This window comes from Phoenix dactylifera, chromosome 11, assembly GCF_009389715.1.
Source record: "Phoenix dactylifera cultivar Barhee BC4 chromosome 11, palm_55x_up_171113_PBpolish2nd_filt_p, whole genome shotgun sequence".
In the NCBI taxonomy this organism is placed as follows: domain Eukaryota; kingdom Viridiplantae; phylum Streptophyta; class Magnoliopsida; order Arecales; family Arecaceae; genus Phoenix; species Phoenix dactylifera.
This window is the reverse complement of record NC_052402.1, coordinates 15027021-15169332: the sequence shown is the minus strand read 5'-3', so window position 1 is coordinate 15169332 and position 142312 is coordinate 15027021. Positions and strand designations below refer to the sequence as shown.

General features: G+C 37.6%; 12 protein-coding genes, 1 long non-coding RNA gene and 1 pseudogene across 20 annotated transcripts in view; 7 read left to right on the top strand and 7 right to left on the bottom strand.

Annotated features, from left to right (window-relative positions):
• Nucleotides 1-707, top strand: part of LOC103709359 (S-type anion channel SLAH1-like) — a 2506-nt gene extending 1799 nt beyond the window's left edge. Inside the window, exon 2 of the mRNA XM_008794657.2 lies at nucleotides 432-707. Coding sequence (XP_008792879.2) covers nucleotides 432-707 — 276 coding nt within the window. The remainder of the gene's footprint in view (nucleotides 1-431) is intronic.
• Nucleotides 708-7711: 7004 nt separating this feature from the next.
• On the bottom strand, nucleotides 7712-9802 carry LOC103709358 (annotated as a pseudogene).
• Nucleotides 9803-10011: 209 nt separating this feature from the next.
• On the bottom strand, nucleotides 10012-19024 carry LOC103709306 (bifunctional nuclease 2-like). 2 transcript variants are annotated; one of them, XM_017843394.3, is made up of 11 exons: nucleotides 18651-19024; nucleotides 15621-15937; nucleotides 15015-15185; nucleotides 14868-14917; nucleotides 14700-14756; nucleotides 14143-14208; nucleotides 13978-14052; nucleotides 11229-11347; nucleotides 10982-11073; nucleotides 10505-10563; nucleotides 10012-10425 (listed from the first exon to the last, which is right to left on the bottom strand). In XM_017843394.3, the coding sequence occupies exons 2-10, from the start codon at nucleotides 15925-15927 to the stop codon at nucleotides 10508-10510; spliced, it is 993 nt and encodes a 330-aa protein (XP_017698883.1). In that variant the 5' UTR covers nucleotides 15928-15937; nucleotides 18651-19024; the 3' UTR covers nucleotides 10012-10425; nucleotides 10505-10507. The 2 variants fall into 2 exon arrangements, with proteins under 2 accessions (XP_017698883.1, XP_008792814.1); XM_008794592.4 differs by having other exon boundaries at nucleotides 10012-10406.
• A 4406-nt stretch (nucleotides 19025-23430) lies between these two features.
• LOC103709305 (mitogen-activated protein kinase 3-like) lies at nucleotides 23431-33116 on the top strand. 3 transcript variants are annotated; one of them, XM_017843392.3, is made up of 3 exons: nucleotides 23431-23637; nucleotides 24603-25030; nucleotides 32203-33116. In XM_017843392.3, exons 1-3 carry the CDS (start codon nucleotides 23577-23579, stop codon nucleotides 32884-32886), a joined length of 1173 nt encoding a protein of 390 aa, XP_017698881.2. In that variant the 5' UTR covers nucleotides 23431-23576; the 3' UTR covers nucleotides 32887-33116. The 3 variants fall into 3 exon arrangements, with proteins under 3 accessions (XP_017698881.2, XP_008792811.1, XP_008792813.1); XM_008794589.4 differs by lacking the exon at nucleotides 23431-23637 and adding an exon at nucleotides 23689-24183; XM_008794591.4 differs by lacking the exon at nucleotides 23431-23637 and adding an exon at nucleotides 23693-24183 and having other exon boundaries at nucleotides 24433-25030.
• Nucleotides 33117-47334: 14218 nt separating this feature from the next.
• LOC103709304 (bZIP transcription factor 11-like) lies at nucleotides 47335-49205 on the top strand. Its single transcript, XM_026805514.2, has one exon. It carries the CDS (start codon nucleotides 48348-48350, stop codon nucleotides 48801-48803), a length of 456 nt encoding a protein of 151 aa, XP_026661315.2. The 5' UTR covers nucleotides 47335-48347; the 3' UTR covers nucleotides 48804-49205.
• A 4204-nt stretch (nucleotides 49206-53409) lies between these two features.
• LOC103709302 (26S proteasome regulatory subunit S10B homolog B) lies at nucleotides 53410-69514 on the bottom strand. Its single transcript, XM_008794586.3, has 10 exons — nucleotides 69315-69514; nucleotides 62028-62147; nucleotides 60748-60884; nucleotides 60438-60599; nucleotides 60160-60246; nucleotides 60000-60086; nucleotides 59678-59815; nucleotides 54827-55018; nucleotides 54612-54710; nucleotides 53410-53750 (listed from the first exon to the last, which is right to left on the bottom strand). Exons 1-10 carry the CDS (start codon nucleotides 69412-69414, stop codon nucleotides 53676-53678), a joined length of 1197 nt encoding a protein of 398 aa, XP_008792808.1. The 5' UTR covers nucleotides 69415-69514; the 3' UTR covers nucleotides 53410-53675.
• A 3664-nt stretch (nucleotides 69515-73178) lies between these two features.
• On the top strand, nucleotides 73179-75390 carry LOC103709357 (peroxidase 72-like). The gene is made up of 4 exons (XM_039131739.1): nucleotides 73179-73511; nucleotides 73756-73947; nucleotides 74389-74554; nucleotides 74812-75390. Exons 1-4 carry the CDS (start codon nucleotides 73287-73289, stop codon nucleotides 75222-75224), a joined length of 996 nt encoding a protein of 331 aa, XP_038987667.1. The 5' UTR covers nucleotides 73179-73286; the 3' UTR covers nucleotides 75225-75390.
• Nucleotides 75391-76684: 1294 nt separating this feature from the next.
• Nucleotides 76685-83625, top strand: LOC103709301 (DNA replication licensing factor MCM4). The gene is made up of 18 exons (XM_039131738.1): nucleotides 76685-76776; nucleotides 76938-77657; nucleotides 77786-77914; nucleotides 79275-79356; nucleotides 79446-79578; nucleotides 79680-79751; nucleotides 79918-80049; nucleotides 80156-80269; nucleotides 80387-80599; nucleotides 80699-80797; nucleotides 81432-81592; nucleotides 81685-81781; nucleotides 82108-82269; nucleotides 82368-82448; nucleotides 82555-82633; nucleotides 82719-82855; nucleotides 82936-82986; nucleotides 83075-83625. Exons 1-18 carry the CDS (start codon nucleotides 76746-76748, stop codon nucleotides 83147-83149), a joined length of 2568 nt encoding a protein of 855 aa, XP_038987666.1. The 5' UTR covers nucleotides 76685-76745; the 3' UTR covers nucleotides 83150-83625.
• Nucleotides 83626-87643: 4018 nt separating this feature from the next.
• On the bottom strand, nucleotides 87644-89339 carry LOC103709300 (myb-related protein Hv33). The gene is made up of 4 exons (XM_008794582.3): nucleotides 89157-89339; nucleotides 88830-89027; nucleotides 88618-88747; nucleotides 87644-88520 (listed from the first exon to the last, which is right to left on the bottom strand). The coding sequence occupies exons 2-4, from the start codon at nucleotides 88960-88962 to the stop codon at nucleotides 87824-87826; spliced, it is 960 nt and encodes a 319-aa protein (XP_008792804.1). The 5' UTR covers nucleotides 88963-89027; nucleotides 89157-89339; the 3' UTR covers nucleotides 87644-87823.
• A 13207-nt stretch (nucleotides 89340-102546) lies between these two features.
• On the bottom strand, nucleotides 102547-107917 carry LOC120112407. The gene is made up of 2 exons (XR_005514014.1): nucleotides 107726-107917; nucleotides 102547-103956 (listed from the first exon to the last, which is right to left on the bottom strand). It is a non-coding gene; the product is annotated as an uncharacterized LOC120112407 (long non-coding RNA).
• Nucleotides 107918-109475: 1558 nt separating this feature from the next.
• On the top strand, nucleotides 109476-110557 carry LOC103709298 (probable signal peptidase complex subunit 1). Of its 3 annotated transcripts, none has more exons than XM_008794581.3 (2): nucleotides 109476-109601; nucleotides 110052-110557. In XM_008794581.3, exons 1-2 carry the CDS (start codon nucleotides 109491-109493, stop codon nucleotides 110331-110333), a joined length of 393 nt encoding a protein of 130 aa, XP_008792803.2. In that variant the 5' UTR covers nucleotides 109476-109490; the 3' UTR covers nucleotides 110334-110557. The 3 variants fall into 3 exon arrangements, 1 of the variants encoding a protein (XP_008792803.2); XR_604427.4 differs by lacking the exon at nucleotides 109476-109601 and adding an exon at nucleotides 109608-109763 and having other exon boundaries at nucleotides 110052-110544; XR_005514013.1 differs by lacking the exon at nucleotides 109476-109601 and adding an exon at nucleotides 109608-109845 and having other exon boundaries at nucleotides 110052-110544.
• Nucleotides 110558-118626: 8069 nt separating this feature from the next.
• LOC103709297 (histone deacetylase 6-like) lies at nucleotides 118627-125090 on the bottom strand. Of its 2 annotated transcripts, none has more exons than XM_008794577.3 (5): nucleotides 123388-125090; nucleotides 119989-120429; nucleotides 119764-119906; nucleotides 119062-119152; nucleotides 118627-118968 (listed from the first exon to the last, which is right to left on the bottom strand). In XM_008794577.3, exons 1-5 carry the CDS (start codon nucleotides 123937-123939, stop codon nucleotides 118861-118863), a joined length of 1335 nt encoding a protein of 444 aa, XP_008792799.2. In that variant the 5' UTR covers nucleotides 123940-125090; the 3' UTR covers nucleotides 118627-118860. The 2 variants fall into 2 exon arrangements, with proteins under 2 accessions (XP_008792799.2, XP_008792802.2); XM_008794580.4 differs by having other exon boundaries at nucleotides 118627-118964.
• A 79-nt stretch (nucleotides 125091-125169) lies between these two features.
• LOC103709296 (farnesyl pyrophosphate synthase 1-like) lies at nucleotides 125170-138268 on the bottom strand. Of its 2 annotated transcripts, none has more exons than XM_017843383.3 (12): nucleotides 138014-138268; nucleotides 136392-136416; nucleotides 136199-136311; nucleotides 135985-136071; nucleotides 134823-134912; nucleotides 134623-134711; nucleotides 134323-134374; nucleotides 129293-129388; nucleotides 129149-129193; nucleotides 128879-128968; nucleotides 128724-128795; nucleotides 125170-125561 (listed from the first exon to the last, which is right to left on the bottom strand). In XM_017843383.3, the coding sequence occupies exons 1-12, from the start codon at nucleotides 138149-138151 to the stop codon at nucleotides 125433-125435; spliced, it is 1026 nt and encodes a 341-aa protein (XP_017698872.2). In that variant the 5' UTR covers nucleotides 138152-138268; the 3' UTR covers nucleotides 125170-125432. The 2 variants fall into 2 exon arrangements, with proteins under 2 accessions (XP_017698872.2, XP_008792798.2); XM_008794576.4 differs by having other exon boundaries at nucleotides 134796-134912; nucleotides 138014-138266.
• Nucleotides 138269-140251: 1983 nt separating this feature from the next.
• LOC103709354 (putative pentatricopeptide repeat-containing protein At1g64310) lies at nucleotides 140252-142042 on the top strand. Its single transcript, XM_008794654.4, has one exon. The coding sequence runs from the start codon at nucleotides 140311-140313 to the stop codon at nucleotides 141973-141975; it is 1665 nt and encodes a 554-aa protein (XP_008792876.2). The 5' UTR covers nucleotides 140252-140310; the 3' UTR covers nucleotides 141976-142042.
• Nucleotides 142043-142312: the final 270 nt, after the last annotated feature.

The window sequence follows — 142312 nt, the reverse complement described above, 5'->3', positions numbered from 1 at the left end:
CCGAGTAGACGGTGGATCCAGCAGCCTGTTCATGTTCCTAAAGCCGACGGTGCGACCCAGATCTTGTTTCATTCACCGATCAATACCTATTCAATGGAACTCTCTGGCCAACTAATGGTGGGTTTGAAGGTTTGTATTTTGGTCAGATTTCTTAGTTAAGAAAGCAGGCCAAAGGTAAAAGAGAGAGTTGAACTCATAAAAAATGTTTGTTTTAAAAAAAAAAAAAAGTCTAAGAAGGGGAACTTTGATTGCACGCTACCCACCGGTAAGAAAAATAAAACATGCGTACTTGTACCGTTCCATGTCAAATGGTGAGGTTGACAGTTAGGCTTCCATCCCTTGCCATCTTAATTTCTAATGCGACCATCATGTCTTTTGTTGGCTTTAGAGGAACTTGGTTTTCTGATAACGTGCATGGAATCCGTTTGCAGGTGTCGAGGCCAGCGCTGTTCAGGAGATCGATGAGGCGGTTCAACGTTGCATGGTGGGCGTACTCCTTCCCGCTGACCGTCCTGGCCCTGGCGGCCACCGAATATGCCCAAGAGGTGAAGGGGATCATCTCCAATGCTCTCATGCTCGTCCTCTCCCTTCTCTCTGCGCTTGTCACCCTGGTCCTCGTCGCCTTCACATTTCTCAAAACCGGCGATCTCCTGCCCCATGACGAGCCCTTCGCTCCGTCACCCTCTGGCTCTGTACGTACCAACTAACTTCGTGAAGCTCGCGCTACATGCGTAGCCATTACCGCTGTTTTGTTGACGTGAGTGATGGACTTGTTCCATGCAATCTTGTAGCCTAGATATGTAATCATGCGTTGTTTTGAATAATTGCATGTAATCTATCCATTTATTCCCTTGTTCTGCAACTTTCTGGCGATTAGTATGCAAGGCAATCGTAGCCTATATATATTTGTTCTAGTTCTTGGTGGTCAAAAACCATATGCTGAAGCATTTAGGCGAGAAATCTTACCTTCCAAGGCAAAGAAAAGTCACTGATGATGAGAGCCGATTAACGTAGCAGTACTCTGTCGGTCATCCATGAAATTGCGGCAAGAGCTCGAAAGCGCTGCATATAGATTTTTTTCGTTCCCAGATATCTAACATCACTTTGACCAAATCAAACCTTTTTGAAAACTGCATTGCCGTATTGAAAAGAAAATTCATATTTGGAAGTAACCAAACTGATTTAAAGACAATAAGAACTTAGAAAACAGTAAATGCTTAAATGGTGAAATGGCTATATCGTTGACAAGTGCCAAGTTGTTAAGGGGTTTTGATTTATTAGTCCTGTTGCTTCAGGCCGATCCAAAATGGTCTGTTTTTGTTTCTAAAAGGATATTTAGCACTTGTCATTTTTTATTACTAGGACAAAATAGTCTCTATTTTTAACTAGTTATTGATTCGATCAATAGCCATCTATTAAACAATGATCATCTTTTAGTTTTCCTATATATTATTGTACGCAAACTACTTATACAAACGATTCATTCGCTTCTCTTTCTTTAAAGAATATTGTGTACATAATAATAACGTTAGAGACTATAATCAATACTAGATAGATGACAATCAGCAATCTGATATCAGTTGAGTGAACTATTTTGTCCTAATAACCAAAAAAGTGCTGTGTATCTTGAGAGTATAAGGGATCACTTTGAGATTGGATTAAAAGAGGACTTACATGTCAAAATCCCATTGTTAAACTCTAAATATTGAGAGAGAGAGAGAGAGAGAGAGAGAGAGAGAGAGAGAGAGAGATTCGAGATTCTACTCTTTCTCATATAAGGACTATTTTCCTTGCAACCTGATATCAAGGCCTGGCCTTTAATATTTATCACTTTACAAGACAAAACCATGCAGGCTACAGATTCCCTCAAAGTAGCTTTTTGACATGTCAAGTCTTCTTTTCTAAACTCAATTCCAAAACAATCCCCTTTATTGCTTTGTGTTAATGAGACAAAATAGTCCGTACTATTTAACTAATGACTAATTCTAATAATATCCTTATATTAAGTGTTGACTATAGCTTTAACCATGCTAATATTACAAATTTAAACTAGAAAATGAAGGCATTGATAAACAACAAAGTTCATGCTATTATGGTGAATAATATATATTAATTATAATCATCATCTAATAATATAAACAAATTAGGAGATTAGTTATTAATTGGACAACAATATTTTATCTCACTGACAAGAAATCAAATCTCTTTTTCTATGCCATCATTTTTCACCATAACTCTCTCTCTCTCTCTTACAATTCACGTCATATAAAAGAGGAAAGTCCACTTACAAATTGCTTGGGATGGTTCAGATTTATGAAAGGAGCTGGATGGATAATTGAAGTCATGGAGCAAACCAAGCTCTAAACACATCCCGTACTCAACTCCTGACATTAATTATTATTGAGTTTGAAAATCAAATTGTAAATTAGAATTTGAATTTTAATGCATTTTTTCTTGAAGTGGGAAAACCTCCTCACATTCTTCGTGTACTTTACAGTCAGATACAGATATCTAACAGTATAATTAATATGAAATATTTGATAGTTTATATTATTATAACAAGTTTAACTATTGTATATTTCTATGTAAAAATTAATTTATTATTATAAAAGATTATATTATATTAATCCTAATATATTATTACCTTTTAACATGCAATACATTTATAGGAGTATTATAACTTTATTATATTACATTATAATAATGTAAAATGTCGTTATAATAAATTTTATGTCTAATTACATGACAATGTAATATCCACTATGATAAAAATATTATAATAATTTTGATAATTATATAACTATAATAATTGATATAATGTTGTTATATTTTTTATATTATAATATGATTATTATGAATATAATAATTACTTATTGTCTTAATATATTGGATTGGATCTCGACTAATTCTGATCCTCAAAAAATTAAGATAATATAGTTAGCAACTTGTTGATAAACTGTAATAAAAAAAATTCACTGTAGGGGGTATTTACTTCAATGCTTTTTTTCCCCCAATTATTATCATCATGTAGGTTAAACCTCAACCCTTAAACATAGAAAGAAAAATTGAGATTTGATACGTTACCCAGCTTAGCCTATTAACCATCCGGCCTCCTTAGGTTTCTCTCTCTCTTTTTCTCTCCATACTTTGATATATATGTATAATATACCTATACATCCCTATCATAACCCCAATTTTTTAATATTTTCAAAATTTTCCATCAGTAATTCCGGTGTCTGGTGAAGTATAATCAAAAACATGAGAATAGCTTAAAAAACGGTGTACAAAAATGAGACTTAAATAGATAATGAGAGATTATTTTTATTGCTGCAATTTGAATTGCAACTAGAATTTCTTTTCCATGAAACCCTAATATTAGTGGAAAAAGAACGCCTTTATATCCATTTATTGCAGAATAAATCAGATTTAACAAGGAATTAAATATGAGTTCATTGCATTTCCATCGTCTTGAACTGCTGCTCTCTACCTCCACTATCCCCACACCTCTAATAAGGCCATGGATTTTTTAGTGCACTGTCTCAAATAGGCAAGCCTCTCCTAGCATGAGTGATCACATCTATGGCAATCACACACAGCTCATTGATAATGTCCTATCCCCAATCTCATCAACCCTATCGTTGATGTTGACACTTGAAGCTTGAGGGGGCTTTGGGTAAGGGTGGCAATCAGGTTGCATTAAGTCGGACATTGATTGGATTAAAAAAATATCAAATCAAACCAAACAATTTATTAAACAGATCAATAATTGAAATCTGCATTCAACATATTTAATAAACACGCAAATCAGCATCACCTATAAACCCATTTACTAACAAGTCGACATGGGTTAAATAGGTTAAACATATTAAGTAAACTTTTAATGTGTTAAATAGGTTTAAACGAGTAAATAGGATGAGCGGACCATGCTAAATAGGACACAAACTGGTTAAGTAGATTTTAAATAGATTAAACAAGTATTTAATGGGTTTAATAGATCGGATCATGATCCGACTTAATTATTAAATGAGTCAACATAGGTTAAATAAATCAAGAGTCTAAATTTGAACCTATCCTTTAAATAAACGCATCTAGGCAGGTTGAATCATTCATGATCCAAATTCGTTTATGCCAAAACCAAACTTGCTAATAATAGGTTGTGCCATAAACTACCATACCTAGTTTCAGAGAAGGATGGGAGATATCCCGGAGGTGAGGCATATTCTGCATGAGTGTGTGTGTGTGTGTGTGTGTGTGAGAGAGAGAGAGAGAGAGAGAGAGAGAGAGAGAGAGAGAGAGAGAGAGAGAGAAGAAAAGACGGAATTTTTGACCTAAAAATATTTCTTACTAGATTGGTTTTTACTCTAAAATAGGGTTATCTAGTAGTGCTTTCCCACAAAAAATATTTTTAATACTGCAAGCATCATATAGTTACGTGCATGCCATTAATTTCAGCCACTTATTTCTATAGTAGTACATCAAAATGCATGTTGAATGAATAAAATTTATAGGAACGAACAGTTATAATCGTTGGCATGTACAGTCTCGTGGTGGACGGAGTACAGAAAATAATTTCACGTTTTCTCCATGGTTCTTGTCAGCGCCGGTCGTTCTTGCCGGCGCCGGAGAGAGTGACGCCGTGCTAGCGTCGGACCCACCCTGCACTCGTGTATGAAAAGGGAAACAGAAGTCTATACCAACGATCATGTGCGGACGACCGCGTAAAATTTTAATGCGGAAGTAGATCCATATAAAAAATGCCCGACTTACGTGCTAAAAATAGAATAACGCTCGGAGAAACACTTCTGTGCGGCTGCATGTACGAAATTTCTATGCAGAAAGAAATCCGCACGGCAACCGATATGCGGACATCCGTACACGGGGCGATACCAATTTGTTGGCCCGCTGAATATATACTGCATCAACGCACCGCGCATGAAGGCTCTAGTGGAAGTAAATCCATGTCGAAAGATATATGCCGACGTCCGCATTGGAGGTCTATGTTGGGGCCGAGACGCCAGCACGGTTACACCGTGGAAGGAGAGGTTGGTGTCCACGTACGTGTACGGCAAGGATGCGGACAACTAATTTTTTAAATCTTTTTTACATTGGCAAATGAATGTTTCTGGTTAAATGATAAATAAGAGAAAACTATCAGTTTACAAGACAAACGCTTGGGAAAAAGTAGTGAATAAAATTATTCAGTCAAAGGATGAAACATGTGCTTAAACCTGGATAATTTTTTTTTTTTTTTGCTAAAACAACTGTGAATAACTCGCTGGTTAGCTGGCTAGAGGATAGTTTCAAATGGTTAAAGACATCCATTGGGCATCCAAATGTAGCCTTAAAATGATCGTTATAGCTAAGAAATGGTTAGAAATGGTCGAAGTGCTGCTGCTCATGGCTGTTCAACAAAATTTGACAGCAACAAGTAATTGCTTGAAAGGAGTTAGAATAGTTTGCCATCGCAGCATGAAAACCAAGCACATGCACTACAAGTGCCATCATACAAGAAATTAATGCATCCTCTAAATCTAGGATGCGTTTGGTTTGCTACTGATGTTCGATTTGAAATTGGAATAGATTGAGATGGAAATAGGAATGGTCATATTTTCCAACAAATTTAGTTTATGATTGAAATTTAAATCGAAATTTAAATACTAGAAAATACTCTGAATTAGATTTTAGAGGATTCAAACATTTCCATTGCCCTCTGGAGTCGGAATAGGAAGAAAACTCCTCCAACCAAATAGCTAGTAAGAAAGTCACTCATTCTTATTTCCACTCTAGCGCTCAGCTTCCCTCAACCAAATATGCTCCTAGTAAATTCTCTAGAAAGTAAACACCGAACAAAAGAAAACAACGACTATGGCATTATCTTTGGTGCCCGTTCGGCCGCTTCTGCGGCTAATCTCTTGGAACACATTGCAGGCCCTTTAACACTGTTTTTGATGATGGATACCACATCCTTATTGCTCACCACATCACATGGTCCATCACTAGCCACAAAAATCATTGATTTGATTACATCAATTGAGATGAGAACTTTACTGATTACTTCACAGCATTTCATCAAAAAATTATGGCGCTCGTCGATGACCATAGAATTTTCTACAAGCTTTACATATCTGTGTTGGATAATTAGCAGTTCTGGTGCAAGCATTCAGGCTTCACAAACATTGTTTAATTTATTTAAAATTGATAAACATATATATTTTATGTGCCTCTTAGAAGGTTAAGATATATTAATATAAGAGATATAAAGAATGAAATAATGTTTATATAAAAGGTTGTGCTACATTAATACAAGGGATATAAAGAATGTAATTGATGAATGCCTTTGCAATATCCATGTCTTTATAATTTTATAAGAAGTGTCTACTATTATATTTGTAGACAAGTCGGCCATTGAACCTGTAAGAATATAATACAAAACAGGAGAAGTAGACACATTGACACTAGATCCTACTTAAAAGTATGTGAATTCGGGAACCATGAAGAACGCCACATTAACGAGAAATAAATGATAGATACATTCATAAAGATTCTCTTTAACTGATACATTCAAGAGAACGAAAACAATGCTTAGCACCACTATGCTTCAAGAGAAAGAGAGGGCGTCCAGAGGTTAATAGCATCAATATTATAGAAACTTTATTACAGTTGGCTTCAATTTCATAGGAAGCTGGAATGGATCCACGGAGCTGAAGGTACGTAGAAAACCTAGACTAGATTTTAGCTGGAATTACTTAAGAGTTCAAACATTATCAAGGCTGGAGTTAAGACTTACAAGTAAGGGATAATTTTAACTTTCTTCAAGTCCAAACAAGCTTGAACCTATTTCTTTAAAAATAAACAAGCATGAACCTAGAACACTTTCATATTCGCGGGATTTCAAGTCTATAATTAAAGCTGCAACCGCCTCTTCAATATCAAGCTTGTAAGCAATCCATTTCCTGGGTCTAGAAGAGAGAGGCCACTAAATTGGACATGCAGTAAAGTGTGAAGTGAGATAGGTAAAAAAAAAAAAAAACAAAGAGAGAATTCAGAGGGTGGTCCTTTCTTTCTTTCTTTCTTTCTTTCTTTCTTTCTTTCTTTCTTTCTTTCTTTTTCTTTTTTTTTTGGGTACACCGGCTCCTTACACCATACATATATGAGCACAGCCAAGAAAATCAGAAGAAAGAGGTGGCCCAACAAATACGGAACATCCGCCTAGTTCATTCAAAGAAAATCCTCCGAGTGCTAAGCCGCGTAGAAGGCCACCTAGTCAGCAATTGTGTTGGCCTTTCGGTATACGTGTGGCCCTGAATGAGCCGCAATATCCCCTGTCATCTATCATATGTCAAGAAGCAAGAACTGCCTATCCGACTTGACGAGTCACCCACAAATCTCCTCGATCACCGAGGCAGAGTTGCCCTACAAGTGGATATACTCCGCACTCAGAGCATGTTTTGCGTAGGAGAGACCTTCCCATGCCGCCCGCAACTCCGCAGAAATAATAGGAGTGTCGAAGATCTGTCGACCACCAGCCACCACAAACTTGAAGTGGTGATCTCTGATGATCAAGCCCACTCCCCTCCTCTCGTATTGCTCAGCAGCACTCTGCCATCAAAATTCATCTTGAGAAAGCAAAAAAGTCCTCTCTAAAGACAGAAACATTACTTTGACCAAAATTTTCTTATGTGATTCGGATGAGGGCTATAACCATGTATTGTAATAGCTACTAGAAATCCACCATTAAAAATGTTCATAATCAGGCAACCACCGGACCCCTGTGTTTACCGACAAAAGCTTACTGATAAATTAGATACTGTAAGTACCTCTCCATGCCCCTCCATCAAACTTGCAGCAAACATAATCCTAAGTCCATTTCCTCTGTTACCATTATCACCATTGTTACTACAACCAAGAATAAAACCACTTGAATATTTTCTGTGATCTCTCTTAAATATAGGAACTCTTCCAGCAAATATACCCAGCCACAACTATAACAACCAGTACATTTACCACCTAGAGACATGATTATATTCACAAGCCTGTCTCAGAAACGCAGGTGCTCTTACACAACATCATTCATTTCAGATCCGACAAGGCTCGCACAACAATGACCAGTACTCCCAACACATCTCTCAAGCCAACATCAACCGAAGACATCATCGGTCGTAACCACTGTAATTTGTTTGACATAACTTATTCCAACAAGTAATCTGCAGGGCACGCCTCCACCTTGATGTCTGCTATCATCACCTGACAGAACAAGCAACAAAGATCACAAGCTAACAGCAGCAGAAAGAAAGGACGAGAAATTTAAAGAAGTTAGCCGAGACACCCAACAAGCATTGCCATCAGTTGCCAGCCAGCTTGTGAAGAACTCGGTGTCCTCCGAGTACTTCACCCGGTGCACATCCCGGCGGGGGTGAACAAGAAATCCCCATCCTCGAGCTCGTAGCTCTCTTTCTTGGTGATGTTCCAGACCTTCTTCTTCCCCTTGATGACCACCAGATCGTGGCAGGTGTGGTGGTGGGCCGGCTCCACGCTCCCGGCCTTGAACCGGACGTAGGCCGAGGTGGGGCTCTCCCTCACGATCCTCATCTCCCCTCCCAGCATGATCCCCGCCGGTTCGAACTCCATCCCCCTCCTCAGGCATCAGATCGCGCACCCTTCCCTGGCGGCGGGGAAATCGGCGGAGACGGCGGCCATATCGGCCGTGGACTGGTCGAGGAAGGACTGCATGTCGTCCGGCCACGGGGCGTCGCCGGAGGCCGGACAGGGGGACTTGAAGGGGGTGCGGCGCTAGCCAGGCATCGAGGATCTATGGAGAGCGGGAAAAATAGTAGGAACAAGAGGTGCGTGGTTTTCGTTGGGACAGGGGATGTATCTTTCGCGCGAAACAAGGATTCACCTTCCTTTGGAGTGTTTTAAGATGTGCGCGGGGTACGATCCAACGGTAAACATCGCGAAAAAAAAATCAATCGTTCTTGCCCGCACCCTAGCCAGTTTCGTTGACACGGGTTACAACGCATAAACACACTTAGCAGCGTCACAATAACGTCTTTCTCTAATCTAACAAAAAAAATTTGTCTTCTAATATTATTTTGAATATGTTTCTCCAGAAAAGACGGTTAACAATGATTGAATGATATTTTTCTGAACCATATCTATAACGGAGAACTGCCAACCTGACATATTAATATTTTTCACAAATTATGAGACAGGACAGTTATAATTTATGTACATGTTAAGCGGTTATTGCACGATTTACCAAACAGCGCTAGCGGTTACACTTACGCAATGCTACTGTTGCTTGCTCCGCTTGGCCGAACTTAAACTTCAGTGTGTCCTCCATCAGATCAAATCCAGCAACTTTCAGTGCTTACTTTTTTGTTTACAGATCGGTTATTCAACTCCGAGCAGAACAGTTGGCAGCAACCGATGTCTAGGTAAAAACAGTATGATCATATTTCATTCCATTAGATTCTTTGCATCTCAATACGGCCCTAAGACTCACAATTTTTATTATATATACATTATACGGTAGCTATCAAAGTCAATAGATACACACGGCCAAACTGATTCATGACGTTACCATACTTTAAAAGCAGAATTTCTCATTCCGCAGAAAAATACACAAAACGTGTATTTAGAAAAATCATATCTATTATGCCAAGACATGAACTCCGGAGTGCCAACTTTCCTACCCCACCCTAACATAGCTCAAAGGCAGTAACCACCAATAGAAGAAACTTACCCGGAAACTGGTCTCCCTTCGCCAGTCAATGCATGCAAGCAGTTCCTCCTGCCGCATCAGAGCTCCAATGTAAAGCCTAAAAAGCACGACCGTAACATGATGAGTTCTAAAAGGATACTGTCATGCTCCTCTGCATGGTCACCACCAAGGAGAGGAGCATCGTACAAGCATATAGGCCTTGATGCCTTCAAGCTAGAGAGAGATGGAAAACAACTCTAGATGGTACATATGATCTATAAAGCATGAAATAACTAGGCAAAGGAAAAAAACGAAAAAAAAAACATCAATTTTGAAATACCACTGAATCAAGTCCTCCCAAATATTTACACAGGTGTTGATGCACAAATGAGGTCTTTAAAACATGATTAAAATCAATGTACTGCGAGCATTTGAAGCCTCAAACCACAAACTGGTAACAATGGAAACCAAGCAAAAGCTAGCTAAAACACCATGGAGATGAACAGGTCTAACGTCTGAGAATTAGTTCTGTCATCCAATACTTGCATACTGCCGCATGCCGTTTTAGATGCCACCATGGCATGAGCAACTATACATGTATGCACAAGCTTGGTGGCTATGTACTATATACATTATATATACCACCGAAGATGTCAGGCTTGCACTTGCTTCCAAACACTGGCTTTATGTACATCTGAAGACACTGCAGCAAAGAAAGCAGTCTGCTGGGGTAAGGTTAGAGATTTCTAGTACCAGACTAACTACAAGATAAAAATGAAGTGCAGGGAATGCGTCAGAAACCTGTCATGTCCAGTTCTTTCTCTTGGACCGCAGCCGAAAAAGCTTGTCCCTCCATTGAGCTGAAGCAAAATAACAGACTTGGAGTAAATTCAAATTGCAACAAAGTATTGTCAAAATTAGAGGGGCAAATATATCAATCAAACTCAGTTTTTCCAAAGAAGTTCATCAATTTGTTTTGGTTTCTTAATTTATGGGGGATGAACTCTTTAGAATGGTGTCCCCCATGTAAAAAAGATTCCATAAGGTTTAAACCACATCACTTGCTATAATTGCCACTTCCACCACCACAAAGGCTTTCCACCTCAGCTGCCACCCTCCCCCTCCCCTTCCCCCCACCCCCAAATGGAAAAAAAAAGAACAAAAGAACAAAAGAAAAGGAAGTGCCATCCTGTTTATGCTAATTTTAAAATTTTAGTGAGATTCATAGTCCTAGGAACATAACTACAAAGGCCAACAGGTAAGAGCAACATATCTCACCAGCATCTCTGTATCTTTCCTCAACAGCAGCAATCAACATGTTACGCACCAAACCAAACTCCACTGTTTCCAAGCAAGGCTGACCATCAGGCCTGTTGAACATTATAACTTCACAGTCAGAGTAACATCAAAGCACTGCTAATTTGCACGAAAATTTTGACCAGTTAAATACAAAGTATCAGAAGTCTAAGTCCATGTGGAAGGCACAAGAAGCCAAAAAGGCATGGAACATTCATAAGGCTTCTACCTGTCAAGTTCTGTGAATAGCATTCCCTCTGACAGAGAAGCCTGCACTGCCAGCTTAGTCGGTTCAACCACTCGCATCCCATCATTGTATGCAAGATGTCTATTGACTTGTACAGGCACCTATATGGATTTAGAGGGGAAAAAAAGGGGCAGTCAACACCCGTCAGGGCAACAACAGATGTTAATTTTAACTTGAACATAACAAAAGCTGCATTGAAAAACTTAAGTACTAGGTGAAATGTAATCATGTTTTATGTTTTGAAAAGATCTGCTGCTTACGTATAATACAATTTGATTAAGGAATGGTTTTCAATCTGATTCAAAGAGGAAGTCAGCAAAAGAGATTGCATTAGACATAGGAGAAGAAAGAGTTTATGATGTTTAAAGGTTATGAAATTAAAGCCAAAGCAACACCTCTAAAAACCCTGACAACTGGCCAAGCCATCCATTCCCTAAACAGGATGAAACTCTCCATTCTTTAAAAAACACAATCTCGATCTTCAATCCATATGAGTAACAAATCAATAAAAAGGAGTAACAACTGTATTTATCATGTCAAACAACCAGAGTGGTCCACCACCATGTCTGGCTTTGATAAGATTCCAAGCTGTCCTCTTTTTCCTTAAAAAGAACCATACATATCCCTAGCTTCTCACTTTCAGAGGTTTCAAATGCCTCTTTCATCTACAAGACAACTTCTAAAACAAGTCCGTTAAGGTGGTTCCAACAACTTAAAGTAGAAGCTTGGTTCCTTATTGTGGAGAAAAATAGTTCCTGCAGCTCACTAATGAAGAAATCATATCTTCCCTCCCTCAAATCAAAATTGGCATTTCCTATTAAATCCCTGGCGGTATTAAAACTAAAACCTCCCAAATAATTATCAATACAGCAACCCTCTTCCGAACTTCCTGCATTAGACTCCTTGCACCTGTATTTACACTTAATCTTTTACTTTTCATTCTGTGAGTGGATCATCCATTCATAAGATGCAGGAAAGTAAAGATATGTTCATTTAAGATCATAAGACAAGAACACTATAAGCCAATAAACAATCTCCAACACAGTACTTAGTATAGCCAACTTCTATGAAAAGCCTCGATAGCCTTGTTTAACGAGCAACAATTAATAGGACCAATAAAACAAGTAATGATTTTCAGGGTTTACTAGGTAAGATGCTTGATGAAATGCCAAGTTGGAATCAATTGAAAGAGTCTTTAAATTTGACAAGGAACCAAACCAGATGAAAAAAGACAACATAGTTCTTGCTCCTCATTGGTCAAGAGGATTTATCAACTTCTACATATTGGAAACAAAAATCTTCTAGCAAATTTTCCAATTGATCTACAATCATTCACGAGATTTGTGGACCAAAGCAGTATATTAGAAAATTATTAGTAAAAATGAATACGAAAGGCGCACAAGCAGTATAACAGTAAAAGTTCTCTTTCCAATGTCATGTGCTGTCTCCCGGACTATGACCATAGAATATCTTTTGATAGTAGAAATAATAAATAAACAAATGGAGCTCCAACACATGCAAAATTATCTTATAATTTACAGTTTATTACATGTCCTCATGTCATATCCAATATTGCTATTCAAAAATACTGTTAGCTAAAATAAGTTATCTCATATTGTTCCCTTCTATACCTTCATTCCTCAACTTCTCTCATAATGATATTAATTTATATTTCCCTCTTTGACTTCACATCTTAAATGATGATGTAACTGTTACACAGCAAACTGAGATGGTTTTAACAAAAATAGTATTATTTCACATGGATGGCTACAACTAAGGGCTCATAATTCAGTAATAATTATCTAAGAAATGATAGCCCATCACAAAATATTGGAAATCAATACTTGCTGAACCTTCTGAAAAATTATTGAGAAAATAGCAAGAGCTACGATAACGCGCAAAAGTTGAATTTACAACAACCTATAAGAAAAGCTTAATTTTGGATAGAGAACCTTAACTTCAGGCTCATAACATCAGAAACAATTTAACTATAGAATGAAATGGGTTGCTAGGTAGCCCATTAATAAATACTGGAAAATCAAAACTTGCTGAACCTTTTGAGAAGAATAAAACTTTGATTCCAAAAGATGATAAAAAAATGACACACAATATTAAAGAAGCTAAATTACAATGACAAAGCAGCAAAAAATATAATACTCTCAAAGTAACTACGAAGAAACAATAAAATATGTCCAAATACATTCAGATCATATTTTTGTTAAGCTTGTAAAGTAGCATATTTGTCTACGTAAGTGTTTACATGCTGTCTAATTTTTTTTAACAAATCTAAAGCCTGCTCTTAAGAATCATAAAAAGATTTGCTTTCTTTTTGTTGTTGTTGTTGTTGTTGTTGCTGTAAACCATGGTTCTAAGTTACAAGTACTCCCAGAACCAACAATTATTTGCAAATCATGATTGGATGAAACAATTATCATGTCAAGCTTCCTTCCTGCAAAATATTAAGTAAAATTGAACAAAACCAATATCAAATTTCCAAAGCTTGGAGACACCTCGATAGTTCTTCCATGCTGCTTTAGTTAATAAAACTAAAGCCTGTTCTATAGGTGATTGCAAAACTAAAAGCCTCTTTAAAACCAATTGTCAAGTATATTTATCATGGCCCCACACAAATAATTGGTGATCAACATGGTTTTTACACAATCATGTCGATGAGATGCATTGGCAAATTCATATACAGATGGCTAGTGCTAATTAGCAAAACAGAGCATACCTTGCACCGCACAGCCATATTAATGGCATCTGAAGGTCGAAGATCAAAGCTGATGCTCTCTTTTTCATTCCCAACCTGCATAAACCCACAACAGGTGGTTCAGGATTTGCATTCACCATTGTACAGCTAACACTAACAAAAACAATTTGAGAAATCAGGATTTGCCTTTGCAAGGTACAACCGAGCAAAGTATGCCTCGTTCACTCTTTTGGTGACTCGAACAAGTTCTACCTGAAATAGAAGATTCTTGTTTGATGTCTGAAAATGGTTCTAAAACAACAAAAACTTGATCAAATTTCAATACTAAATAGTTAACTATAAGTTTGCAATTTCGGTACCGGATCCCGTATGAGTGTACAATGTTAGTACACCCAGTACGGGATCAGCTCAGTGTACCAATACTCGATATGCCCCCATATCGTATACCGGTTCGGTACCGGTATGATACGGTAAGCCTGGTACACAGTGACAAATAGTACCATGATAAACATCCTATCACCATCATCATAACCATTCAGTGGACATGTACCATATATGTTATAGTCAAAGTAAGATACACATGTACCAAGTGTCACTAATAGGATGAATAAGCATTAGGATGGTTGACGGGTAAACTTACAGAAATCCAACACAAACAAAGGTATTCAACCTCACAAGGAGATGAAAAAGAACAACAAAAAAAGGATAGGGGGTTGCATACGGGCATTATTTATTCAACTTACCACATATCCCATCTTTTTAATCATCTCTTTCACTACGTCATATATAGTTGGCCTAGCCTGAGAAACACAAATTGGTTACTCTTCTTTTAGAAAACAATAAAAGATAAGTGATTACCTAAATCAAAAAGTTAACATGATACTTCACAATTGAGAAAAAAGGAGCCTTACAATATGAACATTCCGAACTGCAACCATTAACAACACACTTGGCATCTCCACTGTACAGGAAAAAAAGGAATGTTGAAGATCATTTCTTGGAATGGAAGACTTGCTCTCAACAAAATATCTCAATCCTAAGAAAAAAAGAACACATACAGACAATGATAGGAAGCAGAAGATCACTTCCATCTTCCGTCTTTAGTACAATAGCAGGATGCGGAGCATAGTCTGGCAAGCTTCCTCCTTGAGGGTTATTGTGAACACATCTCAAATGTGTACCATCACGCATCTTTATCATGAATCCATCCAATCCACTTCTCACCTCAACTGTATGAAAGAACAAATTACTGATCAGCTAGGACTATAAATCCATAAACATGGAAAACACTCATATTGCCATAAAATATGTTGGTTCTGCAACACATTTTGCCCGATCCATTTCACTGATAGCAACCTCCTGGGAATAATTTATACCACAAGCCAAATTATATTCTCTAACAGCAGGAGCATCCAAAATTGACACTCAAAAAGTGTCCTCAATTTCATCCCGGAGAAGACAACTTACACTCCTGCCACCAGATTTGTAAATGACTAGAACAGAAAACTCAATTTACTCAACAAAATTTAGAATTGAAAGCTCAAGTCCTCAAGCAACATTCTTAAAGAGAAGGAAAGATCAAAGGTCTGACAGTAATAAAGCATATTAAGATGGAAGTAGGAAAAAAGAAGCAAAAAGAAAAAAAGATAGTTCAAATAGATTACCTGCTTCAATCACACTGGAGTTCACATAATCTTCATCATTCTCATTGAAGTTTCCAGCCATGCTGCCATCACCATCAGAAGATGAACTGAAACTACAATGAACGGGCCAACCTTTCCTTTCACAAGGTTGAATGGAAAGGGCAGCAGCTCTAATTATACTTCTGCATCTAGTTTTAGAACCCCAAAATCCACTTCTAAGATGCCTAGTCTTTGTGAATAAAGTGTTAATTACGGGAGCAGAAACTCTTGCTTGCTTAGCAAGATGAACAGCAGGACGGCAAATAACCGGTCCCTCCAGAATTCCCATCTCGCTTCCTCTTTTACAGAACATACAGAAACATAAGTAAAATTTAAGAAACCATAACATAAAAAAGGAAGGAAAGCTAATGATTATAGAATAATGATGGCAGAAAAAGAAAAGAATAATAGGCAATTAATTTCATTTTAATCAAAGAAAGAAAGGCTACATGAGAATAATAATATTTCTCATGAGTTTTCCTTATCCTATCTCTAGCATTTAAAAAATAAGCATCAACCTTGATGCACAGAATATCTGAAGGCAGCTGAGACAGAAAAATAGTGTTTGTAGCCTTGTGATACAGTGAAATAGTCATCTGTTCTCATCAGCCTGCCACATTATTTAATATATAGGCCAAAATATTTCAGAGGATATGAATAGGTCTTGATCATATAGTTGCATCATTGCAGTAAGATCCCCAACGAATAGATTTTTTTTTGACAATTGCTAAATTACATTCAGCAACATTATATACAACTTCTACTCTAATCTATGAGATATAAAATAATGTTTACTTGATGTGACTTGCAGAACAGGGAAATTACTATTCCTATTTTTGTTTCCTAAAAACTTTTGGCATTGCTATGCATGGTTTTTTAAATGATACTTGGAGTGAGGGGCAGGGTATTTGATTATATTTATTTTAGATAGAATCTTATGACAAGGAAGATGAGGGCAACATTCCAAGGCTCCATTTGGTATTGCTTTTGGAGGGCCAAAAAAGCAATTCTTGAAGCGCTTGAAACTCTTTTGGATGATTTTGAGGTGTTTGGTAAAAACTTTGAAACTGCTTTCTTGCTCCTCCAAAAGCTAGAAAAGGTTTACTAAGGAAGAAAAGCTCCAGTTTGAAGCTTTTGGAGAAAAGCTCCATTTGAAATGCATTAGAAAGCATTCTTTTAAGATCAGAGACCTAGGTTCAAGTCTCGACAACAAATTTTTTTAAAAAAAATTAAAGTTAACGATATTATAATAATGGTTTTGAACAATATAATAACAATATAATATAATATAGTAATATTATTATTACAAAATATATATATGTATATTATATGATATTATAATAATATTATATTTTATTATATTTATAATAATCATATAATATTACACTATAATAATATTGAACTATAGTATTTTTATAATATACTAAATAGTGTTTTTATATTAAATTTAAAAATCTATCATTTTATTATTTATTTAGGTTAGAAATCAAAATATATAATTTACAAATTAAGAATATTCAACAGTTTTTAATAGTACAAATAGTTAAACAATTGAAAACATTATGTGATATTCTTTATTATTTTCTGATACTTAAAATACTTTCTCGGTTTGGTTACCAAACAAATATTAAAGTTTTACAGTACTTCAAAAATGTAGCTACCCAACAGTAAACAGTATTCTATTAAAAACTTTACTGGCGAAAGCTCTATCATCCAAAGCTTTACTACATACAACAAAGCCAAATTGGGCCTAGATTGCCTCATGATGGAATAGCTCAGTTGCTCCCAGGCTAAACTAATGTCATTTATCTCGTATGGGCCATAGTTACTCTTCACACAAGCAATAACACTATGTATCTTGTACAAAATGGAATGGGCTCAAACCAAAGACAACCGAAACTCATATCCAACAGCTAACAACCTCCATAGGTTGGATGAAGAAACTTTAAAAGTAAGTCACAATATGAACTCTGGAAATGGGTATATATGTATGAGTGGGTAAACATGAGTTCGAGAAAGCAAACATTCTATAAAAAAATTCAATAAACCCTAAATTTTTTCTACTATTCAAAGGTAATCAATGCACTGAGAGCAGAAGGTCTGGCACCCAATGGCTGCACAAAGGATTCAAATTTCAAACTGTAGTTTTGAATTAAAATTGATTTAGGATGATTTACAATCATGAAGGTGACATATTCAATACCAAAGATTGATTTAAGATGATTACAATCATGAAAGCGAGATATTCGACTGCAGAAGTTCACTCAAGAAAGACATTTTCATCAAAATAAGAGGCTAAAGAGGACATGCATCAGAATCTGCGTGTCCTGTCAAATTCTGTTAAGAAGGACTGGAGATACAGAGTGACGCAAAGGGCAAAAATAGAGCATCACCAAATCAATCTTTATATGGTTTAAAATGATTATTTGTCATGTAAGAAGTGCATCTTCTTGTGATTTTGATACTCTCTCCCTCTCTTCCTCATCCTTTTTTTCTTTTCCTTCAAACAATTTCATTCATCTTATCATCTTGGGAGGGACTCTAAGAAAACAACTCCTTGAAGCTACTGTTTTTCCTTATTATTGCAAGAATTCATAATCATGTTCAGAAAAAGAAAGAAAAATGCAAGCTGATCTGATGTCCTATCCTTAATCAAATCATTCAGGAGGAAACATCATATAATATAGAAGTTTGAAAATATATCAAGATAGCAAAACTACTTCATATACAAAGCTGCAAGCTTTACCACTCCAACCTTTCCAAAAATCATAATACAAGACAAAAACTCATATCAGCAATAGACAATCTATACTAGCAAAACTCTTAACATTGTGTCATAGAAACTAACATCCTGATCGTAACTCCGATTGCATACGTAGCAATCCAACAAGCAAGCACCGATACCAAACAAACTCTCAAATTTCACATAGATCTGAAACTCCCTTAGTAAAAAAAAACAACAGATCGCCTCAAACAAATTGGATACATTATAAGACAAGGAAATCGCTATACCTGCAGCCCCTTTACAAACTTCTTCCAAGCCAACAACCAGACAAAGGTATCCCTCGACCAACGATCAAGAGCACGGATATTAATCCTCACAAATTATCATTCATCAAAAATCGAGGAAAAATCTATAGCTGGAACACAGAAACCCTAAGCTCCTAGGCTCCTGCGAGCAAATCTTACCACAACCTCAACGATCTGCGCACGAAACGACAGAGAAGACAAATCGATCAAAGACGAAAGGGAGGAGGGAGGAGGCCGAGAGAGAGAGACTTGGAGCTAGACGGAGAGAGTTGGAAGGAGAAGACGTAGGGAGCCTCCTATAGGAGTCTTTGTATGATTGCATCAAAGCGGTGAGTTGGATGAGGATTGGGAGTAGTCGACTAATATTTTTCCCGATTCTCGGCTTGATATCCGAACTAGCGCCCGAGAAAAGACGAAAATGCCCCTGAACGTGCGAGACGCACCGGGAAGTATTGGGGTTAAAAAAAAAGATTAATTCTTATTATGAGAAAATACGAATTTAGAGATTTTTATATTATATTTAGTGAATGTTTAATTTAGAATATTTAATATATATTTGTTGAGGTCATCATCATCTTATGCTTAGATGCACTAATAAAATTGTTCGAGAATCTCAAATCATGCACCGTTTTGTCAAAAAATAATCTAGTTTTTTCTTGCAAAATCGATAATTGAAATAATTTTTGTATGCAAAATCCATAAATGACATGCAATCTAGTTAATGAGTGCTAGAAGTAATTAAGATCCATTAAGATATTCCGAGATTTTATTGATCCAACCTAAGGTATTATCTATCGGGTTTTGAATAAAAATATAATAGAAGACGACCAGTTTTAAAACTAAAAGCAATCAAATAAAAGATTGCAAAAAGATTGTTAAAAAATTCTTAAAATATGTGAAATTACTTTGCGTCACTTTGACTCACTCTCTCGCATACACCCTCTTTTGGAGGAAAAAAAAAAGGACTTTTTATAGAAGAATTTGACTATATTTATTGTTTAATTTTCTGCTCAATTTTTTTAAAAAAAAAATCATCTCCAACATTTTTTTTTCTTTCACTTTCTATCAATCAAATAGAATCTAAGATTGTCTAACATATAACTAGTATCTATTTTTCAAAAATAATTGATTTCTTTGGATATTAGAAGCTTGTTTGGCATCGCTTTATTTCTTGTTTTCTTTTTCCTATAAACATAATTATAGAAACCAAGATTAAAAAAAATACGTTTAGTTATATTTTTATTTTATATTTTATAAGTTTTTTTAATTATTTTAAAAAAATCTTACTTTTAATATTTTCAAAAAATAAAAAACTTATATTTTTTAACAATGCTAACATTGCATCCATCATTGTTGCTACCTCCAGCATCACCACTATTGCTACCGCTCTAGCCATTGTTTCAACCGTTGCCTCGCCACACTACTATCACCACCACCCACCATCACATCGCTGCCATTGCTACCTCCAATACACTACCATCGTTGATAAGCATAACTATTGTTATCTTTGCTATATTTTTACCATCATCATCGTTGTCTCTACTACATCATTGATACTTCCACTATTGTGGTCGCTGTCACCGCCAACACCACTACTGCTGCTACTCTTGCCACTATTGCTGCTACCCCCACTTCTGTCATCTTTGTGTTTGTTGTTTAAAATAATTACCTATACCAAACAAAAAAAATTTTAAAAGAAAAAGTAGTGAAGAAATAGAAATATAATTTATATTTTGTTTATTTTCAAAAATGATACCAAATAACACCTTAGATATGTTACCAGAATGTTTGATCTCTTTGAATCACTCCCCGATCTTAATTTTCAAACAATACATCATCAAAAGATCCAATCAAACTTAACAAAAGTTGTTCAAATAATAATATATTCTATGCTATAATTTAGTCATCCCTTTCCATAATAATAAATTTTATAATAACCATTTCAAGCCCTAATAGTATATTTCATAGTAGCTATCCCATGCCATAATAGTATATCCGGGAGTAGCCATCCCGTACGATAATTATATATTCCATAACAGGAGGAAAGGGTCAATAAATTAATTTTCAAAATATAAATATAAGTACAATGTTAGCTATCATATTTGTTAGATAATCTTAGTCTTGCACTCAGACAAATAGATAAAACTGTTCTAGGACCCTTTAAATATATCATTTGTTGAAAAATTAATATGATGTTTCCTTGCTAAATCAATAAATGAGATAAATTTTCATACAAAATCCACAAATGGAGGGCATGCAACTTTTTTCTTTCTGGTACAAGGAGTGCTAGAAGTAATTAAGACATATACATATACTAGAAGATTTTATCAATCCAATATAAGATATCATTGATCATGATTTACATAAAAATATATTAGAGGATGAACAGTTTTAAATATAAAGCATGAATAGAAAAGAAAAATTTTATATTTCTAGATTTGATTAAAATAAAAAATTATAAAAAATGTTGAAAAGTCCTTAAAATATGATTAAATTAGTATGAGTCACTTGCCTATAGTTCTCTCACATTGGCTATATTTTGGATAAATAATATAAGACTTTTCAAATAAAATTTTGACTACAGTTTCCCTTTAATATTATGCTCATAATTTTTTTAAAAAGAAATCATCTCTAAAAAATCTTGTTTTCTTTCACTTTTATAGCAATCAAATGGAGGTTAATTGTTTTGAAAGATTGGATGCGTCATCTGACTCCCACACGTAGTTTTCAAATAATACGCCAGTCTTTGATGACAGCAAAGCGCACCCAAAATAGGTGGCAGAGAGGGCTCTTCTTTATGTGGTAGAGATCATCCGCTCTACTACGTCATCGCTCTTTGGGATGGCTAGAAAAATCTGGAGCCCCTCTTTTGCTCTTGCAGCGCCCAGAACGGTGCTGGTCTCATAGGAGCCTCCACCACCTGATTTCTTCAAGGTGAACTTTAACGGGAGCGTTAATGAGGGATGGATTGGAGGCGCAAGATTTGTCATCCGAGACCACACTGCCAAACTGGTAGCAACTAGGGGTCGACGGATCTTTGACACATCCGTTGCATACGCTGATTGTAGAGCTGCATGGGAGGAAGACTCAGCAACGATCATCAAATGGATCTGGCTTTAGTATGCTTCTCCATAATATTTGCAGGCTTTTAGATGAGGGTGCTTTCTTGAGGACCTCACACGTCTATAGAGAGGCGAATAGCGCTACTAATTAGGTGGTTTCCTTTGCAGCCTATTGCTCTAGGGGCTTCATTTGGGTGGATCAAGTGTCGGTTTCTACTCCATTATATGATAATAGAACGTGGGCATTTCGGTCATATCAGTAAGAGGAGCGATATCGCGCCGTGGAAACCGGCAACGGCCAGTGGTTTCAAGCATCGCCCGCGCTTGCAACGGCAACGTCGCCGGTTAACAAATCAAGGATGCCGTGAATCATGTGAGCTCTAATGATTCTTTTCTTACACTTTAACACTTCCTATACTTTTATCTTGCTGCACTCGCACCTTTATACTTTTACTTTGTTGCACTCATACCTCCTTGAGGTTGAAAGTGGCTTAAACAGTAGGCACAGGATTGCTAATAATAATTATAATATTTCATACTTTTATTATTATATTATACTATAAATATTATATTATATTATATTATATTGATATATTATATTATATAATATCAAATTATGCTATAGTATACAATATTATATTACTATAGTATAATAAAATTATACTATATTATATATTTAAGTATTAATACATATTATATTTTAGAATTTTTTACATAGATATCCTTCTAAATATCAGATTTTGCATGAATATCCTTCCAAATTTAATATTTGCATATATGCTCTCGTAAAACTTTGTTATTGTACAAATACCCTTAACATAACGATTGTTTTAACGGTGTTAAGAAAAATTATATTTATATTAATTAAAAATAAAATAAAATTTTAAAATTTTGCTATTGTCCCTGTCTTTTTTTTTTCTACCATTGGAATCGCGATCTATTTGCAGGTCTACCCATTAAGAATATTTTAATTATTTTAATTTAAAACCATTAATTTTTTAACATCGTTAGATAGAATAGGTACATATGCAAAAACAAAAATAAAAATAGGGTAGAATAGCAAAACAAGTGTTTTACGAGGATATACATGTAAATATTAATTTTGGAAGGGTATTCATGCAAAATTTGATATTTAGGAGGGTATTCATGCAAAAAAAAATCCTATATTTTATTATCTTCTGTTGTATAATACTATGCAATGTCTTTTATGGTCATTTTATTATACTAAAATTATTTTCTCTATTTGTTTATCAAATACATGTTAAAGTCTAATGACACTTTAGAAATATAGTTATCAAATAGCAAATAATTTTTTATAAAAGTTCTATTTTAAAAAATTCTATTGCCAACGGCTCTGCCAAATGGGGCCTCAGTACCTACAAATAAGCTTATCTATAAAATTGCAATGTTTCATTAGATAAAACAAGTAAGATAGGTTAATTTGTTCATCGATTCAGATCAAGCAGGAGAAATAACAAGCTGACCCAATCCAAGCACGTGATATCCATGCTATCACCGACGGAAAATGCAATCCGTCCGATCGGTGGACTTCAGTTGGGCCCCGCACCGTGAGTCTCCGGTAAAATTCTTCGACGCCGAGCATGTGGCATGTGGATAAGAACACGTGTAGCAGCCCCAATCTAATTCAAATCCAAGCACAAGCGCGTCGAATTCGATGCAATTCGCTCCCGCGGCAGCGTGGGAGATCCGGAGGCATACACCCCAAATTAATCTGGGAATTGGCCAATCAGTTCGCCGACGAGAGTTTGTGATCGTATGATGGATGGAACGTAGACGGATCCAACGGTAATCCTGGAAACAATCACGTTGACTGGCTTTACTTATCATGTGCCGACGGTTTAACGCAAGGGGGAGTGGACACGAATCATCCGATCACGGAAGAAGAGGTAAAGAACCTCAGAACTAGAAGTCGGTTTTTTTTTTTTATCATTTTTGCGCCTCTCTTTCTCTCTCTGAGAGTTATTAGGGGTTGGGGGGTGGGGGTCGGAAGATTAGGACATGGATTTGGGGGGGATAGAGGCAGGAAGAGGGAACGATATTAGATCGGAATTGAAGCGATATAGGTTAGGTTGACGCAAGATCGGATTGAGTGATGCATGGATTTAGTGGATTTGGTGCGATTAGTGGGGAATTGGAAGGGAATCGGAGTAGGAAGGGAGGATTTGTAGCGATTCAGGGGATTTGCTCTTTGGTGTTGTAGATCTTGGAGGGGTTCTGAAGTTTTAGGGGCTTTGCAGATCCAAACTTGGACCCAAAAAGAGATATAGTGGAAAGATGAGATTTTGTAGCTGGAATTATAGGAAGATTGTGGAATAAGTGGGCAATTCGGTTGAATCTCTTTGGGATGAGGGAGATTGGAGGAAATCAGTAGGAGACGTTGAGCATCGACGAGTACAAATCATACAAGTTATCGTGTATATTCCAAATTTTAGGTATGCATATTTTCTGCTTCTGAATATTGTCTCATTTCCAGACATTATTTGTTTTCCAGTGATTTCATTTCATCTCGTTTTATTTTATTTTTATTTTTTTTTGGTGGAGGGGGTGGTGGGGTGTTTTGAATATAACTTTTAGGAATACATCAGAATCGCCTGCAGTTCTAATTCTTAATTGTTAGATGATTATTTTAGCTGTTGTGATTTGAAAGAGTCTTACTGGCCCCTTGTCGTGGTGGCTTCCAGTGACGGGACTTTGGCATCTCAATAAATTTTGAATTGGGGATGAAACATAAGCACAATTGCTGAGATTGTTATGCAATGTCGATATGTACACAATGCCCCTTTTTTAGACTTAGCAGCGAAAATGTAGTGGGTGAAATCTTCAAGGAGATATGCTCCATTGCATTTTGCAGGGAATATGGCAACATTGGTTGATCCTCCAAATGGCATGGGAAACCGTGGGAAGCACTACTACTCCATGTGGCAAACCTTGTTCGAGATCGATACGAAGTACGTGCCTATCAAGCCTATTGGAAGAGGAGCTTATGGGGTTGTCTGCTCGTCCATAAATCGAGAAACAAATGAAAAGGTTGCAATAAAGAAGATCCACAATGTCTTTGATAACAGGGTGGATGCACTTAGAACGTTGCGGGAACTGAAGCTCCTTCGACATCTACGCCATGAGAATATTATTGCTTTGAAGGACATCATGATGCCAGCCAATAGGAAAAGCTTCAAGGATGTATACCTAGTTTATGAACTCATGGATACTGATCTGCATCAGATTATCAAGTCTTCACAGGCACTCTCTAATGACCACTTCCAATATTTCCTCTTTCAGGTATGGGTCCTCCATATAGGCTTCCTAGAAATGTATGTTTCAAAATAATTATTCCTACTTAGGATCATGGTATTTGAAATTATTTGCTATGGAAGAGAGAAAATCTGTAAATATCTGTGTGATTAAAATTCTATAGTTGGTTTCTAATGTTAAGACTAACCGCAAAGTGGTGGTTGATAGGAAGAAGTTTAAAAAAAAAAACTGTTTAGTATAAGGATCTATAAAAGTTTCAGGGCATTCAGGCACTGTTTTTGATGCTTCCTATCACTTTGTTTCCATATCAAGAGTGTGAGATGAGAAACTTTATAACCAGATTTGTTTCATTCAACTGGCATATATATAGTCAATTTTAACAGTAAGAAGACAATCTGACTTATGAGGCTATTCGCAGGTTCAGAGCGACTAAAAGAAAAGAAAAAGATAAACAGGAGAGAATGAAAATGAGAAAAAGGAGGAAATTCTATAATGAACTCTGTACGTTCAAGTGCTATTTAATGACTTTATATTCAAAGTGAAATGTTATCAAAATAGTGCTGCATTGGCATGGATTTGGGAATCTGAACCCGACATATGTTCTGGTGTACCATTCGACAATGCAGAAAAGATATCAAATTGCACTTAAAATCTAATTTTTAATACAATGTATAATTTAAGTTATATGATAAATTATATTAAGTATCAGTTAATCGTATGTTATATGCTAACTTATAAGCAATTGTATGTAGTATGAGAAGATTTGACTATTTTATCATTGATCTCGTGCAAATAGTTGCGGAAGAATCATTAGTTAGGTCACAGTTTGTGAAATTGTTACTCTTCTTGGATTGTTAAAAAGCGTAATTTTGAGCTGGGCCTTAGTTAACAAGGTACGGATCCATTAATTATCGTATCACATTTATTTTTGGGTTTTGTAGCCTAGGAAATAGATCAGTAATGAACTTTGGCTATTTGGTGTTATGGGTAGACTGCTGAAGTGATTTTATTAAAATAAAAAATTCTGCTTGGTCTGGTTCCAACTGGCCAAACGCATGATTCTTCCCTTCTCTTTCTTACTTCCATCTTCATTCCTTTTTTATTGCTTTTAATTTCCTTAATATTAGATACCCTTCTTTATCTTTGCTTGTTTTCATTGTAGGTCTATTTTTAGTTTCTTCCAAGGGAGTATTATTCCAGTTTTGTTAGAATATATTTAGCACTCTGTTTTGACCTTTAAGATTTTATAATGTTTCTGTCCGTGATAACCATATCAAAGTGGTTCTAGTTGGAATTCTAAAAGTTGAGGTATGATCATGTCCCAGTCACCGGCAGGTATGGTAAATACCACAGTACATACCATAGTGAGTCATTGTACTGTCAGGAGTGGTTACAAGGGAGGGAAGAAAGGTGTCAGAACACCATTAAACTAGGTACCCAGTGGTACAGCTTTGATCCGAGCTGGTTTACCCATGAATGGTCCTGAAGGGGTGCTGGTTACTGATCACTGGCTGGAACATGCTGTTCTGCCCAGTTTTTGAATATTTCGTTCTATATATCTCTGCTATGATCATTTATATTTGTCTTTCCGCAAAATCTCTGGTGCTGGACCAACCCAAAATTCTTCCTTTACATTGATATTGGTTAACACATTTGTGGTCTACATGATAAATTTTATTGCATGTGGATTTCTTCTTCAATTTCCATGCATAAAGACTGCTGCGAAGAGAAGGATATGTTATGCAGTCCCAACAAGGTTCAAACATGTTGGGCTGCCTGATGTACTTATCTACATGAGTGCTCAGATTTCCTTTTTTGTCCCAAATTTTTGTGACCAACCATGTTATGTGAGGAAGCATATCAGCATATTAAATGTCAAATAACTTGTGTTGACTTGTTCTTTTTTTTTCTTCTTCTTTTCATTTTATTCTTTTAAAGATAGATTTAAAATCATTTTCCGAAGCTACAAACTGTCTATTTACATCAATACATCAATGAAGGTGAGCAAAAATAATTACAAGTAATGCACTACTCATGTTCAAGTAATCTGGAGGGTGTACTGGACTGGGAGCAAATTATTTTTGTTCCCCTAAAGTTCAAATTATAATAGGAGAGTTGGATATGAATGGATATGACCTAGTAGTTAAATAGCAAGGAGCCACTATACAACTTCAATACAATGTTTATCAAGACCATCAAGGAAATTTCAGAAGCCTTGGCGATAATGTGCTCAGCATGGTTTCTAGTGCTGGTCCATGTTATTTGGCTGGCATGAACCATCCCCACCAGTACAGGCACCCTCAGCATGGGTCAGCATGACACCTATTAGTTTAGTTCTTAAAATATTTTTTTAACAGAAAAGATATTAAATCTTTCTTTTAATACTTTTTTTTTTGGCATGGTGTAATGTGCTTCATGGTATGCACTTGCTGCACCAGCTGGTGGTTGGCATGCCCACCAATAGTCGCACTTGAAACCTTGGTTATCAGGTGGAATTGTCACATGGATATTTGGCTGATCTCTATAAAATCACATTCACGATAAGAATATCAACCACTGATCAAGTAGTATGATTTTTGGTGGTCAATTTGAGTTGGATTCCCCTTTGTAATGATTAAACAAAAGAATGAATTTCAGGTTTCCAAAAATCTTCGCAAGGTTGCATTATAAGCATGAAAACATGTTAACCCTCAAACTCACTAGCTCTGAAGCATGACCCTCTTTATGTAAGGTGCACTCCCTTGGACAGCACCTTAAGTGGATCATCCTGTATTTCTTTTGGTTCTAGCTGTGGTGAACCCTTGAGAAGTCATGAAGAGTATAACTTTTGTTAGAATCCTGGTTATTATGTCATTGGATGAAGATGCCTTTTCATTGTTGGCATATTATTATATATCAGTTTGTGTTTATTTTCTTGTCCAGCTTTTTATGCTATTCATTATCAATAGGCAGGAGAGAAGATGTAGGTCGAGCTCCAGGGAAAATTAGCATGATCAGGATGTTCTTGATGCTTAGTTTAGTTCATAAGAACTTCAAGTCTCCATCCTTCAGCGCTCCCTGAGATGAAGAGAAAATCATCCTGTTGAAAAAAAGACTTGTTGCAGCTTCAAACATTACCATCCTACCAACTTCATTTGGTGATCCTGCTCTTCCATCTACTACATTGCTTTTGGATGCTATAAATCATTTTTTCAATATTTGGATCCTAACAAACAAAATTCTGGATAGGTCATAGTACATGGAGTAGACTGAAGTGATTTTGTTAATTTGCAACACAGAGCTCTAGAAACATAGAAAACATACAAGTTGGGGGTATGCAATTTATTTCATAGAATGACTTGATGCGAAGCCAGACTAATACAACTGGTCAAAAAGGAATAAATCTATTGAACAATGAGAAATAAATATCTTCCAGCATCATATAGTTAGAGGCTTTAGACTTTAGGCCCACAAGGCCTATTTCTTGAAGGTGGAGTGAGCTAGATACATGCAAGTGTGAGCAATATACATGCGCTAATGAAAGTTGGTACTTGGTAGAGTTAGTGCAATGAGTTATTTGCTTTTGCTCAAGGTGTTAGGCCACTATGGCTTTTAGATGCTCTAGTTGTGATGCTTGATTTCCCTGTACTGGTTGCATATGCTGACTTTGGGGTTAGGTAGCCCAAAGGGATTGTACTTCCAGGTTCCATGGACTCTATCGTAGCCCCTTATGATTCAACATGTTCTCCTTGACCACACTAAGCCTCTAATAGAGGATGTCAGTATAGTTGAGATTTCTCGTAGTATAGATTTTGTTGGTACTGATTCAAGTTGAAGATGAACATAGACATAGTTGAGTCAATTGACTCATTGGCGGCTGGAAGTCATCGATGTAGGTGTTGATACTAAGTATAACCTCGAGAAATTTTGCCACATGAAGTTCCTCTAGCTTCTGCCTTTGCTTGTGGATCTAGTTATAGATTTCACAGAGAAGCTAGATTGAGCAAAAACAGGAAAGAACCACAGAATTGATGGCCAAGATACACTATCATAACTAGTTTTTGGAAATTGGCATTCAGAACCCAAAGATCATGCCAATTGACAGTTCATTGGCCCCAGATTTTGTTCCCAAATTCCATCATTTTGAGGGTTAATGGGAGCCCAAATGTGGAAACTTACCTTTCTAGGTCATTTGATTTCTTAATTTCATAGGCCAAGTGAATCCAAATCATCTTAGAATTTCATAGGCGCATCGTACATGGTTGGAGATTCATGATTTTACTATTTTTGGTAAGATTTGCAAGGGGGCTTATCTATATAAGGTAGCTTAGTGATGGTTTAAATATAGGCTTGGATCCTGATTGATGAAATTATCATAAAGTAGTTTCTTCCACTTTACCTCTCTTCCTCATGCTTCTTCTCTCCCCACAGCACATGGGTAAGCCTCCACCACTTATCAAGGCCTTAATAAGAGTAGATAGGCATTTAGTTCCTCACAGAGGCCCCTACAGGACTACCCATCAAGGCTTTCTATAAACCTTCTGTGTCTAAATAATCTCTTGATACACTTTATAGATTTATGATATACTTTCTTTCCAAAGTACATTTCAAACAAGATTCAAATCTCTTTAGATGTCAAGGAACATAATATTATTGAATAAATCCAGACTAGTCTGGTGCCATGTCTTTAGCTGAGAGCTTTTTTGACTCAGGTTCTTCCAAATATAACTTATCTTGCCCTTACTGGCACACACTTAATGCATAAAACAGTTTAACCCCTTCAGTCTCTTTGATATTATAAGAATGTTGGCAATGCCACTAAAGAACGATGTTCTTTGGTTTGGCACTTAAAAGATATTGCTGCTCAAGACTTATACCTGCAATAATTATCTGTTATCTAGATCAGTTCTCAAAAGAATAGCACATATATGCTGATTCAGATTATAACAACAAGAGAATATCAAGGAAAAATTCTGGATATTCAATTTTCTGTGCATGTGGGTTTGCAGGAAGATATTACGTTCATACAAACAACCCACAGTTAAGACAATGCCCAATAAGGTTGCTTCCCTTCAAAATTTCGAGATCCTTGTGGTTATTCAGCTTATTTTTAAGAGAAATAAGCAAAGGTAGAAGAAAATAAAAGCGGCAATGCAACCAAAAGAGTGGAATTGATCATGTCTTAAGGCCAAAAAAACTGTGGTATATATGAATGTAGAGCTAGCACATGCATTTCCAAAAGGTGCAGCTCTAAGACAAACTATGGGACAATAGAAAGAGAGGCACGGTGAGAGGAAGAAACAAGGAATAAAATGGGACCAAGAAGAGTGAGGACACTAAGAAGAAGAAGATTGTATATTTTGATGCAGCTAGCTGGGTTTACACCTCGTAATGTTAGTATATTTAAGGTGATTGCCTTATTAAGCAGAAATGAGTAGATGCCTCTTCATGGGCAGACACCAATTAAGCTGCTGCTATATGGTGTGGGCCACGGAAGCTAGGAGTAGGAATTAATTATGAGAATTGATGGTGGTAATGATGAGCTTAATAGATGAATGTGTGCATGCATGATATAGCAGAAGATTAAATACCATAATTTTGTGAGCTGTGTTTCAAGATTTGGGCTATTGACTTTAAATGTTTAGTTAAAGGCTTGTAATTGAGAAATTTTCAGGCATTAATCCCAAAATCAAATGCACATGGTGGCTATATGGATTTCAATCTGTTGCGCTTATAGATGATAGAGCCAATTAGTATATAAGTAGTTTATTTTACACACTACTTACAACTATAACCTTAAAAAAACTCTATATATGCTTGCAACATGGTATTAAGACAAGTATGTGAATTAACTAGAACTATGAAGATAAGCAAATTCTTGACTCCTGTCATCGAAAATGACAATTGTCAACATTTTGAAATTAAGTATATATACTGTTAGAAAATATTAGATACACGATACTCCTTGCATCTGTACAGTGGCCTTACTGATTGCTTATTAACCACCTGTAGTTATCTAGACCATCATGCCTGTTATGAAATTTTCAAGGAAATGCAGATGATATGGGTAAAAATAAACCCCAAACACTCTGAAGCTTGGAAGTAGTAGCAGAGCTAATAATTTGGAATGCAGAATTGCTAGTGGTGCCTTTGATGGGTAGCACAGGCTTATCCTTGTACCAATCAGGTTTATAGTGCTACAAATTCTAGAACTGAATTTCACATTTCTCTTGCTCAAAAAAAAAAAAAAATCACATCTCTTTGCTTCAATACTCCTTCAGTGGCCTTCCAGTTTTGTTGTTTCCTGCACTATTTATGGCTTGTATTTCACACTTTTACTGAGCAACAATTTTGATAAATTTTAAGGTTTTCTTCCTTGAGGGAGATGGGAACCCCATCAAATTCATTGAGGATATGCATCAAGTATGAGTCCAGTGACTCTACAGGATCCAAAAGGAACGAGGAAGAAGGAGAACTAGGAGTCTGGGGCATGGGAGAGATAGATTGATAGAGAATAAAGGCCAAAACAAGGTTCCTCTCAGCAGATGAATGGTTTTATCTTTGCATGCTGGATTTCAAACCGACATCCATGCTAAGGCGTGTGACCACTCCTAACATCTTCCACCTGTTTCCTCGTGCTTGAAAATTCTAGTTTCGTTGGAGCCAAACACTCGAAAGCAGTGCAGCCACTAGAATGTCCCATGGTAGGTAGACTTATCTTTAAACATTGTGCACTCTCTAATCTGACTATAATTAAGTTATAGGTAGAGCTCTATTTCTGATTCCCCAACCTCTGAAAAAATTCTTCCAAAGATATCCTGAGAATCAACATTTTGGAAGGGGTATTCCGTGATTTCCTCATGAAATCCACATAGCACAGAGCAGGGTCTACATTAATGTTTCTTCTAATTAGATTGTCCTTTGTGATAAATTTTAAGTTGATCTAGACAGGATAATGTGCGAGAAATTTGCCAATATTGTAGCTTTTATTGGTTCAGTAATTACAGCAGCACTTGTTTCTTGGATGCTTGTATATATGCCTCCCATCAGCTTGTCATCTTTATTCCCAAATTTGCTAGTCATTTATACGGTTGCAGAATTACAAGTTTAGAAAGTGAATTTAACATTTGGCTTGCTGATCATGTCTGAAAGCTCTTTGTGAAGTTTTTGACCTTTGTTCATACGCTTGTTGCTCAACAACCTTTTTGCAATTGTTTTAGTTGCTCCGAGGACTGAAGTATATCCATTCGGCAAACATACTCCACAGAGACTTGAAGCCTGGGAACCTACTGGTCAATTCAAACTGCGACCTCAAGATTTGTGATTTTGGTTTGGCTCGCACGAGTAAGGGGGAGAATCAGTTTATGACCGAATATGTCGTCACCCGCTGGTATCGGGCCCCTGAGCTGCTCCTTTGCTGTGATAACTATGGCACCTCCATAGATGTATGGTCGGTGGGTTGCATCTTTGCTGAGCTTCTTGGGCGCAAGCCCATCTTTCCAGGCACTGAGTGCCTCAACCAGCTCAGGCTCATTATTAATGTCCTTGGCACCATGAATGATGCTGATGTTGACTTCATTGATAACCCAAAGGCGCGCAAATACATCAAGTCTCTGCCATATACCCCTGGTATTCCTCTCGCTGATCTGTACCCTCATGCAAATCCACTGGCTATTGACTTGCTGCAGAAGATGCTTGTTTTCGATCCATCTAAAAGGATCAGTGTCACCGAGGCATTGGAGCATCCATACATGTCTCCGCTTTATGATCCAAGTGCCAACCCTCTAGCTCAAGTCCCCATCGATCTCGACATTGATGAAGATCTTGGAGAGGACATGATCAGGGAGATGATGTGGAATGAGATGCTTTATTACCACCCAGAAGCTGCTTCAGCAAACTCGTAAGAATCATTGCTTGTTTCTAGTAGTAAACTAGAAGCTTCGTTGGACTGGATGTTGATTTTGTTTTTGTTGTTTTACTATTATGAGCTATGCTCGAGAGCCTGTTGTCTATAAATATGCTTGTAACGTATGCATGCAATGTTTGTGGTGTGCAAAACTTCCCTTGTATAATTTTGATGCTTGTATGTCTAAATTTTTTTATATGGTAATCACTTTTTCAATTATATTTTTCATTTTTAGTTTTTTTGAAGTGTACATAAGTGCTAAAATACTACCTTATTTGGTGGGTCATGCATATATTTTAGGATTTTTGAATTGCACCATAAAGTACTTATACAAAATGATTCTTTGAGTTAGAAAGCAATTAATCATATCGTTGAATAGTTGGCGTAGAAGCTTAACCATGGATATACACGATAAAAATGATGATTCTGCAACTGCCTATGATTTTATTGTTAATGAAATGGCAAATTAGGATGGCAGAGGATAGTGTTGTGTAACTTCTTATGTTAAAATGCAAAAAGTTGATATTTACCTCAAACTCTAAGGGCCCTGGAGCTAGTAATGGACTGCAACCTCTGAGAATAGAATCAGAAATGGGCAATCCACACTATTTCCTTCCAGTAGAGAATAAAGTTTTGGAAGAAATTGTGATAGTTATATCAAGTCATATCATATAATCAGTTGGATGCCGAAGATTCTGTAACTCTTATTATATTGTTGATCCATGATTCTATTTTTTCAGAAAAAAAAAGAGTACAAGTACAAGAAAATGTAAATACCATATAAATCACTAATTAGCTTCTTTATTTTTCTTAAATTGGTCTTGTCAATCTGTGATGTCATTAATATACTTGAAGTAGCGGGCATATGGATTGGTGGCCATGGTGCCAGTCAGGTGCCTATGTGGTTGCCAAGAGGTCAAGGTGGTCCAAAAAATAACAAATTCAAGAAACTAATGAAAATACAGAGAATTGTAAAAAGACGTTATCCAAGAAATCAAGCATAACATGTCAGATAAGATGTAGTCAGTTAATAGGATGTATTGTCTTGGTAACATTCAATACTCAATATCATTCTCAACTTTCATGATAAAATTGGAAGCAAAATATCAGTATGGGTGACCAGATGACCATTAGGTGGTCCTGTGATGTAGGATAGTCTATGGAAGATGGGAATGTATAAGGGCTTATGGAAGAGCTGAAATCTAAAGGTGCTGGAATTTCAGGTCGAGGCCTGAGTTTTCAATAAAACTTAACTAGCAATGTCATGTTTTTGAAGAAAATAGGAAATGGACGACTATTACCTACGTACGCTTAGGATTCTAGGGCCTAAATTGAGTTTTTAAGGATTTATGCGATTGAATAGCCAAAGTCTAGGGTTTGCTCAACTTTCTAGGGAAAATCTGATTTTCTTTTAATAATACAAAAGACCTATAAGCAGAGCAACTGAAACGAAAAACTAATAAGAATGAAAAATAAGGAAAACAGAACTAGATGTGAAAGAAGCAAGGAAGAACTAAAAGTAAATATAGATCATCATTAAAAGAACAGAGACAGATAAAAGATGATCCCTAGACTTAAATTTGAAGGCAAATAAAGAAAACAAAATCAGATGTAAAAGAATAGGAAAATATGAAATGAAAACATGAACTTTCTAAAAAACAATAAAGGAAAGAGGAAAGTTAACAATAGCTGACTCACTTTAGGGCCTTGATTATGAATCACTCCTACCTCACACCTTCATTGCGGGGTCAAACCACAAGAGTTATAAAAAATGACAAAGTTTCATTCTTTTTCATTCATATTCTGCATGAAACCTGATTACGTAACTAACTCTTATATTTAAAGTTAAATAAAGCCCTCAGAACTTTTCAACCCCGCAATAACACCCCTCATAATATGTGGTTAGTATTCAAATTTACTGTAGATGAATGTCAGCACTACAGTAACTTGCTCATCAAGCTATTAAAGTAAAAAATTTGCAATTTTCTAGTCTTAGCCGTTGATTTTAAATGACTAATTGTCAACTAATATAAACAGAAATAAAAGAGAGTTACAGAAAATTGACAGCTAAAATTACTTCTGAGAAAAATCCTTTAGTCATGTTGCTTTCTGATCTTGGGTCTCCATCATTTGCTTCTTCTACACAGGAACTCACCTCAAATTCTTTAAAATCAAAGTTGCATTGATTTGAGGTTAACTAATGATGAATACCATCCATTGAATGTCTAGTTATGCTTTATATAGAATTTGAACTCCAACTAACGTACAAACGTGTCACACATGACTGCACTTGATTAAAATAATTCTTGATTTGCTTCGGATCAGCTCAAATTTCACCAATATCCAAGTTAGTTTTGCCTAACATGATATCGTCTTGAGAATATAAACATTATCAGCATATGTTTCATTTGAGGCAGCGGTCTCTTCAAACTTCAGTGGATCCTGTGTGCAAGTTGTTTTTTAGACTTTTGAGTATCTTGAGGAGCAAATTTTCCACTTTCTATTTTCTTCTTTAGAAAATTTAGCATCCAAACAACATTCTTCTGAAGGATCAACAATCAGTGTCACCTTCTTTTCTTCTAAAATGACTGTATAATCTCTGAAATTTATAGCCTCACCATCATTTAATTCATCAAGCTCTTCCCTATAATGAGATGAGTCTCATGAAGCTTCTTTTATGACCATCTTTTCTTTTGCAATGTTTTTATGATCACGCACTTTCCAATTTTCGGGGAAGCTCATCCTTCTCTTCTTTCAATTCCATAGCCACGGAAGTGGGTTTGATGGTCTCTTTGTTTTCCTGTGTTCCCATCTAATTGTGGCTTGTAACTGATGTTGCCTTCATTCTTCTCACTTTTACTTATGTATGACAATACCCCGAAAAGTGAGATGCTTGATTTTGTATGCATTGCTTTTCTCATCTTTCCATTGTATGACCAAGATCTTTCCTTAACTGGATCCGTGGGCTTTGGGAAGCTTCTTCCTCTTTTGCAGAATTCTTCTGTTGGAGTCTTTTCAGAAACAAGTTGGTCATATTTGTGGCCATGCTGAACAGTAAAGAGCCTTTTGTAATAAGGTAGCAAATACCTCTCCTTGAGCTGCTGCTTCATCTCTTCCCAATTGATGATAGGAGCTCAGCCTTGATGAATCATCTGATCTTCCATGCCTCTCCACCATATATAAGCTTGACCTTCTAGTTTTGTTTTGGTGAAGGGTACTCGCATCTGGTCAGACAGATCATATGAATCAAAGCAATCTTCTAGATATGTAAGCCAATCTAGAGACTTATGTAGTTCAATTTCTTCTGTAAAATCTTCATCGGCAACATGTTCATAAGGGCATTGTTGATAGTCATGTGTGCTCTATGAGTTGGATCGGCCACCATGATAGAATATTATGACATACTGAAGGCTTTGATACCAAACTGATGTTGGATAGTGGAAGAAGGGAATGTATAAGGGTTTAGTTGAAAAGGTCCATTAATTAAGAACTTTTCAACTCCCCAAACACCCCTCATAATACATGTCACTCTTTATGGTTGCTGTAGCATGAACAGTGCAGCTATAGGAACCTATTCATCAAATTATTAAATTAAAATCTGAGACTTTTAATCTTAGCTCTTGATTTTAAATAACCTATTATAAACTAAAAATAAACAGAAACAAAAGGAAATTGTAGAAAATTGTTAACTAAAAACTAATTCTAAGAAAAATCCCTAGGTCATGCTGCTTTCTCTTGCGCGTCCATCATCCTGTCTAGGCAGCAAAGGTGGCAGTATAACATTGATGCTGATCTAGGGTCTTATTCTGCCCTACATGCCAATTCCATGTTTTTGCGATCTTTAAATACTTTTCACCTCTTACATTTAGAGTTTCTTGAGATATGTTTTGAAATAGTTTGAGAAGATCCAGGCCTCCTTGATTTTTTGTTCGCTTTCCAGTTGAGTAGTCCTATAGATGGGATTTCTCAAAACATATCACCATCATTATTTACGTAGTGTTGAGGTTGAGCTCAACTGTGGAGGGCAACTCTAATTTGATCAGGTTTCATGTAGGGGTGGCAAAATATGACCCGACCCGCCAACCTGACCTGTGTTCGACCCGCCATAAACAGGTTTGGGTTTGGCCTAAACAGGTTCGGGTCGTAAACAGGTCGACCCGTTTAACCTGTTTATTAATTGGGTCGGATACGGGTTTTAGATGTCTGACCCGTTTAAACCGTTTAACCCGTTTAACTGTTGGGCAGGTTAAACAGGTCTAAACAGGTTAAACGGGTTCAACAGGTTAAACGGGTTAAACAGGTTAAACAGGTCTAAACAGGTTAAACGGGTCTAAACAGGTCTAAACAGGTCGGGTTGGGCAGGTTAAACAGGTTGGGTTGGACAGATTAAACAGGTCTAAACAGGTTAAACGGGTCAGGTTGGGCAAACAGGTTAAACAGGTCGGGTCGGGTTGGGTAAACAGGTTACCTGTTTATTAAACAGGTTAAACAGGTCGGGTCGGGTTACCTGTTTAATAAACAGGTCAGGTTCAGGTTTGTAATTCCTGACCCGTTTAATAAACAGGTCGGGTTCAGATTTATAGTTTTCTGACCCGACCTGTATTTGACCCGACCTGTTTATGCCTGACCCGACCCGATTGCCACCCCTAGTTTCATGGGTTGATTCAGCAGGGTTTTACAGTTGGTTGTCAACCTGAACTCTTGAAGACCATCTTCCAAGAATCAAACTGAATTTCTAACCAGGGAACTTTAGGCAAGAAAGGGTCTGTCAAGGGCCAGTTGCTCATGCAACCTAGGAAAGATCATCTATAATTACATTGACTTGAATAGAGAGTGTAGATAAAGAGAAGATTACACGATTAGATTTTGGGAGTTGCTTTCATCTCTAAACATATGTGTGTACTGAAATATCATTTCCAATGGAATCTGAAAGGTCTAGAAAAGATTAGGGAGATAAAACTAACTGTAGCATAAAACTAAATGAACACAATATACTCTATAAATGATTGGTTTCAAAGCTTGGTTTGTAGGCAATTATGTGTTCTATCATAAGGTTGTAAGGTTGACTTGACTTGCCACTGAAGTCAGACACCAGCAGACTTAGGCAATATAAAGTTTTGGTTGTTGCAAATGAAGCTTGTATATGACTCCAAATCACCGCCTTGATAAGCTTCAGAGGCTGTACAAAGTTATGAGACAACATCCGCCTTGGGCTGCACTCAGCTAGATTCCATTTCCTGATCATTCCTTTTTCTAAGTGATTGATCCCTTCACCTAATGCCTTTTATTTTCTTCATGTTTCCTATGTCAAATACTCGATTCTTTGAAGCATGCTTATAGTAGGCATTGGGCATCTTTATCCAAAAACTATAGCTATTGTTAGCATGATATTGAGGAATCTCATTCTAGTTGCTTGAAATATGCACATGTATGCACGGGCACTTGTGCAGCTTTATAGGATAACCATTGTTAGGTATCACATGTTGTGAACACTCTTTTGGTTGGATCTAAACTTCTAACTTCTTTTCGAAACTGACATGCTTGGTCTCTTGTTGTGAGATCATAAAAGCACGGACATATTTTTTGTTTCTTGAGCCCCACCAAAGCTGAAATATTATGACCAAGATTACAACCAAGTTGCCCATGAGGTTTCTAGGATAACCATTGTTGGGACTGAGCTGAAATATTCCTAGTTTATTTTGTGGAGAACCATATCTGCTATCATGAGGTTGAAGAATTGACCTATCTTACCCATCAAATAAGATCCAACTAGATTGTATAATTTTGGTTCTTTATATTAATTTTCATAAGTATGTGAATGAGAATGTATATTGTGATGAATGGCCGTTTTTTGATAACCTTAAAGACTTTATTTTTATACATTTTGGGACAAATAGCCTTGAGGTGCACTCAAAGTTACCTTCCTGATTCTATTCCTTGGCCTGCTCCATTGTGCCTTTTGCTTTCCTTGCTTGGTTCCAATGAAAGACTAGAGTCATCTAGGCATGCTAATAACAATAGGCTCTCAGAATTATTGTAGCTTGTAGGCTTTTCTCTTTTACATGCTTATATTGTAAGGTCGAAGTCGAAGGAGGAAAATATTCTCTTCTCTTTAATGTGCTTTATTCTAAATCTCTAGCAACTGCTAGCATGCTTTGCAGCCAGTCTAGTGCAGGCAAGTCTAGGCAGAAGGCTTTGAGTTGCTTTTGAGGGTTCTAGGCAACTTTGAATAAAAGAAGGTTGTGCAGGTTGATTGTTGTTATCAGGGAAACACTTTTTACTCTATATCTTAGTCATGTTCATGAAATTGGATGTATCATCTGTTTCTTTCAGAATATAGCATGGAAAAAATATTCTTTTGCTTCATTTGCACTCCCTGTTGCACAAAACAAGAAATGCCATGAAATCTCTCTCTCTCTCTCTCTCTCTCTCTCCCCGCGCGTGCACGTTTGACTGCTGATCATTGAATTAAGACATCGATGCTATTTTGTTTATGGTGATGCTTTTAGGGATGAGCAATTCACTCTCTCTGTCTTCAGCACTGCTGTTGCCTACTTGTACATAGGAAAGCAACAGAATGAAATTAGGATGAGGTGAATGGGTGGATTAGACCCACTCAACCTTAGATAATTTGAATGTTAGCATAATGCTATGTTTTGGATGGTGGTGCATGCGAATTAATTGCAATTCATCATAATTTTTTTCCTCAGACTGCTACCATGGTTTTGAATAATGGTGTTATAATTGTTATGTCGACCATTATAATGGTTTCAGCCGCCCTATTATGTTATTAAGATAAATAATGTGAAAAATATAATGGCTGTTATTTTCCATTATTTCCTGTATTTTGCATCAAAATGGACCATTATAACATAAATAACAGACACTATTTTCACTTGTACTTTCTTTTAAATAAAATAATACTTTTTTCCAAATTTCAAAAAAAAACAATTTATTTGTTGGACCGTTGGTACCAGAATTTTATGAAGTCTGACCTTCACATCAAACATGCTGCATTTATCTACCCCTTGAGACATGTTTTTGCTTACTTCTATCTAATTGCTGAAACTGGTAAATTTATATGTTGCAAATACACCATCCATATCTCCTCTTACAGACTAGTCTGCTTAGCGATGGATTAGACTGCATTTTCTTATCAATTGCAAATCTCAATTGCATTATCTGTTCTCTACTGTTGGGCGGAAACCATACCCATGAAATCTATGAATGGAGGCTGTTGTTGATACATGAGAAAGAAGAGGCCTGTTGGTGGATATTTTTCATGTTAAATGATCTAAGTGAATGATCATGGGTTGTCATTCAACCAGAAGAACTTCACGAAATAAAATGTTTTTATTTTCTTTTGCTGAATCAACATAAAAGGCTTGGCAAATATGTGCTTTCACCAAGGGGGGAAGAAAAAAGAAAAGGTATCATTTATTTTTTCCAAACCTTTCATAGCTGTCGAATGCACAATATGCTTTTTACAAGTAATTGGGTCTACTATGCTTCTATACCTTCCTTAGCTATTCCCCCTCATCAGATCGCCAACGCTTGCCTTTGTTTATTGTTCCTTTTTAAGTACATCTCGTCAATGGGAGAACAACTAAAGCGAAGTTCTTTTCATAGCTATGCAATGCGTAATGTTCTTTTCATAGCCATGGAATGCGTAATATTCTTTTGACAAGTAATCATATGTACTGCATTTTTGGTTCCTCATTTCTTTTTTTTGTTCCCTTGAACTGTTCCCAGGCATCAAATTGCCAATCCTGAGCTCTGTTTGGTGTTGTTTTGAGCAGCCTTCCATTCTTTTTTCAATGATACCTTGGTGACCCACTAAAGCATGAGTTGAGAGGTGGAAACTTTTACAGCGCTGACGCAAAGGAGTTTTAAAAGGATGGTGCATGTGGTGTGATAGTGTTTCTCTTATGAATTTTGATCATAAAGATCCTTAAGAAATCTTGGGCATGAAGCTTTAGATTTCCTTGTGAAAGAAGGTAATCTTCGGCTTGGAATTAAAGACTCATTTGGTTCACAGAAAAACAAGTTGAGAAAGTGTGGTCAACAAGAAAATAAAAAAATACCTCTTGTTTAGTTAGAGTTTGTAAAAGAAAGAGACGACAAAGTAGCACTCCTATGGAAATAAGATTTCTATATTTAACAGAAAAAAAAAATTCATGAAAGACATGAAAAAGCTATTTTTTTATCAATTGGAAATTGAATTTTTTTTCTCAAAAGTATCCTTAAGCCATCAAAATTTATGAGTAAAATTTCTCTCTCTTTTAAGAGTATAATAGGTATTTTATACTATTTTCTTAAAAAAGTATATGTTCAACTAGACATAAGCACTTTGAGATTTACCACTTTTCTATAATTAACCATATTTTTTTCAAACATCATATTTTCAGAAATTATCTTCTTAAAAAAATATTTCAATAAAAAAAAAAATTCGCAAACCAAGAGAGCCCCAAGTGACTTCAGAGCTTACTATTACACTAACAGAGTCAGTGGATGACATCCTTTCTTGCACTAGCCTACTGTTTTGGGAACATGGGTTGACCTTAATTGGTGCAGGATTCCCTCGCCCCCTTCCTTCCTTTGGGAGGAGGGGTTCCGCAGTTCTTAGAGGGAACTGTGCAATAAGAGTATCTCTTAGGAGGGGCAGAGGCATAGCTTTATAGGGTTGCATGCATCAATACAACACCACGCTTTCATGTGTGAGAAATGGGTATGACATAAGATTATACCCAGTGTAACATAACATTATAGCTTTATAGAGTATTCATAGGATGTTAACTATAGGTTTATAACTTTATAGCTTTCGACCTTGGAGTGAGAGTATTTTCCTGGTGAGAGGATAATTATTAGGATGATTTTGAATATCATAACATTCTGCTTATGATGGGTGAAAGGAAGAGTGAATGTTCAACTAAAATTCTTATTTTCTTCTAAGATTTTTGTGGTTAAGCTTTGGAGTTAGTTCAGATATATTTTCTCTGAATACTGTAGACTACGGTTTTGATAGTGACGATGCAGAGAATCTTTCACTTGAAATGATTAACAATTACGAGAAGAAGCAATTCAACAAGGACAATCAGCAGAGATTTTGTTTTGAAATTTTTCCAGATTTTTGAAACCTTCATCTTGTTTAACCACCGATTTGGAATTTATAGATGAATGCACTCCGAGCAAGGAGAAAAAATTATACACTCCGAAGCTTTGACCTATCTGCTATTTGTTTCGGTGTAAATATATTTTATCTTATTTCGTGAGTCACACTATTGTTTGATGCCCTACCTTGTGTCATAGGTGACCTTGTTTTTTTTTTTTTTCTTGTTAATGCTCGTGGTCTTGCAGGTCAACAATAAAATTTAGAATTTCTTTAGGGTACAATTGGTTGAATTGATAAAATTATTTGTGCGTGATCTTATCTTTACTTTTGATATCATTCTAGTTTTCTTTTATCTTAATTTTAAAAATAAAATTAGGCAAAATGAAATGAAATGAGATGTAGCATTTCTTGCATTCAAAGGTATTTGTTTCACCTGCCACTTGGGTTCGTTGATGTGCTAAGGCTTACCAAACTATTCTAGCCGTCCATACTATTTTTACTTCTTGTAGATTTTCTTTTCCAAAAGGTTATTACAAAATTATTTGTGCGGATGACCCTACATGAAATGTCACTAGAAGACGTGCAAAAGCAAAGCCCACTCAAGTATGTTGCTTGGGTGAGAGAATGGAATATCCATTTGACACTCTGTTTATATGTGTGTTTGTGAGAGAGAAAGAGGGAGAGTAAGTTCTGCTACCAAATAATGTAGGAAAATAGTAGAGAAAACAAAGACAAGAAGAACAAGGACAAGAATGACGAAAGAAAGGTGTTGGCTCCTTGGCCATGAATCTATTTCATTGGAAAAGCCCCAAGATGTGTGTGTGTCACACACACACACACACAGAGTCAAGGTTTGCTACCAAATAATGTAGAAAAATAGTAGAGAAAACAAAGACAAGAAGAACAAGGACAAGAATGATGAAAGGAAGGTGTTGGCTCCTTGGCCACGAATCTATTTCATTGGAAAAGCCCCAAGATGTGTGTGTGTCACACACACACACACACACACACACACACACACACACACACACACACACACACACACACACACACACACACACACAGAGAGAGAGAGAGAGAGAGTCAAGGTTTGCTACCAAATAATGTAGGAAAATAGTAGAGAAAACAAAGACAAGAAGAACAAGGACAAGAATGATGAAAGAAAGGTGTTGGCTCCTTGGCCACAAATCTATTTCATTGGAAAAGACCCAAAATATTCATTTCAATGATAGGAACCAGCTGTGTTTTTTTTTCCAACATTATGTTTGTCATATAAAGCTGATAAAAATCTAGACTATTTGACTAAAAAGCTATAATTGTTGTATGGTTCATAAGGGATCTTAAATTTGACTTAGAAAATATCTATCTCTATTGGAAGACTGACTCGAGAACTGAAAGAGATGCAGTAAACATGGGAGAAATTTGGATAACTGGAGGAAAAACATAGGTTGTAAAAACATTATGGGAATGTAATGAACCAAACGTGTGATGGGAACTGAAAGTGCTGTAACAAGGCATTCTTGTATTTACACACTTCTCCATGAGATGATCAATATAATAAAGCTTAAAAAGCAAAAGCGGTCAACATCACATCACAACAACTACTTGTTTGATCTTTTAAGTCACTATAGCATTAAATGTTGACTCACAGTATCCCCCTCATGATGAGAACCAAGGTAAGAACAGATAATAGAATGAGAGAAGATAATGGGTGCAATAACTGAACTTTTAGGTTTAATACGAATCGGTTTAATAGATAGAAGGCATGAATCCAAATGGTGAATGTTAATTGGGCAGGAAACATGGCTGTTTTTTTTCCAAACACAAAATATTTATGGAAGCAAGTATTGAGACCATAACATACTTCAATTCCTCTTACAAAGTTCTCTCTGTGGTTCAGCCTGATGGCAGTTGGTTGGTACCTGCCACTTGTCGGTTTAAATCAGCCAGCTTCTCTGGTTCTGTGGGACATACATTATTAATTTATGCCGAACCTTGTATTCACAATCATCACATCAACTTGATGGACCTTAAAAGAGCAATAGTTGGCATCAATAATGAACTATGGTCTAAGATGAATCCAAATTTTTGGGTAGATTGGATTTATTAGGAGCTTAGAGCTTAGACAATAATTTCTCCATGTAAAGGTCATGCTCTCTTTGCTTATTTAGTCGTGCAAGTCCTGCCCCACAAACCGACCATGTCTTTTCTTCTCCTTCTCTGAATGTGACATCTTTCACTTTACCTTCTTTGGCTCATGGTGATGGGATGGGAACCATGCCATATCATGCAGCACCAAAACGCGAATCGCAGGCCATCGTTTCTTGATGGATTGGTGCGTCCAAGGAAAAAGTTTTTGAGACAGTGCAAGGAATTTGTAATGATGGGTGCATCTTGGCATCTGCTTCAGCATGCCATGTACATGGAACTGGCGCTGCCGACAGATGGATAGAACTTGGAGCTTAACTGTAACCAAAACATGCAAGCCATTAATATGGAGTCTTACATGTCCATCATTACTTCAATGATCTCATATGATGGCACATGAGAAAAAGATAAGAACAAAATGAGTAATTAGATGGTTAAAAATAAAAGTTTTAAGACTTATTAGAGTAGTTCCAAATACTAAAAAAACTAATTGCATTATGTTTTTTATATGACTATATTTGTGAGGACCCGTACGAGCATGTGTTTACTCCCATATCGATTATTTGCTGGATAGATCTTGGGTACTTATACAGAATTAAGAAATCCAAATAATACTTTTCGGCTAGTAATTTTGGATGAAATCTTGGATTGTTACAAATGGTATTAGAGCGGACCAGACCTATAACCTATGTGGACTAGGAGACACTACAATACGAATCCATTGGGACTGATCATGGAGCAATCGTGGTGTTTGTGATTAGATTCGAATTCTTAGCTGACGAGGATGTCATGGCTTAAACAGGAGAAGTATGTGAGGACCCGTGCGAGCATGTGTTTAGTCCCACATCGGTTATTCATTAGGTAGATTTTGGATACTTATACAGGATCAAGAAACCTAAATAATATTTTTCGACTAGCTATTCTGGATGAGGTCTTGGATTGTTACAATATTATAATAATTATTTATGTCATGGGATAAGATTACATGGTGCAGCAGAATTATTATGTAATTGAGCATGCTCATTAAAATTTTGCATAGATAGGAATCATTAGAAGAAAAAAAAATAATTGCTCACCATGACCGCAAGAAAGAAGCACCCAGTAGAGAGTGCATCCACTTCAAGTGATACACGTGATGCGGCTGATGGCCATAAGCATTATATTATGGTCCAAAACCATGACACTTGTCGGACCAAAGATCTCTCAGGTCACTTCTTGGCCACTATCAGACACCACCTTCCTCCCAGAATTCCTAACTTCACTTGGAAGGATCCGGCCTTTATAGTTTAATTGACCTAGTTAGGTGGAACCTTGCCACCTTTCCCTCTTCTTGCCTTTAAAAATGTCGAAGATCTTGGATTGATCTTGTGCAATGTCCCTGTCTTCTTTCGATGATTTGAGCCCATTTGCTTGCAATGGACATCAAAGTTGGTCCACTTAATTCCAAAAGCATCATCTAAAGTTTATGATCAACTTCGCGCACAAGACACATGGCACCTAGTTGTCTCTGCTGTTCAAATTAATTCCTCAATAAAGGATGCTCCTCAGATGGGACAGGGATCACTAGTATCTATCTGGAAGTTCCCGAGTGTTCTCCTTTCATTTGTTTGACAAAGATTCCATAGGAGTAAATCAAGTCCAATTGTGAAACCATCTGTCTCTATATTTAGCTGTGGATTTAAATTCTAATGATGCCATTATAGCTTTTGTTTTTACTGGAGAGTCACTACTGGCTGCTGTAAGTCCTATGCATGGTAGCGAGGAAACTCAGGAAACAAAAACTTCAATAGCATGCATTTGATTTAGCTATTTCCATACATTTCTTAGTCCATGTTAGTGGAACAAGCTTTGTCTACAAATTATCTCCTATATTCGATTTTTTATGCATATATTCATTCCAATGAGATGGTGTGGTTTGCATCCTTCCAATAAAGCAGTGGCTGCATCTTTATGTTGATATATCTCAACAGTTCATTTTTTATGCATATATTCTTTCCAATGAGATGGTGTGGTTTGCATCCTTCCACTAAAGCAGCAGTTGCATCTTTGGGCTCGTTTGGTTCGCGGAAAAAGTAGAGAGGAAAGTGTGGTCAATAGGAAAGTAATGAGATGTTTCTTGTTTGGTTGGAGTTTTCAAAGTAGAGAGATGAGAAAGTTGTATTCCCATGGGAATATGATTCCCATATTTCATGGAAAAGTATCTTTCCCATGAGAAACATGAGAAAGTAACTTTTCCTTGAGGCGGAAATCACTCCATTTTTATTTTTTCCCAAAAAGACCCTTTAGCATTAAAGAAGCATTAAAAAAGCATTAAAGATCTAATTTTTATTAAGGGCATAATAGGAATTATGCATAACTTTTTCAGGAGAGTGGATGGCCAACCAAACATAAGCACTTTGAAAATTTGTCACTTTCCTATGATCAACCAAACATGCTAAAAGTACTTTTCTAGGCATTCTCTTCCTAGAAATTTATTTCTCAGGAATCATATTTCTACAAGGGAAAATGCTTTCCGCGAACCAAACGAGCCCTTTATGTTAATATATCTCATGGAGAAGTCATTTAACTCCACTCATATTTTTTCTCCAACATTAGTGATTATAAGGTAAAGTAAGAAAATATCAATGATGGAATCTTTAATTGACGATGGTTTCTTCTTATTTGTTGCATCTTAGAAAGAAACAATGAATACAACAATTTCAAAAGCCAGATATCTATGTGATATGAGATCAATTTCTTGGTTAAATTGTCTTTATTTTCAAACACAGTGAAGCTCGCAAGATTCTGCCTTCTCTTGGAAAGCATTAACCTCGTTTGGTCTAAGATGCATGTTATGGGCTAGTGTGAAATTTTTACCATATCCAATTGCCACTTGTATAGGAAAGAGAAATCTTAAGTGCATGGATATTTCGATAAATAGCACACATATTATTATAGAGAAACCATTCCGTTCACTATAGCATTCAATATGTAAAATAACCAAGGAACCCATCTTATTGCTATATAGACTAACAAAATAATATAAAGAGCAGCTACTGTTTGATCATTATTTTGTCATCATAATACAGTTCTATAGATATGATAGCTATTACTCAATATTTGTAACTTCGAATCATTTATCTAAATATTCAACTAAATTATGTACATGATGAACAGTGATTAGGTAGATAATAGCCTCAAGCTTTTGCTATTGGCACTAATAAATAATGATTATAATGACAGTGCTGTTAAATATATAGAAGAGAAAATAAAGGGAAAAAAGATGCTGGTAAAAAGAAGTTTGGTTTAGTTCCTCTTAGCTAGTTAAATTAACATGTGGTCTCTGCCCACCAGCTCGAGATTCCAAAGCTCTCTGTTTCTCTGCCCTTTTCCTCCCCTCCCACCAGGGCCACCAACCCAACTACCTCCTTTTCTTTTGGGAAAAGAAAAAAAAAATCATCTCTGGTCTGCTTTTTCCTCCGTTTTTTCCCTATAAATTCCACCCCGTTTCCAAGCTCAAATTCCCTTTCCCACTCTCCTCTCCTCCCTTAGCTTGCTTCTCCTCTTCCAGGTTCTTGCCTCCGCAGAACCGATCAGTTCTGCTGCTCTGCTCTTCCCCTGTTTTCCCCTGTTTCGCTTGGGTTTGGCCGAAGGATGCGTCTGTTGGGGGTGGAAGAACCTTTGCAGCTCTCCATGTATCGGGGAAACTCTGCCAAATTATTCTCTTAAAACACGGGTCATTCGAGACCGAATACTAAAGAAACCCATCATCAAAATCTGGTTCGTTCTCTCTTTTTCTTTTTTTTTTGCTGAGTAAAATTTGCACTCCCTCCTCCCCTGTTTCACATGCAGCATCTCTTCTTGTTGATGTTTCTGATTGATGTCGCCTATCCTAAGTGAAATTTTCCTCTCCGGGTTTATGATAAATTCCACGTTCAGACACCCAACCCATCTCGTTCAATCTTTCTCCGTTGTCTTCCTCTACTGGTTCTATGTCTTTTCACGAGGAGTTTCTTCCAGCATCTCAGTACTCGGGCACTGTCCACTTGTTCATCTACATAATCTCCTAGTCTTAGTTCTTTCCCCGTATAAGAGCTTGCTTGTTATATATCTCTACAATTCAGCGATAATTCCATCAAGATATATCTCGTCCTTGTAAAAGGAAGACTCCTAAATATACTACCACTATTAGTTTTGTGTGCTTGGTGTGAAGAACTGTTATGGCTTCCTCCCCCGGGACTTCGTCTGGGTCATCAGCCCTGCTTCCGGTGGTGTCCGGCACGGCGGCGGCGGACCAGAAGAAGCTGAAGCGGATGCTGTCGAACCGGGAGTCGGCGCGGCGGTCCCGGGTGCGCAAGAAGAAGCACCTGGATGATCTGGGGGCCCAGGCGAGGCAGCTGAGGCAGGAGAACAGCCGAATCCTCACAGCTTTAAACCTCGCCACCAAGCGCTACCTGGCTGTGGAGGCTGAGAACTCTGTGCTGAGGACCCAGATGATGGAGCTCAGCTCCAGGTTGCAGTCCCTCGATGACATCCTCCACTTGTTGAATGGAGGCTTCAGCAGCAGCCACGGGCATCAGTTCTCCGATGGATTCTGCAGTCCATGGAACTCTACGTACATGAACCAGCCCACCATGGCCTCAGCAGACTTGCTCCAATACTACGAGATAGCATGAGGCCCTGGCCTTTGCTGCTGGTGTTCGTAAAAATATGAACGCTTGCCTGTGGTTGGGTGGGAGAAGCATCCAAAATTTTTAGCTTCCAGAGCTTTGTAATGGGCCCCGAGAGCTATATAGGTGGAAGGATGTGACACGGCCAAGTTGAGTTTGGTGGTAGATGGAAGTGCTTGTAGACTGGGGGTTTGATTTCTAGGTCCGGGTATGCATGAGGCTTATGACTTCTTATGCGGTCAGAACTGTATATTTTTGTGGGTTCTCTATTTACAATGCTATAATAGCTTCTGTTATTGGTGCAAACTGTTCTCTTTTTTGATGACTTTGAGGGGCCATAATGATGTAACTGCTAAGTAGCCAATTACAATATATAAAAAAATGTCAATGGTTAGGTTCATGATGGAAGCCCTGGCAAGTGTTTGATGTTTGTTTGGATTAGAAAAATCCTTACAAGGAGAAATAGATCTTCTACTTGATGAGCTCAGGGGGGAAAGAAAGTCTCCTTGCGTCCCTACTTCTTTGTGACTTTTGGAAAATTTCTTCAGTGGCATGATTTCTGATCATTAGTGAAATTATAATTTCAACAACTGAATTGAAGTCCCTATTTTAAAAATATTACTTGGAGAGCGAATGAATAACGATGGTAAGAAAATTTGGAAGAACAGGGCAATTAAAACTCAATAATGGTTTCTTCCTTTATTCATATGTGAAGGGAAAATGACCTACTTGTGTGGCACTTTATGCTTTTGATCTACTTAATGCCTTTACGAAGGCAATTGATTGACTAAACTGGAATAGCATACGAGTAATAGAAATTTTCTTGTTATTAGCATAATTAAATATCGACAACATCTTCATAGTTTATTCTTTATATTAGAGGGAAAATGATTTAACATAATTTACCAGCCCAATATTGGTTAACTAAATAAGAAAATGTTACCCGAAGTGACCTATAACTCTTAATAGTCTGATAAGTAAATCAAAGAGACCATGATAATTTTGGGCATGAGATATGCAGTGGCATCTCTAGTATAGCCATTTCTCATCTGGAAAATAGAGGAGGAGGGAGGAGTGAAGTGAAGGAGATAATCTACATGAGTTTGAAAGCTCTGAAGCCAGATGTTGCAAGACAATCCAATAGAACTATGTGAAGAATCTGAAACAAAGAACTTAAAAAGCTTGAGGAGTGCAACTCAGACACTTCCCTGGCAAAAGAATGTTACACGGAAGATGGTTTCAAGGTAAAAGTCTGGCCATAAGAGGTTTGCTTTCCTTAAAGTCTTGGACGGATGTACTAATAAATTCAATTTGAAAAAGTGAAACCAAATTTTTTAAGGCTATTCTAAGTATGGTTATTCTAACTAGTTATCGATACCTCATTTCAGTCTTCTAGAATACAAGAGAATAAATTATGCAAGGAGACGAAAGTCTTGTCACCTTCAAACAATAATCTAATCCCAATACTTTATGAGCACGAATCTTATATCTTATTGGGCAGCAATGAATACAAGCATAGTAGATGTCTACAATGTTAAATTAGCAAATTATCTTTTTCATTTGGTAACATTTGTTCTAGTGGTCCATGAGAACGTACCTATTGTCATGTGGGGAGACAGAGAAAGATGTATGCTATGCATGATATGTGGTACTAGTTTATTATGATTCTGCATTATAGAAAGACATGAATGTATTGATGTTTAGCTAACCATGCCCTGTATCCATCAATAATTTAAACAGTACTTGGAAATTGTAAACAAAAACTCTCTTGATTAATAAACAATCTATCCAAATCAGTATATCAAACAGAACATGATGCTTGGCATTGACCATCTTGTTTTTCTTGGTGGAATAAAAAGTGTGCTGCTTCCTCTTTGTTATTCTGGAATGCATTCTGAAAAGCTGAGCTTTAAAGTTTAAAAGGAGACAGAAAAGTGGGAAATTTAGGCGGAGAATACAATACTATAATATGCCACCACCCTGCAAAGTGCTCCTGGATGATGGAATCACTTGCTATGCTCTTTATCTTTAGATCCGATTGCATGTTGCAAAAGGACCGAGGATCCTATATTGCAGTTACAAGTGATGAAAGCTTGTGGATAGCCATTTGTGAAAAGGTCCAGGCGGAGTCGAGGAAAATGGGCAGCTTTGTCTAGTGGGAAGCCCGCAGCTTCTAAGTTTATTTTTATTTTTTTATTCTTTTTTACTGAAACGGATGGTTCGTAAGGATATATCCAATAAGATCAGAAAACAATAAGTCTCGAAGCGCTCTAAGCAACTCCTCTTTTCCAACCCAGTCCGTGGCCGTTCGCCCCTTGATCTTTCAAATCTTCCAGGTATGAAACAGGTCGTAAAGCAAGGTACGTTAGTCTTGGGAGATCTCGTCTGTTTTCTGGATTTGGAAAAGTGCTGATTTTCAACTCTGAATATGTGCTTGGTCTGGAAGGCCACATCGCCACTCATCATAACCCGAATGTCCCGAAACAAGGGATAACCTCCTCCACCGCTGCTGATGCCACTCTGAATCCATCGTAGCCCGAATGTTTTGGAGGAAGGAGTAGCTTCTAAGTTTTAAATGGTTTTGTGATTGTTGAAACTTGAAGTAATGCTTCTAATAGAGTGGGGTTAGGACTTTGAGCTACTGAAGCTTGAGACCGACCAAAGAGTTTGGATGAGAGTCAATTTGAAATGTGCATTAGAAATAATGATGGGTGGGGTAGACTTTATTTACTAATATTGAATATTTAACCACAATACTGCATAATAGATGGTTAGGCGCCTGACTAGGACAAATAAAGATGAATTCAAGAAATTGTATTATGGAATCTTGCTTGGAGACTGGGGATGAAATGCCGGCTTTATAAAATGATAATTTACAAGAATTAATGGTTGGATCATGACTCATGAGGGATGCATACGTCATAATGGCAACTTAGATTGTGATAATGATAATAAGCACGTGTCGAACTCGTTGCTGTTCCCCTGGAAATTTATATGAATAAATACGAGGATATGATGCTGTTACTAATCTCTGTAGTTAGAAGCCTAGTTGAATCTTTAAATAGCATGGATGGGGAGAAATGGGAGCTCAATAATGGTGATACTACTGACAGGGGAAAAGAATGTATCCTCAGTGATTACTAGCACAGAATTTTGGGATAATTAGAGTTGGATGGGCCTCACTACGAGGAGCATGTCCTATTAATTCATTCCATGCCTGTCGGAAACACAATTCTAATTCTAATGATTTAAAACGTTTCCTAACCTGACTTAGACATAAAGTAAGACCCATAAACACCAATCTTTCCTTGTAACAAAAAAAAAAACACTAAAATAAGACTAGAAAACTGACAGGAAAAAATAACCCCATAATCAAATATCAGATACTGAGGTTACTTTTCTTCGTACTGAAAGTGACAAGAAATAATTGAAAATAAATAAATCAATTGTACCTAAACTTGGACTATGAGTTGGCTTGCTTTCCTCTTTAGCAGATGCTGTTTCTATATCAAGGCTGAAAATGTAGTTGAAATAGGTAGAAAAGCAAGATTCATCATCTGAATAAGCAAGCATGTTACACTGTGAACTGTTAGCTGTTAGCTGTCAAAACATTGGATATTATCATTATTATGAACCAAGTGATGTAATCTGTGATACTGATCTTACAAATTCTTCAAATAACAATTCCTGTTAGAAGAATTTTAAGTGAAAGCCGCCGAAAAAAAAATTCATGTTTGTGATCACATATAATTATACAATTATATAAATTGTACTGCAATAAGTTAAAAAAATAACAGTGAAGATATAAGAACATGCCATTCTTTATAAAATAAAATGCCGTGTTTGGAGCCAAAATGGACATCCGATTTTCTGAAAAAAATTGTCAACAGAATGAATTAGGAAATGTCACTTCATAGCCATCGTACTAATAAATGTCATTGCCGATAATATATATAACAGCCGTAATTTTTAAAAAACTGTTTTATCTGATGTCCTAAATTGTTACTACTGCTGTTATTTTATAACACAGCATGGATGGGACTCAGAGCTCGAGCGGCTTCACCTCCTAAACTTGTTAAGCCCCATGCATTCTTCCATGCAGAACTGTTCCATGTCTCCCTTTCAGTAAATTTCTGGGTTTTTACCCTTTATGTCTTTCTTCCCGCTCCCCTCTCTCCCAACTTATCTTTAGCATTTCCCTTGCCCAACTTTTAGTTTCTGTTGCTTCTTTCATTCTCTTAATGAAATCAATCAGGCTTGCCTGATCTTTTCTCAAAAAATAACGGAAAACAAATGACCACATACACCATCCAATTGTTGATATCGACAAGATCAACAACTAAGAATTAACATCCTAATTATAGCACACCTGATAAGATTACAAAACATGAGACATTGGACAATCCGAGGATGAGAAATGGATCAAACAGCACTTGCGTTAAGACTAATATCAAAGTCTAATCTAGTTGATTCACAGTTCTCTTTCTTGGAATATGCCGTGGTGAACAGAACTGACATCTCAGACCAAGCAAAGGCCGCTGTCAGGATGTCATTAAGCAAGCAATTTGTTTGGCTTTGGGGCTGAACTTCCAAACAGCAGACACTATAAAACTTCTGCAGTTAACTGCATGATAGCATATATAGATTCTACTAATGGTGTTCAGAGCTTTACGATGTCAAGGATTCATGTGTAAAAAGGTCACTGGAAAATCAAATAATACTCACATCTGAACATAATGCAACATAAAATATCAGCTGATGAAGTTGGGCCTAAGTATGCTCCCAATGAAACATAACCATAGGAACAACAATAAACATATTGCCAGCATCAACATCAACACTAGCAGAAAGCATCACAAGATGGAACCCAAATTATTTCTAGTCCTTTCCGAAATCAGCACTGTAGTGAGCGCTTGACTCCAGCTTCTTTGCCTCGTTCAATTTCCTAACAGCCTGATAACGGTAGTCAAAGTAAACAAGCATCAGGTCCCAAAAGTACAAAAATAATCCAAGTCATCATAGCTCTTCACAGCGTCAAAGGAGGGAAGCAACAAACAGAAGTTTCCATTCAACCAATATAGAAAAAGAATTGCTTTCAATTATAAAGAACCATGTTAAATTTTCATGGTCACACTATCAATACTAAATGCTTGGACATGTCCACTAAGAGAGGACTAATATTATATCAGACCGAAGTCACTCTAGGACCGTTTGCTTGAAGCCCTGAATCACTGTCAGGACAACCCATACTTAGACGGATACCATAGGCCATATTAGGGTACAACTCATTGGAGTTGCTGTCCAGAATGACCTTGAGAACACCTGCCTGATGATCCTAATATTAAAAATAACTGCTACGGATGGTCAATCAAAAATGATGCCGAAGTCCATGTTCATCAAGAAGAACTTCAACATAAATTATTCAATCTTGCGTATAGCTGAATCAAGTAAAAAATTTACTAGCACAAGATGAGGACTTCAGGTGTGGCCATATAGGGCATGGGTCAAGATAGAATTACCTAATGGATTTTGAGTGATCTTTTACTAGTAAATCTGACAGTCGAAGTATTCCACCATAATGACAAAAAGCATTTGCGAAAGGCATGAAGGTATAATAGCTTCAGGCTTGGCAAACTTAGGCAGGATTCTAGAACAAGCTATACACATTTCAGGCAGAGAAGTGGGGAAACATAAACACATAAGGATAGATGACACACCAAGCAAGAGGTTGATTATCACTTTAAGATAGATGATACGATCAGTATCCTTATAAAGCACAGTGCCAAAATATAACATTTTTATAGATTAAGTTACCTTCATAAAATCTTCATGAATAACATAATCTCGTTCCGCGCGGATTGCTGACATACCAGCTTCTGTGCAGACATTCCGAAGATCAGCTCCATTGAAGCCCTAAAAAATAGGATGTTTTTTTTCACTCCTTTAGCAAAAAAAAATGGATGGATGAAAAGGAAAATAAAGCAATGGAAATGACCATGTTCATAAGTAACAGTACATCACGAACTCACTTCAGCAAGTTTAACAACTGCCTCATAGTCTATCTCGCCATGTTTGGCTATACCAGCAGCATGAATTTTAAGAATTTCCATCCTTGACTGTTCATTTGGTAATGGGATTTCAATCTTCCTGTCTAATCGACCAGGACGAAGAAGTGCTGGATCCAGAACATCTGGTCGATTTGTCGCCATTATCATCTTAACCTAATAATTGTGGAAAAAAGGATGCTATTCAACAAGCATTATCATACATAATATGAATCACTTGATATTAGAAAAAAATAAAACAATTTTTTGTTTCACTTCTTGCAAAACATAGGCAGTACTATGGCATATATTAGAAAGGGCATCCATCTGATAGAGAGATATCTTGTGACTTCAAATGCTCGATCAAAAATCTTCAATTGATCAAATGTGTTCAAGCTATCATTGATCAATCAAAAAGAAAAAAGGTAATGTCCAAAAAAAATACCAAATCGTCAAATTTCCCCCACCTTTGGATGATTTTCAGACACATCAAAACAGATATAAAGATAAATTGATTTCCTCACCGGACATAGAAGATTTCTGCACCTGCGTACCATCTGAGACCCAGTCCAAAGCTAATGTTGAACCATATCAAAACAAACCAATGAGCCTAAAAAGGTCTAAATAAAAACCTATCGCTCTAGGACCCACTTGGGATCAGTAGGAATTGGACAAAGTTGAAAAAACTTGCCAGAAGAAAAATAAGTCCAAACAATGGAGTTATGGTCATGCACATTGGAATCCTAATAGAGCCAACCTTCACAACAACTCACATACTTGGTAATCCATAACCAAATCTCATAAGCCAACCCATTGGATGTCGACGATAGAGTCAATGTACACAAACACGTCAGATGATTTTTTTTCTCACTTAACAAGACTGATGACACAATGATTATGAACAATCTAAATACCACTAAGGTGTAAAAAAGCTGATGCGAGGACTTGAAGCTTATGGCAGGTAGTTACTGCTTATGGAGTGCCACACATGCATGAGGTATAGAAGAACCTAATTAGGGGATTCCACTTTAAAAGATTAGGCTTTCATTTGGTTTCAAATCTAATAAAGTTGTAGTAACAAAACACAGAAATTTCATTATTTGTTAATGGTTTGTCTAAATCATATTTTTACATATATTTATTCAAGTAGTAGTACTAGTTATGGTGACATGATAGGTTAAACATGCAACATATTGTGAAAAGATCGCTCACTACAAAATTAATCCCAATGTGCACCTGTAAGAAGATTCAGAAATGGTAAAAGAGGTGTACAATCTCAGGAAATCAAGGAAATCTTTAAAGAATTAATAAGGGATTCAGTTTTTTAGAGATATCTACTATGACATTTATGGGATGAATGGGTTGATTATTTGGGATGGGAAGCAGTACTCTATGACTTTGATAGATGAGAAAACTATGTAATAATTAGATCTACTTAATGAAAACTAACAACACCTTACATAGGTTCCCACCTAACAAAAAGGCAGTTAATTTTTTTGGTAACTATAGTGTACAGATTTTCACAGGAGAATTATCTCGAAAATGAGACAATCTTAGGCTGATGTCCCTGATCTATTGTATAATTTGTACACACCCCAAAAAAGAGTTATTGAGAACAAGAAAGAAACCCAAAGGACTTGCGTGTTGCCATGTTAGGAAGTCCTAATCCTGAATCTATTACCTAGGGCATGATGACTATTTCGGAACATGGTTCTAAATACTGCAGGACAAGGTCGTCCCAATTTTTCCGCGGAACGGAATGCCTCATGTCTCCCAACAGTCGGGATGGTGGACCTTCTATCCCCTCCTGATCCATTTCCCAACTTGTCTAGTCACAACACTAGGACTGGCGCCCTTGTAATGCCCCATGCTTTCGTTATTAAGAAAAACTAAAATTAATTATTTTGGGCTTAGTTACTGTTTGGATTGGGCTTGGTTTGGTTGTGTCAAAATCTCTTGTTGTTAGCAGTACTTTTCTAGTTAAGATATGATTAGAATTTATTTTCTTGAATACCAAATTACATTAAAATAAAATCCTAGTAGCGTTTAAATTGTTAGATTTATTAAGAGTCCAAGATTTTATAGAAAAAGAGGCTTTAACATGAAAGAGAGGTGATAATCCTTAATCAGCTAGGAATGAGTGCCTACGTGCCATGTCATATATTTGATTCATAATCATTTTATGATTAGTCAAAATATGCTTATTTGATGTATTTTGAATCCTAATATTGATGGTCTAATTGGATCTGTATTTATCACAGGAACATGATAACTTATAAAGTGGTTGCAAGCATAGCTTAGGTACGTTCCTAAAGAGGTCGGGTAGGTACAGGACTTGTAACTGAAGTTGTAGGGAGCTCAAGACTCTTGCGAGTTTCTATTAAATTCGGAGTTATTTCATTCTTTGACTTTGAGAGGACTATGGAGCATATACATTGGCTTATTATCTAGTACAACAAGGACATGAATCCTGGTGAGTATGACAATATATACATATAAAGCATTGCTTTGTCTCATGTCCTGAGCACTTGAGTGTGAGTGTCCATAGCATGGAGTTTGAGAGCGGCAAGGGAGTCCTGATCTTGAGTGCCTGGGTGTGTCCATAGCACAGAGTTCGATAGTGGTGAGGGAGTCCTGAGACTTGGCAAGAGTAAATGGTAAAAAGTTGAGACTTTTGTAGTTTCTCTTTAATATAATTTAATGACTAAATTTATTCTTTCTTGGTTCTTATTAAATACATTACCCAATTTTATGCATATAATATTCAATTTTTTAGATTTCTGCATAATGTAATTTCTGAAAAAATTATAAAATCTGTTTTAATTTTCTGAAAGCTTTGTCCTAATTTTAAAATTTATGAATATTAAATAATCTGAATATTAAATTTCCGTAGATTATATTTCAAGAACTTAATTTCTCTAAAACAAATTCTGCAAAACAAATTTCCCGAAAAACAAAATCTGTTTTGGATTTCTGCAATATAATTTTCTGATCATTTGGTTCTAGTTTTTAAATCTGTAGAATAGAATTATGTTATGAAAATTCTGTATGCCATATTTCTATAACCAATTTTTTGTAAAAGAAAATTCTGCATATTAGTATCTGTAAAATAAGTTACAGCAAACTGAATATCTCATTATTATGTTTTATGTATTTTATTTCACTAAATTAATATATCTGAACTGGACATCCTGTACTTATGCAGTAAATTATAGCAAACTAAACTTCTGAACATTTAAGTTCTTTACATTATATTTCTGTGACTTGCAAATATAGAATTCTGGATTATAATTTTGGTGCAATAAATTTCAGCAAATTAAATTACTGAATAATGCATTTTTTATATTATATTCTCTAATTTGATTTCTACAAAATAAAATTTCTGTTTATTCATTTTCTGCTGATAATATGATTCAGCTCTTAAAATCTGGTAAATTATTTTGCTGAAATTCAGAATGTAAAATTATAGGGTTGGACTTTTAATCTAGTAGATCCTACAGCATATTATTTTGTATAAATAAATATACAAAAGAGTCAGTTTTGGGGTTTTATTATTATTGGCGCATTCAAAGTGGACCTAGAGGGGTATTGTGTGCGCTGTAAATGAGCTTAATTTTAGGGATGACTGAGCAGTCAAGAGAGATATCCTTTTGTTGATAATTCTTTTGACCTTTTTGGGGTAAATCCATCATTGATGGCTGTCTTTATTGTAATCTCACCTTTCTTTGATCATTAAAATCCCTACTTAATCCAATAAAAAAGGTAAGGGACAAAAATGAAGCTATTAAAGTCACAAGGGCTGATGTATTTTTGGTTTACGGATATAGAACAAGAAAAGGTAACAGATCATCTAGCCAATCCTGAGAAGAGTGTCTTTGACAGTTAGATTTTGCGAATGCTTCGCCTCTGATTATAGGCCAACATTGAACACTTTTACATGGCTAACCTTTGAGAACCCGTGCGGGCATGTATCTAGTCCCACATTGATTGTGCCTTGGGGATGTTAGCATCTTCCATTTAAGGTGGTGCACCCACTATCATAACTGTTGAACCAGCATCCAAAGAATACTCTATTTTTGCAAGCTTTACTTCCCTATTCCTACAGCTGCTCCTTGCACAGAATGAATATAATACTATTCATAAGCATTATATATCAAACATAAACACAAGCAGTAAAACACTTGTTATGATCAAAAACAATCTGCACATAAATCCTACCATCAATGATGAAATTACCACTGTTAATGCAAATACCAATTTTCTTTCTACTTTTTTAAGTACTAGTTCTAGCAATAAATGCTATGACTAAAGGAAAGAAGCAAATATTACCATATAATTGAGCATATAAAAGCTATAAGAAAAAAAGACTGTGCAGTGATCTTCAGAGGCATGGGTGTCCTTGCCAATTTACACGAACTGTTCCTAGAAATTACTTGGAAAAGAAAAAAAGAAATCAACCATTCATCATCACCAAAACCAGAACATAAGCATAACTTTTATAGTTCTATTACTTATGTTTCGCATGAATGCCATGCCTTCACATATATTACTCAGAAATCAGTAGACAAAAAATAAGCATAGTCAGCTGTTTGATAAATATTTTCCTGTATTATGTATATAGCTGCGAAGATAAGAAAAAAAACACGTCTAGATAATATTGGATCAAAGAAGAATTTAGCACAGTAGAAACTATATCAGCTAACCCATATTTTAGCCTTCTCAATATTGCCATCTGTAACTACCTCATAATCAATCACTATTTTAAGAAGACAACACCCTGATAAATACTCTGAGGTAGCAACAATTTCAAACTAAGTTTAGGGGAAAGAAACTCACCTTCCCAAGCTGATCAAACCCATCAAGTTGGTTGAGCAGTTCCATTAGTGTTCGCTGGATCTCACGATCGGCACTGGTCCCTTCACTAAATCGACGCCCACCAATGGCATCGATTTCATCCATGAAAATTATGCAAGGCTATAGAAGAGAGGCCCAACCATTTACATGAGACAAACCATTTAGGAGATAAAAAGTAAAATTTGAGAACTAGCCATAGCATATTGAGTGTATCAAATGCTTTTATAAAAAGGGATGCTGAGATAATGTCAATTTAACAAGAAAAAACCCAAGAAAAAAATTCCCAGGATCTCTGAGTCCTTACTTGATGATCGCGAGCATAACCAAACATTTCTCGGATTAATCTTGCACTTTCACCTATATATTTGTCGATTATAGCACTTGATACAACCTAGACAGATAAATATAAAAAAATTAAAACACATATAAAAGGGCTGGGTCAGGTTATTTAAGATAACACTAACCTTGAGAAAGTTGGCATCAATGTTACTAGCAATCGCTCTTGCAAGTAATGTCTTCCCTGTTCCAGGAGGGCCATACAGAAGGACACCCTGCAATCAAAAAATCAATTCCCCACCAACTCATAAGACACAATGAATTATACTGTTTAAACCTCAATTTACTCAAAAGATAGATTTTGCTGGAAAGACTGCTTAAAATTCTTTGTAGTAATTATAAAAGAACAATTCTAACTCATCATAGAGTTATACATTAAAGAATCCAACAATGAGCTCGTAACTACCTTTGGGGGTTTAATTCCCACTCTGAGGAAGAGCTCAGGATTCATGAGTGGGAGCTCAATGGATTCTCTGAGTTCCCTGATCTGGTCAGATAACCCACCAACAGCAGAGTAGCTAACATTGCCAGGATCTTCATGAAGCATGTTGTACACAACCGGATCAACCTGGAACCCAAGATAGAACATTGGCAATTAAATTCTCAGCATTTGTTTTTACATAATTCAGGAAATTAAAGAATAGAATGGAGCCCATTAAATATATATGTTAGATCAGTGCCCCTCCATGCAACAATACACAATGACCATTCAGTACCTCTCGTGGTAGTGCTCGCATGATGGTGAGGGTTGTCATGTCAAGAACCACACGAGTTCCAGCTGTCAGCTTCTCTTTGTCCACCTTACTGCGGCAACCAACAACATACCTTGGCCCACTACTTGCTTTAACAATTACTGGTGTAAAAATAAGTTATCTGTTAAATAGCTGGTACTTCACAATTTCAATCTCCAAGTAAAGAGAATTTTAGACAGCAAGATAAAACCTTGATGGAAGCCAAACCATTAGGTGCTAGGGGAAAAAAGATATGCAAGTGAAAGTAGCAAGGTATATTAAAGAATGGAACTTGGAGCTTCGGTAAATTAATATATAAAGCTACTTGATCACTCTACTACTTTTCCAACTGGACAGATTTTTGTTTAAAGTCTAACAACTGCAAAAATTTTCTTTTTTAAAGCTTCCTTAAGTCATCATAAGTTTGCCATCACAAGCAACATAAAACTACAAACCTTAAAGAGAACTAGCTAGCGTCTTAATGAGTTGAATGTCCATCACCACCAAATTTAACCATTACAATGCAAAAATCAGTGGCTGGAAACTGAATGTTCACACAAATCCAAGGTATTAACTTTTCTGCAAACCACTGCATATGCCTTCTGCCAGAGTCTTCAAAGGCGGATATTAATCGGCTTAGTAGGAATATTCAACCAAAGTGGTTCTTGGCATCAAGCACATGCAAAACTGGCACACTGATTGCATTATTTGATCAGAGTGAGAAGCAAATGTTATATCCATCGAATAAGTTAAGTGCAATAAACTACAATCTGTGAGGAGACAATTATCACAACCTGTATTAAGTGTTCTATCACCATAGAGTAGTGTAATTTGATTTGATATCAGCAGTCATAACGCCATGTGGACTCAGATATAGTCCTAAATTTTCTGATAAATCAGAGCATCTTACTGCTGTTAAATGGATTAATAAAAGCAAAGTATCCTATGATCTATTGCAGTAGTTAAAGCATTATCATTGGAACACCTGTTGCCCTGATCCTTAGAGAATAGAAATGGGAATGAGAAGAACCACAGGAACTAGATTTGACGGAGGACATCTAATATATTAATTTCAAACAGGTTCAAGGAACCAGACTGGGGGTACAGCCAAGACACTGGTTCGACTTCATATCTTAGCCCCCTTTATCCCAAGTCCTAACTAAATCAAACATCAGTTAGCAAATGGCCAATGGTAAATGAATTCATAGAACAACCAAAACAGAAAGAAACATCTCCATGGTTACAAAAGAGTGCAGTTCACTTACGGCGCTCATTGTCAAGTGGCCGAAGAACCTCTCCTATAATTTGCCCTACACTTTGGAGGGACTTCAGATCATCTTCAGTTTTGGCAAACTCCTTCTTTGAAGCCCTCAGGTTCTCCCTCACTGCATTTCCAGTTTCCACCACATCATTTATAGTCACAAAAAATCAAGATAAAAAGAATTTATTAGTTATTTCAGACCATGAACCAGTCGGCAATACAAAACAAGAAAAGCGAAATAGAACTAATTCAATATCAGCAATAATTACTCAAAGTATCAGAAAAAAAAGAATTACATAAACTTGCATGATAAAATTATGGTATAAAAAATCTTTTTTGAGAAGAAATGAGGATGTAAGACCATCAATTTATTAATTATAATGAGAGATAAGAAATAGATTACATGGCAGTTAGTTACACATATTAAACCTTCTGTGTAACTATCCATTTTCATCCCAATACAAAGAGACCCCCAAGACTTGAAGGGCCTCAAAGTGGCATCAAGGACTGCATTAAGAGAAGAGTGTTTATTGTGGAAGGCTCTAGCATTGCATTGAATATATAGCTGCCAACAAACAGCTAAGATTGCTGGTCCCATCAATTCCTCTTCGATTGACAAACTCTCTTTCTTCTCCAACGAGTCCAAGCTCACAGCATAGTAGAGGGACAACCACTGACTTGAAGGCAAGCTTTCAGGGTGTGCCAAATCCTCTTGGCAAAGGAGTAGTGCAAGAATAGATGGTCAACACATTCAGCATTAGGACAACACATGCTCAACTTTGGTCCACCAACCAACCTTTCCTAGCCAGCAGCTCCTTGGTGTGGAGTCTGTTATGCATGGCAAGCCACATGAAGATTCTAGCACTTTCCAGAACAGCCAATCACCATAGTGCATTGTAGTAAGAACCATGCAAGCTTCCTGTGTTGATAAATGAGGCTAAGGAGAAGCATTTGTCTCTTGTCATTTTCCATATAGGCTTGTCCTTAGTTCTAGAAGGGCTGATAGTTGAAAGCAATTCAAGCAACTCCTAAGTTATTGATCTTCATTGAAATTCAGAGGCCTAGGAACATTAACACGCCATTTTACCTCCCTGATCTTCATGGAGATGCTACTGACACATTGCTTTTGGTAACTGAAGCATAGAGGCTTGGAAGTATTACCCAGCCATTCATCCTCCCAAAAGCACACCTCTCCAAGGCAAGAGGTTGGCCAGAAAGATATAAGGTTGTTGTTGCTATCCTTCCCTATTGCTGAGGAACCTGTGTCCTTCAAGGGCTTCTGAGGCCTAGCTTTCTTCTTGAGTAGTAAACTGAGCTCACCAACTTGCACCAAGTAGCTTCCTCCCTAGTTAAATACTACCATGCCCAACTAGAAAGCAAAGCCGAGTTTAGGTCCTCAACATTTTGATACCTAAAGCTCCATCCTCTTTAGATTTGCAAACACTCCTCCAATTCAATAAGCAGTTGAATCCAATGGCAAGTTATTTGCCCTTCCAGAAGAATGTCATTTTTCTCTTATATATTCCGTTGCTAAACCATCTTGGAGCTTATAAAAGATTAGCATAGTACAACCAAAAATTTTAGGCAAACTAACATAGTTTCTTTGGCTTCTACATAGCTTCACAGTTTGCACCACCTTATCGAAGGCTTTACAAGCAAAAAATAAAATGATGCTTCATCTAGCTTGTCTTAAATAAAAATAAAATTTAAAGTTCTCCAACTCGGTTTGAATAAGCTGGAACCTTGCCTCTTTGACCAGCAAGGACTTGGCAGATATTACATTTTCTGTTCTATCATTCTTTGTCAGGCCAAATTCCTATTGATACTATCAGCTCCACCTGTAAAATGTTTTAATATTTGTACTGAACTTGCATTCTAATGAGCACCAAGATAATCTCTACATGTAATGAACATCATTGGGTGGTTTGCCACCTCTAGGCAAGAAGGATGAAGTGCTGGGGGCAGGCGCAAATCCTTTTCGATAACAAAATAAAATTAAAATTTTACATTATTTAATTACTGTGCTTTCAGCTAACATAACAACCATGGCCCAAAACCAATATTCACCATTATAATGCTGTAACAGACTATTATTTGCTAAAAAATTGAAACCTATTCAAATTATTCAATTATTAAGTTGAAACCGTCACTATTAACCTTTATAATAGAAAACAATAAGTAATTATAGCAAAATTAATAGCAGTCTTCATTTATTGGTAGTTGCTAAAAGCAAGGTAGCAAAATACCATGTTTTTAATAAATAATAAGATTTTAAACACATTTATATAGTAGACTAAAATTGAAAATTATACCATATATGGCAAAATGATCTCATATGATGCTTTATATTGGTTGTAGTGTAAGTACAGATCCCATTATGTCATTTGGTCATTACAGATCATTTAAGTGTAATCAACCAACTACTCCTAGGTGCTTGATCTGACACCAACTTTACAAAATAGAAGTGCTTTGATTCCTCATGAGTTAGCTCAGGTGAATTCTCACTCTTTTATGTCGTCTCAGTACCGAACCCCGTACCAGTGCCATACTAGTTTAGTGTTAGTACGGTACGGTGCAGAATTTTTTTGACGTACCGAGTATTCATACACCATCAGTACCGAACCGGTACGGTATGTCCTGTACTGGCCGGAATGACGTACCATACTTTTATCATGCAAGTGGCGCAACAAGCAAGTTTCTATCATGAATGCTTAGTTTGGAGGTTCAAATTTTAAAATATTAATTTAATCACTTCCTGATTCAAAATTTCTGATTTTAAAGGTAGAGATTTTATTGCAGAAGATGTTTTGGTTGCCAAAAAGGAAAATATCTAAAATGGAAAGTTATAAGCTGATAAAGAGGAGAAAATCATGACCTCAGAAAATTCTACTAAAAGTAGAATCTTTAAATTCCATGATTTAAGCAACGCTGGATAGACATAGATGTGAGAATCGGAATTGGACGCATCCAAATTCCTAACTCGATAAGAGAAAAAAGATGAGATAATGACAATATAATGGAAAAGAAATAATTTTGACAAAAATATGTACACATAGACACACACACACATATATATGTATTTTATAATATTGTATAAAAGAAATGCTAAATATATCATTTATTAAGGTCTTGCAATATACATTTTTCTTATTTAAACTCCCAAATTAGCGTAAGAATAAATAGAAGATGACATTTCATGAAGTTATTTTAGTACCAATATCATTCACTAACCTCTAAAAAGAAAAAAAGCCCCCACCCCCCCGGCCTCGCCCTCCACTTTGTTGTGATTGTAGTATGTTACAAGTCATTGTTCGAAGATCTCCCCCAATCTCTAACTGAAGAACCTGATAAGTATCTTAGTGTCTAATAATATCCAAGTCGCAATAGGTATCTAACATGGGTTCTTTAAGGTGGATGTGGTTGTCCATGTAACATAAGATGATAGAATTTAAAGGAAATTATGGATTTCTAAAACACAACCATATGCACAAAATTCTAAACCAATAAATGTTGTTTCCAAAACCACAAAATATTATGATTTTTATGTACATCTAAACACAGCCTAAGCCACAAACTGAAAATACAGTTAGTTGCAAGTGAGAGATTTGCTCAAATATAGTTTGAGTTGTAGAACTTAGTGTAATTTGTGACTCATTAGAGGTTAGCGAGGACTCATCCTCAACAGTTGCTTTAGGTAGTGTCAGATTTAGAAGTCTTATGGAATTAGTGAGATTTATGCAATACACCAGCTCTATTCTCACCCAATCGGGTCCTGTAACTTTAGGGATTAATGCAAAAGATGGTAAATATGGATCAAGAGAGGTTCTTGTCATATTTCTCTTCGATGCTTTTATAGTCAAAGAGGACCTTTCACCATCTATCCATCTGAATTCCAAGGAGAAATGCTGAAATAGGAAATAAGGAAGCCAATAATATGGAAATAGTTCTATCTTTCTTAAATATTAGGTTTCAACATAAGTATGGTGACAAACCCACTAAGACAGGGGAATGTCGAACAACGCTTGCAATCTCGCACATCGACCTCATATTATTCATGTGTCTACATGGCATTAGATATGGTATATACCTATATGTGCTCATGGTTTGTGAAACTAGACGGTACCCCTGTGTTGATATGGGTCGATGGAGCACATGATATGGGGTCAAGCCTGTACAATTCAGATGAGGTTTCTAACTTTGGTATCAATTAAGAATTTGACAACGTATCCAATGAGTCAAAACATATTCTTGATTTTTTTTATCCCGTGTATTTCTTTCTCAAAATTATACTAAAGACCAAGGTTTAAAGTACCAGAACCAATATCGACATTTATACCTTACTGAAATGATACATATTGATATAATACAGTGACATATTAGTATACGATATGCCTCTTGGTCTCAGAACAGCAAAATAGAGGTAAAACGATGTGTCCATACAATCGGATATGGCTAATATGGACTAGTACGACATTGATACTTGTATCCATGCTAAAAACATATGTCATAATAAACTTACAGCACATTTTTCAGGAGTTTTTCCTCCAATTTATCAAATGACATTTGTGAGCGCTTCAGTCCCCTTTTTATTTACTTTTATCTAATTCGCTCACTCTTTGATGCATGTTATCAAAATCCTTTTTCCTTCTTTTTTTTTGTCTTTGTCGTTATTCTGCATACCCAGCACGTGCTGCAATAATGAGACTCAAATTTCATCAAATCATCCTTCAATGAAATGGCATTTTGATAATAAACTTAAGCGTTCAGATTGCTAGGATATGTCTTTCTTTTCCACTTTATAGGGTTTTTTTCCATTTTTATATATAATGATCCTTTTTAATATGGTAAGCAACTCATCAAATTCACTGTTCAATTTTATCATATGATCAAGGAATCTTCATAAAAGTGATAATGTGACAATCTGACAAAATAAAAAAAAACACAATCAATTTTGACAAAACAACTTTAACTAGACAATTCCTTCCTCCTAATAAAAATGTTAGTTTTCTAGCCAAAGCAAGGAGACCTTATTTATGTAACATGGGCCCCATCATATCTTTTAGCATGCCCCAATAATAGTGAAAGCCACAAATATCAAGTAAGCATTAAGATAACCATGCAATTCGCTATCCAGCATATCAACCTTTCTATATGGATCCCAGCAAGAGAACCTCAATAGAATTTAATTTTAAAGTTCAAAATTGACATAAAACATATAAAAATGGACCACGCTTTGTCAAAATCATCCTCGGTTTTTCACAATCATCCTCCTAAGCATTTGCAACATAATGCAAATGCAAGATAGGAAAAAAAATTCTAATGACTTATGACATCTACTCATTCCAGAAAGTTTTGTTAGACACTTTGATTGCGATGAGAAACATAAAGAGAAACCGTTTTTCTATTCCCTTTATCCCTTACTATTGTAATACATCCTTGAAGATATTTGCAATTCATGGCTGTCATGCACTTTGCAGCATAACTCTTAAATGTCATATTCTTCAAAAAGCGTATCCCAGTGCATGAGGTTGCCACAATACGGTCTGGGGAGGGTCACTTTCAACCCATGGCATCCAGGTCGCAATAAAGCAACCTTACTGTTGCACCAAGACCCGCCCTCAAATATCATATTCTTCATCACATAAAATTCAAGGCCGCATTGCCATAGCTTTTATTTTATTGATCAACTTTATAGGAATACCTAGGTGTACCTCACCTAGGCAACCATCTATTCATTCACAGCCATCAAGAAGTTGACATTAGTGAAGGCCCTTAAAACTATTTTGGTTAATTGAAATTAAAAAATCCACCTTCAGTTTCAACTTTTCAATTAACACACAAGAACTAATACAATGACTGTCATTCGGCAAATTGATGTGCTAATTATCTCAATCACTAAGGAAACTTGATTGACAAAATGATTTTGCTTTGTAGTAATGCAAAACTTTGTATGAAGCATCTCTGAACCTTTCTCTGTAATAAGAAAGAGAAGAAAGAACAAAAGATAGAAAGAAGAGAAAAGAGACAACATCGTCAGCTTGACTTCACATCTAGGATGACAAACAATATGAATATAACATACAACTGTTAAAGTTCTATATCATTTTCTCTAGGTATGATCTATAATTCGCAATGAATCTTTATAGAGACCTAATTGAATCCTATAAAATTAATACAAAACACCAGCCAACAATCTAATAAAGTTCATATGGATAAGTCACTAAAAAAGAATATGATCAATGTTTCTATTAGTGTGGAACAATCCTATATTTGAAAAGGGTATAACCTCCTACAACAGTTCCAATCATTTTAGTGAACTATTTGCTTTTAGAAAGAGGACTAAATCTTCTTAACGAAATCATAGCGCCATCTTTCATCAGAATGTATATAAAGAAAAATGACATTTTTATTAAAAATTAAAGAAAAGGCAAAATGCTTTAGTCCTTACCTTACCCATTCCACCCTTGACCTTTTACACCACCATCCACATCATTTCCTTTGCCCTACTTAAATTCATAAATCCCAACTTAAGTCTTTCTATTAGGATTCTCCTATGCAAAGATATTCACCTCTTATCTCTGATAATGTTGTTGATATCATTAAAAATCAAGATTTTCCTTCACCTAACACAATTACTTTCCTTTTACTAACAGACCTTCTTTAATTGCATTTTTTAATTAAATATACTTCCATTTTTTACGGCATATATGCTTTCCTTACTTCCATTATCATCCGCTGCAATTTTAACATGATTGCAATTGGGCAAAGCGTTTCTTTGATATTCCTAGACGAAATAAATTGGAAACCTATAAACTTGGGTCCTTCAAAATATCAGACCAAATGTAACCGTATTTTCTGTCCACAAGAACATCAAACTAATGCCCGGCAACAACCACTCTATATGTATCAAAAAACCAGGAAAGAACCCTGTGTCCATACTTCCCAAACTTTTTTGGTTTATACCGAAACACCCTTGCTCCTACAAATTCCAAACAACCATCTCCATCTCTCATGCATAATTTTTCTTCATACCTTGCCTTTCAATAAAACCTACAACAAATCCAAGCCCCCATCCCATCACAAACAAGATCCCCCATCTCAACTTTCAATCCCTTCACGAATGAAAGATGCGGAGAGAAAAGACAACAAATGAAAACAACAGCCAAACCCTAAATTGAAATCCAAAATCCACATACCCATTTCTCGGGACCAAAAAAGAAAAGGGAAGGAAAGAAAGAAGAGAGCGGTGGATTGAAGAGCGTGATTGGAGAGAGGGAGGGAGAGGGGGCACCTGTACGAAGCCTGGAATCGAGCTCCTTGTGCTGGAGGAGCTTCTTCCGGTAGTCGTTGACGGCGCTCCGGCGTCGGGCGGCGTCCTCACCCTCGCTCATCTTCGATTAGATTCCGACGTCACGTCCGTCGGGGTTTTTAGGTTTCGGCCGGGCAGGAGACGCCCAATCGCACTGGTTTTTAAGTGCCAGCCAGTGGATCCGGTGTGCATATATAAGCCGCCCAACAGCCGTATCGTCGCACCCCGGGCTACTTCTGGGTTAAGCCATTTACAGGACGAAGCCGGGAGGCAGGCCCGTTACTTTCGGGTCCAATGCTGTAACGGCGAAAGTGGAGTTGGGCCGAATAGCTGGCTACTTAAGCACAACTCCATTTAAAATATTCAGACTTAAAGTTTAACTTGAGATCAATCAAATATTAATATCCAAACTTGATTTCAATACGATCACAAAAATAAAAAATAATAATATCTTACATCAACTTGACTCAGCTCAAATATTAATCAAGCTATACTGGAACTCGAATTCGAGCTTAAATTCGAATTTTGGTCATAATTAAAAACTATTAAAATAAAACATAATATAATATTCTATTTTAAAATATTAAATTTAATTTGACTAGGTTTGCAAGCTTTCTATTTTGTCTGATAATATTCGAGTCAAGTCAAACTTAGATCTAGGTAAACTCGAGCAGCACTGAGTTGCTTGGCTTGTTTTCACCCCTAATTGAGTGATGTAAAGTCTTTGGCCTAGGGCCAATGAGCTACTTGTACATGCACCTATATAATTGAACTAAGAAATTATTAACTTGGGCCTTTTTTCTTGATGATGTATTACATGATAGCATTCGTCCTTCATAGCATGAGTAGGCTAAATCCTACTCGTCACCATTTATTATCTTTTCATGTTCTCACCAAGTCCATTTTGAGATAATTTCTGCTTAAATCCTTGTTCCTTACTAAACTGTTTATTATGCATATGAAAATATGGTTTGCATGTTTTTCTTTGTGGCCGGCCGATCATCTATATGCATGCATACTCATTTAGATGATGCATCATGGTAAATTGATGGAATTGATCACTCTTGATTGCATTTAATGTGTCGTTATGTTGGTTTGCTGATATGTCTTTTTTATTGCTGTGGTTATGATAAGTTGATAAATGACAGAGAGAAAAAAGTATGGACGTATGTGGAACTTACTGCAAATCATTTTGGTGCCACATATTCTATCATATTTCAGACTTTTAAATTATTAAATATATTTCAAGACACAAGCTTGCACTGTTGCATGCTTTGCTTTTAATCATGCTTATCCACCAACCATGTTTGGGGGACGGACATCATCACATCAGAGGCTAGGCTTTTATTTAATATTGACAAGATTAAACAAGGCTGGTCCCCCAACTACAACTTTAGAACACACTCAGTCCCCATCTATGGCTCCTGGAACCATTTAGGCACAAATATTTCTAAGTCTTTTAGAGTTGGTAAGGGTTATAACACTAACAATTAAGAGAGAGAGAGAGAGAGAGAGAAGAAAAAAAATAATATCTAGGCTTCAAAAGCAAAAGGGAAAGCAAGAGTTAAAGTGGCAGGTGCCACTGTTCCCACTTTAATTTGGTCTCGAACAGAAGCTTTTGTGTCTTTTCATGGAACTCTAGCTGAACCTAATTATCACCAAAACCCTCTGGTCCTGTCAAGGATATAATATTTTGATTACGAAATAAAAAAAAAGGATGTGTTTCTTCCACCTTCTCTTTCTTTCACAGGTGATTTAATTATACCTCTACCTTTTAGTAAAAAAAAAAAAACTCTTTTTTGAAAAACATAGAAATACTAAATTACTAGAATGCTCGTTCTATTCTCCTGAAATCAGTTGGTCCCATGATTTTTTTTTTAAAGTGAACAGAGGGCTTAGAGTCCACCAATCTATTGGAAACATCCATAGAAAATAAAAATGGGGATGTTATTGTGTTTGAAAAATGTCTACTGTACGTAGAATGAATCCGTTCCGGCTGCATATAATTTGGAACCAAAAAACAACCCAGTACTCATGAATTAATGGTCCAGCTACAGTCTGAGACACTCAGCTTTGCGTGTAACAGTAGCTTAATTGAACTCCTTTAGCTTCATGTTGCTTGATATCTTTTTGTATATTTTGACATCTTGATATCTTTGAAGCCAAAGTTCTAATGCAAAACTGAATTAATAGTAAAGGTCCACCTTTTCCAAAATTTGATATATGATGACGGAAGGTCCGAAACCTGTCTAATGTCTTCAATGGAACATTCAAAATGCATACGCGACATGGATATCGATAAACAAATCATGTTTCGAGGTTCTAACTGATGGTGAAAGAAACCTTTTACAAACATCAATAGCATTGATGATGTGGATAAATAGTTGCAAACCATGTTGCTAAGTGACCTGACCTTCAGATTTATCTTCTTCTAGCCACACATCGATGAGCTTCCAATGGAAATGGTGTGCTGAGTTATGGACAAGGCGGTTGCAGCGGACTAATTCAGGTTAAGGTTGGACAACTCTGCAGAGAAGGCAACTTGACCTCCAAAATGAGCCTTTTAGAACTCAATTTGCAATCAAAAGTAGCTTCAACTATTTGGTTGAGGGTGAGTTTATGTCTGCTACTTATCCAAATTCCGAGGGTTGGAGGAGTCTCCTTCATCATGTGAGAGAAATCACCATTGCTCCTCTCTACTTTTCGCTTTAATAACTTAGAATTCACACTCAAAAAATTACTTAGCTTCTACGTTGCAATGCAATGCCATTGCTCCTTGTGAAATGTGTCACAAATAAAGCAATGTAAATGCTTAAAAAACCTGAGTTTTGTTTGAGTGACTTTTCTTTTCTGCTTATTTTTGCATGGTAATTTCCACAACAATTGACATGCTCCTAAAAAGAGGATGGCCTCAGTATGGTAGCATGACACCACTCCAGCACTTGAATGCTTTTGTTTAAACCACCAGCCATAAAATGAATCCTGACCACACCTAGGCTTAATAAAGTAGAGCAAGTTTTAATACTATCATAATTTCATAAAAATCGATATAAGATGCATAAACATTTTACTATGAATAACTTGAATGCATTTTCTTATATTGCATTTCTCCTATCCCATCTGGATAATTTTAGGGCGCGGCTTTTAACCACAAGGTCGAGGAGTCAAAGTCCTTTCCAATAACATTTATCATCATCTTTAATTTAAATAATTGTTGTTAAAGGTTCCTAAAAAAATATAATCATCCCTTACTACAGCAGAAACATTTATTATTTTAAAAAAATAAAATAAAATATACGTGTCACACATGCTATATTCTCGTTTTATATATGTATTCTTTTACATAGTGTGCCTATAGATAATTTTGAATACACGTATATCCACATTATGATTGTTATAGCAGGGTTACAAGAGTTCTTATTTATTATTCTCATTGTTTCTATAATTATATTTAATATTTATTATTAATATTCCATTACATATCTGCAATATATATATCCCTTCAAATAAAATATTTGTGTTGTATAGCTGGTGGATAGTAAACAATTATAAGCATTCTTATAATGGCAGCTAAGCAATGATCCAAAGACGAAAGCATAGAGAAGTGATGGTCCTTACTAGATTCCTTGGTCCAAGTAAGGGCAATTTAGTTACTTCCCATTCATATATTATTGCCATGAAGCCAAAGGGTGTTTAGGTACTACTTACTCTACAAATGATGATCACGGAGTGGGAGGGAGAAGCTAAATAAAGCCTACCAACTCTCAACACTTCTTTATTCCCTGCACTCCCGTATGTTCCTCGAGGTATCATATTTTCTGTCTATATATACTCAAAGAAGACCTCCTCTTTTGTCACAAAACATAAGCCTTTTTCGCAGTTTTCTCCCTTCCGAGTCTCCATTCCTTCTAAAACTAGCTCGTTGCCTTTCCTACAAGAGAAGTGTAGAGATAGATGGCTCCCTCAATGAGGTTCCTCGTCTTTTTTTCTGTTCTTGCTCTCTCTCCTCTCTGTTTTGCATTTCCTCATCCCGACGGACACCTCTACCCACAGTTTTACGACCATTCATGCCCGAAAGCGCAAGAGATTGTGGGATCTGTCGTTGCCGAAGCTGTTGCAAAGGAAGCACGAATGGCTGCTTCTCTGCTTCGGCTTCACTTCCATGACTGCTTTGTCAAGGTGGTTCTTCTAATCCATTTTTTCAAGGAAGAAAATTACACCAGATTCATTACAGTATTGTGGTCACTATTGCTCTTAACTGCATCTCTTCAGTGTATATTAATCATATAATGGTTCATATCCCTCAACTTCCCCTTACTTTTTTTTCAGAATGACCATGAATACTATGACCAAACTAGTCTTAGTTCTCTTGTTCGTAGCAAATAGCTTCTTAAAGGTTTTCGAGGCTGCTGAACTTTTGCAGGGCTGTGATGCATCCGTTCTTCTGGACAGCACCGGGACTTTCCTTAGCGAGAAGCGGTCCAACCCGAACCGGAATTCGGCAAGAGGTTTCGAAGTCATCGATGAGATCAAGTCTGCATTGGAGAAGGAATGCCCGCTTACGGTGTCCTGCGCTGACATCGTAGCCCTTGCGGCAAGAGATTCTACAGTTCTGGTATGGCCATTATCCTTTTTTTTTTTTTCTTTTCTTTTTTTTTGTGTGGATACAACATCGGTTTACACCCTACGAGTGTGGATGCGGCCAACAAAATCAGAAAACAACAAAACAGATAAAGAACGCGGCACTCTGGCACGCTCCAGCCAAACGAAACCTCCAGAGTAGTGGGCCGCATAGGAGGTAACTCAATCCGCTGCACCATTCGCTTTCTGGTAGGTGTGTGTGGCGTCAAGGGTGCCACACTCCTTCCGTAGTCTGCGAATGTCGAGAAACAATAGCCTACCCTCTCTATTATCCTTCAAACTTGTCTCTTTGGGCCTACTTATGCTTGGAAGTTAAAAGGATTGATGTATTACTCTTCCAAATCTAGAGCTTAATTTCTGCATTTTTGTATCTAAGACTCTATATGTTTCATTCGGTGGTGTGTTGTGAAATTAGGCCGGTGGTCCTAGCTGGGAGGTTCCATTGGGGAGGAGGGACTCATTGGGGGCAAGCTTGAGTGGCTCCAACAACAACATTCCAGCTCCCAACAACACCCTTCCCACCATCATCACTAAGTTCAAGCTCCAAGGCCTCGACCTTGTCGATCTGGTCGCTCTCTCTGGTAAATTAAATGCATCCCATAATCTTCTGATGATTTGGTGAAACGGAGGCATTATTTTGATTATTTGGTATTGCAGAACCTTATCTAAAAAAACTAATCGGAAGATATTAGTTAGATTTTTTAGTCCTGTATAAATATCCAAAATATCTCATATATAGTCGATAGAGAATTAAATATATACCTACATAAATCCTTATATATTAGGTACACCAGATAATAACCATCTGATCTGATAACCGGTGGACCGATCGATGCAGGCAGCCACACGATCGGGCAATCTCGGTGCACCAGCTTCCGCCAACGGCTCTACAACCAGACAGGCAATGGGCTCCCTGATGGTACACTCGATGCAGCCTACGCCGCCCAGTTGCGGACCCGATGCCCGCAGTCGGGTGGCGACCAGATCCTCTTTCCGTTGGACTTTGTGAGCCCCACCAAGTTCGATAACAACTACTTCAGGAACCTCATGGCCGAGAAGGGCCTCCTCAGCTCCGACGAGGTCCTCTTCACTAAGAGTGCAGCCACCATGCAGCTGGTGAAGCTGTATGCAGAGAACAATGAGCTCTTCTTCGAGCAATTTGCGAATTCCATGGTGAAGATGGGCAACATCTCCCCACTCACTGGGTTAAGGGGAGAGATCAGGAAGCACTGCAGGAAGGTTAACCATTAAAGTGGTGAACCAATATGGGATTTGTCTCTAGTTGTCTTTGTAGCTTGTTCTGTTTTACATGTGTGCGAGCTGCATGCTGTTATTGTTGTTGCTTCTCTTCTCGTAGAGGCATATTTTCGCTAGTGAAGCTTTCTATACAATCAATAAATTTGGACTTTAAACACAATCTATTGGTTTTGGGTATGGCTTTTCTTTTGGGGGACCAACAATATCTAGACATAATGATAACATTTGTTATCAAATGAGAAAGCTACTTCTTCATATTGGTTAACTAGCTTGCAATCCGAACTAGGAAAAGATCATTTCCATCTACCCAAAAACTGCTCTAGACCAAGCTTGAATTCATCCATCTTTGACTGAAATGCTACCGAGCCACACCCAAGAACTGCTCGAGGCCAAGCTTGCATTGCATCCGACTATGTCTGAAATATTTATAAGCTGCACAAGCATGCTAGAACTGTTCCAGACTATCCCCAAAGCGCATGTTGAATTGCTCTGGACTACCACTAACGAAGGGTAAACTAACCTCTTGATCTATCATAACTTAGGACCTCATCAAAAAAAGGATAGCTAGAAAGTATTTTTTGGATTTCTTAGTCTTGTGTAAGTATTCAAAATTTCCTCGGCGAATAACTGATATGGGACCAAACACACGCCCGTATGAGTCCTTACGTACTTTTCTCATTCAAGCTCCGATATCCTCGTCAGGTTAAAAGTTTCAATTTATTTAAATTTAATTACAACCACCACTATCAGCTTGTGGTCAGTTTCTATGAACCCATGTTGCAGAGTCCTCCAGTCCGTATAGGCTATAGGCAGAGTTCGCTCTGATATCATTTGTTATAACTTAGGGTCTCACTCAAAAGGCTAGTCGGAAGGTGTTTTTTTGGTTTCTTAATCCTATATTAGTATCCAAAATTTTCTCAGCGAATAATTAGCGTGGGACTACACACTCAACCTCACCTGAACCCCTGCAGTATTTCTCCATATAAATTGCTTTTGATGGGCATTCGTCCTACTAGCTTCCTGAAGAGCAGAAATAACCTAACATATTAGATCGCCCAATAGCTTGTGTTTCGGCAAGACACTAAGGCCTATTAGAGGCTGTATCTTTGGCACGAAAAAAATGATGTTCTTTTCAAATGCCAGTCGTTGGATTGCGTCTTGCACAAATTTCAAAATACTTCAATTTCTTTTTCTCATTCTGATGAAGTGATTATTGCACAATATAATGGTAGATGGTGCCGAAGAAGAAAAATTATTCTTTAGCACGAAAGATACAGTCCAAACCCGATTAGGAACGGAATTTATTTTTTGTGGTGCAAGATCTAAAACTTTGGTTGAAATGCTTAAATTAACAGAATGATAGATCATAGCCGTTCATTTTTTAACAGTTCAGACGCACATCACCGACCATTTTTGGCGGGAAATCCTCCAGTCCCTCCCGCCATTTCATCCGCCCTCCTCTTTTCCTCACTTCTTCCGCTCCCCCTCTCTCACCCTCCCACCGCCCCACCCGCCATGGCCTCCTCCGACTACTCTTCGCCGCGTGGTACTCTCTTTCACTCTCTCCACCGCCCCCTCCCCCCTCTCTCCTGTTGATTTATGCAAGTTTTTTTTTTCTTCCTTTCAAAGATCGGAATTCATGGCAGGCTCATTTTCCTGATCGAATATTTGTCTAAAGATTAGTTTCTTGAAATGATCAATTGGCAGGTGAATCCTCGCCAGATGGCCGCACCAGCCCGATCCCCAACACCAACTCATCCCCTTCCCGATCGATCGACACCGGAAGCCGTAGATCTACAAGGGGCCGCCGCCGAGCCCCCGCTGCCAGCCCCTTCGCCTCCTCCCCCTCCCTCGGCGTCTACCAGACACCCCCTCCCCCTCCCCGACCCTCCGCACCGGCCGCCGCCCCTCCCTCCATCTTCTCCACACCTTCCAGCTCTCGCCGCCGCTGGCAGACCCCCTCCACCCCCATGTCCACCGATGAAAACCTCCCCCCTTCCTCCGACACAGGCGACGACGATGTCGACCCCGTGGACGCCGACTCCACTCCGGTGTTTGTGTGGGGAACCAACATCAGCGTGCAGGACGTCAACGCCGCCATCCTCCGCTTCCTCCGCAACTTCCGGGACCCGCAGGAGGCCGGCCTGGCAGACGTCATCATGGAGGAGGGCAAGTACATGCGGGCGGTGCACCGCATTATTGAATTGGAGGGCGGGGAGTCTTTGGACGTTGATGCGCATGATGTGTTCGACTATGATCCCGACCTCTACAGCAAGATGGTGAGGTACCCGCTCGAGGTGCTTGCCATCTTCGATATCGTGCTCATGGACCTGGTTGGCCGGATCAACCCTTTGTTCGAGAAGCACATCCAAACTAGGATCTTTAATCTCAAGTCTTCCGTCAGCATGAGAAATCTCAACCCCTCTGGTACCCACGTATTTACATTCCTTGAAATGATTATTTTTAATTTACTCATTGTTTAACTCCATATGTCATTAATTGTGTATCGATTTTGCTCGTTGCTTGAATGTTTTTCTTGGGTCTGATTTGTTTAGATATTGAGAAGATGGTGTCCGTGAAGGGGATGATCATCCGATGCAGCTCCATCATACCCGAGGTCAGGGAAGCTACATTCCGTTGCCTCGTCTGCGGTTACTACTCTGAACCAGTACTCGTTGATAGAGGTATATATATATATATATATATTAGGCATATCATTTTTACAATTCAAATTGATGAACTGAGTTTTTTGAGGGATAATAACTGATGAACTGATTTGCTTGTTTGAGTTAATGGTGCAAATCATGAGTGAGATCTGCTTCAGTCTATTTGCCAGTAACAAAACCTATGCTAGAAGATAAGTGTAGGATTTGATGACAGTCGTTCTACTTAGTCATGACAACTAGTTTCTGTTTCGACTGAATCATCTGCCAATTTTTGATGAAACCACAAATTCTATGAAATTCGTTTACATCTATTAAACACCATCTCTCTCTGTTTATCATTCTTTTGGCGATATATGTTGGTCATCTTCACTTGACTGCCTTACTGTTCAAGGAAACTTTCTTGCTTAACTTCACTTGACAATAAGCAACATGGGCCAAGAGCAGGAGATAGCAGAAGCTAGAACATGCGACATCTTTATGATTCCAGTCATTTTCATCCATTTAGAGCTGCATCTGATAATCTTTACTGATATATTGAGCTGATTGAATATAGTATAATTTTGATCTAATACTAATTTGTTGCTATTAGAAGCTTGTTAGCAATGTTCGCTAATTACTTATGCTTCCCTTCTCTTAATGTCTGATGAAATTAACCCCCCCCCCCCCCCCCCCCCCCCCAAAAAAAAAAGGTTAAATAAAAGGTAATGTTCTTCTGTGGTGTATCTAATTCTTGTTCCTTTGTCACATCGAGGAAATTGAAGCCTACAATTCAAATCAAGTAGAACTTTTTCATGGACTTGCTTGTTTCAGATTCTTCACCTTATACCTTATATTTAAAGTTAGTCATAGAGCACATATATGTCTGGTCGTAGTGGGCCACATTCTGGTGGAGTTAATAGGTTTATGTTTTTATTTTTAAGTGATGCATTCAATAAATACTGACATAGCATAAAATCCTCATTGTATAGGTCCTATAGTCATATCCTGAGTTCAATTGGAGTTTTCATGCTATGGAAAATAAAAAATGGAAGGCTTTTGCCTAATGTTTTAGAGATGCAATTGGCATGCAAAAAGTTCTTCTTGAACTTGAGCTGTCTACACTTTATATATGTCATCTGCTATCCGATTGACTCCAGAACCTCCTCTGTTAGCTCCTCGGCAACAGCAACATCTTCCAAGGTTTTCATAAGCATGCACAAATACAAATTCTAAAATCTAAACAATACTTAATCATATGCCAATAAAGCTGCCTATACTTTTGATTTGTCTCTTGATATGTGCTTTTTTTATTTAATTACTCATTTCATTTGAAAGCTTACTTGAATGATAATGTTTTCTTTTTCATGCTATTAATCATTCAGAATTTTTGTTTGGTTAGGCCGAATAAATGAGCCAACCAGGTGTGGAAAACCAGAGTGTCTGGCTTTGAATTCCATGACGCTGGTCCATAATCGATGCAGGTATCTCCTAGTCAAATCCTTGCTTTTAGTCAATATTCTAACTTAATGAAAGCACTATAGTAACTTATGGGTGGGTCTTGTGGTATCAGATTTGCAGACAAACAGATTGTGAAATTGCAGGAGACTCCAGATGAGATACCTGAAGGTGGGACTCCACACACAGTCAGCATTTTGATGCATGACAAACTTGTGGACTCCGGGAAACCTGGAGACAGAGTTGAGGTTAGAAAAGAGTTTTTAACTTATATTGAATTTTTTTGGAGAATCTGCCTTTGCATTTCCTTATTTTAGTGTCTTTTTTTATTTCTTTACTCTGGTTGCAGATAACTGGGATATACAGAGCTATGAGTATTAGAATGGGACCAACTCAGAGGACAGTAAAATCTATATTCAAGGTAATAAGCTGGATGTATCAAGTTAATTCTCCTTGTAATTCCCCTTCTTTTTGTGTGAATGATGGTTACTTTGAATTGAGGATAGATAGCGGTAACTCAAAGTTGGGATGGCACAAATAAACTAAATTAAAGATAGTGGTTTATAACTTGAATTCTTCAATGACAGACATACATCGATTGCCTTCATTTAAAGAAGACAGACAAATCAAAGCTTCACATTGAGGACCCACTGGAATGCGATAGTAACACTTCTAACAACAGGGCAGTTGAAGATGAAAGTCCTAATTATCAAGACAAGGTATTGCTTTCTGTCCCTTTCACTTCTAAGTCTCCCTAGGCTTAAATCATTTCTGGAACATAACAGGTTTAAGCCATCGATTCTCACATGCTTTTGGGATTTTCAGGTAGAGAAATTAAAAGAGCTTTCAAAATTGCCAGATATTTATGATAGGCTAACCAGATCCTTGGCTCCAAACATATGGGAATTGGATGATGTCAAAAGGGGTCTTCTTTGCCAGGTCCATATGGCATCTTCATTCTATTTTATATCTTTCATCCAAAGAATAAAATAGAAGGATCTGTAAGTAGTTGAATATATGTTACCAACAAGTTGTTTAGCAAATTCTTGTTTTCAGCTTTTTGGAGGCAATGCTCTGAAGCTTCAATCTGGGGCTAGCTTCCGTGGAGACATCAATATCCTGCTTGTGGGAGATCCTGGAACCAGTAAATCCCAACTGCTCCAATACATTCATAAACTTTCTCCTCGCGGCATTTACACCAGTGGGAGAGGGAGCTCAGCGGTTGGCCTGACTGCTTATGTTACAAAGGACCCAGAGACTGGTGAAACTGTATGATAGTTTGTCTTATTTTATTTATGGTTTCTTAGAATGAGTTTGATTCATCTGATGCTCAAGGGGATTTTAAGTTTAATATTTCCATGTGTTCAGGTTTTGGAGAGTGGTGCATTGGTATTGAGTGACAGAGGTGTCTGTTGCATTGATGAATTTGATAAAATGTCTGAAAATGCACGCAGCATGTTGCACGAGGTACTATGCATTCCAATAGTATAATTGAATATTTATTTTTAGTTAGATGTACTGCAAATTTCTGTTGTACTTCCAAGAAATCTTCAGCATCCATAAAAAAAAACTATTCTGCACGAGTCATAGTTGTGCATAGTTACCCTAGATCATATTCACCTAGTTTGTCAAATCACAACGAAATTGTGAATTGGTAACAATGAACGAAAGGATTTTATAAGAACAATTGTCCAATTAATTCCTAACTGTATGAAATCTTCTCATCTTTCTCCATCCATCTTTTAAATTTTTTCTATTATAATTTATATCATCCGGTTCCTTGGTTGCAAATTATTTTATTTACATTCTGTAAACCACATACTATGATGTTGAAATATATACACATGGAGTGAATTCTAATCCCATTCCAATGCCTGATCCATTAATAGAGAACAAAATTTGAATCATGTAACAATAACTGAACCAAGCAGCCCAAGGAGAAAGGTAACTATGGTCTAGATGTTATACTGGTTTTATTTGTGAACTGATCTCAAGATTTTCTTGATTATGTAAGTTTTTTGCTTCAGTCTCACTCTTTATATATTTGTATAAGCTGTTGGCTTCTGAAACATCTAAGTTCTTATCTCTGGAACTCTTGTAGGTTATGGAGCAACAAACAGTATCAATTGCCAAGGCTGGGATTATTGCTTCTCTAAATGCCAGAACTTCAGTCCTGGCTTGTGCAAATCCTAGTGGGTCGCGCTATAACCCTCGGCTCTCGGTGATTGAAAATATCCACCTTCCTCCAACCTTGCTGTCCAGGTGAGAAGATACTAATGCAAGAAGATAATAAGCCATATTTAGTACACTTGGTAGAATTTTTATCTAGATAATTAGGCCTTTTTTATTGCCAGGTTTGACCTGATCTACCTACTTCTGGATAAAGCTGATGAACAAAATGACAGACGTTTGGCCAAGCATATTGTCTCATTGCATTATGAAAATCCAGAGGTTAGAAGTTTCATATTATTTTTTATTAGTATTATGGTTTGATTTATTGGGCGGAAACTTGAATTGTAGAATTTGGGGTATTGTTGAAAAAATTAAGAAAAATACATCAGTAGAAATAAATTAAAGCACTTAATAATGAATGATGAATATATTGTGCTGCTGTAAATATTTCTCGACAATGGAAAAGAAATGAATTTGTTTCTGACAAGAAGTGGATAACGTAGGAAATGGGCTCATGAATCAGGGTCTATGATATTTCTCATTGTAAGTTTCATATTCCGTCAGCGTGATGCTGATAGCAGGTTTAAATGCTTCCCACTTTGCAGACCCTAGTGCAAGATGTATTGGACCTACCTACTTTGGTTGCATACATTAGCTATGCAAGAAAACACATTCATCCCCAGATATCTGATGAAGCAGCAGAAGAATTGACACATCGCTATGTTGAAATGAGGAAAAGAGGGAATGCTCCAGGAAGCAGGAAGAAGGTAATGGAACAATAAAAAATTGCTATCTACAACATTTATGCTGATAATCATACTAATTTCATGTCACATACCTGAGCCTCTCTGCATTCCATGAGTAGGTGATCACAGCAACAGCTAGGCAAATTGAGAGTTTGATACGTCTAAGTGAAGCATTAGCTCGCATCCGTTTTTCTGAATGGGTAATGAGTTTGTTTTTTGCTGTTGCAATTTTCATTGTTTTGGGATTGAATTGTATCTGTATGTTGTCTCCCTTCAAAAAAATGAATTCATTGATCATGTTTACAGGTTGAAGTTCATGATGTGTCGGAGGCATATAGACTGCTGGATGTTGCATTGCAGCAGTCAGCAACTGATCATTCTACAGGTAGAAAATCTCCTTTTCTTTTCATTTTAACCCTTGTTTCTCCTCCTGAGTTTCTGCAGCTACTGACCTTAATATTTTGCAAAAGGGACGATCGACATGGATCTTATCATGACTGGAATATCTGCTAGCGAAAGGATGAGACGGGAGAATCTAGTTGCAGCAACCCGCAGCCTTGTAATGGAAAAAATGCAGCTTGGGGGACTCTCCATGCGTTTAATTGATGTAAGTTATCTTGTTTATAATATGGAGCAACTATCCAAATTTTGTTGACTGTAAGCTGAACCAACATGTCAATGATGTAGTTGCTGGAAGAGCTGAGGAAACAAAGCTCTGTGGAAGTTCATCTGAATGATGTAAGTCTCAACATGGCATGCATTTATTCTGTTCAGGTTTGAGATTTTGCATTTTTACTAACTCAGGCACTGTTGTGGAATTTGTCAGCTACGCAATGCCCTTTCCGCTCTAATGAGTGAGGGTCTCATTGTCCTTCATGGAGATAGTGTTAAGAGGATATGATGCGACCGCTTATAAGGGAAGCTTCTGTTGCTCGGCAGTTGGGGGTGCTTATAGGGGAAGCTTCTGTTGTTCGCCAGTTGGGGGTGATTCATTATGTGCTCTGGAGATGTCGGTCATCTGATTCTGTCAACCTTCCAAGTTCCTTGTTGCCTTTAAACAATGGAAGGTCATGACATTCTGCCAGAGGATTATCCAAGAGATTCTGCTACTGAATTGCCAATTGAATGTGATCACAGCTTCGCCGGACTGTTCCAAACAAATGGTTGTTGGTGCTAAGATGATCTATCTGAAAGTATTGACATGAAAATGATTATTTTTTGATTGGGCCAATGTACTAGAATTTGTTGGTGCTAACAAATGCTTCTATTTGTCATTGTTCCATGTTTCTTTTGAACATTTGATCTCAGAGCCATCACTCCCAGGATGAAAAGTTTATCAGCAAGACTCCCACTTTAGGCATTGTACCTTGAACCTTCCAGCATCATCCATCTCATCTTGACATGGATCACTCAGTTAATGATTTCTGAAAGTTTTGAATGCTTAAGTTACCTTGGAGGCTGCAATCACCCCTCTAGAAAATTTATCATTTCGATAAGGTTGAACTGTGCTGACTCATATGGTAGAAATTAATGAATGCTTTGAAGTTTGAGTTGGTCCATTAAATCTGTGATGATCTTTGTGGGCTTGTATTTAGTTTCATATAGATAGATTTTGAGTATTTATACAGGATTAAAGAATTCAAATAATATCATTGAGAAGAGATTTTGGATTGTTGCAAAATCATCAGACTGAATAAGAGTTAAAATGATACTATATGCTAACCTGACCACGTCATGTGATTCTTTTACTATAATACCAATTTATATGTCACCATTCAACATTCCCTGAATATGATGTTCAGGTGTATACAAGCTAATAATTAAGAATATATCAACATGCAAGAATGGCTCAAGCTTCAGCTAGCCTCAGTTGGTTGACAAGGTTTTTCTCATGTTTGTCGTCTTCGAATCATTTGTTATTAAATAAAAAAATACTATGGCAAGGTAGAAGACATTGTTTTTTTTTTTTTTTAGTACAACGGTGGCTCACACCCGACGGGTATGAATGCAGCATGGTAGGCCGCATAGGAGGCTATCCAATTAGTAGTACTGTTTGTCTTTCTATAGACATGTGTTGTCCTTAGGGTAGCACCCTCGATAAATGACATTATCATTGATAATTGTTACGTAGAAACAAAAGATTTCCAGAATTCTGAGTTGGTAGGCATCCTTTTCTTTGTTCGATGGCTATTACTTTATGATGACTAGGAAATTATACTCTCTAAAGGCATGCCCTTTAGGTGCTTCTAGTCTGCCAATCAGCAACACTGTTTGCCTTCCTGTAAATATGTGTTGTCCTTAGGGTTGCACCCTCGACAAAAGACATTGTCATTGATAATCGATATGCAGAAACAAAAAATTTTCAGAATCCTGAGTTGGTAGACATCCTTTTCTTTTTTTTTTTGTGATAAAAGCGGCATTTCATATAGCTCTAACTTGAGTACATCCAGCCATATCAAGAGAAAGTAAAGCGTACAGGGTAGGAGGAATATCTCCTACAGATGTCCATATGACCTCTCCGGAATGCTGGGCAACAAAAGAGGCAACCCAGTCTGCTGCACTGTTTGCCTCCCGAAAAGCATGTAACGCTCGGAAATCACTCGACTCCTGCGCCAATCTCCGAATCTCACGGATGAGAGGATGACCATCACCATATCTGTCCGCTCCCCGAATCCACTCGATCACCACAGAGGAGTCCCCCTCAAGGCATATATGCTCAGCACAAAGTACCCGCCTCGCATAGGATATCCCTCCCAGACTGCTCGCAGCTCCGCACTGACTGCAGTGAGTCCCGGCGCACGGCGGCTACCAGCTGCTATCAAACCACCTAGATGGTCTCTGATGATAAAGCCAACTCCTCCAGACACCCCGTCCAACGACATACTACCATCGAAGTTCACTTTGAGATGACCAAGGGGTGGGGGTACCAGCGGCACCCTTTTCTTTGTTCAATGGCTATTACTTCACAATGACTAGGGAATTATACTCTCTAGGGACATGCACTGTAGGTGCTCCTAGTCTGCACTTGAGGATGTCGTGGAGATAAATGGTCTACTAACTGGAGCTGACACTCTTGTGTGTTTTAAGTGCATGGAAATATTTTCTTTTCTATTTTAAACAAAAAATGCATGAAAACTCAAAGCCAGCATTATAAAGGATATATAATAGGACAAATCAACTACAGATTTGAGCCTGAAAGAAAACCCTGCTACTGATTGCCCTCATCTCCATCACCTTTCTATTTTCATCCCTTTTGCAAGCTTCCACCATCAGATATATGTACACTAATGGAGTTTTCAGAACCCTACTTCTTGTTGAAGTAATAAAATTTCTTGTCGCCCAAGCAAACACCAACAAGAGCATTCCTTTAAAAATAATTACGTAACAAACACATCTATAATAGGAATTTTTTAAGACAATATTCAACACCAACTTATTCCCAGAAGACCAATCTAAGATCTAGTTTTCCAGCCTCAGTTCCTACATTGCAGCACCAGTTACTGCCATTGAACTCTTTTTGCAACAATGTTTCTCTCGAGTATTCAAGTGACTCCCTTGATCACAAAATCCTGAGAATTAATCCTGCTTCAGGGGTCAAAAATCTGCTTGAATTTGTGGTATAAGCTGAAATTTAAAACTGAAAGACCAACTTTAATCCATTGCAAGCTCTACAAGTGAAGTGGAGTGTGCAATGGCCGGTGCCATGCTTCGGAGTACATGCATATACCTTGGGTACCTGCATCTGTTACTTGGTTATATGCTCTCAAATTCAGTTGGAAACTTGGATTCAGATTTATTTCATGTTCTTCTATATTGGTTAGCTTCACGGTTGGGAATGAAATAACAATACTCAGTCACTTGAACAACCTTTTCGGAAAATCATCATCTCGCTAAGGCTCGATTCTGCTGAATCATGTGGTAGTTAGAAGTTGAAGAGCTCCTTAAAGTGGTCCATTAAATTGTCATACTTAAGCAGAGTTATATGGTGCAATGTGCTAATGTGGATTAGCATAGAAGAGCATCCAGAGGACCACTTGAAGAGAATTGTTAACTATAAAACCAATTTAATTGTTACCTAGTTCAGCATGTCTCCGAGCACAATGATCACATAAACACAATTAGTCATTTAAAAAATATTGACATGCAAGAATGTTGTTGAATTCAGCCAATCTTACTGTCAGGTGACAAGGATGTTTGCAAGTTTGTCATCTTTGAAACAACTTTGTTTTAAAGGAAACTCATTTCAAAGAAATAGCCTTAAATGCACTACCAAACACCCATAATATGACATTACATGACATTGAACACATTGTCATAAGCAGATAGTAGATTAGGTAGGAGAAAGTGGAGAGCAATGGTTTCGAACTTAATTTTCTCGATTGTGGCCTTACACAGTTAAAGGGCCAGCTTAATCTATTAGCAAGCCTTACTAGTGAAGTCGAGTTCTTAATCAGCCAGGTTAGGTGTAAGCTTCAAAGGCATTTGGAGTAAATGTCCATACTCTTAGCTCGTTCATCCATCAATAAGTCAAGTGCAGCCTGAAATCTAGTTTTAGTGCATCAATAGAAAAATTAAAACCCTCTTTTCTCATCAATATCTACATTAAACTCATGTTATAATGAATAGGGCTTTATTGTGTAAATAAATGCATAGGTCTTGCCAGATGGACTAGCAATATCTTAGAGGCAAATTCACTTCCATATACTACACCATATGGTGAAGGCAATGTGTTGTCTAAAAGACTGATTTTACCTGTTAATTCTGATCACCTCTGCAATAAGACCATGCATTTTAAAAAGTTCTCTGATGTGTATGGTAGCTAGATGTCTATTTATGTTTTGAAGTGATGGACTGAACAATGATCCAACATAAACTATATGGTTTGATGTGCTAGCATGTTTTAGAATGGACAAATTAAGGAATACCTAGTTCGGCGGGTGAATGAAGGCAAATAACGTGTGTACAGAAAGCAGTTTTGTAGAACATTTCCGACTGCAAGTATGTTCGTCAGTGAGGCCAAAAGCTCGTTGTCGGATGGATGACAAGGACAATTGCAACCTTGTCACCAATTGATCAAGCTCATTAACAGCAACATTGTTATAAAATTAGGCTGTAAACTCATTTCTATTGAGCAGTACAGATAGAGTAGTTATGTTTGACAAACATACTGCAGAGATCACAGATTAATGAACAACAACAGTAAAAGGCGGCAAGTAAGTTTTTAGTGCCTTTTCCTGTCTTTTTGGCCTAAAAGCATGAGTAATTCATGATGCGAAAGAAGGCGGTTGGAGATATGCCATAACAAGTGCGATGGTGGTGGTGGTGCTGATGATGGCGAATGTATCAAAACAATTCCAACACTAAAGTTTCTGAAGATCCAGCAAAACAATAAGAATGTAATGTGAGCACACCCCTGTAACATTATTTGTTCCTCTATAGCCATAATACAGTGGAGAAAAAGCAAAGAAATTGAAGCAAAATACAGACAAAAAGTTCCACCTCTATCATTCACAATTTTTTCCAATGATTTCAAGATATATGAGAGAGGGAGGGAGGGCAGGAGAATATGAAGAACTCAAAAGAAATCCACATTGAATTCATTTGCCAATTCCCCTTGAGGTATATCAAAGCAGGCCTCTGACAGGTCTCGAGACAGCGACCTAATCGGACAGCCACTGTAATCTTCTGTACTCTGTGCATGGTGCTGGTTCTTATGCCATGGACTAATCTTCCCTTCAAAAGTTTCCATCCCATTGGTCTGCAACTGAGTTAATGAGTCTACCTTGTTGTCAGAAGCCCAATTCAGAACCTCAGTTCCCAACACATTGTTCATGTCTGTTCCTACATTGCAGTTCCAATTACTACTGTTACTTGAGCTCTCCCCATAGCCATAATTCTCCGAAACATCCAAGACACTACTATAATCACAAAATCCTGAGCTGTTTAACAACTCATTCTGGTTAAAAGGCCTAAAAGCTTGCTGAATTTGGTCGTAAAGGTTCGAATTAGTCTCCGTGGCATCGATACCCACCTGGATATCAATCAAGGGGAAAGGATCAAAAACCGGCTTCACCGGCAGATGCTCTGTGGAACCACTACTGATTGAATTGTTCAAACCAGGCTTTTCCCCTGGTGCTTCTTTCTCACTCAGTGGCTTGTGCGTGCTCGGGTCGATCCCCCTCTGCCGAAGCTTCTTTTTGAGGCACGAGTTCCAGAAGTTCTTGATCTCATTATCTGTTCTTCCTGGCAAGTGGGATGCAATTTGAGACCACCTGCAACTCCAAATAGGAGAAGGTTGAATAACCGGTAACTGAATTATGTATGATTTAAATGTGGTTCCTAGGAGAAGTCCCAAGGCATGTTATGTACCTATTGCCCAAAATCTCATGCAGGCCTATGATCAAGCCCTCTTCTTGCTGTGAGAAGTTGCCCCTCTTGAGGTCTGGCCTCAAGTAATTTATCCACCTCAGTCTACAGCTCTTCCCACATCTTTGCAATCCTGGACAAAGAAAAAGTGTGATGAATCATACAGAGAGAATGGTGAGGAAATGTTTGTGAAAAAGTAGAGTGCAAAAACACACCTGCTAGTTTGGGCACAGAGCTCCAACAGCCAATCCCATATCTGATGATGTGATTGTAGAGCTTCTCATCTTCTTCAGGAGACCACAGCCCTTTCCTTAGCTTCTGCTTCGGACAGCAGGAACGCCGTCCCATTCCTCCGAATAAACGACCGAGAATTCTGGGTGACAGGATCTGTGGATGAGCTTCGATGCGGTTTGCTTTGTGAGAGGGAAACACAAATAAATTAGCAGCTGAATTATATAGAATACAGTTCTATGCTTAACATTGAAGAAAGATGAAGAGAAACAGGAAGATAGAGATAGATAGATAGAGAGAGAGATACCCACACAGAAAGAAAGAGAAAGGAACACAGGAAGGTGAAACAATCAAGTGGTTTTTAAGCAAGGCTTTGATGTTCTTGCATTGCAATGGATTGCGATTCAAGGTATCTTCAATTATAGGAAACGACTGAATAAAAAAAGAAAATTCTGAAAAGAGGTTGGCAACAGTGGGGGACTTGAGTTAGGAGAGATGGAGGGAAAGATGCAAGCTTTTTCGGTAAGTTGGCGAAATGACACGCATCTATATAGACATGACACTCAGCTTCGAGTGGTTAAGGGTGAGGAAGCTTCATATTACTATACATTAAAGTAAACTACAGTCACACGTCTGCTTGCATTCAAAAGTCATTCTAATCGGTATATACGATTCATGGCTTCCTCATTTACTTGAACAAAATCGAGGATCTTCATGTATGGTCGATAGTAGGGTACTGATAATTCGTCGGTCTCAACAACCACCGACAACATATCAGTTTGCATCCTGCTGAGCATTACAAGCATAAAATTGTGATGAAGTTACGTGGCTCATGTGAGGATATGTACGGGCGTATGTTTAGTCCCACATCGGTTATTCGCTGGGTAAATCTTAGATATTTATACAGGATCAAAGAACCCAAATAGTAACTTCTGGCTAGCCATTTTGGATGAGGTCCTGGGTTGTCATCAAGGATAAATTTTTTGAATCAAGTTTTCACCTTGTTTCTTTGACAATTATGGATTCGAGAATTGACCTGCACCTCAATGTTATTCTCAGCAGAGCAGATGCCTAGTTGACTATCAAAAACAGTACTTCTTTATAAGGAAAGCCTCAAGCCTACCATGTGTGTAATCCTAATGATTGTATTTAAGATTCAGAAGAATTCCATTCATCTTTTTTCATCAGACAAGCAGGAAATTTTTTTAATTAGAATTTTTTTTAATGCTGTTACGCGGTCGTGGCATTAGAAGCTTTCGATGAGGGTGGGATTTAAAGATGAGACCTTGGACAAAACTCTTAGTTAAGCATTAAAACATTTGAAGTACAAAGGAACAAAAACTATATTGCAATTACATATTATTTATGAGCTGATTATAGATCCTCATGGGGAGAGTAGACAAGGTCTGCTGAAACTTACAATCCAGCATCAAATCATGTAACATTTCAATCTTTAACTAAACTCCAAGGACTGTGGTTATTCATCTAGAAAGAGCCTACTCAGAGAGAGCTTAGAAACCACTCTACCTGCAGGTGGCCCATCTGTGTCCCTTTCTTCAATTAGCTGATCTGGATTGAAGGGCATGGTAAGCTTATTGCGAGGTAACCTGATCACATCCTGGAATCTCTCTCTCTCATACAAAACATGCTCCCATTTAGAAATATCATGCTGCTTTTCTTTATATCAACCCTGATTTCTGATCACATAATTAGGAAAAGAGATTAGCAGGTTCCTTGGATATCACGGCGAGGTGCGGTCCAGCGTATAATTATACGTAAGTCACTTATCGCATACAAATCAGATCCTCTCTTCATTGTTTGTTCTTTATTTTCCCTTTTTAATTTTATTTTTTTTAATGTAGGTATACTGACCCCTATGAAGGTAATAATAGCTGTTATTGTCCAGTCAAGCCTTTTGCTAGATATTTTCTGAATTAGTGGAGACTTAAAAGAAGTTCGTTACTCATAGTTACAACAAAATATACAAGATTGTAAAATGACATAAAATGGCATAGCCACTATTCATGGATTGTAATATTACTTTTAGTTATGAATATATACTACGGCCAATATAAAAATATTAATTTTATTTTTACTTGACTACTTTATGTTCCTTTGCATTACTTGCATTTTAAATGGTTTGAGCATAAATTAGAGTTTTGGCATGACTTAGATCTTGAAGTTAGTGTTTTATTTAGATCGACCTATGTCAAGAAATTGTCTAAGGTATTATGAAGTGATTGATCTCTTTTAATTAATTGAATAATTTTGGGGTGGGGGGCGGGGGGTTATGGGAGTCGACCGTCATAGATGGTACGTATTAGTTGAAGGGTCCCTATTCTACAGTGGATTAGATTGAGTCTAAGACTATAATTGTTGTTGTAACTTGATTTGATCTGAACTCATCTACAACTTGGAATGCAATTTTGAGAAAATGACTAGGTGCAACTCCTGTCGTCAAGGAGCCAAGCTGCAAATAGTTTAAGGGCATGTTTGGTTCTAGGGAATGAGGTAAAAACGGTAATGAGCGACTCTCATTATAGCTATTTAGTTGGGGGAGTTCCATTGCCCTCCCGATTTCAACAGAAAATGGGAAATATCCCAATTCTCTAAAATCTAATTCGGACTCTCACCTAGTATTGAATCCGATTCCAATTCCGATTTCAGCCATCAAGCAAGTCGGATAATATAATCATTCTGATTCCAATTCTGATCATGAATCAAACACATCGTAATTAAATATACTGACGTCGAATTGGTAACCATACATGCTTTAAAGTAGCTACTTTTTATTATTTTTTTGGTCAATATATATTTCAAGCAAAGAGAAACGTGCACGGGTGTCACGGTCATTGGGTGGAGTCCTAGTTGTGAGCTCGAAGATCTTGCATCCTACGTGAGCTTGACCTTGACATGCCTCCTTTGGAACCAAAGGAAACATCATAGTGGCTCTTCTTTCAAGTTATACAAGCTGGAGCAAAGAGGAGGTTGGGGGGCACGATTAAAACAAAGGCAAGTCATTATATTAACGTGCCTTGGTTGTTTAATTAGGGCCTAGGATATCTTATGAGATGGCGTGAAATCTACTCGTCTTATTCTAAGTTTTGGATGATTTATTAGTTAGTATTTTAAAATGTTAAACCATGCACGAATATTTTATCATGACTCGAGAAGACTTTGTTGAGCTGAAGATCATCAACATTTCCCAGTTAACAAGTAGAGAGACAAGAGCTAGTCATACTTTATAGAGTAACAGAAGGCAATCAAAGGGCATTAGTGCAATTTCATATATTTTAGACATTCCTCTACTTCTATAATAATTGAAAAGATATATTATTAATGATTACAGTTTCAAATAATGGATAAAATGGACAATTTCTATTATATGTCTTCCTAATTTATGTATAATTCCTGGTGATATGCAAGTGGCTAATATACTTTGTATCTGCAAGCAAATCTGCAGCCTTACAGTTCTCCTGCTCATGTTGGCAATCAATTTATTGAAATTTTCATACTTTGTTTGGATAAACATCAGGAAAGTAATGTGAATCTTGAAGTTTGATGTACGTATTGGTGTTCGATGGATCATCCCACTAAAGCTTGGCAACCTAATCTTTTTTCTTTCATTTTCTTCTGTTTGGTTTCAATTAGCCAAAGAAGGAGAAAGAAATAAGAGGAATTGGTCATTCACACACTGAAGCTCACCACACTCTCTTCTCTTTTACATCATTAGGTATTGGATACGACAACAATATTATTCCTTTTTTTTCTCCTCATTTTTTTATGCCATGTAATAGTTGTTGCCTTTAGTGTGCCATTTGAGAAACTAAAAAAACATGAACTTTATTTTGGTTTATCTAGAACAAGGTCTCCTCGGACGCAATGGTTTACTTAAGCGAGGCGATTTTAACTTAAAAAGTGTCAAGGTTTGTTGAGCCAGACTTAGTCCTAAAGACAATAATTGCAGCATAAGGAGAGTTTTCTGACTTGGTGCTCAAAGGTGGTCCTTTTAACATTATGATGATTGACGCAATGTTTCCTTGGCAACTTACATCGATGGATTAGTGATTGACCTTTGTTTTGCTAACTAATTGAGATGCAAATCCAAATCCAAGCTTCCATCATGGCAAAGCAATGGAATGGATGAGAGAGGTGGAAAGGTAAACCAAAGGAAACGAATGATCCCTTGACAGACCTGAGCATTTGAAGATGTAAAGGGAGCCAGGAGAGTTTTTGCTCGCAAGTTGTTCTCCATTATCCAATTAATTATACCCTACAAGACTAACAATGACCACTAACCACGAACCATATATATCCAAGCTTCCAGTCTACCTCTTGTTTAAAGGTTTTCAATGCATTCCTTTGAAAGTCAATAGGTGGGGACTAAACAATGGACAGGGTGACGAGCAAACAGTAAAAAGGGAAAAATAGAGGATGTTGGATTTCATGCACTTCTTCCCACCAACGCCTACTTTTCTTCATGGAATTATTTAAATCAACTTCACTTCACTGGAATCCACCTGCATAAATACATCACGGTTACGTAACCATCCTTTTCTTGGTCCATTTGGCATTGGAAAGAAAACTCATCAAAGATTAGAAACAAATAATCTACATACACTCACCCTAGCTTACTACAGCAATCTCTTTCTAGTAACTATCTATGACAAATACCAAAATTACGGTTTAACTTTTACAAAGCATTCGATGAAGCGAGAAGAAGTTGGTGAGTTTTTGAAGATAGGCATGAGTGAATATCCTCTTTCACTTGTTGTCGAAGGGAAGCAAGCTACAAACAAATGAGTCACTAGTTCATGAAACACTTAGTTGCCAGGTTCATTTAACCTCATTCTCTTAAGAAACAAACCAATATTCCACAAGCAGGTCTTTTATTAGGCCGGGTTTGGATGAGACGTACGTATCTAATCTCAAATTAAAACATCACTTTATAGGCCTCGTATACGTTGTTAATTGATTGGTTCTTACACATCATAATTTTTTGAAGTCAAGTGGCCCAAAATCAGATGTATTATTCTTAGACTATGTGAATAATAATAATAATAATATTAGTAGTAGTAATGGTTGATAAGTTTATCTCACAAGAGAGGCGATAATATGGCGTCCGACCTCGTGTTTGACGTGTCGTTGCTTCATGGACGGTGGGACCCATCTGACGTGCGTTGACCGGCGGAGCGTCGGCACAAAGGGAGGTCTCTTTTTAGCAAAAAGAAAAAAGAAAAAAAAAGGGAGGTCTCTCGCCCGACATCACTTTAATTTTCCCCACTTCCTCCTCGCGTCCAAAAACAAAGAAAAGATGCTGCTCCGAGCCTCCGACAGCTACCGCCCAACGGGGTCCTGTTGACACCGCTCGAAGCCACGTAACCAACACCCTGGTCCTCCCGCACGTGCTAATGAATTCTATCTGTTTTTTAGCTAAATTGTTCTGCTGCAGCTGGCCAGTCTAGAAAGGAATTGGGTTTTGGCGTTTTTTTTTTTTTTTGGTACAACGGCTGCTCACCCAATTCTGGTGTAGGTGCAGCCAGCAGAATCAAAGGCTACAATCTGATATAACTATGCTGGAGCGACTGCCTGGTGTGTCTAGAGGACCTCTCCAAAGTGCTATACAACATAAAAAGCGATCTAGTCGGCGGCTCTATTCACCTTCCGATACATATACACTATCTGAAAGTCACTACAACCTCGTACCAACTGTCGAATGTCGTCGAGAAGAGGATGTCTGTCCCGCGTCCGCCCCTGCTCACATATCCACTGGATCACTGTGGCTCTTTGGGAGGTGAGTTATGTCTCATGTGGCTCTTTGGGAGGTGAGTTATGTCTCATGGACAAGATGTTTTTGGTTGAGCTCAACCCTAATAATAGGTCTTTCGAGTCCGGCACTGTGAAAATTAAAATTCATTTATATACTAGTATTCAGCATGGCAAAAGCATGTTAGAAGAAAATTTGAATTCCATAAGATTTCTAGGGTTTTAGATTGAAGTGCTTCCAAATTATCAGATTTGGGTATTAAGTTTTTCTTATACTCCAATCATTCTTTTGGCTATTTTTTATATATTTGTCCCACGATGTGCAGTCTGGGTTGAACGAACGACAGATGGTATTAGCCATATTTACATATTATGTACGTATGGTATTGGTATCGTGTAGATGAGCTAGTTTGCTCGTCTTCTTTTGTACATTGTTTCAAAAAATGGGGTTTGAGATTGGTTTATCTATCCCAGTGGGCCCACCATAAGGCTAAGCTTAAACGACAACCAAACCTAAGAAAACTAATCTTTAGCTGAATGTTTAGGCCCTAATAATTAATTGAGCCTATAACCTCTATAAACACTAAATCAATCTAGGCAGGGCCCTTGCTTAAACATTTGGTGCAAGTGGACTTGGGTGCTTGAGCCACTGTAAATTGGCCTGTGAGAGAAAAAAAAATAAAAAAACTGAATTCCTAAATCCTTGGTCTACATTTGTGTCGGGCTGGACAAGCTTGACCATTGACACCTTTAGTTAATAAAAATTTTAGTTCTTGGACTATAACTCAATTTTCAAAAGAAAATACAGATGGTCAAGGAGTTTCTTAGTTTCGACCTTTGTCCTAACATGATAGAATTCTAATAATTTCAGAAATTTTATCTTCTTTTTGGAAGGTATCCAAATTTTTTTTCTTTATCCCAACGGTCAGGTATATAATGTGATGACTCATATAGTTTTATTACCCGAAAGATAGAGTAATGCTGTCATCCTTTTCCTTGGGTTCATTTTCTGTATCTGGTTTCAATAAAGTGTTATTGCATCGTAATTATTGGCCATTATAATATTTATAATATATGTTATTTCTCTCAAAACATTATTATATTTCAATTTCAATATTAAAATAAAATGATCATTGCTAATTTGCTATAATGACTGCGACAATGATATGATAATAAAAAATAATAAACAATAATAGCTGCTATTTTCTGTTAGAATGGCTCTTATAGCAGTTTTAGACCCTCTCGGACGGGTCGAAAAGATCAAAAAGAAAGAAGAGAAAACGGTAATCCTCAAACACTTAAAGAAGTGTTTGTACCTTAAAAAAAAAAAAAAAATCAAGAAGATATTAAGAATATTAATTACTAGACTCGACCATATTATTTTTGTAATCGAGGAACTGAAATATATTGAATGATTTGGTTGCAAAAAAGGTGATGGGCCCTATACAAGCCTATAAACATCAGCTCAATGAAAGATTAACTTATACAATAATTGAACAGGCATTAAGACCCACTTGATGCTAAGTGTAAAAGTTATGGAGGAAGTTGAGGTGTCAGATCAGGACGTACGTGGTACGCATGGTGCATGGCTGTTGTGGTCATGGACGTGGGCCAGGCACAGGTAATAGTTTTAAAAATTCTAATTACAGATATAATGGCTATTCTTGTAGACTACTGCTCGTGTTTATAAGATAGTAGAAAAATGCCTGAAACCTTTGTAACATTCATTATTGTCTAAAACTATGGTAACCACAAATCCAGAATACAGAATCATGAAATGAAATTAAGTGGAAAAACATAAGGTACGTAAAAGGAACACGGTGAAGCTAAATAGAGGGGCACCAATTTCGTCAAATAGCCTATTAAATATATATAATTAGCCTACTTGGGACTACCAACTTTTTAGATCGTTGTTTTGTTATAATTCTTCTTTTAGCAACAGCAGCAGCAGTAGCAGCAATAGTAAGAATGTCGTGAATAAAACAGGAAGGGACAAATCCACACCCAAATCTGATTGCGTTAAACTAAAGAAAGTTGTGTTTCACATGTATCGGGGTAATTTTAGTCATCTCTAGTCTAAGCATCTATGGATCATAGGCACACGAGACAGACATGCAAGTTCAAATAGTCAACTTTTAGCTTTCTCAAGTCAAGATCATGTAATCTAAATCATGAAAATGTCGTACTCACTTTGAGCTTTTCACCTGAAAGATTTTATTTGAAGGCAGATAATTTTGATCTCTACGCACACATGTAGGTGCCTTTTGACCTAGCAAACAAATGTGCATGACTTGGAAAGCAAATTGGAATATTGGTACTCTAGCAAATAAATGGCCGAGACAAAATTGCTCCTCTTCGTTTCAAGTGATTGAGATCGCGTAATGTGATGGGCCACTAGAACGGAAGGGAAAAAAAAAAAAAAAGTGAAAACAACATCCCTTTCCATGGTGACGGAAGATCACTCGGACATAAAAGGAGCCAAGAAATTGGATTGATGGATGGAGTGAGGGAAAATATGGGGACACAAGGCTTTATTTTAACTTATCATTCTTGGATCATGATCTCTTCTTGAAAAGGAAGCCATGTTGTTGGTTGATTGGGACCATGAGATAAGGAGACCAATACAAAAGAAAACATCAAGTAACCAAGTAACATCTTCATACTTTTAGTACTAATGTTCTCCATAACTACCGCCTGAAGAATAACAATCAAATGATTACTAAATACATGACATTTGAAAAAATGATATATGAATTAAACTCATGTCGCCATTCTCACCAAACAAATGATCGGGACATGTCGGCAGGGAAACAAAACAAGATATTTAGATCGACGCCGAGATGTTTGAACAAAGAGAGAGAGAGAGAGAGAGAGAAGATGGAATACAATGCCAAGAATTATTGGAATTTTGTTAAAACGGCATGCTTAGATTCCATTTTTGCATTTCTGAATCATCTTCTTCCTCTTGGAATAATGACCCAGTTTTGAAATCTTTAGATACTTTCCCTTTGGCTACACAATTTATGTATAACAATTTATGCATTAATTATCAAAAAAAATGCATTAGTATTAAAAATATGTGCATTGGCTATCAAAACATGTGCATTCAACTCCACATAAGCATGGTTGGTGTGTGTGCTTGCTGAGGCCAAAAGCAAAATCATCTTCAAATTTTAATACTGGGCCATTCCTCCAATAAATTATAAAGAAATACAAAAATAAATAAATAAAAGTGGTCCAGAAAGAAAAATAAAGTAGATTCCCCTGAAAATATTGATAGGTCCTCAGCTTGATTCAACATATTGATATAGTGCCTGTCTAACCCATGAAACATGACAGAGATGTTCATAAGTTGTTGTATATGTATCATGGAATTTTATGTGAAAACTAGGAAGCATCTTCAGGCTTATACTCCAAATATGAGAATTAATTTTTAGGTATAGCTTGCACACCAGCCTTGTAAAAATTGAGAGATCGGCGAGTACATTGATGGGATCTGACCCCATGTATCCATTGTCCAACAGCAGCCTCTGTTACTCTCCATTGTTGGAGATCTGTTATCTTCACCTGTGTAGGAGGTCTGCAACGGATGTTTGCAATTGCGAGAGCGACATAATTATATATTTCAGGCTAGCTTCTATTCCAATTTCAACAAGTGATGTCTCCTTCTCTCCTTACTATTGGAGAAACACGTATGAAGGCAGGTCCCCAATTTACAGTCAGGCCTAGCTGGCTTTACTCCACACACACACACACACACACACTCTCTCTCTCTCTCTCTCTCTCTCTCTCTCTCTCTCTCTCTCTCTCTCTCTCTCTCTCTTCTAAACAACTATAGTTAGAGTTGAAATCGGATTGGATACTGGTTATCCATATTTATGTTTGTTTTGTTTGATGAATACAGAGATGCTAGTCAGATGTAAAAATTCATATTAATATTTATTTTAAATAAATATGGATATAAATCGTCCACCAAAAGTATGAATATAGATACGAATATAAATCATATAATTAAATCTTATGACCACAGAATCAAAGATATTACTAGGTGGATGGTGAATTAAGTTAATAGTATATTAGTATGATCATTTATTTTTCTTATAAGTTTGTATGTGCTATATAAAATTAGATGAAATTGGATATTCGAATACGGATCGGATAATTGTTTATTTATATCCATATTTGTTTTTCTTCGATGGATATGTATACAAACACGGATATTACACTAAAAAGAAAGTCTTTTCTGGCGCTTTTTAGCGCCTTTACTTATGTTTATAAGCACAAGAAATTTTAGCGCCGACGCTTCCAAAAGCATCACAAAAGCGTCGGACAAGTGAGGTGGAAAAATTTTTTTCCCACACTTTTTAAAAGCATCGGCATAAACCCAATTTATGAGCATCGGCTTATTTTTGAGTACTAAGCGTCGGCTCATTTTTTAGTATAGAGCCTATCTAGGCTTGGGCCGACGCTTATTAGTGTCGGCCCATTTTGGAGTCTGTCGACGCTAATAAACATCGGCAGAAACCGAACATAGGGGTAGCCTAGTCGGGCTTCTGTCGACGCTACCCCTATGTTCGGTTTCCGCCAACGTTTATTAATGTCAGCCCATCTAGGGCCTTTGCCCACACTTTTAAGCACCATCAAAGGCCATTACATGTCGTGCCATGCCAATTTGACCTGTATAACTCTAAGAAGGTATCAAATTAACAAAAATCAAATTCAATTCTTTACTTGTATAACTCCAAGAAGCTCAACTTTATATGAACGAAGCATATCATTCCATTTCGTATAGTTGAGCAGATACAGCTGACCCTTACATGTAACTGATCCTAAGAAACTTGATAAAAGGCCACTAGCCCTCTTGATGGGCTCCCCTAATTCGTTGCATTGGATGACGATCTTCTCACCCTGAGGAAGCTGTCACACATCCTTTGCTCGAGTGGGTCCTCGTCTCGTCCTCCATAACAACCTCCTCCCTTGAGCATAAGTCTTCATCAGTTGGCACAATATTATAAGTCATATACTAAGTATAAGTCTCATCATCCTCCTCTTCCAACCCTTTTCTCATATTATACAAGTCCCTAGGCTTAGTCTTAATGACAACAAACTAATTCTTATCTTTTGAGTCTTGCACAAAAAATACTTGTCGAGCTTGAGATGAAAAAACGAATGGGTAATCTTTCAATAACACACTAGTATATATCAACCTTAAAAAATTTACAAGTGTGAATCCATTTATGTCCTACCTTAAACCTTTAGATGAGTTTATATCCATTCAATCATATCGAAATTATACTACCTTAAACTTTCCATAATAATCCAGCTCATAAATATCTGTTAGGCACCATAATAAACTTTTCCGTCTGCCTCAACTATAACCCCACTGTTTCGAATTGTTCTAAATTTCTCACGCTTTTTAGTATGAAATTTAAAACCATTTATAATGAACCCATCATATCCGTTGACAATATTATTCAGACCTCGAGCAATGACTATTAATCTATTAGAACAATTTCTCTCCATCATTATTGGAACTTAAAAAAAATAATATAAGTAATGATTAATTATTCAATGTTAATGTCCACATAAAGTATTACATCAAACGTCTGAATTATTATATTAATTTAAAAAGTATCCAAGTAAAATGCTTAGCATCAACAAGTAAAACAAGACAAAATGAAACTACTGAATCATAATATTATTAAGCGATATAGGGCTTAGAGCACCCATCTCAATGCATAGTATATGGATTTTATGACCAGAAAGGTGACATTCACTTGGCAGGATAACCAGCAACTCGCTCCACCATGTTTCCTTATGATTTTCCTTTGTTGCCATCAACAAATGAAAATATATTCTAAAAGCAACTTATGGGGTTCGTGGATGCCTCCGGCCATCTGATTCACATGATATCCTGTTCGCGAGGTGAAGCAAAGTTTCAACTTTAGAATAAAGTATGGAAGAGAGAGTGAAGAAAAAAACTGGAGGTATTGGAAGGGTCATTAATCCTACAGTCCTAAGATTTTGAGCACGTTAATCATCCGTCATCTGGAGCAGATCTATATGAACGTGGTTGGAGTCTTGGAGGCTCCAATTCCAAGTCAGTGATCATAGATATCCTTCCATCACACCACTCCAGAACCTCATTTGTCCATGCGGGAATACAGTGCCCACCTAATCCTGCAGGCTCCAACCTAATCCTATCTTGCTACCATGGTAGCCAAAAAAAAAAAGTTCAGCAGCCATCCACTCTGCTCTAGTTCCGAATCAGTCCATGGATGAACTCGGGTTTCCAAATCAGCATAGTAACAACAGTACTATTTTTCGTTATATAAACAATGTTTTTCTTATGCTGGAAAGCATAGTTTGCGATTCATAAAAGTAGGAATCTCTTGTCATAAAGTAAAGAGTGAAACAGTCACACCTAATTATTATATAAAAAGATGTTTTAGGAAATGCATTCATCGGCCTTCCTATTGGTTATGAAGATGACCTAACTTGAAGTTAGATCTCACATTTCCTAATAGTCTCGTACTAGATTCTGGACTACATCCCTTGCCAGTTCAAATCGGTAATAGATCCATATCCCAATCGTATCTAAATTAATAGTTCTAATGGCACAATGTGACATTCTAATTTTGTGGTAAGAGTTAAGAGCATAGTGCAATATCTCGGGCAGAGGTGGACCTCGATCGATTGTTGCTTCGGACCGGTCGATGCTGGAAAAGAGAGAGGAAGAGAAGATCTTGGACAGACGCAAAGCTCGATCGAGGTTTCAGGACTGGTCGGTTGGTGCCGGAGAGGAGGGAGGAGGAAAAGATCCTAGGGCGAAGGTGAAGCTAGAAACTAGAAATAGCGTGCGTAAATCACAAATTAACGAAGAAAAAAACACCCACAAACACATAAAAAAAAAGGAGGAGAACAAGCAAGAAGGAGGGAGGAAGAGAAAAATACCTCGAGCGGAGAGGAATGGGGTCGGTCAGTCGGTGCTGGAGAGGAGAAAAATAGGGGCTAGAGCTTCTCAGCATCGGAAAGGAGAAAAAGGAGGCTAGCTAGGGCAGAATAAGGACTCCGGATCAGGCGCTGGGTTTGATTTGGAGAGTTGGCCTACGACGATGCTTATAAGCGTCGTCTTAGGTCTCGACCTTCGATGACGCTTATAAGCATCGTTTTAGACTGGAGGACAACAACGACGCTTAAAAGCATCGTCACAAGCCGACTCCCAGCGCTTGACAACGTTGGCTTAGCTTGAGACCTCCGACGATGCTTGACAATATATGTTCTTTCAGATTGCTGACACTCATTAGATGCGTCGGTAAATTTGGTTCCCGAGCGTCGGCAAAATTTGGCGCGGGAACCAAATTTACCAACGCATCTCCCTAGCATCAGCATTGATGAGTCGGCTTTTTCGAATTTTGCTATAGTGTTAGTCAGGTACTCCAATTTCTATCCATATGGATATTAGGTAATCCACTTACACCCCTAAGCATAGTCATGCCACTGGTGTAATTGTACAGGCGTGAGTAGGTTTAGGTGCAGTCCATCAAAGGATTGAGCCATATGGTCAATAAGCCCAAAAGCCTCTTAACAGTTGTAGATCACTGAATTTACGTATACTGAAGCACAGAGAGCATCAAAGGGGGCTTAGTGACTTGTTTTGTGTCTCACAGACAATCAAACTTGATGGACACCAGGCTTCGATCTGCTCCATAACGTACAAAATAGGAAAATTATCCAGTAAACATAATTAAAATATTATAGTTATAGAAATGATTACTGAAGAATTAAATCTACTCACTGCTCTCCGGTGAAGAACAAAAGCAATAGCAGAAAATAGGACAGCAGCAAAGCAGTAGCTTAGACATGCGCCACCCAACACAAGTTGAAGAAAGAGAAATAACAATACAAAACCTGCATCACTGACATTGAGCAAGATGGATCAAGAATGTGGTAAGTGTAACATAAGTTAACAGCGACAGGTGACCCATCAATGAAATCCTGTCTGCAAAGCAAAAGTTTAAAGAGAAAAAAAAAACATGAACATAAATTTAGCAGTTGTTCTGTTGTTTTTGACATACACTGCCATTCTCAAAATATCAGATTACCGTGTGATTTAGATGGAACAATTGATCAAACTGTAAAGCAACTGTTGTTGCTGCTAGTTTCTTTTTGCTATATCATCATCAAACCATATAAAAACTACACCCATCACTAATTTCTTTGCACTATATCATCATCAAACCATACAGAAGCTACACCCACCACTGCTAAATTTAGCAGCCTTCTGTTATTATGCCCCCCTGGCCCTGGAGAGTCGTTATCGCCTGATTTCTGCGAAGATCCCACACCTTCACATCATTGTCTAACCCGCAGGAAAAGATCTCATCTGCTGCATCTGAGAAACTGACAGCAGTGATCTGATACTCGTCTGGAAATGTCCGGATTGCACCTCTCATACGAAGATCCAGAGTTTGGCTGTCCCATCATTGGAGCCACTCACAACAAGGGTTGGACCTCTGCGTGAAGGGCAGCATGAGTTCACAAACATGCTCTAAATGTCACATTGGACCTCACCCAAAAAGGCCAGCGGTGAATAACCGATGTGGGACTAAACGCACACCTGCATAGTTCTCACATGCTCCCCTATGTAAGCCCCCAACGTCCTCGTTTAAGATCTTCTCAGCGAATAACCGATGTGGGACTAAACACACGCTCGCATGGATCCCTCCGTTCAAGTCTTGATATCCTCGATAGGCTAAAAGTTTAACTCTAATCATAAGTATCATGATCGGCCTATGGTTAGCTTCCATGAACCCATATTGTAGCGTCCCCTAGTCTACATAGGTTATGGGCCGAGTTCGCTCTGATACCATTTATAACAATGTAGGACCTCACCCAAAATGGTCAGTCGAAAGGTATTTTTTTTTGACTTTTTAGTCCTATACAAGTACCCAAGATTTTTTTGGTGAATAACCAATGTGGGACTAAATGCACGTCCTCACAGGTCCTCACACTAAGAGTCTTGTCAAGGCTTGCTGAGATTAATTGGGTTCCATCGGTGGTCCACTGGAGGTCCAGAACTGCATTCTTGTGTCCTCTCAAGAAGATATCTCTGTCATGGGATCCAGATGCTGTCACAGTTCCTGCTGGGTTGAACTTCATGGTGTATACAGCACCCTGGTGATCTGTGAGCAGCATTATGGACGACTCAAGACTGGAGGTCCGCTGCTTTCCACCTGGACCTGGGAGCTTGAAGAGACTGAGGAACAGTAGCCAGTTCATTTCCTGGTCTCGATCCTGCAACAGCCAACACATTGTCGCTAGGTGCAGAAAGCATATTGTCCTCTGCATGAGTATACAAAGGTGGTCGGTTCACCTGAAAATGATATTTTAAAGAGAATAGATTGTGCAAGCAAGCAGTTTATCAAAAAGGGATCAAACAAGAACTAATCAAGCATTCAGGCCAACAAAGGGTGGTCTCAACAAGGATAGGTTATTTCCAATAACATAAATATTCCACCAACAATTACATATATAAAGAAGGGCTTAATAGATAGGAATAGTTTTTTTCCCCAACCTGGTTCCAGAGTGAGGTAGGAGCACGCCAAGGCTACTCATCATATGGGGTACATCTACATGGCCAAGCTCCAGCAGAATACAATAAATAATAGTCAGCTCTATGCCCATAAAACCAGGGAAGAGAGATATGCCATACAAACCAGGGAAGGGAAACATGTACATAGCATAACATTCAAATCTGTCCTAGGATAATAAGCAAAGATGTAAAATGACCAGGAATAATCCGGTCCTGAACTGCTGAGAACCAATGTTTACTCCATAGTTTATAGTGATACAGATGTAAACTTCATAACATATAACAAAACCACTCCCACAGAATAGTTTATATTCCAAGAAGTAGACCTAGTAGTGTATATAATCTTAAAATTACAAGCATAACATAATCCATGGTAAAGGAAGAAATTTGTCAGTAAGACAGTAACAAAACCTGATGTGTCAAGCATGCAAATGTGGATCAGGAGTTCAAGGAAACTAATGTATGTTTGAAAGAAGATAATAAAGTGCATAAATATGTTCCTCGAAGGTTTGCATTAATATCTAGGGTGTTATTTTATTTAAAATAATATGCCCACTTATGCAACTATGCAAAATCCACAATCCCAAGTTATCTCCTTTATGTTCTGAAATTTCTATATCTGTATGTAACTTAAGCAGTGTTTGGCATTACTCCCAATTTTCATATTTTACTAACTAAAACCAAATTTCTACTTCTTCTTTTTTTCGAGCTCAAAACCCAAAACCTGTCCATTGTCATTTGGGTTGTGTTTGGTGGTGGATGTGGCGGTGGCGATGGTGGTGGTGACAGCTGTTGTGGTGGTCGGCAAGCGGTGGGGGAAGTGGCTGATGGATGGTGTTGGGCAGCTACAACGGGTGGCAGCAGAAGTGGTGGTGGCAGTGACGATGGTGGTGCTCACGAGCAGTTTTGGTTTTCAAAAGCTTTTGAAATTAGATTTTTAACTTCCACAATTTCTATACACCGAGAGAGTTCTCAAAAGACAAAATACAAACTGGGTTGTAAAACACCAATCCTGCCCGATTTCTGTGTTTTTGTAAAAAAAATTACTGAAAATTGAAAATTGGATGTGATGCCAAACAGGCCCTTAGTTTTTTAACATGCAAGATATGTTTATTAGAAATTGAAAAAATGCCCTACAAGAATATGAAAAGAAATCAAAATATTGAATTTCAAAGTAGCAGACACAAATATTATTTCATTAAACATATAACAATGCACAACAATTTTAGAGTTACAAAACACAAATATTAGCCAACCAAAGTATCTCACTCTAGTCTCACCAAAGAAGCTTCCACAATGACCGCTAGAGAATGTCGTGAAAATACTACTGCTGGTGATGGGATGCATCTGATAGATACTTTCAGTTTCAATCCACCATGAACACTATTAAGTCAAAACTAGGCAGACTATCAAACTCCATGTGAACTTATGGTTATTCAGCTCAACAAAAATATCCATTTTCATGGAGTCATGGTAGGCAATGCTTACACCCAAAAGTTATCAGCCATCAACTAACTATAGTAAATGATCAAAAACATCGGGCCGATCAATATTAATTTGGTTGATTATTGCTGGTGTGACGCTCTGAAGGCTCTTGGCCACTTCTGACTCACATAAAAGGCCATATATAGGGGGTTTGACACTAAAATCAGCTTCCTAAAGGGAGTTATCGGGACATATGGTGATTATTTGCGATAACAACCATTCGAAGGAGAGTTATTTATGTAAGAAACTGCTACTAACCACCAGAAAAAAAGTTACCATGACAATGAACTGCCTCCTAAAGGAAGTTATTGCTGAAAATAACTTTCACTCCACATCATAAAAGCGAAAAAATATCCATTTGATCCCCTTCGACGCATTCAACACACAGCTCTACTAGACGACCTCCTCCTATAATTCTAGGATCCAAAGTATTTATCAACAGTGAATGATCTTCCAACCATCAATCCATGCAGCTCCAATTCTGCTGAAAGAGCAAAAGTTCAATATGCTCGAACATCAAGGTGATCCAGAGCGAAGGTTCAACCTATTCCTCCATAGATGTCAAAGAACCCATAGATTGAAGGTTTAACCTGTTCGCACATGGAGGTAAAAAGAACCATATAATGGAGGGTCAACCATCCATATGTAGAGTTCGAGCAACCTGTGAAATTGGTGGTAAACATCTTTTTATCATCGATGATAGAGAAAATATTGGATACTTTGACCTCAGACCAGACTGACCTCCTCGACCTCGATACAAACCGAGATAGGCAACTTCGGCCTCAGCTGAGGAGCCAACCAACCTAGACGAGCTGCTTCGGCTCCAACAAAAGAGCCAATCAACACGTGCCAATAAAGACTAACCGTTCCGGCAACCCGCCGTTATGGCAGCACTGCAGTCGGCACGCTGTTAGGACCATACGCCACCCACGCGGAATGATGCCCAAACCGTAGATGTATGCCTGACCACTGGCACACGTCATATCAGCCCAGATAACGACAAAACCGACCCCCCTATAAAAAGGGGTAGTTCGGAGGACCTCAGGTATGCAATATCATTCATAGAAAACTCAACTCCGCTGAATTTCTCCCTTTCACTGTCGCTTCTCTATTCCGACTTAAGCATCAAAGGATTCTCCACTGAAAACTTTTCAGCGAACCGACTTTTTGCAGGCCGTCCCCGGAGGAAGCTAGCTCTAGCACACTCGGCCACCCCGCTTAGCTCGGTTCTTGCTGACCTCAAGGTAAGCTGAGTTGAACTCCGACCTCGATCCGAATTTAGCAGCAACAATCGAGAAAGCAGCTCAAATCCCGCATATAAGCAAAATATCATACTTACTCCTTTTATATGGGATTTGAACGGCGGACTTGGTCATGATTAGAAGAACAGAGATGACTCATCTCCCCCTCTTATCATGAGTTTTTTTCCTTTACCTTCATGGCTTGTAATTGAATATCCCTGTGAAATCAATCTCATTGGTTTATCTCACTTACCTGGGAGTTAGTACTCTCTTATTACTTTCATTCCTTGCGTAATGCTCGTTCTACTAGAATTGTGAAAGACAGGACTGAACCCTGTATCTTAGCTTAATCAAATTCCTCGATCGATCCACTCGATCTTGCATGCCAGCATTCTTTCTCGGGAAATACACAGATTTGTATCTAAAATTTTTCCTTAACAGCTCGCATAACATCAAGTCATATAGTAGTAATACCCCCAGTAACATATTAGTTTCATCCAATACTAGCTGATTGATTTAGCTGCACATAAAACATTCTTACGGTCCAGTCAAGCACCGGACCCCTACACAATGACAAATGATTTAATTTTTAGCAAAAATTTAACATGATGGTTTACTATAGTTCTCATTATGAAGTTCCAGAGTCATTTCATGGAGCGACGGCTCCAAGAAAAGGAGCAACAGCCCGGTAGCGTGAGGAGATGAAGATAACGCGTGGGGAGGGGGGGAAGAGAAAAGGGTAGAGAAGGGAAGGCAGAGAGAGAGAGAGAGAGAGAGAGAGAAGGGCAGATACCTGGGACAAAGGTCGATGGAGGCGGTTCGGTCCACGGGCCACGGCGGTCGATGCTTGCGGCGGTGGTGGCCTGGTCGACGGTCAGCTGGCCTTGGCCAAGATGATCGACGGTCGGCGGCCGCGTCACGGAGGTCGGCGGTCGGGGAATGGAGAGAGAGGACGATCGGAGAGTACAAGAAACCACGCGGACGAGAGCGCGCCGATCGGCGGGCCCGCGCGCGGTTCGGCATTTATAGCTTTTTATTGGATATCCGAATCTTTACCCGGATCTGAAATTCGAAAAAAAAGAAAAAAAATCTAAAATTCAGATCCGGATCCGATATCTGAAGTGAGTCCAACCGGATAAAAGAAACTTATCCAAATCCGAACGGTTGGTTGCGAATTCTGTTAACTCTTTCCAAACGTGGTCCAATAAACCGTTCATCGGACGTGAGTCGTGAAGGATGCTCAAAAAAAGTGTGTATATATATATATATATATATATATATATATATATATATATATATATATATATATATATATATATATATATATATATATATATATATATATATATATATATATATATATATATTATATTTTTTTTATAACTTTCTTGAAATATTTTGGACTTATAAAATACAAATGATAATTTAGATCTAGACTAACAGTCAAACCCATTTTTGTTGAACCAAAACCTGGGTTAGAGGAGATTCTTGGAGAAACAATAGTATTGTTAAAAGAAAAAAAAAAAAAAAGCAATCATCAACCTCTTAACCATCAAGGATCTCAATTAAGCACTCACTTTCCTTGCTGCAGCGACAACTCTTTTTTTGGTACAACGATAGTACACGTCAATCAAATATGAGTACTATCAGTAGAGTCAAGAGGAATAAGATGATACAAAGATGTAGGGGTAGAGTTGGACCATGTCCACAAAATCTCTTTCTAATGATGAGCAGCAAAGAAACCAACTCAGTCAGCAGCCTTTTTCATCTCTCGATACACATGAGCAATCTGAATAAAACGACAGCCGAATACCAATCTCTAGATATCCCTGAATAACGGATGGTCATTGCCCTGTCGCTTAACCTGATGAATCCATTCAATCATTATAGTAGTCTCCCTCCAGGATAATACGGTCAGCCCCTAGAAAACTCTTCGCATATGTGATCCCCTTCCATACTGCCCTGAGCTCAGCTCTAATAGCAGTCATAATGCAAGTGCGCTGCCTACCTGCCACAATCAACCTCGATTTGTGGTTTACTCCACCTGTTTCACTCTACTTTCATCATTGTCTCCTCTTATTTCTTATAGTCCTTGGATGGTCACTTATAATTTACCCCAATTCTTCTTTTTTTTCATCTATTTTATTTAAACTTATCTTTTAAAAAAGATTTCTTTTCCCACCTATTGAAATCCTCAAGTTTAACAAAAAAATTTAGCTTGAAAAATAATAAATATAGACAATAAAGGTGGGCCCTTAAAATCTATTATAATATACCTCGAAATTGTTTGCATCTCCGGACTCCGGATAGCTTATTTTTTTATAAAGTTTCTATTCATGGTGCTATGGATGCTTCTGCATGCATGATCATCTATGGATGTATTTCATACTTTCGTATAAGAACACCAAAAATGATATGCTTTTTATTAAATAATGACATGATTCTAAAGAAATTAGCAAGTTGGGTTCAAAACAGTTTAGGCTGTTCGGGTTAGGCATTCTAGTCCCTTTTGGTAGGTCGGGTTAGCTTCAGGGCAAGCTCATGGAGTTTTGCTGTATATGTTCAATTCGACTCCATCCAAGGCTAATCTCAATCCAACCCGATCCGGTCGGCTTGACGCTCTCCGCAGCCCTTCGTTCCGACACTGCGGCGAATTCAGCCTTCCCGCGGTAAGAAGCTATCATCTCGCTACCCGCACATCCATGGCGATCGGGCGATTAGGGTTAGGGTTAGGGTTAGGGTTAGCTTTTACGTCAGGGTTTTCTCTGATCCAGTCCTAACCCACGATCGCCTCATCCTCCTCGTTCTGCGATGCGATTCAAACCAATCCAGTTTCGTTCTTCCCCTTGTGATATTCTTAAACATCACTCTGAATCTTGATCGAACGTTCAATTCACGCTTTGGCAATCTAGGGTTATGGATCGATCCCTTTGTTTCTTCTAGCGATTTTTGTGATCTTAGGGCGTTTAATCCTTAATTTTTAGTGGGTGGATCGCTAATCCTGCTACAATTTGGTTCTTTTTGGTTATATTCTGATTTTTTTTAGAGGTTTTATTGCAAAGTTCTGTTTTTTTTTCGGCCAATTTAGATATGTTTCTTTCTTCCTTTTTTTCTTTTAGATGGATTGGCAAGGACAGAAGCGCTCGGAGATTTTGATGCTGATTTCGCTGGTGGTGTTCGGAGTTGTTGCTTTTGGGGTCGGATATGCGATCGGCTCCTTCCAGATTATGATGCTTATCTATGGGTCTGGAGTTGTCCTGACTGCATTGATTACGGTGCCCAATTGGCCCTTGTTCAATCGCCACCCGCTGAAATGGTTGGACCCGAGCGAGGCCGATCGCCACCCGAAGCCGCAGGCGAACACTGCAACTTCAAAGAAGAAGGTGTCCAAGCAAAAGTAGAAGTAGGTCTTGTTATAGCTTTCAGAATTTTTTCAGGGCTTTCCATTGTTGCTGTCTTATTGATGGGGCAAACTTTAGTACTGCTGGGTGTTGCTGATGGTGGAAGCATTGGTTTGTTGGTGTTTCTGAAGTAATTTTAGGAATATGGAATATTACTCCCACAATGGCTAAATGAAAGATAAACTTAGAAAAAAGGAACAACTTGTTCTTATTCTTGCTCTTCACGCTCCTCTCAATCTCCTTTCTCACATTACTGCTTTGAATAGTTTGAAATGTTAGAAAATTTACTGACTGTAATTTGCCCATTGCATTATTTTGTACATGGATAGATGTGCTGTTCTGGGAAAAAAAAAGCTTACTATTTCTTTAATCAACTGAACATAGTTCGCCGGTTATGTAGTGACAACTCCTTTTAGGAACTGACTTTTTAATTGCGTAAGAGCATATTTGTTTCATGGTAGATGAAAATGATTCAGTTTATATCTTTTAGCCTGTCTGTATTGCATTAGTGCATTATCATGGTTCCATGAGCCCAGCATTGTCATCGAATGTTGCATTTCTTTTAGGAGTTGAGGAAAGAGTTGAACATGATGTCTACGTTAGCCTTTGCTGGATTATTAAATATATAACAAGGACATTTTTTTTTTAAAAAAAAATCTTGGGTTGTGCAAATTTTTAGTTCTTCATCACTTGTCCTAATGATGAATCTGAAACAGAGATTTTACTGAGGAACATGTTGCCCTTCATCTGAGCATCGATGGAGATTGGAGTCTTGGTGTAGTCTAACAAGAAAGAACAATTCAAGCAGAGTTATGTCTTTTGAGTCTTTGTGATTAAAGAAATTCAAGTACATAGGACCAAGAGATATTTGTTTGTTTGAGCAGCATACGATCAATTACTATGCCATTGCATCTGCTATGGACCCCTCAGTGTCCATTTTTAGGGAACTCAGGCACTATCTTGTTGTATTTTGTAGTTCTTGCATTAGTAACATGTATATCTGATTGCTCATTTGTACCATTACTACAATCATCAAGCACGGTTTTATGTTATTAACCCACCAAAAAGATTAAACAGGGTTCTTTTTTCAACATGCATATTTAAGATATTTAACGCCTTTACAATAAAATCTTTCTACCAAGCAGAAGGCACTATTTGTTGTTTCCTACTTTTTTCTCTATATTTTTTCTCTTTGCAACAAAATACATTGCATAAAGTGTGAATGCATATAGAAGTTATATGCTCATGTATAGGAACTTTGAGATTTATCTATATGGTATTTAATGTCACTGTTCTGCAAATTTAGGGTATGTAATTATGCTTTCTTTGTGGAGGCAAAGGTTTATAAGCATCTTGTCTGTTCTATGCTCTTATTTTTCACTAGAATATTGTAGTGTTAACATTTACATTAATTGCTCTCTAGCAAAGATGCTACAATGTTTTGTTTGTCAACATGTTAAAATAAGCAAGACATTTAACTTTGGAAAATTTCAAGTGCTACTGTGCCACGTTTGAGTTTCCACAAGTGTTGGCAGGCTGGAACTAAACAAGACATTTAGGTGTTATTTGGCATCGCCTTCACTTTTCTATATTCAAAAATAGAAAAATAGACTTTTATTTCTATTTTTTAAAATTTTAAAATATTAACATGTTTGGTATAGTCAATTATTTTTAAAAATCTATGATGATGGTGGTGGAGGCGGTGGTAGTGGTGGTGAATGTAGTGAGTGAACATAGTGGAGGCAGTGATTGTGTTGTTGGTGGTGGTGCAATAGATATGAGGATGATGGCAGCAACAATGGTGGTGGAGATTTGGCGATGTAGCAGAGGCGTTGATGATAATGGCAGTGGTATGGTGGAGGCGATGGGGTTTGCAGTGGAGGCGACGATAGAGGCGGTGTAGAAGATGGTGGTGGTTCTGGTGGTGGCAAAAAGCATGAGTTTTTTATTTTTGAAAATAGTGGAAGTAAGGCTTTCTTACTTTTATTTTTTTAGAAATGATAACAATGACTTTTGAAAAATAGAAAATAAAAACAATAGCACCCAACATGTTTTTTATGCCTTGGTTTTTGTAAATTTATTTAAAAATAGAAAATAAAAAATAAAAGTGATGCCGAACAGACCTTAACTTTTGGAAAATTTCAAGTGTTGTCGTGTCATGTTTGAGTTTCCAGAAGTGTTGGCACATTGGAATTTTGAAACTTAATTATCTGGGTGATTTAGATATGAGCACTTATTGAAAGCTAACTTCCAGGCTATGACTTTTCAGTTATAAACTTTCTCTCGATAAAGTGGTTAGGGGTGTTAACAATTGCTCAAAGTTTGAATAATACTAAAGAAGGAACTTGGCCTGTATAAGGACAAGTTCAGGTTGCCTTCTGTATAGTTTAGGATGGTATTATATAATTTAATGGCTTGAGATCAGTTTACTTGTGGTTTCTGTACCTTCTCCTATACATGTCTACCGACCAGATTCAGAGGCTAAAGGATCTCAAATCAACTAAATTATTATGCTTGGTCTGTCTTCTCTGTCTTCTCTCTCTATCTCTCTTTTCCAATTAGACCCGTCATTCTTTCAGCTTGATTTCATCAGTCCTCCTATTTTATGTTACATATCCTGTTATCAGTGGCATAAATTTAGTACTGTAGCAAAGAATCTGCCCAAATCAAGACTCTCAGCTAGAACAACAGTGTGTGTAACAAAAGTGCTTTACTTTGAGTGATTGTTATCAAAAACTTAGCCCTAACTGTGATGTATCGCTATGGATCAAAAGGTTTATTGCTATAACGGTGTGCATAGACTGTCTTCTTGCCTCAATGACTGGGTATTTAGTTTTAAGCCAACACTTTCACTTGTTAACACTCATTTGTTGCCCTTCTTTTAGAGGAATCACCATGCTTCTTTTGTATTCACTTTCTTCTTCCTTTTCTTCTTGGAACTATATTTAGATCATCTGTTCATTAGTGGTAATCATACCAAGATAGCTCTTTACCATGAGATCATATCCAACAACTTTGGGGTGGATAATATATATTTTAAATATTAATTCTTAGTCTACTAGAAATTATACAGGCCTAGGTTTCCCCACTCTTTAAAGCTGCCTTCTCTCACTTTGGGAATGCATGATGAAGTCCAGAGGGGGGTTTATCTCTTAAAACAATTGCAGAGCCAGATGTTACTTCTAAGCCAGCTTGACCCAGGACAACATCCAAAAAATAGCCAGGATGTATCAAAAAATGTATCCTCGCTCCATGGGACAAGATTTAAAATATAAATAGTTGGGGATAATTACAGGAAGTATCAGATGTGCTGTGCTGTATTTGAGGTGTATCAGTGTTTGGTACATATGAAATACATGGTAGGAGCATTTCTTCTCGGGAAGTATTGGCCAATGGCCATTTACAAGTGTGGAAGCAAATAATTATTGTGGCAAGCTAAAGCCACAAAATGACATGTATCTTTGTTGAATGCATGAGTCTGAATATCCCTTCTATCCTGAGTTTACATAATGGGTTTCTAGATATGAATTTTTAAACTTTGGATGGCTAGAAAGCTCTTCACCTTTTCTGCATGAATCTCAGGGTTACATTTCCAGCCCTTTTGCTATATCTCCTTTTTTTTTTTTTTTGGCAGATTATCTTCCAACCCTAATTGTGGCCTTTTCATATCTTGTATTCTGCCCCATCAACGAGGATACAAATCTATTCTTTTGTAATTTCTAATTAGCTTCACTTCTCTTCTTATTTATTGGGGCTGATCTGTTTATATCTAGGATGTTGTGCTTTATTGGAATAATTTAATTTCTAGAATAAATAGCAGCGCCAATTAGATAGAACAACGCCTGTTGGCTATGCTGATAGTCAGCTGAATCATTTCAGAAGTACAGATCACAACCAGCAATATTTTACCGATGCCTGTTGCTGCTGAATAGATCTTCACCCTCTTTTCAGGAGTAGTTTCTTCTAGTTGTCCAACAGACTTGTATTTGGGACACTTAATCCTTATGTTAAGGATTATTTGAACACAAATTTTTGGTGGAATGTGCAGACTGGATTATAACTATGAATTTGTCTTTTAGCTAATTAAAGTGCAGTAATTTTTGCTCAAAATAAAGACATGCTAGAATTGAGTTTCTTGGCACATTGCTTGGCTGCCTAAATTTATGCCTTGATTGTTATATACTTAGCCTGACCTTGTGGGTCTTTTTTTTGGAACTCCACATCTTTTGCAAGCTGAGCTCCATTTGTCCGTTGTTGTCATCCTAGGTTTCAGGTTTCCAATCTGTTCATCTGTTGCTACCTTCCTAGGTTCAAACTTCCCAATAGAAGTTCTCCCCATTAGCTTTCCTAGCTCCAAACTTCATACTCAATATTGCTTCCTCTAAGCTATTACTTTTGATTTTAATCTTTCCACTTTTAGCACCTTAAGTATGGTTAGGCCAGACAGCACAGGACAATACTAGTAGTATAAGAAGAACCGGCTAGGTATCTCTATACCTATTAAATGGACAAAAGAGAGAAAGCTTTACCCTCTCCAAAATTTAGAAAAAAGAATTCTTAAAAAGTCATAGAAAAATGGAGTTTTCTAATCTTGCTGCAGAAAACTGTATCTTTTCTAAACTTCCAGCCAAATATTTTTTTTTTTAATTTACCTTCTTTAATTAGAGGTAAAATCACTAATTTAAATACCTTTTTTGATTGGAACTAAACTTCTATAATCAAAAAATATATTAATTAGAAATATAAATTAATATATCTTACTTTTAAAACAAAAAAAAACTTTTTCTATATAAAATTCTTATCCTTGCGCGTGCACTTGCAGAATGCTGGTGTCCTAAAAGGATTATGCTCTGCTGGGAAAAAAATAGCTGTGGTTGAATTTATTGAGGCTTTTCCCACACTTCTCCCATGCTACAACACGGTTATGTTAGTTCAGTTCCTCTAGCCTTTTGGCTCCTATAAAACTATATTTCAAGGGCAGTTATGCTGGCAAAATTGTCAACCCCAATATAACCTATTTAATAAACAAGTCAAAAATTGTCAACTCGAAACAACCAAGTTATTTGACATGATCTAGGACATCTGACACATTTAATCCACTTTACCATTTGGTCAAGTTGGGTTACATAAAAGAAGACATAATTAACCTATCACAATGACTTGAGACAATTAAAATTGACCTGAAATGGTTGACCATTTACATGTTCCTGATTTGAATGCTGCTTACAGTCGGAATCAGACAAACTGTAGGGGACTTGCATTACATGAAAACAAATTTCATATCACAACCCAGTTGGCCGTATTCATCAAGTCTTCATTATGCCAACGAATTCCATGACAATGCTAGAAAGCAAATAAGGGAAGAAACAGAAATATATGTCCACTGCCAAACTCAGAGGTGCTATACTTACAATACATGCAACATAAGAAAAAAAAGAGAAGAAATTTATTGTATTACAAGGTAGAAGAACTTTTATATTGGTGGCAAATTCAAATATGGAGGTTGAAGAATGAAAATCTAAATTATGTCATACAATCTCACAAGATCAAGAATGTTTGTAAGAAAAAAATAATCATAGATTTGAAAATCTCTTGCTTTGATAAATATATAGCGTTTCCTTTATTTCCATGTACCTGAAAAAGAACAAGGGCATTCAAATACTAGGTATTAGATGTGTCATTAGAATGTTTCTTTTTCTTTAAGTGCATTTTAGGTAATTTCACGGTCTGCAAATCTCCCTCTTTCCCCCCTCGTTTGCATCGCAATCCTACTACCTGTTACAGGAAAGACCTTACATGGGTCCACATCCAAAATCTTAAAAATGAAGCAGCAACACACAAAATCCCTTGCCTGAGGTACAAGAGAGAAGGGATAAAGGATCAATCGAAGTTGCCAACTATTCGGGGGACCGCCTATAGGAGGGAGAGGTGGAGTTGCCTACGGCTCTCCGTGATATTCTGCTTTTAATTTTCTTGACTATATTCGTACACGTTATGTATGATAGCACAACAATTTGTCCACACACATATCTCACCCACAAAAAGAGTCGACAGCTTCCCATGGATGAACATCAGCGAGTCTTTCATCTTTCAGATACAACAGAGCAGATGAATGTGCAATTGAAATGACGACCTTCATACATGAAGGTCTGCCAAGGCAAGGCGAATCACTTTGCACATATACTATCTTGATGTAGATCCTTAACAATGGGCAATTGGCTTGCTCAGCTGCTTCAAATTTTTATGGTTGGTCCTACATTATGAACATGTTTTTACTCCTCAGACAAAAGCTGAAGTCTAAATTTCAAATAGACAAAACCACATCTGAGAGCTCTAAAAGAACCGGTGCCTCATTCATTAATGACGCCAGAAATTTTTGAAAAAATAACTCTAATTTACAAATATACAATATTTTGTATGGTTGCCAAGTGTTACAAACACGGCATAATAGCATTTGCCCTATGAGCTAAACAAAAATTTTCTGCAAAGGTGCCATTACTTTCTAACATGGTAAGGTTAAATTTTAAATTTTGGTAGGTTACATCATTTATTAAGCAATCAAATGCATTAATAAAAAGGCAATGCAGTCCGATGACTTCACAAATCCTAAACACCACCATCAAACTTCTTCATATTTCCTCAGAAAGTCCACCACTATATTGTCGAGACAACCTTTATGTTTGTGGGAGGAAATGATGCCTTTTACATGAGCCATCTCTTCAAGCCATGCCAATTCAGTGAGTATCAGATAAGGAGATAATTCAGGAGCTTGAGGCTGCGGTCTCAGTATCAGACCCAACCCATTGACATAGCTGCCTCTAGGAGAAACAAAAAGTCATTTCACGGATTTGGAGATCATCAAAAAGATCATAGAAAGCCTGAGGTCATGAGTTCAAAGTCATTTTAACCTCTATAATTGATTGAAACAAACCAAATATTAACTAGATATTCTCTGACTGCTAAGCAACATTAGAAGAGTCGTCTTAAATCATTTTGCTATTTTGTTTAACAGGTAGAAAACCAGAAGACAGTTTTATTCGACTAAATCTCCTATGTATAATTAGATTGCTTCTGCATGTCAACATGATGAACAAGAAGAAAAGTGGTGAGGAAAAGACCAAGTTACATCTTGTATTGGCACCACGTTTAGCTACCTGGTAAGCGCACTAATTTAAGGTACCAGGATAATGAGAACCTGGAATTGGATACGAGTCTTGTAGGAGATTTCTGCAATCAGATAGCAATAATTCAGGCACTGCTATCTGAAGTAACACATTGAAGTTTTTCAGACTATTAATTATCAGCAATCAACTGCAGCACTACTAATTATTACCAATCAACTTCCCTTGACTCTTGTGCATTTGATGGAAATGCATCTCTCGAATAACCAATTCTTAGTGACCCCAGTTAGGCATTCTAATGTGTCAAAACACATGGGAAATATAACATAATCGCCTAGAAAGCTATAGGTAATCCCTGAGAAACATGGCTAAATATCAGTAAAATAACAAAAATGGTATTATACAAGTCATAAATGGCAACTTGCAGCTTCCCTTACGATTTTTAAGATTTCTAGAACATCATGTACCATATCTAGCTTTGGATAAACTAACAACTACATTCCTGATTTTATTTCACATATCATGCATTTACATGTCCATCCTTTATCAAATTTGAGAGAGCAAATAAAAGAATACACCACGAGGAAATTTGATGGGCATTCAAGAAGAAACATGCGGACAAAGGTTTTGCTGAAATTTTATGCACATGTATGATGGGGCATGATTCAATCGTCACAAGGCGAGAAACTCCAAACATTGTGATGATACCAAGAGTAAGAATTAAGAATGACAGTATTACAGAATTCATGGTACTGGCCTGCTTCAATGGTTCGACAAATCACAATAAAGTTTATCACGTTATTTCAAATCAATGGCTTGATCATATCTTTGCTGTTATAACAAAGATAACACCAATCCGTATCATGATCACATATTATGGTGTCATGGTCTATTGTCATCTCTTCTAAAACAATGGATATGTAGAATGCCCTTCCTCATGATTGTTTCCATCAGAGCAACAAGTAATCCTTCAAAACTTCTATGCCCTCCTGACAATGAATGGCACATCTAGTATAAGATCAAACAGCTTTATTCCTGGATGGAGCATCTGCAACATTCTTAATCTATCCAAGATGCTTTGTCTATTGGTGCATAATGTATGTATGAATATCAATTGTGCTTTATTGTTCTCACATAGCATATGAGAGAGCATATAGCCTATTACTTTGGCGTAGCTTAAAATCACAGATAGTTTATTATTGCAGCGGGTTTAATTTGCATTTTGACTTCTTAACATTGAATATCAATGTTAACATAAAGATGGAAAAGAAAACATTGAAAAGTTCCATCAAGGAATTTCCTTAGGGAACAATAATACAAAAAACATAATAGTGGATCTGTTTAAATTAAAGTTTTATTGAAAGTTGCAGTTACCATATTGTCAGGGTGCACTGCAAATATATCATTTATGCTAGTTTGTCCATGTTGAGGCTTTTGGCCTCCTCTGGTTCAGAATCATAACATTCACCACTCAATCGTTGACGCCGTGGCCTGCAATCCATATCCTCATCTTCCTACATGAAAGAAAGTTCTTAGGATCACACAAAATCATTTAAAAACATAAAGGTAAAAGGATTCAAGTAAATCTGGTTGCAACAGGGGACCACCTCCTCAGGGGTTTCTGTATCTGGAGGTCTGGCCTGAAATTGTACATTTGGAACATGTTGTATCTTCGAAAGGTGCTCCAACAAAACATTCCTAATATGTTATAAACTGGTTAATACAGAAAGAGCAAGATCTCAAATTACAAATATCTGATTATTACTAAGTAAATGCAGGGAAAAAGGAATTAAAAAATTCAATCATGGGATGGCCAGTATTCATGGCTACTCTAAGTCCAAAGAAATGTTAAATTTAAGTAATGTGAAAAGAAAACAAAGCATTCAGATACAAACAAGAAATCTCACTGATGCTCAAGTAACTAAACGCTGCTCTCCATAAAACCAGTAAAGAGCGCAGTTGAAGTTCAACATGTTGAACAACATCTTCCATTAGCAAACAATTTTTAATGCAGTTAGAACTTTTTGATCAAGAAAGTATTTGTTGCCAATTTTTAACCACAAAAATATAGGACATAATACCATAATGTGAACCAATTTGATAACCTACTGATATGTAACACTGCATATAATTTTATGTACTGTTAACAATATTCAAGAAAGATCATATCCTCTCAGACACCATATATGTGCGTGTATAAACTACTCAACAAAAGAATTCAGTTATTACATATCATAAATAAACATTTCATATGACAACGTCATGAAGCATAAACGAAATAATCAGATAAACTTATGGTTAACAATTACCTCATTCTCTCGAGATCTTGTGGAGAGTTCTGATTCTCTAAGTTTTTTGGTTCGATATGAAGATTATAGTCAGGACCAAAGTACTCATAATATTCATTATATGGCAGCTTATTATCTGGTTCCACTCCAACTGCAACTGCTGTCTGCACCATTGTAACATGTAACATTCTATAACCATCTGAAATTACAGTGATGCTCAATGATTACAAAATATATGCAACAAACCTCATAGCACCAGCAGCGAGCAACATTCCTCATGGTATAACCTCCACCTCCCACAACCATCAGAGGTACATTAAAAGATCTGAGATATCGTAGACAATCGGCATGCCCCTTCACTGACAAGTTGAAGCAACCTAGCCTATCTCCAGCCAAGGAATCTGCACCACACTGGAGAACAACTGCATCAGGCTGATAAACCTGCATTACCCTTTGGATAATAGGTCTAAATAGTCCACGGAAACTATCATCATCCATTCCGTCATTCAAAGGAATATTCAGAGCATAGTACTTTCCTTGCCCAAAACCAATGTCCTTGATATGCCCCGTCCCTGGAAAGAAGTCCCCATATTTATGGAATGAAACAGTCATGACTCTATCAGTTGTGAAAAAAGCCTCTTCAACACCATCTCCATGATGGACATCAATGTCTACATACAACACACGCTGCCCAACAACTCAGTCAGTTAAAAAACAAGGCTAAATTTTACCCTAAAAAAACAAAGAACAAGGTCGCAAAAATTAAAATATAATAGAGATAAGGAACAAACTGATGCAGCATATATGGACAGATATGAGCAAGCACTAAAAAACTCTGTTATAAAGTGAAAAATAACTCCCACAAGAAATTCATGTAACTCCTTCAATTGTTATGCATTTGTACTTATATGGTCACAGATAAGAGTGACTAATAAAAAAAAAACATAATGTGGAGATTGCCAGACTGTGGAAAGATTCGGATAAGGCAGAGGGAGGGAGGGGGCAAAAAACACATAGTTTTCATAAATCCGGGAAATGTATATTAGGTACCAAGAGGTGGTTTACTATTGGACTAAGAAAACAAAATGCACATAAAGAACATATTGAAATTATATGAATATTTTAAAGAGACTAATGTGAAAATCTACATACAAGAAATCATCATTTACAATGATAACAGGTTTTGTTTATTATGTAAAATAAATACACCGTTCTATAAGTACATGCATTTATAATCAAATAGGCACAACCACAACAAATATGAGAAGGAAATGCCGACTTCAATATGTTTGCGAATTATACTGAAAAATGATGGATAAAAGGGCTGATATACTAGGAACTGAAAGCTTCATAATTGCTATGTTAGTGAATTTTTGTACAAATGGAGAAATGAATTCACTGTACAATTTAGCAATATATTTATGAATTTTACTCACATACCAAAATTATACAAATAAAGATCCTACATAACACAAATTACCCTAAAATGGTGTGTAACAACCTTTCTTGGGTTTGGTTACTTTTCTTCTATTTTCTTATGATTATTGACTTCTATTTTTTGGTCCAAAACTTTTTTTTTTTTAATAGCAAAGCTGACAAAATCAGAACTTCGAAGGCCTAGCTGAAACCAAAACCAAAATTTCAAACCTTGGTCAGGGTTCAAAACGACTGAGACAAATAAAAACTGGATGTCATGTTATGTGAACAAATAAGAATATAACATTCCTGAGTAGGGATTACCATATCATCAACTAACTAGACCTATTATAGATCTGATATCAATAATGTTAAGTAGGATAAAAGGTTTAACTATATCTATCCACATTGTACAATGGCATATATTACATATCATGTTGCAAAGTTACTTGTCAAAAATGTGTGTGAATCATGTAACAGCCCATAATGTAGATCTTGTGGCAATTCACTAAAATGCTGATTACTGAAACTCTAAACTATAATCAGCAAAACCTGCTTTAAATGTTCAGCTTCCTGTCTTCACGAACAAACCTCTTCTAGGCCCATTTTGCAAAAGCCAGAAAGGGGTCAGATTAACTAGAATGAATTTCAGAAAAGAATAAGGGCTTAGTCAAACATTGGATGAGGCGAGCACGGAATTTAGAAATTTTTTCGTTAATTCTAAGAAACAAGTATCAGGCTTTTCTTTCATACCATCAAGTAAGTATGATGAACAAGTATCAAGTAGGTCCTAGATTCTTCACTGAGTCCATCAATGCATATATAACTAAATGATGATTGGAAGGTTGGATAAATTAGGTTTTCCACAATCTTTCTCACCTGCATATTTAGTAAATCTAACAATCATATGATATAAACTCAGCACAGTGAATTTAGTCCATGATAAACAAAAAAATGATTTTTCATGATCTCTATAGGACAGGAATATCGCCATCAAACTGGATATAAAAATATATAATAATCCAAGATCCTTCGTGAAAATCTTTCCCTTTGCAACTTTTATATCGAATAGGGGTGAAAGAAGGTCCTTTTTGATGGAGGCCCTTTATTTCTATACAATGATCCAAGATCCAAAATATATAATGATCCAAGATCCTTGGTCAAAATATATAAGAATCCAAGATCCTTAGTCAAAATCGCTCTGCCTGTCACATCCCAGGGAGGCGCTCTAAAATTTTCCGATAAACCACCATTTGCTCTTCTTTAATAAAAATCCAGTAAGGAAACCCTTGCAGCCTTCTGGAAATTCACCCTTTCATCTTTGTAATTGCAGGTTAAATTTCATCCTTGTCAAAGTCATTAATCAAAAGCTTGTAATCCACCATACTGCAACCATATCAAGGAATGTTTGTCTCTAGGATAGCATCAGCAATGGTGACAACAAAACATTTGAGCAAAACGGAAACAGCTGAAGATGTCAATTAAGCTACTTTGTCAGTGTCTTCCCTTGTGGTTCTTCTCAGTGTCTTCCCTTGTGTTTCTTCTCAGTGTCTTTCCATGTTTTCTCCACATGTAAGTTTCCTCCATGATTAACTGCTCTAACTGGCATCCATCCATCCCCAGTTTCCAATTTCACATCCAATTCCATTTCCACAATCCGCAAATATTACCGAACATCAGAGGAATCATCATCTGCAGAAACCTCAGTGGCTCTAAAATTATCACTTTCCAGATTCCGAATGTACACAAATTAAAAATCAAATTCTGGTAAAAAGTAGCCGACCAGTTCAAAATATCGATCAGCACTGGTGGAGCGAGATCAAGTGTTGCATCTAAAACTACGATCTATCTAGGCAGCCGTTTTACCAAAAATAGAAACCTGAACCATCTATTGCTGCAAGACATACATCCTGACAACACGGGTTGGAGATAAAAGGCAAAGAAGTCTTAAAAATCATCAAAAAAAAAAAGAAGAAGAAAGAAATAGAAAAGAAAACATATAAATCAATCTACTAAACACTAGCATATATCATGTCTTCTTTGACTGCAATCATCTCGCTACAATCATATTATAAATCCTAGAAAAAAGAAAAACAAATATAAATCGTGTCCATGGCTAGAAGAACTGGCAGTACAGTTTTGAGATGGGGAGGGGAGTCAGATTTATAAATAATATAAAGAGTTTATAGTTAAAGAAAGAAATAACCAAGAACACTGACTGAGACTGACCTTGTGGAACTTGAGGAGCTCAAGGATGCCGAGGACGATGTCGTTGACGTAGCAGAAGCCGGAGGCCTCGCACTTCTTGGCGTGGTGAAGGCCGCCGGCCCAGTTGATGGCGATGTCGGCGTCGCCGCGGTTAAGCTTGACGGCGGCGCCGATGGAGCCGCCGGCGGAGGCCTGGCAAAACTGGAAGAGGCCGTCGAAGACGGGGGAGTCCTCGCTGACGTTGAAGCGCTTGAAGAGGCGGGAGTCGGAGGAGGCGAGGGTGGAGAGGAAGTCGACGTAGTCGTCGGAGTGGAAGCGGCGGATGTCGTCGGCGGAGGCGGGGAAGGGGCGGCAGACCTCCATGAGGCGGTGGAGGGAGTAGTGGACGACCAGGTTGTGGGCCATCCGGATGCGGTGGGGCTTCATCGGGTGCCCCTGCCCGTAGTAGTAGTCCCCTATGCTCGGCTCGTAGAAGTAGCTCACCCGCCGCTTCTTCGCGTCCGGACCCGACGACGCCGCCAGCGACGCTCCCTCCCCCTCCCCATACGGCCCCCCGGATCCGGACATGGACATGGGATCCCTCTCTCTCGAGCTCTTCTTCACCCCCTCTCTCTCTCTCTCTCTCTCTCTCTCTCTCTTTCTCCCTCTCGGTGGTGGTGGCAGCCGGAAGGAAAGAAGACCCCCTGAAAGATGAAGGCAGGGCGGCTGGCTCGCTTTGACACCGAGAGCGTGAGGACATACAACGTGGACTCCAGCCTCCAACCGGCCTAACCCGAAAGCACGTTGACGTCGTTGAATGAAGGTGAACTGTACGTCGGGTACTATAATGGCCAACCCGGGTCCAACATTTGAGTTAAGATAGGCTGGTGTGGACGGGAAACTTGAACTCCATCACCATGCTTTGCTATTGGCAGCGACAGGTCAAAAACAATCTAAGGTTGGCAGGCTTCGAGGAATTCAGTGGGAGTAGTGCATCAAATTGAGTTCGAAACGATCCCACGTTTGGCTTTCTGTTTTTTTTTGGTTAATGCTTCCCTGAGGGCAAATCATGGTTTCTCACCCATTGACACGCAATGTATAGCACTTAGAACTTCTAAAGCACCATCACCCAAGCTTAATTAGGCTGACCCTCTCACCAGTCAACAAGATTCCTCTACCGCGTTCCTGTTGTAAGTTTCCTTCAAGCACCAAAAAAAAATGAGAGAGAGAGAGAGAGAGCGAGGAGGAGGAGGTTTTTTATTTTTTCTAGTACTTGGGCTCTCTGACCGGTTACCAATCAGCATGTCTGGTAGCCCAAGAAAGGTGCTGGGCACCCAGACCTCTCTATGGTCTCTCACCATTCCAGGGCTGGCTTTATTGTACAATGCTCTTCGAAAGCCATACTCATGGCAGCCTTTGCTGCACTCCTCCCGCTTCCCTTACTGTCGTACAGGCCCAACTAAAAACTTCGAAGGGGGTGAAGATTGCCTGGAACTCCAATTGGAAGAAGAATCGGCCAGTCATCAGACAAATTGGATCGCCTTCCATTGATGCCCCTTCCACTCGGTGGAACCGAGGAAAATACTTATCTAATGTGACTAAGTGTATTTTCCTTGGGAAAAGTGGAAAAAATGTAGATCGGGTACGGCTCGTTCTCAGAACCGAGCTTTAATATAGCTCGTTCTACATGACTTGCCGCTTGTTCAAATGACCATATAATGCAGAAATTTGGCCATGCTCGCCCAACCCATGCTCATAAAGTTCGTGGATTTAGCTGCGATGTCACCTGCCACACAGAAAACGAGAAACCCAACACCTGCCATGATCTGCAGTATGCCGACTCTATTTGAGCGAATGAAAACTAGTAGAAAACTATATTTACAAAACCGACGAATCAGTAGACACGGATGGCAGAAGAACACTGAACTAGGGCAGCTCAAAAGAGATGGATGCGTGGCTTTCCACGGCTTAATACAACAACATAGATGTCCGGTCACCAATGCTACAGCAATATGAGATAAGAGGCATCACAAGGAAGAGTGCCGCTCTAGCATGGTTAGTACTTAGTATGTCTCATATTAAGAGAGCTACTTCTGCCTCTTGTAGATCTTGTGCAAGAATGACTTCAACACCTCCTGGACTGCTTTGCTTGGCAAGCCTTCAATTGATGAAATCAACTGTAGGTAACTCAAACGCTCGTACTCAAAAAATACATTCTGGGAAAAAGAGGATGCAACAGAACAAGGTCATCAGATACTTGAAGCAAAATAGGGCTTTTGTGCAAATTCATTGGTCATGAAATGAAGACTCAGAGATATTGGAGAAAGGGCAAATGGAAACAAATTAACCACAGAAAGGCATAAGTTGGAAAAAAGAAGGCATAAGTTGGAAAAAAGAAGGCATAAGTTGAAAAAAAGAAGGCATAGCTGCTTTTGCCATACAGATTAGGCACCCCTACAAAGTTCAAATATATGATATTTCAGCAAATACTTATTTACATGGTACGGCACTAACAAATGATATTGTGTACTGGTTGTATTGAAAATTCCCGTACAAATCCTGATCTCATAGAAATTTATGTCGAGGATCTGGATATGCAGTCTGCATTATCCTATCAAGGCTATCCAGTCTGCTCATTTATGACATCATGCTCGAGTAAAATTCATGCATCATGCTGTGTGGGTGAAGGTGAATGTTACGTGTTTAACAGGCAACCAAGATGACACATCCAGTGCTTGTACAACCTTTCAATGAATACTTGCAAAAGATATACTTGTCTGTCACCATAATGTACCACACCAAGTGATATTAAATACTGTCCAGGCATTTTAGATGTTTCTCATACAATAATTAATACAATACATATGTCCTCCAACCATGGTAATTCAGTTGGAGACTTCTTTAAATTCTTCCCTTGGAACCTCAAACATATTCCATTAACATTTACACAGAACAGAGAACTAGCTTTGAGCTTAATAACAATTTATCTATCTTGAGAATTTTGCATCCACACATCCTAGAGAAAAGAAATGTCTCCTGATGATTTATGCTACTAGGAAAATAAAAATTTGATTGTACACACATGCAAATCTACATAAAAATATCTATGTAGCCAAATGACTCAAAACTTTAAAAGCACTCTTCAGTAGTAGGTTTTGTAACTTCCAGTAAGTTGACACTGGAGCCAGCTGCTATATCAGAAAATCAGTGAACCATACCGATAAAGAAGAGACTGTTGCACCAGGAAATAATGTGCCACTGCTAGGTTACCTCTAGGCATTTCAAGTTGATAATACGTGAATTTTAACATGTTATTCCATAACTAAGATAATGGACAGTTATTAGCAATCTCTCTTTCAAGTAAGAGCAGCAATAAATCGAACGCCACATGATGTCGTGGACACAAATTGGTAAACAAAATATAGAAGCAGGTTTCATGGACTATGATTCTAAAATTATAACTAGCTGATGACTTATGCATGGAAATTGAAACAAAAAACAATTAGTGGCATTTTATCTTGGGATGGAGCTGAGGTAGGTACATTTCAAAGGGGAAACGTGCCTGAAACAAGAAGTAATTGATGAAATTAATTATCAAACTATAGGCTGATAAAATTGGCCTGTTAGACATGGGTGATAAAGAGTTTGTCGTGTAGTTTGAAATAAGATAACTTGTTCACAAAGGAAGTGATAAAAAGTTCCCATACCTAAAAGTAGATAAATATCTTACTTTAGTGGCTGCACACATTCTGTGCATATCAATGAGTCTAGAGGAGCGTGGAAAGTATTGTTGATTTTGAAGGAGTGAACAAGTGGACCATCATCCTTAATTTTTGTTGGAGATGAGGGATGGATGCGTGCATGCAGGCACATACAGCATCCAAAAGAATTTGATAATCCACTTGTAATCAAAAGCCAACTGCAAAATCAGGCTCACATATGTACCTATAAAAATCTGGTAACCACTTGAAAACATCATTCTGATGAAAAGGGCATCCTATATCCAACTTGCGAATAATTTTACTAAACACAGAAGGTTCAAGGAGGCAAACAACTCTATGTTCCTAATAATGAAAACTGTCTTAACTGATCAAAAAAATTATTTTGTTGACCTGTATGCTAAATATGAATCTCTATAATGAACTACGTAATGTCTACATTTTCACATCATTCTGTTCAAACAAAATTGCCTGTCCATCGGTTTTTTCATTTCTACCTCGACTAACAAACCATATTTTCTATCCTTTCTTGTCAAGATGGAATGATACAGCTTAGGGAAAACTGATTTGGCCTTAAAACACTTTTTCTTCTAATTCTACGGGTATAGACCGTTAAATTCTTTCCACTTTCATCATTGACTTGTAATGTTTGGTTATTCATTTTGGATGGGAAGTACCTCTTGCAAATGTGAAGTTGCAGAACAAATGAGTTAGTCGAGATGCCTGGGTGTCCATGTTCCATAATGAAAACTAATATGAAGTCCCAAACTGTGTGGAATCCCCATGTTGAAAATCCATGCAATATGATCCATTATCTACATTGTTTGAAACTTCATATATGCCTTCAAAGGGAGGCCATGATTGGCTTGGCAACACCAACTAAAGATAACATATCAGAGAAGATGTACCGACCCAATGAGAACTACCAGCATCGCAACATCTGATAATAATTGACACATCAATCTCATCTATCAAGACACCAACATGATGCAAAACATTAAGAGCACCTATAAGGCTGACCTGGCCTACTTCTAAAATATTCATTTACCTTAAAATGAGTGTAATTTAATTATGCAGAATCACAGAAATGGATTGAGACAGAACATGTTCCCAACAAAAATTGTCCTCTGTTTGGTTTTACGTATCCTGAAGTATCTGCGTTGTAGCAAACCCAATTGGCTAGTAAAATTCAGTGCAAGCTGACAAATTACTACCAAAAAAGGGGATACAATCGATCCTAGCAAAGCTAAATTTGGGAATGTGCCAGCAGTATACCAGGATCTTGATCATAATATATCTTAGGGTCATAGCATATCAAAAATAAAATAGCAAGCAAGGATAATTTACAATAAATGAACCCAAAAAACTCACATATGACCATGAAAAGACATCAGTTATTTAAGAAGTGAATGGGCAAAGCACAAAAAAAAAATGTTTATTATACTGTAACAAGTATGTGCGCATGTATATACATATATACGTATCTATACATATCTATACATTTCTATATAACTGTGTGCATGTGTATACATAATCAACATCAGGAATCAATTAAGCTCTGCCACAAAAAATGTTGCCAAGAGAAGGGCCAAATGATAATTGTCAAGGGCCTTAAAAACTATCTAAATTTCTAACAATATAAGAGTACTCTTGTCAAACCTGGAGATTGAGATCTTTATAAATGGATTTAACTTTCGCAACACAAGCTGGATCTGACTTTCCATAGTTCCCCTGAGATAAGATAATCATAAATTATATAATGTGTTCCTTTTATACAGAAACAGCAAAAATGGGATAAAGATAATTGGTCTTACAGTTAATATTTTCTTTTGACTCTCATTAACAAGTGCCATGGCTTGCACAACAAGCCAGGAGCACTTAAAATCTTCAATGTCAGTACCAATCTGTTACAAGTACATCTTAATTCAAAAGATATAAAAAGTTGCAGTAATAAATGAAAACCCTTTAAGAGGAATGATAAAATTAACTTTTGCAATCCAACAATTGCGTGTATGTGAGAGAGAGAGAGAGAGAGCGAGAAAGAGAGGAGTGAGAGAGAGATAAAGAGAGAGAGATGCACTTACCTTTCCAATTGCTTGAGGATCACCAAAGCAATCAAGGTAATCATCCTGAAAGAAAAGGCTTATTGTTGATTCCATCAAAGGATAGCTCCCTGGGATGCAAAAGAAAAATGGCGCATACATACTATTTATGAAAGAGAGTCTCACCTGTACTTGGAAGTATGTTCCCATTTCAACTAGAATGTTTTTTACATCAACAAAATTGTCCAAATTTTCACCAGACATCAGCAATGCACATGCCACCTAAATATCATATGATTAATAAATGTTTAAACTCTCTGATAACAAGGACATGGAATTGCTACAAATTCATATAAGAAAATAATCATCACAATGCAATTCTAATAGCAATACTTAAGCCACAAAAAGATAAGAATTCGTATGAGCGAAATTCTATGTGAAACAAGCAGCATGAACAAAATTGTTGCAAAATGATTTTTTTGTATAAAATATATAAAGTGGACTCTTAAAAGTCAAATACAACCATAATATAACTATAAAAGTAATGCATGTAGCTGTCTGCTTCTAATTTTCTTTGCAAGCCTATGTGGTTGAAAGTGCCTATATAACTAACGTATGTGAAATAAAAATGGCAAGATAAACAATAATCACCTCCTCCAGGTTATTCAAAATCAACCCATTGCCAAAATTTGCCTCTATAGTTGTATTGCAAGTGAAGAGCGGATACTAAAACAAGAGCAAGCAAGTGAACATCGAGAAATTTGCCTCTAAATCCTTTTTGGGGAGAATGACCTGATATTACCTTTTACTTTTTTTTTAACTCATTGGATTTAGTACATTAATAGGTTGGCTAATTGCCCATACCATTTGATTTTCTTCCATGTGAACCTATCCTTTCTCCAAATATGTTTCAGTGAGAATAAAGGGTATGAAGAAAATCAAATGTTCTACTTGTCTACCAACTTGTCTTACCCCTAGATGTGCTCCTCAAAGTTTAATCTCTATTAGTGCTACTCACAACCTACAAACACCTCCAGCACCTTACTGGTGCAGCACCAACACAAATCCAAATCTTACAACCCTCTGGTGCCTCTCCATCTGCTAGGACCAGTACTAGGAGTGGCTCCAACAGCCTAAATCCTCTCTTCAGAGTAAGAAGTCTTTAACATAATCCTCTTACCTTCCATAGCTTCATATTGTTTTCTGCTCTCTTTCTTTGTCTAACTATATTAGTCTTATACCCTTGTCAGTTTAGCATTGCTCCATCTGGCCGTGCTCAATCAAGGAATTTCATTTGATGGTTGTTGATCCCTTACAGTTCAAATAATTTGACCTGACAGCCTTCAGTTCTTGATTTATGCACTTCCTACAACTTGTAGGTTGTTGGTTTGGTTCAATGAAGTCTGCTCTGATGTTAAAAAGTGTTCAAAATTCTCCATGAAGAACCTATTTGATTTCATTACAGGACACTTGGAAGGAGCACTTAAGAAGCAGATAAGTGGCACATATAACATCTATCAATGGTCATCAACCTATTCCATATATTACTTTGACTGCAATTGCCAGGACTTCCATCAAAACAAACCCACAAGTCAGACAAAGCCATGCCCAATGTTGGCAATATTCACCCTAGAAACACCTTGGAAGAATTCAAATTTCATCAAACTTGACTATAATAAGATGCAGAACGTGCATGTGTTGCACTTTCATCCAACTAACATGCAATAAGCGCTTGAAATGCAAACTCAAAACAAACATCAGTAAGTAGTCAAAAGTAAAAAAGCAATCCCCATTCCCATGACTTCCATTCACCTAAATGATAGCCTTCATGCTGAAACGAATACCCCCATTTCTTAAAAAATCTTATAGAGATTTTTCAATTCTGCAATTTTTATCTGCAAATTTATTCACCAATCCTATTGGAGACACTTTACTTTTCACAATAAACTATTTCTACGCTTTCTGATGATTGAGTTTATCCGAAATTGGATTTAAATTGCTAATTTTGGCACATATGCTTGAGTTCATGTTAACTTTGGAAGACCCCGAAATATGGATATTTTGGCCCCAATGACATGCGAAATATAGTTTCCCATGTCTTTAACTAATGTTGATGGCCCGGGGATCTCAAGGCTACTACAGCTGGCATTCAGATATAGCTGCACAGCTTCAGACTAAATCATGAATTATGCAATTTCACATGTCTTTTACTAATATTGCTGGTCTGGAGGTCCTAAGGCCACTACAGCTGGCATTCAGATATAGCAGTGCGGCTCCAGGCTAAATCTATGGATTATGCACACACAACATAATATTATATGCAGTATATGATGAACAGTTGTATTACAAATCTGTTGTTTAAGTTTGACATATTTAAGTACAGCAGATATCCTTAGATTGGTAGTAGAAATTCTAAAATATGTCACCAAAAAAATCATTTATGTTTCAAATAATTGAAGAATGGTATGGTGATATAACAGTACCTAATTAACCAAATGTTCGTACTAATTTAACTTATAGCCACATCTATGGGATATTGCATTCACCTTTAGGTTCAAATATTTAGAATACATTATGGTTCTTTCATTTGCTTTCGATTAATATCAAGTCAACTACTAGATCAATAACAAGGACAAGAGGGTTGTGAAGTAGGTTATTGCTATTGACTTTGCATTAAACATAGGTACGGCAAGAGCAAAAATTTTCTAAGAAATGAAATGTGGAAAGGTTAATTCTAACACAACAAGGTGATAATTTACATGGCATAGTGATATAAAAGTGATGATCAGTTTCACGTAGTACTGAACTCTTACATGAGTGGGGTTGAGTTGAGGGCCAACTAAGTAGGGTGGGGTTGAGTTGAGGGCCAAACCTAGCCCAACTCGACTAAGAAAACACTCAACCTAACCCAAAAACAAACCTAAATCCAAATCTAACTCAACTCCAAAATTTTGAACCCAAATACAAAATGGGTGGGGTCAGATAAGGTAGGTTGGTTTGGGTTGTTTAAAGCAAGGTTTAATCTATATTGAGTTGGGAGCAAGGTTCGCCGTACCGGTACCGAACCCCGTACCGTTGCCATATTAGTATAGGCGTACCGAGTGTTGGTACGGTACAGTATGCGGTACGTCAGGTGTACCGACATTGGCGTACCGATACCGGTATCCATCGGTACGGGTACGGTACGCCCGGTACCGAACGGTACAGCATACCATGGTTGGGAGCTTAACTCTAGAAATATGAGTTAGGTTTGGTTTTGCTCAAGTTGGAAGCCCTACAAGGAAAAGGGATTAGGCTTAGGTTGGGTTGGTTAGATGCTCTACTGTAGAAATTTGGGGTTGGTTAGGTCACTGAAGCATCTCAACTTGAGCCTAGTCCGATTTGAAGTCCAATTGACATTTCTCATCCCAAGCCCAAGCCAAATTAGGTTTATATTGTTTAATTGGCCACTGACCAAAATTATGGGTCAGGTCAGGTTGTGTCCAGGTCAACCCAACCCAAGCTGCACTTGTAGTAGCCAGAGTTTATACCAACAAAGAGAGGATGGATTCAAAAGGTGGCCTCAGTGTGGAAACAAGAAAAAGCGAGAATGAAATCTCATTACTACTTGGAATTTAATATGCACTATTTTATGGGATGTCAAGTGGCAAGAGGCATCCAGGGCGCCACCTAGGCAAGCACCTAGACATGAAAGCAGACCAAAAATAATAAATCATAAAAAATAAATATAAATAGAAAACTAAAGACTAGTTAATTTAACATATGAAAAACAAAATATTAATAATAAGTTAGAAAGATCGATACTTAAACATGACGCAAATTGGGACAAATCCCTATAAACAAGCACCTATTCGAAATCCTAATTTAACTAAAATTTTGACAATCATATATGTCAGTTGTTAAAATATATTTATAATATAGACAATGTATATATTAATAACAAACTGCATATACGCAAGTCATGCAATGGTTGCGTCAGGTCAAGGTTGACTCAGACCGTACCCGAAAGATATAAGCAGTCAACTTATTATGAATATACAAATAAAAACACCTTGTGACTAGGAAGAATGCAGTTCATTTCACCAAAATCTAGCATTAAGTTCGCAACATAATATTTATAATTATACAATGGGAAGCACATAGTCAAAAACAAGATTCGCCATCTCGGTACCGAACCCCGTATGGCAAGGCAAAGCGAGTATCGGTATGGTATGAGATTGCATACCTAGTGTCAGTACCAATACAACACGGTATATGTCTGGTGCGATATGGCAAACCTTGCTCTTTTAGGTCTATATTCCTAACATGACCCAACTTGATGGGCCTAAAAACAGATGCAGCCCAACATATTTTTTGGGTTGGCCCAACCCATACATCATTAATTAGAATGCTCAAACCATCTGGAAGTTAGGACCACATAGCAATTGCAAAAACTATTATCAATTATGACTATATATTACATAATCAGGCTTGACCAACCAGCAATAAGTGGAATTCATTTATGCCAATGACCACCTTGTTCAGGTGAGACCTATTGGTTACAATCTCTCTCTACCAAAACCTTTCCTCTAGAAGCTGTGAAGATTCATTAAATTAGGTACATTTTTCTCAACACGACAAAAAAAGAATAGAAAGAGATGACAATAAATTTACTCTCTAAAAGAAAATGCAAAAATTTCATGTTGTGGATTGGCTTCAATATCTAGTACATACATTATGTATGCATATACTGTGAATCACAAGTAATTTCAGACCCTCATGCAAAGTTACAGTATTTCAAGGGTTCATTTGCACAGGCATCGTATAATCCAACAGACTTCACAAGCATATCGCACATGAATCAATATCTTACAATCCAATTGACTTCACAAGCATGTTGCACACGCTTTAATAACCATGAACCAAGGCTCGCCATCTCGGTATCAGACCTTGTACCGGTACCATCCTATTATAGTATCGGTATGCGGTACGGTACGAGATGCTAAGGCGTACCAAGTGTTGGTATGGGTACAAGACTGCATACCAGTACGGTATGGTACCTACCAGTACGGTACGGTACCTACCATGAACAGTCACGAAGTTCAATAAACAAAAGCCCAAAAATGTCACAGTCAGAACTATTTATCCTTAAGATGTTTATGAGGTAAAGGAAAAATTATGTGTAAAGAGATGCATCATATCATATACAATGTAATATAGTTTTCATCTGAACGTACCGGAAGGTAGAATGAATAATAGGCAGTTTTGTACTGAACAATGTGGTGATAACTGCAACCCAGTTCAATTATCAATAGATTAGCAGCAACCAAAGTAGGTCAGAAGATTGGGTAATCTAAAGAGAATTTAGAATAAAATGATTAAATATTAATCTCGTTCAAGAACATGGAAATCATCCAACAGTACAGGAAACAGCTCCTATCACTTTCACTAGAACTCTATGGTTACACCAGATCATATAACATCATGACAGCACATTAGACATGTTCTACAAAATGATAAGTAAATCCCTCACATACACTGTTATTGTGTACTTTGACAGATCTTGTTCGCCTTCATGAGTAGTAATCAGATCCAGCATCTGCCCTGAAGCTGTCTGAAATTCAACCTATAAGGATACATGATAATTAGTCAGAAAACCCGCAATCTGCAAACTAAACCAAATCCAAAGAACCAATGTGAAGATGGTCACCTCATTAAATAAATCAAGGAGATCAACATAATAAGGCTTTTCTCTGAAATGCCGTTTCAGAATCCGAGGAATGTGATTGCGAAGTATGATCCCATCATTTGCGGCAATAAGACCAACCTATTATAAGAAATCAAGATGAATTAATAGCTTGCATAGCTATGTGCAGAGTAAAACAAAAGAGTACACGTCAAGAAAGCATGCCCATGTTCTTAGCAATTGAACAAATTAGTGTGATATGGCCTTAGCAATTGGAAAAGTTATCAACAGCATGGTATAATCCAGATATGGCTTTATCAAAAGACACCACAATCACCACAAATTACAAGCGAGTCATGATGACCACCAATACCCCACTGCCTTCTGAAAAAGAATAAAGGAAGCAGAAAAAGATGCAGGCAAGTCAAAGATCAGAATTTTCATGACAACAGGGGTCAAATACAAGCAAAATGAAGATGGAGAAAGAGAAAGAAGGTAGCACAGAGACAGGAAGCAGGAAAAAGGGACTGGACAGTCTTGTTACAGGGACACGGGACCTTTGATCCTTATTAGAGAAAGAAAGAAATTCCTGTGTATCTTTATGATGTGGCCACTGACAAGCAGGCCTCACATGTGGCTATTTATCAGAGAGAGAGAGAAATTTCTGATTTATCTTTATTATGCGGCCACTGATAAGCAGGCCTCACAGACACAAATGGCTACTTATTAGACAGAGAGATTTCTCATTTATCCCTATCATGGGGCCACTGATAAGCAGGTTTCCTATCCTGTTTAACGAGCACAAATACATCTCAAAATACCTAAGTTGGTCACTGACAGTAAGTAGCTCTCTATCATCTCTATATTCTAGTAATTTAACCCAGATTTTTTCAACAAAATCACATCTCATAATTTTAATCCATAAGTCAGCCCAGGATTCTCAGCAAATATCATATCTCCACAAAATTTTAACAGTTGTTTGCCCAATTGTACAGCAGAATATAGAAGAGCCAATACCTGAAAAAAGTAGCATCAGACGACAACCATGTTTGGAGTTCGTTAACTTAACACATTTGATCTATTGATGATAAACCGACAACCAAAAACATAATGTAACTAAAACTAAGGACAGTATATGGAATATGAAAGTCGTAAGAATATAATTTGGATGTAATAAACCAATGAAATCTATAAGGAAAACCGAATAACAAACCTTATCCACTCTAAACCAACAAAGCTGACCTCGCCTTGTGTGAGAGTTGTCCATAATATCATCAAGGACCAGAAAATATGCTTGAAACTGCAGATATTTTAATCATGAAGTGTTCAGGCTCCAGTCCATAAGAAAACATTGAATCAATTTGACAGAATTGCTCATATAAACAAATTGGCAAGGCTAGAACAGAAAACAAAAATAAACTACTTACCCATTCAATGCACCAACCAAGGGCACATGCTAGGAACACTTCATCATCACTTAGTTCATATCCTTTTAACAGCTTGTAGCTATCAATCACAGAGATCCCACGATTCAGCTTCCCTAGCAGTAATGACATTCATTAAGAACTGTTTAAAAATATGTTTGGACATCATCCCCTTATAGGCAGTCTGTTCTCTCACCTCCAGGCACATTGTAGTCCAGCATCTGTTACAGGATGCACATGACAAAACAAGGCAACTGAGAGATTAAACAAAAGGTGTTGCATTGTTAACATGTCGAAGAGGGAGATAACAAATTAAAAACCATAACCATGAGATGTGTTACTAGCAAGGTTCGTCATTTCGATACCGGACCCCGTATGAGTGCCACACTAGCACAGTGTGGGTATAGTACGGTACGAAAAATTTTTTTCGTACCAATACTCGGTACGCCACCCATACCGAGTACCGATACTGAACTGAAATGGTACGGTACGCTTCGTACCGTCCGGTTCAGGCTAGTGCGACATACCATGGTTATTGGTTTGACAAAAATGATCAGTTATGAACATATTCTGGCCAATGATCCAAATCCAGTAAGGCAGGGCTGTCCCAGTTTGTCTGAGGAATGGGGATGCATTATATCCCAAGACTCGGGACAGTGGATCCGCCATCCTGTCCATAACCCCGACCTGACAGTCAGGATGTTAGGATGCCGCACCTCCCCAGGAATTAAGTCACTGATTCTGGCTATACAAAGCCAAATAACTGCTGAAGTTGTTGATGAAAAGGTTAGTTGATAATTGCAAAACCTGTCACTTATGGAGTCACTTATGGATTGCATTTTTACAGTACCTTATGACATTCACACAAGATACAGAATATCATGTAAAACATAGCTGATAATATAGCACATGGAAACATCACTTTCCAGAGTCCCAAATATCTACGGTACCTTCTGAAATCAGACGAATGATGTGAAATAAAAAAGAATAAGGAAAACATTGGCATCCACACAAACTCTGAGTTAATGGATTTCTCAAGTTGCTTCATATGCCACATATGTCTTATGGACCAAAAAACTAGCACTTGTAAAAAGTTCGAGAAAATTACTAATTTGCTGCCGTTACGACTTCAATCCACTAAATTCACATGTCAAATTACTAGGCAAGGAAAAGTTAGAGAGAAAATAAGGCCTCTTATGAAGCATAAATTCCCAAATCTAGCTTCTTAAGTACGTTTCCTGATCACATGCAACTAGCGACCAAACCTCCAAGGTCGCTTATACTTTTTATCCTAATCAGCTCTAGTCCAGTATTAACAAATATTTTCGCAGGATGAAAAAACAAGATGAGTTGTGATTTCGCATTTCATTCATAATGTATTAGCAAAATCTATCTTTTCCCGATTCAAACAATAATCATCAATGATTTGTCGGAACCACTTCCAAGAGAACCTAAAATCAAATTAATACAAGCAGAAATAGAACAAAAGAATTAAACGCCAAAAATAAGAACACTCGAACTGCCAGATCAAGAAGCCGAATACTTTGGTATATATGTGCATTATAACTAAAACACATATATAACAGGAAAGAATCATCACTAATAAAAAGAAAAAGGATAAACCGAAACTTCGGTTTTATCAAGAGAAAACCAGAGGGAAGCTGAATTCCCGAGGGCCAATCAACCAAAGCGAGCAAGTTCCCAAATCCCTGAATCTCTTCCATCATTCCACCCGAAGGATTCCCAAGAAAGCGCTCGAAACCACAGAAATAAGAGAACACAGGGGCCGAGATAAAGAGGAGGGCTACACTCTCATACCCTGTTGATCCATTGTCGGCCCTCGTCCGTGAAGTCGAAGGCGGGATCCTCGAGCAGCTCGGCTTTGAGGCGAAAGTAAATCTGGGGGAAGATCGACCTCACATCCCCTCCGGCCCTCCCGTTCGCCGCGTCCGCCATGCCACCGGTTGCAGCCAAGCGACGAAGACGAAGTAGAGCAGAGTGAGAAAGAGAGACGGAGCAGGGGGAGGGGCGGCGAAGCGAGAGACGGAATAGGGACGTGAGACAAGGACGGGCTTCGAATGGACCGAGATATAAAAAAAACCCAGGGCTGTTGGCAGAAATTTTGGTAGGCTAGGAAATGAAGAATTTTCTGACGCTCTAAAAATGTTTTTGAATGAAATCAAAAAATTTGATAAAAAATTGATCGTAAAGATGTTTGACAAAATTAAAATATTTTTTAAAAAATTTTAGAGCTACTTTGGAAAAAAGATTTTAGCATCCATCGAGAAGCTATTTAGCTTTATAAAAAAAAAAATGAACCAAAATACCCAAAATAAAATATTATAATTATAGAAAATACCTCTTGATATTACATAAATCTGCACGAGTTCCAACAAAAAAATAAAAACCCAAAAATTGGTTCCTAAAATATTATATTAATAAAATATTAATATATAATAATAATATTTTATATTTTTATTATTGTATTATATTATAAAAATAATATTATATTATATTATATCAAAATATAGCAATATATTATGTTAATAACATTAAATTATGTTATATTATTATTATGCTATAGCATGCAATATTATATTACTATATTATAATAATATTATATTATATTATAATAATATTATGCTATATTCATACATATTATATTTTACTATGCTCTCTTATATAATAAATACTATATAATGTCCTTTATGGTTATTTTGTCATACCAAAAGTATTTTCTCAGTTTATTTATTAAATAAATATTAAAATTTTAAATAGTTTTTTATAAAAGCTTTATATTAAAAAATACTCTACCTAAAAAACCTCTATTTTCGAAAGCTTTACTGCCAACAGCTTTGTTAAATAAGGCCTAATTTCTTTCGGAACTACTCTAATGCCACTGCCTTCTCTATGGATGCGATCAGTTGTACCGTTGCAAACAGCAAAAGGCTCCTTCTAGCAAATAAAAAGACCGACACGATAATCAGAAATGGTTGTTTGATGAGTCGGGTGATGCAGCTCTTCGGCGCGCCAACTGACGCACTGACAAGTTTAGGACTGTGAATAGGAACGGCTTAGAGGGTTATGTTTTTTTTACATCTCATAAAATCAGAAAATAATAGATTCCGGAGCACTGCCTAGCTTCTCTTTTTCAAATCACAAGGCGTCTTCGGAGTGACTGGCCACATACGAGACCATCCAGTTTGCAGCTCTATTTGTCTCTCTAAAGACATGTTTTGTCTGAAAAGATCACTCCATCGCTCATCATAGCCCAAATATTCCGAAGCAGAGGGTGGTCTCCTCCTCTATTACCGAAGTCATCCTGAATCCAGCCGACCAAAGTGGCTGAATCACCTTCAAGTATGATAGAGCCAGCTGAGCCATGCTCGCATGACCAAAATGGTTGAGTTACCCTCAAATATGATAGAGGATGAGGAACAAGTGGAGGGACATCCTGGTAGATGACTCGGCTACGGTGATCAGTTGGATTTAGAGGGATCTGAGGAGTGCTAGCTTAGATCACTCCTTGCTTTGAGACATCTGGGTTATGGTAAGCGATGGAGAGGCTTTTTAGGCGAAGCATGTATTTAGAGAGGCCAACAGGATTGAGAATTAGGTGGCTGCCTACGTAGCCAGCAATTTTGGAAGTACCATGTAGGCTAGAGAGGGAAAGTTGCCTCAGGCACTCCGTGATCTTTTATTTTTTGACTTTATTGGATGTATTCGTATACGTAATATATGGAATACCTGCTTTAGAAAAAAAAATGGACAGAAAGAGGGTGGTGAGAGATCAATAAAGAGTATCGAGACCCGTGCGGGCATGTGTTTAGTTTTATATCGGTTATTCGCTTAGTAGATTTTCAATACTTATACAGGATTAACAAACTCAAATAATATATTTTAGCTAATCTTTTTGGTGAGGTCGGCAACAAGCTATCGAGGTAATTTTGTTGCATTTGATGAGATATTGGATGAGGAATGAAAAAACTCAACGTTTTATTGTATGACCTTTTTATAAAAAAAAATTATATGTGTAGGCTCTCATGTGGATCGAATGCTGACATACATGCATATTTACTATTTAGAGAGAGAAGGCAGTCGCTGCAAGACCGTGAATGCAAGCTCGAATCCTTCCGGAGATTTTCGACTCCTTATCTGTGTGTCCGACCCTTTCCGAGACCAAGCAGCTCCACGCCGTTCTCATCACCGCCCGCCTCTCTTCACACGCTCCTCTCGCCACCAAACTCCTCCGCTCCTACGCCGCTCACGACGACATCTTCTCTGCCCGTCTCCTCTTCGACCGAACTACCCACAGGACCGTCCGCCTCTGGAATTCCATCATTCGAGCCCATGCCCGGCGCCATGACTTCTCCCGCATCATCTCTCTCTTCACTCAAATGCGGCGTTCGGGCACCAGCCCCGACGGCCATACCTTCGCCTGCATCCTCCGCTCCTTCTCCGAAAATTCTAATCTCAGATGTGCCAAGATGGTGCATGGTAACTTGATCTCTTCTGGACTAGGCGCTGATCCAATAGGCAGCAGCGCCGTGATCAGTGCCTACTCCAAACTAGGCCTTGTGGATGATGCCCGCTCCATGTTTGACGTATTGCCTGAGCCGGACTTGGTTCTCTGGAATTCGATGATTTCAGGATATGGTTACAAAGGGCTGTGGCAGAAGGGACTTGCATTGTTTCATAGAATGCGAGAAGCCGGTGAGAGGCCGGACGGGTATTCATTAGTTGGGCTGCTTTCATGTTTCTGGGACCGGAGCTCGCTTCTCTTTGCTAGCGGAATTCATGGGATTTGCTTGAAAGGAGGGTATGATTCGAGCCCCCATGTCAGGAGTGTGCTCGTGAGCATGTATTCGAGGTGCGGCTGCCTAGATTCCGGCTATCGGATCTTCAGGGGTTTATCTCGGGCTGATCTAGTTACCTGGTCAGCTCTCATCGCTGGGTTCTCACAGGTGGGCAGGTGCAAGAAGGCACTCACGCTGTTCAAAGAAATGAATAGCTCAGGAGAAAGGCCGGACGCTATCTTGGTCGCCGGCGTTCTCTCGGCTTGTGCTTCTGTCTCAGGGATAGCACCTGGCAAAGAGATTCATGGTCATGCAATCCGGCATGGAATGGAGCTAGACGTTGCTGTGTCATGTGCTCTCATTGATACTTATGCAAAATGTGGTTTTGCTGAATTAGGACTTCGGGTATTTGAATTGATGCCATGCAAGAATTTGGTTGCATATAATACTGCAATATCATGCCTTGGGTCTCATGGGCTTGGGCGCGAGGCTGTTCGGGTTTTCGAGGAGATGCTGGACAAAGGATTCAAGCCTGACGGAGCTACATTCTCGGCTGCACTCCTTGCTTGCTGCCATTCTGGGCTCCTGGATGATGGATGGAGGTTATTTGGAAGAATGGCAGATGAATTTGGCTTAGAGGTGCAGAGGGAGCATTATGTGTACATGGTGAAGCTGCTTGCTATGGTTGGACAGTTGAAAGAGGCTTATGATCTTATAGGGACGATGCCGATGTTGCCGGATTCTGGCATTTGGGGTGCTTTGTTGTGGGGCTGCAGTGTTCATGGCTCTTTGGATTTGGCGAAGATTGCAGCTCAAAGGCTTCTTGAGATAAATCCAAGCAAGGCTGCTTACAGGGTGATGCTTTCCAACATATATGCTGCTGAGGAAAAGTGGAGGGATGTTGGGAAACTGAGGGATGAGATGATGAATGAAGGTTTGCAGAAGAGTCCTGGGCTTAGTTGGATTGGAGATTGTAACGTATAGCATATGATGGTTGTTGAGCATTTGCAATCCCCATATATTACAGAAAAAAAAGGGTAATGTTTTCTTACATGTTTCCTTTGAAATTGAGATTTCCTTCCCTGCAATTCATCATGGATGAAAATTCGGAGGTCCCAATGGTAGAGTTGGTAAGGTTATTAGAGATTTGTAATATTGGCCTGGCTACGGGTTCTTTCCAACTCTATTTCCTACTCATTGAGAGGAGAGTGGTTTTCAACTTTTATCCAACCTAACCCAGTCAAAGCCTATTTGGGATTTAGACTGAATTTCCTATTGAATTCATGGACTAGGAAGTCCATTTAAGTATGTTACATATTAA

Excerpts from the sequence above, each read along its gene's own strand:
- LOC103709306 (XM_017843394.3), bottom strand. The coding sequence starts at position 15,927 with ATGGGAATTCTGGAGGGACCGGTTATTTGCCGTCCTGCTGTTCATCTT. Across the intron at positions 15,186-15,620 it reads CTCCAGTGTGATTGAAGCAG|TTGAGGTGAGAAGTGGATTG; the intron begins GTAATCTATTTG and ends TCTTTCATACAG. Across the intron at positions 14,918-15,014 it reads TCTGCTTCCTATCATTGTCT|TGGAGATGCCAAGTGTGTTG; the intron begins GTATGTGTTCTT and ends TTTCCTGTACAG.
- LOC103709305 (XM_017843392.3), top strand. The coding sequence starts at position 23,577 with ATGTGCCGACGGTTTAACGCAAGGGGGAGTGGACACGAATCATCCGAT. Across the intron at positions 23,638-24,602 it reads ATCCGATCACGGAAGAAGAG|GGAATATGGCAACATTGGTT; the intron begins GTAAAGAACCTC and ends TGCATTTTGCAG. Across the intron at positions 25,031-32,202 it reads TCCAATATTTCCTCTTTCAG|TTGCTCCGAGGACTGAAGTA; the intron begins GTATGGGTCCTC and ends CAATTGTTTTAG.
- LOC103709304 (XM_026805514.2), top strand. The coding sequence starts at position 48,348 with ATGGCTTCCTCCCCCGGGACTTCGTCTGGGTCATCAGCCCTGCTTCCG.
- LOC103709302 (XM_008794586.3), bottom strand. The coding sequence starts at position 69,414 with ATGAGCGAGGGTGAGGACGCCGCCCGACGCCGGAGCGCCGTCAACGAC. Across the intron at positions 55,019-59,677 it reads GGTTTGATCAGCTTGGGAAG|GTTAAGATGATAATGGCGAC; the intron begins GTGAGTTTCTTT and ends CACAATTATTAG. Across the intron at positions 53,751-54,611 it reads TTCATGAAGATTTTATGAAG|GCTGTTAGGAAATTGAACGA; the intron begins GTAACTTAATCT and ends TACCGTTATCAG.
- LOC103709357 (XM_039131739.1), top strand. The coding sequence starts at position 73,287 with ATGGCTCCCTCAATGAGGTTCCTCGTCTTTTTTTCTGTTCTTGCTCTC. Across the intron at positions 73,512-73,755 it reads TCCATGACTGCTTTGTCAAG|GGCTGTGATGCATCCGTTCT; the intron begins GTGGTTCTTCTA and ends GAACTTTTGCAG. Across the intron at positions 73,948-74,388 it reads CAAGAGATTCTACAGTTCTG|GCCGGTGGTCCTAGCTGGGA; the intron begins GTATGGCCATTA and ends TTGTGAAATTAG.
- LOC103709301 (XM_039131738.1), top strand. The coding sequence starts at position 76,746 with ATGGCCTCCTCCGACTACTCTTCGCCGCGTG. Across the intron at positions 79,579-79,679 it reads AACCTGGAGACAGAGTTGAG|ATAACTGGGATATACAGAGC; the intron begins GTTAGAAAAGAG and ends CTCTGGTTGCAG. Across the intron at positions 81,782-82,107 it reads TGCATTATGAAAATCCAGAG|ACCCTAGTGCAAGATGTATT; the intron begins GTTAGAAGTTTC and ends CCCACTTTGCAG.
- LOC103709300 (XM_008794582.3), bottom strand. The coding sequence starts at position 88,962 with ATGGGACGGCGTTCCTGCTGTCCGAAGCAGAAGCTAAGGAAAGGGCTG. Across the intron at positions 88,748-88,829 it reads CTCTGTGCCCAAACTAGCAG|GATTGCAAAGATGTGGGAAG; the intron begins GTGTGTTTTTGC and ends TTCTTTGTCCAG. Across the intron at positions 88,521-88,617 it reads CATGAGATTTTGGGCAATAG|GTGGTCTCAAATTGCATCCC; the intron begins GTACATAACATG and ends TTGGAGTTGCAG.
- LOC103709298 (XM_008794581.3), top strand. The coding sequence starts at position 109,491 with ATGTTCAATTCGACTCCATCCAAGGCTAATCTCAATCCAACCCGATCC. Across the intron at positions 109,602-110,051 it reads GCGAATTCAGCCTTCCCGCG|ATGGATTGGCAAGGACAGAA; the intron begins GTAAGAAGCTAT and ends TTTTTCTTTTAG.
- LOC103709297 (XM_008794577.3), bottom strand. The coding sequence starts at position 123,939 with ATGTCCATGTCCGGATCCGGGGGGCCGTATGGGGAGGGGGAGGGAGCG. Across the intron at positions 119,907-119,988 it reads CTCGCTGCTGGTGCTATGAG|ACAGCAGTTGCAGTTGGAGT; the intron begins GTTTGTTGCATA and ends ACAATGGTGCAG. Across the intron at positions 119,153-119,763 it reads CAAGATCTCGAGAGAATGAG|GAATGTTTTGTTGGAGCACC; the intron begins GTAATTGTTAAC and ends ATAACATATTAG.
- LOC103709296 (XM_008794576.4), bottom strand. The coding sequence starts at position 138,151 with ATGGCGGACGCGGCGAACGGGAGGGCCGGAGGGGATGTGAGGTCGATC. Across the intron at positions 134,913-135,984 it reads GTTGGTTTAGAGTGGATAAG|GTTGGTCTTATTGCCGCAAA; the intron begins GTTTGTTATTCG and ends TTCTTATAATAG. Across the intron at positions 134,375-134,622 it reads TCAAAGTACACAATAACAGT|TTATCACCACATTGTTCAGT; the intron begins GTATGTGAGGGA and ends ACTGGGTTGCAG.
- LOC103709354 (XM_008794654.4), top strand. The coding sequence starts at position 140,311 with ATGCAAGCTCGAATCCTTCCGGAGATTTTCGACTCCTTATCTGTGTGT.